Genomic DNA, 144,179 nt, shown 5'->3' with positions numbered 1-144,179 from the left:
GAAAAACCACAGGCCAAATCCAGAACTACAGTGAAACCCTCTGCATTTTCAAGTATTGTGGATTGTACTGACATATCTGCTTTACAATCAGTGACAAGGTTTGAATATTGCAGTCCATCAATGACTCCCAAATCATATTTACTGAGCTTGAGTTATTTTGACAAAAACAATGGGTATGTGTTACCCTAAGAGTTGTGCAAAGTTTGTAGAATCTTATTCAAAATGATTCACAGCTATAATAGCGGCCAAAGGTGCTTCCACCAAGTATTACCTCTGGGGTGTGAAGACATTTGCAATCAAGACATCTTTGTTGTTTTTCGTTCTACTAAATTGTAAAAAAAAAAATGTTTTGTATAATTGTTATTTCACTTTGAAAATGTGGAGTTGGTTGTGTAGATCAGCAGGACAAAATCTAATGTATTCCCTAATTGGATTTAATTTGAAGACAAATCCACTAATTTGAAGGGGTGTCCACATACTTGTATATATAGAGATCAAAATCTAACTAATGAACAGACACTGTAGAATAACTGGTGTTAAAAAAAGGTGGACATAGTGTTTCTACAGTTTGAAAGGTGACGAAGATGTCTCTGCAGTGCATTATGGGTGATTTTTCACAACCTTGCACTAGCTTATCTGCACATAAGCTTTACTCCCTCTATACAGCAGCTTACTGTGCCTTTATACTCTCCTCCTCTTCCTCCTATCTAACTGAGATTTTCCCTAATTTGCCTCAGATATGACCTGACCATGACATATGTTCCCATACCTTACCTCCTCTTCACCATTAGAGGAATCTTTCTACTCAGAAAGCAGTGTCACCTCATCCACAGCGGTTTCTGCTGTGCTGTGCTGCTCAGATTGTCCCAGTGGAGCCTCTGTAGACTCCTGGACCCTGAGGGCAGAATTAGTCATGCCCTGTAGCTCTGGCAGCGCAGAACCCTTTGCAACTTCTTCTTCCCCATCACTCTCGTGCCCTGCCTGAGTTTCTTCTAAGACTTTAGCTCCATGGTCTTCAGCGTGATCCCCCTGCTCCAGAGCAGGATTGGCCTCCTTCTTCCCAGCCCCTCCCTCGATACTACCTGTGGAGTGCAGACGGATCACTGCGTACTCTGCCGTTTTGGAGGCGACTCCCCTGATCTCTCCCTCCCCCACCCCCTGCTCGGCCACCTTGGCCTGGAGTTTGGAGAAGTTCAAGTTGGCGTAGTGGAGGAGGTCTGTGTCGTCGATTTCCCTGTCCACTGTCCTGTTGGGCCCGAGGGCCTCATCCAGCATGGCTTTATTGGCATAGACATTGTCCTCCTCCTGAAAGAGGGCCTGAGGGGTAAGCATCACATTAGACGGGTTTATAAGCTAACTGGCAGAGTTTTTTGTTGTTGTGTGGACTCCTATTAGCTGTGACTGCCTGGTGTCCACACAAAACACAATGCAAAACAATCATATGAGCAAATCAACCACGGGATAGGAAAGGGCTAGTTGTTCGATAGTTGTTTAACATGAGATACAGACAATATGGCTGCAAAAGACTCAATTACAGTAATGAACCACTGCAGCCTAAACTGACTTGAGTTCGTCTTCATGCACACAGTTTTAAATGTAAATGTAAATGCATATTTACATTTTTATTTCCACCAGCCAAGCTACCTCCACCAGCCAAGCTACCTTCAATCTTTCACTGCAACAACAACACCAGTGCTGAAATGTGTGTGGCACCTAGGATATGTAATATCATGCACAGTCTCCTGTGAAATATGTATATCAATGCCTTTCCACATTGTTAAGACTGTGAGCACATACGCATGTGCAATGTCGGAATGTCAGTGTAGGTACTTACCTCATCAGTCACTCTGAACTCTGCTGTGTCCTCCTGTCTTTTGTTTGGTGATTGCTTGGCTCTCCTATGCCCGAGAGCAAAACAACAGAGATGTTAAGATAATGTCGTCAAATACCAGTCCAGACAAACATTGGACCAATCTATCCAAATAGTCTTTTACATGATCGTACCTGCCCTGGCCCCTGTGTCAGTCACTTACTTGCAGATGAGAAGCAGTGGGGTACATAGGAGCATCATCACCCCTGCCCCCACACCAGCCCCGATCAACAGAGAGATTAGGTGGAAACCTGCACAATCACAACATAGAGAAAACAAACGAGGTGGAAAACAAGCACCGCCATTCCTTCTTTGTATTAAATATCCGTCTTATCTGGCGATGTGAGAGCTTGGGACTATGAGGTTCTATCTGCATAAAGATGTTTCTGAGATAGTTGGCTTTAAAGTTCCGAATCCTCATTGGTTTGAATGGTGTCAGACATTTTTTATCTTGTATTCTTTTGAACTGAACAACATGAATAGGGGTATTTTTACTATATACATAGAGAACATTGAACAGAACAAGGCTATGTCAATAACTCAATTTTGACAAAAATAAAGATAGACCCTTATAGTTCCAAGCTCTTGTATGGTTAGTGGGACCAGGGGGACTGTTAGGAACTAATTCTGTTGTAGAGCAGGACAATTGTCTCCCATCTGTACCTTCATATGTTTCCATTGATGTTAAGTTAAATGAGAAGCTGTCAAAACCATCAATGTTGGAGCTGAAGCAGACCAGACTCGGTATTTCCTCTTCCTGTGATTGGCGGATGGTGAGGGAGCTCCTCAGGCCTGCTAAGCCCATTGGTTCCTCCCTGATGATGGTGTTAGTGGAGTGATTGACAGACTCTCCAGCCAATTGCCACACCACTGTGGGAGCAGGGTTTCCAAAGCTGTCACAGAAACATCTGATCTGAGATGTAGCTGAAATCCTGATGCAGCGAGAGGTGTTCTGGATCTCTGAAGCAACTACCCCGAACAGACAGGGAGGACACAACTATTGTTAATAGTTCATTCACATTAATGAGTGATTGTGATTCATAATCAGTAGAATAAATACTGTACAGTACATACATGTCACATCGATATTGATGGCCTCAGAGTTCTGCAGTCCATGGACATTCTGAGCCTCACAGTAGTACTGTTCATTTGAAAGCCTGGTTACATTGAAGATGTTGAGGTTCTCTTCAGACCCTACAATGTCCTTCTCCCATCCCTCAACTCTGTACCAGGTGTAGTTATTCACTGCTGGGTTGGCATTGCTGCTGCAGGTCAGAGTCACAGAGCTGCCCTCTGCTACTGAGCTAGAGGGACTGACTGACACTGAGGTGGTCTTGGGGGGATCTGGAAGAAAACAGTGTATTATACACTTCTCAACAGTGGTGTTAGTCTGCCTATCCATACTTCCCATGCTACATGTCTGTAAGTCTATACAATAAAGCCAGCTGTGAGCCAGATTCAGTTGCCATACCTATGCCAGATCCTTTCCACAATAAGGGCCAAACTTGGGCTGGCATATACTGTAGATGTGGCCCAGTTACTACTTTGAATTACACCAGAAGTGGGCTGTATCCAACTTGATAGGCTAGGTCTAGCTTTTTCATGGCAATGATCTGGCTAAGTTAGGGCAATCATACCTGGCACCCTTTTGGACCGTAATTCCAAGTGTTTACTAGGCCACATAAACACGCCGGAGGATTGTAAATGGGGGCTGGATTTGGGCCATAATGCTTTCTAGGTTTGTCTTCGGAAACCCTTCATTCGAGATAAAACACTAATCTTGACTAGATTGCCAATGGCAATACAGAACAAACAGCCATGCATAAACATATTCACACTGCCATACAAACTCAACAACAGGCTTCAGTGATGGATGTCCATTGACACACACACACACACACAGTAAAGATTCATGGTTGTCACGCAACAGGACAATGGCTCACTGTCATTGGACCAGACAGTCTGGGCACTGGCGTGAACCCATGACCCAGACGTTGGCCACACACCAGGTGTGGCTGGTCACAGCAGCTGGATGTGTGCCTCAACACAGAGTCATATTCAACCAGTTATAAATAGACTGTTTATAGCATCTTGGTAACACAGCATCTTGGTAACACTTTACAATAAGGTTATGGATTAGAATCAACTATATTAGTGAAAAGTTCTAGATGTACCGTTTCAAAATTATGTCTTAAATATGACATGTTCCTTTACCATTAGTAAATGATTACCAAATGCATTGACACAATTTAACGATACATTAGTTGATGCCAAATAATGTAGCCTTATGGTAAAGTGTTAGCAGCGTCTTGATGCTTCTATGTTTCTGGCCCTACACTAGGAGCTATACTGTATAATACCCAGGGATGGAAATTAAGCTAGCACACTAACCCGTGACTAGTACTTTTCAGACCGTGCTATTAGAAAATGTGCCAGACTAGCCCGCCAGCTACTGACATTTTGTCTTTTCAAATATTGCGTGGCACATATTTTGGACCCGGGCTAGTAAAAATTGCAGTCTACTATCCTGGCTGGCCAGTGCCCCAAATCCTTAAACTACATCCCTTATCATACCATTGCAAAAGTATAATGTGTATAACTTACATTGAATATCCAACTGAACAACTGTGGCTTTTTCCGCACCAAGGGCATGCAGTGCTTCACAGCAGTACTCCCCACTATCACTTGCTTTACTGTCTAAGGTGAAGCTCTCTCCAGATCCTAAAGTGACAGCCTCAGTCCCATTGACTCTGTACCAGGTGTAGTTTTTCACTGCTGGGTTGGCATTGCTGCTGCAGGTCAGAGTCACAGAGCTGCCCTCTACCACTGAACCAGAGGGACTGACTGACACTGAGGTGTTCTTGGGAGGGTCTGGGGGAAAGAAACAATAGATATTGTATGTCAAGAGTCAATTTAGTGTGTGTTATGATACTGTCCATCGTTGAAAATATTGTTCATATTTGGTTTCATTGTGTACATACATATTCCATCTAGTTGAACGACAGATGAGTTCTCGGCTCCATGGTCATTGATGGTTTCACAGTAGAAATAACTGTCATCTGCTGGTACCTGGACAGTTAGCATTCTGCTAGCCCCCACTGTTGAAACCTGTTCTCCAATTACTCTGTACCAGTTGTAGCTCCCCACTGCTGGGTTGGCATTGCTGCTGCAGGTCAGACTCACAGAGCTGCCCTCTAACACTGAACCAGAGGGACTGACTGATACTGAGGTGTTCTTGGGAGAGTCTGAGGGAGAGTGCACAGAAAGTTGTCAAATTCTATAGAAATAAACAACTTACCATACATGAATCAAACTTACCATGCATGAATCAACTTACAAAGAACAGCGACTGTCAGATACGTTTTGGATGATTTATCACTCTTGCCAGCTTGTCGTTTGTACAGCGCAGTGCAGGAGATCTTCTCTCCATGGTGGACATGTGAAGCAGTAAAGTTCAGGAGAGAAGTTATGACTCGATTCGGAGTCTCCTGCAAATCCTCCACACTGTCACTCAGTGTGGGGGTCCATGTCAGAGTTGGAGGGAGTGAGGGACAGGGGGCTGCGGCAGAGCAGATCAGACTCACTGAGGTCCCCTCCATCACCTCCACTGTTGCTGGACTTAGAGTGGGTTTGGATGGATACTCTGAGGGAGTTAAAAAAAAAGAAGACTTTTATTACATGAGCAGTGCATTAAGTACAGCCCGTTCAAACCTGCAACTTAAGTGAACACAACACATCACAAGACAGAAATAGCATATTCGAATGATACTCTACCTTTAACATCAATTGTGACACGTCCTGGAAAATTATATTTCAGAGCATTGTCACATTCAAGTCTGAAACAAAAGTAGTCATTGAAATAAGATGTGAAGTCATTCAGGATGGTGGTGCATTCCTTCTGCTGCAAGTTCCCAGTTAGATTCCCTTGAATGGTGTTTAAGCCTGTTCCTGTGAGACTAGAATCAAACACGTGTACTCGTCTCCACCCTTTCCTCCATATTCCTTTACATGAAGCTGTGAGGGACGACTCATATCCAGATCCCAGTGTAAATGAGCAGGGAATGGCCACACAAGATCCACTGAGAGCCTCTATATTCTGAGGCATCAGAGCTGCAAAGTCTAGGCACAGAACACCTGAAATACACACAACAAACTATTAGACTGGGTGTTAGGTTCTTTTCAACTTCACTAGGGTGTTGTTTTTTCCTACAAACCGTAAAATAATATGTGGGCTAGTTATTTAGCGATGTGCAGAATGATCTGGCTAGTATTTTGGGGGGGATGTAGCAATGCTAGTAGACATGGATTGTATAAACTATCGCTTTAAAAACCAAGTGCAAATGTTTTTATCTCAATTTGACATTATTTCTGGCTAACAATAAAGCAACTTACTGTATAGTTTAAAAAAATATATATTTCTCAAGCAAGAATTTGGCTCGGACTGTCTTGGAGTTGGGAAGGGAACGAAATGGTGCATTAACCACAGTGTGGATCAATCCACCTGAGCAGAGAATGGATATGCAACCTTAAAACAAAGTTATTGGCGGATAGACCAATAACAAAGAGCGTTTCAAACCTATTAACTTGACCCCCCTGGTGATGACACCAGCGAAGCCAAAACTCCACCCACGCAAAACCTGCTGTTTAGAAGGTCCTGAATTTCAACCAGCAACTATCAGGAAATAACACCAATCACATTTTTACAGTGTTAGTTCATCAGCTGTTGTATAAATATGATACAAAACACAGGAAAAACTGAATGTTGACTGCGCTGGGCTTTTAATAAGGATCAGAACACTAACCATGTTTCCATCCAGTTTTCATGAGAGTAAAGTCATATCGTATTAAAAAAAAATAATGAGGGGAGTAGCTAAGTTTACATTCAATTGGCGACACATTTTCATGCGAATATTCTAAAATCCGATAAAGAAAATATGTGCAATTTCCCACCAGTGGGGTTTCCACCAAATGCACTTATAGAAATCAGTGCATGATGACATAGTGCACACAACATGTACTTACATTTTCAAGTACCAAATAAAAATCTAAAGTTCATAGTGTTTCCATCGCATTCTCATATTTTCTTCATGCAGATTTTTAAATATTCACATGATAATGTGTCTCCAATTGGATGGAAGCCTAGCTACAGATAACCTATAAAATGTAAATGATAACGTGCAATGGGAGACGCCAGAAAGCAGTGCATCAGACCCAGCCTTTCCCACAGCGACCCACCTTGCAGTAGATAACCAATGAGGATGAGTCTTTCAGCTCCTGTGATGTGCATGATTCTCTGTGTCAGAAATGGCAAGATGAGCTCACTGTCTGGACAGACAGACACACACACATTCAGTACATTGTCTTATTTTTTTTTTTTTAAACATAAAACTAACAGTGAAAATAACTTTTAATTAAAGTTAAACACATCAAAATGTTGACATTTTAGTTTTGATTTGTCATTAATAGAATGATTCCACACAGATTGAGTGTAGAGTACTGAAACCACATTGACCCTATTCTCCACAAGACATTGTGAGTTTTCTTGCTTTTTTATTTGGCGTGTTGGCTACACCACAATCATTTGTATCAGAATGAGATTTGAATCATAGTAATATGAACATATTTCTCACATAATAAATATAGAATAAAAAATACATGGTTCAATTATACCCTAAAGCCAATGAAGAAGGTGTTGATTCTGAGTAGGTATAGATAACTACATTGAGCATAATAAAGTCAAACAGGTTCATGTTTTGGGTGTAGATTCATTTCCATTGAAAATACTGACCAATAGAAATGTATTAAGTGTATAGAGCTATGAGCTGATTAGGTTGATTTTGGGAAAATGTAGATTTAGCCTATACCTGACACACTAAAGAAAATGTAACCTAGTTGAACTTGACAATATCTACAATTCAATTTGAATCTGATGCAATAAATATCTGAAATGTGTTCCCAAATACAACTCATCCGAAAATATCAACACCTGTGAACATACACTTTAACATGTTGCACTCCACATAGCATAACCATAACAGTCGCATTAATGACCATAACAGAAATAGTACAAACGTTAATAGTGTCTGCAACCTCTTACCAGTATTCACGCGATGGTCATCTGTTCAAATCCAATGCACAATTCAGGCTTTATAAATGACACCTGAAGTGGTGTTCTGTTGTCCAGCTGCCTGTCACTGTAGTAGACAGTCAGAAGGAGTGGCGCTGCTGTTTGCAAGACACAGACATTTCCTTCACTGAATAAGCGTCAACCCCCAAGCGCTAGCCTCCCTCTGTAATATCAAATGATCATCAGATTTTTTAAAACTCAAATGTACTAGTGAGATATATCAAGCTTCACAAGGAGGGCAACATCTGCTGATTCCTTTAAATGTATACAGATATATAATCCAGTGGCTAGTAAGTTACACACAAATCTATAGCCCCTTGCAATATTTCTCTTTGCTTCTCCTTTTTATATTTAAATACACAAATGTAATGAAATATTCAAGTTTCAAGTTTAGTTTTTACAACGAGTTCCAGATTAATGGGGCAATAACTGTTCAAGACATATGTGGCTGATGGATATTACACATTTGACATTTTGCATAACTTCCTGCTTTCCATAGCTACTACTCAATGGGCTACATTTCAAAGAAGGTTTAAAAGCAGACTTTAATGTGGATATCATAAATGTACAATTCAAAAATTAATAAAAGTCTCTTTGATGATGAATTGATATAAATGTTTTCCTACAAAATATATACAGTGGCTTGCGAAAGTATTCAACCCACTTGGCATTTTTCCTGTTTTGTTCCCTTACAACCTGGAATTAAAATAGATTTTTGGGGGGTTTGCATCATTTGATTTACACAACATGCACTACGAACATGCAAAATATTTTTTTTATTGTGATACAAACAAGAAATAAGACAAAAAAACAGAACTTAACTGAGTGTGCATAATTATTCATCCCTCCCCCAAAGTCAATATCTTGTAGAGCCACCGTTTGCAGCAATTACAACTGCAAGTCTCTTGGGGTATGTCTCTATAAGCTTGGCACATCTAGCCACTGAGATTTTTGCCCATTCTTCAAGGCAAAACTGCTCCAGCTCCTTCAAGTTGGATGGGCTCCGCTGGGGTACAGCAATCTTTAAGTCGTACCACATATTCTCAATTGGATTGAGGTCTGGGCTTTGACTAGGCCATTCCAAGACATTTGAATGTTTCCCCTTAAACCACTCGAGTGTTGCTTTAGCAGTATGCTTAGGGTCATTGTCCTGCTGGAAGGTGAACCTCCATCCCAGTCTCAAATCTCTGGAAGACTGAAACTGATTTCCCTCAAGAATTTCCCTATATTTAGCCCCATCCATAATTTCTTCAATTCTGACCAGTTTCCCAGTCCCTGACGATGAAAAACATTCCCACAGCATGATGCTGCCACCACCATGCTTCACTGTGGGGATGGTGTTCTCGGGGTAATGGGGGGGTGTTGGGTTTGCACCAGACATAGCATTTTCCTTGATGGCCAAAAATCTACATTTTAGTTTAATCTGACCAGAGTACCTTCTTCCATATGTTTGGGTTGTCTCCCACATGCCTTTTGGCGAACACCAAACATGTTTGCTTATTTTTTCCTTTAAGCAATGGCTTTTTCTGGCCACTCTTCCGCAAAGCCCAGCTCTGTTGAGTGTATGGCTTAAAGTGACCCTATGGACAGATACTCCCATCTCCGCTGTGGAGCTTTGCAGCTCCTTCAGGGTTATCTTTGGTCTCTGTGTTGCCTCTATGATTAATGCCCTCTTTTTTACTGGTCCGTGAGATTTGGTGGGAGGCCCTCTCATGGCAGGTTTGTTGTGGTGCCATATTCTTTCCATTTTGTTATAATAGATTTAATGGTGCTCTGTGGAATGTTCAAAGTTTTGGATCTTTTTTTATAACCCAACCCTGATCTGTACTTCTCCACAACTTTGTCCCTGACCTGTTTGGAGAGCTCCTTGGTCTTCATAGTGCCGCTTGCTTGGTGGTGTTAAAGACTATGGGGCCTTTCAGAACAGGTGTATGTATACTGAGATCATGTGACAGATCATGTCCACCTGTGTGCAATCTAACTAATTATTGACTTCTGAAGGTAATTGGTTGCACCAGATCTTATTTAGGGGCTTCATAGCAAAGGGGGTGAATACATATGCACACACCACTTTTCCATTTTTTTTCATTTTTTTTCATTTCACTTCTCCAATTTGGACTATTTTGTGTATTACATGAAATCCAAATAAAAGTCCATTTAAATTACAAGTTGTAATGAAACAAAATAGGAAAAACGTCAAGGGGGTGAATACTTTTGAAAGGCACTGTAAACCCTTCAGTGTTGCGTATATAATATATACAGTATATATATTATAAATGCCATTTAGCAAACACTCTTATCCAAAGTGACTTAAGGACCGTACAAAAAATTCTAGGGGGAGGGGAGGTCCAAAATAGGAGAGAGCGTGCAACTTATTTTTTGCTTTGGGGAGGGTTGTGTTTTTTTATTGGATACAGGAGGGGAAGGTGTTTTTTTTATTGGACACGGGAGGGGAGGGTGGTTTTTTATTGGACACAGGGAAGGGTGTTTTTTTATTGGACACAGAGAAGGGTGGTTTTTTATTGGACACAGGGAAGGGTGTTTTTTTATTGGACACAGAGAAGGGTGGTTTTTTATTGGACACAGAGAAGGGTGTTTTTTTATTGGACACAGAGAAGGGTGGTTTTTTATTGGACACAGAGAAGGGTGGTTTTTTATTGGACACAGAGAAGGGTGGTTTTTTTATTGGACACAGAGAAGGGTGGTTTTTTATTGGACACAGGGAAGGGTGTTTTTTTATTGGACACAGGGAAGGGTGTTTTTTTTATTGGACACAGGGAAGGGTGTTTTTTTATTGGACACAGGGAAGGGTGTTTTTTTATTGGACACAGGGAAGGGTGTTTTTTATTGGACACAGGGAAGGTTGTTTTTTTATTGGACACAGGGAAGGTGGTTTTTTATTGGACACAGGGAAGGTTGTTTTTTTATTGGACACAGGGAAGGGTGTTTTTTTATTGGACACAGGGAAGGGTTGTTTTTTATTGGACACAGGGAAGGGTGTGTGTTTTTTTATTGGACACATGGGAAGGGTGTTTTTTTATTGGACACATGGGGGTGGTTTTTTATTGGACACAGGGAAGGGTGTTTTTATTGGACACAGGGAAGGGTGTTTTTTATTGGACACATGGGAAGGGTGTTTTTTATTGGACACATGGGAAGGGTGTGTTTTTTATTGGACACATGGGCCGCCATTTTTATTGGACACATGGGAGGGTCATTTTTATTGGACACATGGGAAGGGTGGTTTTTATTGGACATGGGAGGGTGGTTTTTTATTGACACAGGGGAGGGTCTTTTTTATTGGACACATGTGAGGGTGGTTTTTATTGACATGGGAGGGTGGTTTTTTATTGGACACAGGGGAGGGTGCATCTTTTTATTGGACACATGGGAGGGTGATTTTTATTGGACACATGTGAGGGTGGTTTTTTATTGGACATGGGAGGGTGGTTTTTATTGGACATGGGAGGGTGGTTTTTATTGGACATGGGAGGGGAAGGTGTTTTTTTATTGGACACGGGAGGGGAAGGTGGTTTTTTATTGGACACGGGAGGGGAAGGTGGTTTTTATTGGACACGGGAGGGGAATGTGGTTTTTTATTGGACACAGGGGAGGGGAGGGTGGTTTTTATTGGACACAGGGGAGGGTAGTGTGTTTTTTTGGACACAGGGGAGGGTAGTGTGGTTTTTATTGGCCAGGGAGTGTAGTGTGGTTTTTATTGGACACAGGGGAGGGTAGTGTGTTTTTTATTGGACACAGGGGAGGGTAGTGTGGTTTTTTATTGGACACAGGGGAGTGTAGTGTGGTTTTTTTATTGGGCACAGGGGAGGGTAGTGTGGTTTTTTAATTGGGCACAGGGGAGGGTAGTGTGTTTTCTTTCTGGAGAGGAGGGTAGTGTGGTTTTTATTGGCACAGGGGAGGGTAGTGTGGTTTTTTTATTGGGCACAGGGGAGGGTAGTGTGTTTTTTTTATTGGGCACAGGGGAGGGGAGAGTGTTTTCTTATTGGACACAGGAGGGTAGTGTGGTTTTTTATTGGACACAGGGGAGGGTAGTGTGTTTTCTTATTGGACACAGGAGGGTAGTGTGGTTTTTTATTGGACACAGGGGAGGGTAGTGTGTTTTCTTATTGGACACAGGAGGGTAGTGTGGTTTTTTTCAACAACACAACCGCCATTCTAACCCTCAACACGAGGGACACTCATATGTTTATACGTAGTTCCCTCTTGCTTAGCCACGGGAAGTATTTTGGGGTGGGGGTGCTGCGATATTTTGTAGACGGCTGTATAGAAATTTGCAATAAAATCTGAAATACACATGAACTGAAAGAAACATAAAGGGTGGAAATGGATGGATAAACTAAAATATTTGGAGATGACAAGGTGAAAAGCTTGATTTAAGCTTGTTATTTACATTTAACTGAGATTAAAACGATTCTGATGAGGTCTATTACCACAGTCCCTGTATTCACGTCTCTCAGGTTGAGTGGAAACCGTGAATGCAGAGCTACGCTCATGGTGTGACTGCCGCTCTCCCCTCTGCAGCGTTCACATATCGCTGCCACTGGGCTCATCTCCATGCTCCTCTGCAGCCACACTCTTTCCTCTGTCACACACACAAACATGCTCGCATCCATGCACACACATACACACACACACACACACACACACGTATGTCATGTGTGGTCAAATAAATTATAATTGTATACACAATTCCAAAAGTGCTAGAACTACTTTGATTTCTTTGGTGTGCAAATCACTAATACTAGCCTAAAGAGTGCTTTCGCCTGTATGACCTCACAAGTAGAGGTCACGTTGGAGATCTGTAGTGTGGCGTATGTGTTACCTACTGCCTGTTGGCAGACATGAGGACATGTCACACAATAAGTAATTCTGTAATACAGTATTTGAGCACCAGATAAATAAAACATAAAGACTAGGTAATTCTAGGTAATTACAATAAGATTACTATTACTTAAGAAATGAACAATTATTATGTCATTTCTAGATGAAGTGCTACAGACATACCTTCAGTCCTCTGGATAATCTGATAGTGAATAGAGATGAAGAGAAAGATTGGAACGGAAATATTGAAACTGATATATTACCATATATATATATTCATTTCTCACAGACTACCAATGACCAAATTACGCATATATATGTATATAAGACTATTTCTGAAGAATGTCCATGAAATAATGAAATACAAGATTCTACTTGCGTAGCAATTACACTAAGTCCATTTTACCTGATATATTTATAGAATCCACAGGACAATGACCATTCCACAAATTATGGATGAAACTGATATGATAACAAGACATGTTTGTTACTTACAAAAAGTAAAGAGACTGGATTTGGTATGTTTACCAATAGTCTTAACAAATTTATAAAGGTAATAGCATAATCTTAATCAATTTAAATATACACAATAATCTGTTTAGTCTATGATGGAAATAAAGTACATTTGTATTGTTACAGCAGTATGCCTACCTGTAGTTGTGGAGGGGCAGTAACTAACCTCAACCACCAGAAATAACACAGAACCGTTTTAAACAGTAATAATGTACCTTTAACATCAATATTGATGCTTTCAGGAAACACAAATGGAAGACTTTTGTCAAGGTTGAAGAAATATTGGATAGGTAGGGAGGGGGATAAAGGGATGTTCAGGATACTGGTGCAGTCCTTCTCAAGCAAGTCATCTCTTGTGGGTGCCATTAACACTGGTTTCACCAAATCTTCTGTTCCATGTTCCTTTACATGGACGAGAGAGGGATGACTCAACTTTAGGTTCCAATGTAAATCTACATGGAATGAGCACATACGGTCCACTCAGAGCCTCTATACCGCTGGAATCAAGACTTTCCCCTTTTGGCACAGAGCACCTGAAAATCACAACTGAATGTTTAGACTGAGATAAATAGCAAAACCACACCGGTTATGGCTTGCATCTAGAATGCAGTAACACATTAAGCCATATAGAACATAATCTAATCATAATCTAAACCCTTTAAACCTATTCTCAACCGGCTTGCAGAGCATGTTTTGGCAATGCATTTTAGAAGTGGGTATGAAAAGAAAAATAGTAATTTGAACTTGATTGGTCAACTAAATAAACATACTTTATGATGCATCAATTAACATAATTGATATCATTTTGGGTTGCTGCATTTCAGTATTGTGGCACTCTAACTATGCCCATTCAAATTACTAGGAAACTCAAAATCAGTCACCAAAGATATGGCATAAAAGGTACATATTCAGTTAGTTGAGGGATTAATATTGCACCATTCTTGTGCACCAGGGCCTCCCACTCCTCATTCTATTCTGGTTAGAGCCAGTTTGCGCAGTTCAGTGAAGGGAGTAATACACAGCGTTGTACAAGATCTTCAGTTTCTTGACAATTTCTCGCATGGAATAGCCTTCATTTCTCAGAATGAGAATAGACTGACGAGTTTCAGAAGAAAGTCATTTGTTTCTGGTCATTTTGAGCCTGTAATCGAACCCACAAATGCTGATGCTCCAGATACTCAACTAATCAAAAGAAGGCCAGTTTTATTGCTTCTTTAACCAGGACAACAGTTTCAGCTGTGCTAACATAATTGCAAAAGGGGTTTTCTAATGATCAATTGGCCTTTCATATTGATATACTTGGATTAGCTAACACAAGAGTGATGGTTGCTGATAATGAGCCTCTGTACGCCTATGTAGAGATTCCATAAACAATCTGCCATTTCCAGCTACAATAGTCATTTACAACATTAACAATGTCTACACTGTATTTCTGATCAATTTGATCTTATTTTAATGGACAAAAAAATAGCTTTTCTTTCAAAAGAAGAACATTTCTCAGTGACACCAAACTTTTAGTGTGTAGTGTATATGTGTATATAGAGAAATAGATACAATTGAAGTCGAAAGTTTACATACACTTAGGTTAGAGTCATTAAAACTCATTTTTCAACCACTCCACAAATTTCTTGTTAACAAACTTGTCACGGTTTTCATGTGGTGAAGTAGAGTCGGACCAAACTGCAGCGTGTATATTGCGATCCATGTTTAATCACACAACGTTAACACGAATAAACACAAACACTACAAAACAATAAACGAAACGAAAACCGAAAACAGCCTATACTTGTGTCAACTACCACAGCACAAGGACATCAAGACACTCGGGACAATCACCCACAATACAACCAAAGAATATGGCTGCCTAAATATGTTTCCCAATCAGAGACAACGATAAACACCTGCCTCTGATTGAGAACCACTTCAGACAGCCATAGACTCTCCTAGAACACCCCACTAAGCTACAATCCCACTAAGCTACACACCACATACAAAAACCCATGTCACACCCTGGCCTGACCAAATACATGAAGAAAAACACAAAATACTTCGACCAGGGCGTGACAAAACTACAGTTTTGGCAAGTCTGTTAGGAAATCTACTTTGTGCATGAGACAAGTCATTTTCCAACAATTGTTTACAGACAAATTATTTCACTTATATTAACTGTATCGCAATTCCAGTGGGTCAGAAGTTTACATACACAAAGTTGACTGCCTTTAAACAGCTTGGAAAATTCCAGAAAATTATGTCATGTCTTTAGAAGCTTCTAATAGGCTAATTGACATCATTGGAGGTGTACCTGTGGATGCATTTCAAGGCTCACCTTCAAACTCAGTGCCTCTATGCTTGACATCATGGGAAAATCAAAAGAAATCAGCCAAGACCTCAGAAAAATAATTGTAGACCTCCACAAGTTTGGTTCATCCTTGGGAGCAATTTCCAAATGCCTGAAGATACCACATTCATCTGTACAAACAATTGTACACAAGTATAAGCACTATGGGACCACACAGCCGTCATACCTGTTAAGGTTTTCTTCCGGTGAAGGAGAGGCGGACCAAAATGCAGCGTGGTTATTTGTATACATCTTTAATAAAGATGAAAACACAAACAGTATATGAAAACAATAAACGTGAAAAAACCTAAACAGCATATCTTTAAAAAAAATGTTATTATAAAAAATAATTTATTATCTTCAATACCATTCATTCTTTACAACTCATAATTTTCATACATACTCAAATAATGGTATTTTAATTAAACTAATTTAACTAAACATAAACCCCAAACAAAACCTCAGGGGAGCATCTTCCCTCCCCGTCACCCTACAAAATACCTTTCCCTATCTCCCCGTCCCGAATCTATCCCCTTACATATCTAAATGACACCCAGCCCTAAACCCCCCTTCCACCTCTCCCGAGCAGCATGCTGCCCCCACTTCCTCTCCTCCCTCTTCATCCTCCCCCTCAAATCTCCTTCCACCCTCCTCACTATCCCTTCCACCCCCCCAATCTCTCCCTGTCTTCACCATGTTCTGCCTGGCTTCCCACAGCCCCCATTTAAAGAGACTCATGAGAAGCCAGAGCAGAAACCTGTCCCTATCCGTCCCTCTCGCTCTCCCTACACCTCTCTCTAACCTGGCCCACGTCAATACAAAATCCCCCCTTACCAAACCTAACAACACCCGTGCCCTAGCCCATACTACTCCGGCAAAGGCACAGTCCCAAAAGACATGGCGCACAGTCTCCTCCCTGCCACATCTTGGACAGGTGGAGGATTGCACCAAACTATACCGGTACATGATGGAACGTACCGGCAAGCACTTATGGAGGCTCAACCAATTCAGGTCCTTGAGCCTGTTGTCCAGACCCCGCGCCTGCACTCCCTCCCAGACCACTTCCGAGATGCCCACTACAGGCGCCGGACTCCCTGCCTTTCTGACCTCCTCGTACAGGTGCCTGTGATCTAAACCTACTCGGGCAACTTCAACCTCAGGGTGCGCATGCAGCCACTTGGCCGCATGCGGCAGCTGTTCCGCCCGAGGACCCGTGTTAGACCACACCATTACGCTTCTCGCCTGATACGAGAAGAACACCCGCAGGAGGTAACCGGACGGGTGTATCACTGGATGAGCAAGCTCTGTTAACAAGAAAGAAACAAAAATTGTGTCCAGCTTGAGGGGGAAATGTGGTACCCCCCTACCTCCCTCCCCGATGGGACAGATCATGCGTGCCCTGGCGACCCACTCGCACCTGCCACTAGAGGCCTCCTCAGACAAGCCGGCAATGGGTAGATGTACGCCAAATACAAAAGAGACGGCAACACATCCACCTTTAGGACCAGGACTTTGCCCATAAAAGACAAATACCTAGCCTTCCACATTGCTAGCTTCCTCTGTACCACTGCGATACGCATGTTCCAGTTTAGCGTCGCTGAGCCGGAGGTCTCAAAATGGACCCAGAGAATCCTCAGGGCCCCCTCACAGAGAGATAACCCCCCAGGCACATCCGTTCTACCGCGCCATCTTCCGAAACACTTGACGGAAGACTTTGCATGGTTCAGAACTGCTCCCGACGCTCGGGTGAAATCCCCAAAGATGGCAAGGGACCTTGTCAGGCACGAGTCCTTGCACAGCAGCAAGGAAGTGTCGTCGGCGTACTGCGTCATCTTAACACGCAGCCCACCACTTCCAGGGATCAACAAGCCTTCCACCCCTGTGTCTGCCCTAATGGCAGCCCCCAGAGGCTCCATGTACAGAACGAAGAGGAGAGCCGAGAGTGGGCACCCCTGCCTGACCCCAGATGAGAGGTCAAAAGCGAGCACATCCACATTCCTTCCCCTCCTCTTCTTCCCCCATCCCCCGATCCTGCTCCCCCCCCAGCCGCAGACGCATATGACCTCTGACGAGCCGGGCACCCCCGCCACAGGTGTGCTGACGAGCCACACCCGTGGCACGCCTTAGGCTTGTCACAATCCCTCGCCTCGTGTTCCTCAGATCCACAAAATCTGCATTTTCTTGTGCTGCACGAAGCGAATATGTGGCCGTAGGCCATACAGCGCCTGCAAAATGGGGGCTGACATGCATAAAACAACGTCCCCCTGTCAGCCCCTAGGGAGAACATAGCAGGAGGATGGAGGTAGCCACCATGTCCCTTTGGGTCCTCCCTGAGGAGTGCCTGGGAGCCTCTCCTCCCATTCCAAAACCCAAGGGAGTCTTTGTGGTGCCTTGCTGAGGAGACGTTATCCATGTATCTCCCCAGAAAGGCCCTCACCTCTTCGTCCTTAACGTAAGGGTTGTAAATGTTGACAGTTACAGCCCTAAAGTTGTTCTTCGCAAGGTTTGTTATTTCATAGTGGCTCATCGGCCTCTCACCTCCCACTGCTCTTGTCCTTCTCAGGATATCATCGTGTTTCTCCTCTGTATATAGTGCCACGTCGTATGCTCCCTCCAACGAGTTGCCTTGGAAACAAAACACGTCCTTCACCATCAGCTTTAAAATCCCCATCAATATTATCCTTCCAAAAGTTTCCCGTCCTAAAGGCTCCAACTCCTTTTCCTTCCAAGCAAACCGAATCGTGTTGGCCAGCCCAATCCCAGGGACCGACCGTGTTCATGTATTTTGCACCATCTCCGCAAGGAGAATGGCGCTCATTCTCTTCTCTTCCAAAACAAGGAAAAAAGAAAAACCAAAGTGACTGAGCCTATCTGGTGCAAACAAACACAGAGACAGGAACAATCACCCACGAAATACTCAAAGAATATGGCTGCCTAAATATGGTTCCCAATCAGAGACAACGATAAACACCTGCCTCTGATTGAGAACCACTTCAGGCAACCATAGACTTTTCTAGATAAGCCCACTATACCTACAAAAAAAACAAGACAAAACACACCACATAATTAACCCATGTCACACCCTGGCCTGACCAAAATAATAAAGAAAACACAAAATACTAAGACCAGGGCGTGACAATACCGCTCAGGAAGGAGACACTTTCTGTCTCCAAAAGATGAACGTACTTTGGTGCAAAAAGTGCAAATCAATCCCAGATGCATGCGAGCAGTGTGGATGATTGAATAACATGTGGGTACATTTATTTTTGCAATGCTCACGCACGCAATGTGGCCGGTGTAGTCAGGGTGTAACCTAGCCATTCAAATCCAACTAGACTTTCATTACTTCTCTCTCTAGTCAGAACGGTTCTATGCCAGAATGTGGACACCGTGGAGCCGGCACAAAATACGGCTTGGGAAACGTACCTCAATCCAGGGATGGTGCTGTACTCCTGATTATCCCATTATCCTAACTGACAAATCAAGAAGATTGAAATACTGCAAGTTTTTTACGAAACTACCTTTTTCGTCAACATGCTAGGCTAGCTAACGTTATAGCAGCCCATTATATTCCATGAAAACTCTTTCTCCAATTTATTAATAAACCTGCTGCATCAACATGTGAACACAGTAAATAAACTCAATCACCAGAAATAAAAACACAGAACTGTTGTAAATAGTAATAATGTACCTTTAACATTTACATTTACATTTACATTTAAGTCATTTAGCAGACGCTCTTATCCAGAGCGACTTACAAATTGGTGCATTCACCTTATGACATCCAGTAGAATAGTCACTTTACAATAGTGCATCTAAATCTTAAAGGGGGGGGGGGTGAGAAGGATTACTTATCCTATCCTAGGTATTCCTTAAAGAGGTGGGGTTTCAGGTGTCTCCGGAAGGTGGTGATTGACTCCGCTGTCCTGGCGTCGTGAGGGGGTTTGTTCCACCATTGGGGGCCAGAGCAGCGAACAGTTTTGACTGGGCTGAGTGGGAACTGTACTTCCTCAGTGGTAGGGAGGCGAGCAGGCCAGAGGTGGATGAACGCAGTGCCCTTGTTTGGGTGTAGGGCCTGATCAGAGCCTGGAGGTACTGAGGTGCCGTTCCCCTCACAGCTCCGTAGGCAAGCACCATGGTCTTGTAGCGGATGCGAGCTTCAACTGGAAGCCAGTGGAGAGAGCGGAGGAGCGGGGTGACGTGAGAGAACTTGGGAAGGTTGAACACCAGACGGGCTGCGGCGTTCTGGATGAGTTGTAGGGGTTTAATGGCACAGGCAGGGAGCCCAGCCAACAGCGAGTTGCAGTAGTCCAGACGGGAGATGACAAGTGCCTGGATTAGGACCTGCGCCGCTTCCTGTGTGAGGCAGGGTCGTACTCTGCGGATGTTGTAGAGCATGAACCTACAGGAACGGGCCACCGCCTTGATGTTAGTTGAGAACGACAGGGTGTTGTCCAGGATCACGCCAAGGTTCTTAGCGCTCTGGGAGGAGGACACAATGGAGTTGTCAACCGTGATGGCGAGATCATGGAACGGGCAGTCCTTCCCCGGGAGGAAGAGCAGCTCCGTCTTGCCGAGGTTCAGCTTGAGGTGGTGATCCGTCATCCACACTGATATGTCTGCCAGACATGCAGAGATGCGATTCGCCACCTGGTCATCAGAAGGGGGAAAGGAGAAGATTAATTGTGTGTCGTCTGCATAGCAATGATAGGAGAGACCATGTGAGGTTATGACAGAGCCAAGTGACTTGGTGTATAGCGAGAATAGGAGAGGGCCTAGAACAGAGCCCTGGGGGACACCAGTGGTGAGAGCGCGTGGTGAGGAGACAGATTCTCGCCACGCCACCTGGTAGGAGCGACCTGTCAGGTAGGACGCAATCCAAGCGTGGGCCGCGCCGGAGATGCCCAACTCGGAGAGGGTGGAGAGGAGGATCTGATGGTTTACAGTATCGAAGGCAGCCGATAAGTCTAGAAGGATGAGAGCAGAGGAGAGAGAGTTAGCTTTAGCGGTGCGGAGCGCCTCCGTGATACAGAGAAGAGCAGTCTCAGTTGAATGACTAGTCTTGAAACCTGACTGATTTGGATCAAGAAGGTCATTCAGAGAGAGATAGCGGGAGAGCTGGCCAAGGACGGCACGTTCAAGAGTTTTGGAGAGAAAAGAAAGAAGGGATACTGGTCTGTAGTTGTTGACATCGGAGGGATTGAGTGTAGGTTTTTTCAGAAGGGGTGCAACTCTCGCTCTCTTGAGGACGGAAGGGACGTAGCCAGCGGTCAGGGATGAGTTGATGAGCGAGGTGAGGTAAGGGAGAAGGTCTCCGGAAATGGTCTGGAGAAGAGAGGAGGGGATAGGGTCAAGCGGGCAGGTTGTTGGGCGGCCGGCCATCACAAGACGCGAGATTTCATCTGGAGAGAGAGGGGAGAAAGAGGTCAGAGCACAGGGTAGGGCAGTGTGAGCAGAACCAGCGGTGCCGTTTGACTTAGCAAACGAGGATCGGATGTCGTCGACCTTCTTTTCAAAATGGTTGACGAAGTCATCTGCAGAGAGGGAGGGGGGGAGGGGGAGGAGGATTCAGGAGGGAGGAGAAGGTGGCAAAGAGCTTCCTAGGGTTAGAGGCAGATGCTTGGAATTTAGAGTGGTAGAAAATGGCTTTTGCAGCAGAGACAGAGGAGGAAAATGTAGAGAGGAGGGAGTGAAAGGATGCCAGGTCCGCAGGGAGGCGAGTTTTCCTCCATTTCCGCTCAGCTGCCCGGAGCCCTGTTCTGTGAGCTCGCAATGAGTCGTCGAGCCACGGGGCGGGAGGGGAGGACCGCGCCGGCCTGGAGGATAGGGGACATAGAGAGTCAAAGGATGCAGAAAGGGAGGAGAGGAGGGTTGAGGAGGGAGAATCAGGATATAGGTTGGAGAAGGTATGAGCAGAGGGAAGAGATGATAGGATGGAAGAGGAGAGAGTAGCGGGGGAGAGAGAGCGAAGGTTGGGACGGCGCGATACCATCCGAGTAGGGGCAGTGTGGGAGGTGTTAGATGAGAGCGAGAGGGAAAAGGATACAAGGTAGTGGTCGGAGACTTGGAGGGGAGTTGCAATGAGGTTAGTGGAAGAACAGCATCTAGTAAAGATGAGGTCGAGCGTATTGCCTGCCTTGTGAGTAGGGGGAAGGTGAGAGGGTGAGGTCAAAAGAGGAGAGGAGTGGAAAGAAGGAGACAGAGAGGAATGAGTCAAAGGTAGACGTGGGGAGGTTAAAGTCGCCCAGCACTGTGAGAGGTGAGCCGTCCTCAGGAAAGGAGCTTATCAAGGTATCAAGCTCATTGATGAACTCTCCGAGGAACCTGGAGGGCGATAAATGATAAGGATGTTAAGCTTGAAAGGGCTGGTAACTGTGACAGCATGGAATTCAAAGGAGGCGATAGACAGATGGGTGAGGGGAGAAAGAGAGAATGACCACTTGGGAGAGATGAGGATCCCGGTGCCACCACCCCGCTGACCAGAAGCTCTCGGGTGTGCGAGAACACGTGGGCGGACGAAGAGAGAGCAGTAGGAGTAGCAGTGTTGTCTGTGGTGATCCATGTTTCCGTCAGTGCCAAGAAGTCGAGGGACTGGAGGGAGGCATAGGCTGAGATGAACTCTGCCTTGTTGGCCGCAGATCGGCAGTTCCAGAGGCTACCGGAGACCTGGAACTCCACGTGGGTCGTGCGCGCTGGGACCACCAGATTAGGGTGGCCGCGGCCACGCGGTGTGGAGCGTTTGTATGGTCTGTGCAGAGAGGAGAGAACAGGGATAGACAGACACATAGTTGACAGGCTACAGAAGAGGCTACGCTAATGCAAAGGAGATTGAATGACAAGTGGACTACACGTCTCGAATGTTCAGAAAGTTAAGCTTACGTAGCAAGAATCTTATTGACTAAAATGATTAAAATGATACAGTACTGCTGAAGTAGGCTAGCTGGCAGTAGCTGCGTTGTTGACACTACACTAATCAAGTCGTTCCGTTGAGTGTAATAGTTTCTGCAGTGCTGCTATTCGGGGGCTAGCTGGCTAGCTAGCAGTGTTGTTTACGTTACGTTGCGTTAAAAGAACGACAATAGCTGGCTAGCTAACCTAGAAAATCGCTCTAGACTACACAATTATCTTTGATACAAAGACGGCTATGTAGCTAGCTATGTAGCTAGCTACGATCAAACAAATCAAACCGTTGTACTGTAGTGAAATGAAATGAAAATGTGATACTACCTGTGAGTGCGACCGGGTTGTTGAGTTCAATTCAGTAGACGTTGGCTAGCTGTTAGCTGTTAGCTGTTGGCTAGCTAGCAGAGTCTCCTACGTTAAGGACGACAAATAGCTGGCTAGCTAACCTCGGTAAATTAAGATAATCACTCCAAGACTACACACTCTAAACTACACAATTATCTTGGATACAAAGACAGCTATGTAGCTAGCTAACACTAAACTAATCAAGTCGTTCAGTTGAACGACCATATGGATGCTTTCAGGAAACACAAATGGAAGACTGTTGTCTTATTCAAGGTTCAGGTAATATTAGGATAGATGGGAACAGGGATAAGGGATGTTCAGGATATGAAATGTTTTGTACAATCAGTGTATAGTATAATAAAAGTTTATACAACTGGTGGGTCTAATCCTGAATGCTGATTGGTTAAAACTGCATTCCAACCGGTGTTTATTCCACAAATTACCACCGGTTAAATCTATTACATTAAAATGCCTATTTACTCTGTTCCATCTGACTGCACAATCCACTGTCTCATCGACTCAGCCAGGCACTTTATAAACTTGATGTCCACTATAAAAAGCCTCTAGAGATTATCTCACTTTTTTTTGGACTAACGTGTCGTTTTCAACAAGAGAGTACATGTTCTATGCAAGGCAAAATCGCGCCTCAGTAGCTCATTGTTATGGATGTAAACAATTAAATATCACTAGAAAACAGTTTAAACAAACCCAGCTACTTTGGTGTTATTCTGGCTACACTGTTTGACGTGACTGTCAGTTAGCCGTAGTTGGCTCGCTAGCAAGCAAGAGATAAGAACGTCGCCAGACAATTATGGCAATGGAACATTTACAACCAACGACTGGGTCGCGTCCATAGATACAGAACTGTTTCAATATGCTTTGTGTTGTAGTCACGGCAGACAAATATATATATTTAAGCAAACTTTATTAGGCTTTTGCTACAATAACAAAAATACCTAATGACTGGCTCGAGTCTCTGGCAACCGAACCGATAGAACGAACGACCAGCCGGATTGGATAGCAACCCTAGATTTGTGTCGGGACTATGTCTTGTGGAAGGATGAAATAGTATTAATAAAATCATCAGAAGGACGTTTTTAATGAAAATATGTCAATCATTATTTGAATATGTTGGTAACCCGTTGTATACAAGTGATAATGCCCTCGAAGCCGGTGTGTTTGAAGGATATTTTTGCAGTTTGCCGAGCCAGAGACGATCCCTTTCCAATATATCCTTCAAACACCGGCTTTTTGGGCATGATCACATACATGACAATAATGAAATACGACAGTAGTTAATGATAAGTTGAAATAAGTAAAAACATTTATTATTGTTCAACTCTTACCTGCATTGCTTTCTGAATCCTGTATCTATACGGTGTACGGCTGAGACAGAAGGACCTGTGTTTTAACCAGACCACTTCCTTTGATACACATACCGTTCCCAAAACAGATGAGGACCTTCGACAATATTATCTTCTTTTTCATTTTGAAATGGAAATACATTTTGAGGTCATTGTAATTCAACAAATAATACATTCTCCTCTCTTCATGATACAACTGCTGGGGGGCAAGAGAAACATGGTTCCCATTCAATCCCCATCTATTTAAAACGGTCAATACCATAATTAATATATCTGATTGTGGGTGCCAGTTTGGATAGCTCGATAGCTGTCTGGCAGGAAAGTAAAAATAGAAGCATGATTAAAAAGTCGATTTGAAGAAGACATTGAAGCAACGGGAATCAGAAGGGAAGGTTGTTTTCACAGAGTCAACAAAAGTGTATGAATGACCTTTAATGATAATAATAAAATAAAAAAATAGTAATAATACATATTTATAAGTATATAGTATTTCTGTGTTGATAGTAATAGAAAAAAACAATCCATTTGAGATCGGAATGCTCGGTCAGTGTTTTTATTGACTCTGAACAGCCCTTTTGACAGATGAAAAATATACATATATTCAACATAGATATACATGTACAGGTTATTGCCAAAAATAATGGAAAGACTTGAGTTAATGAGGAATACAAAGTGTATTGAACGCAGGTGCTTCCACACAGGTGTTGTTCCTGAGTTATTGAAACAATTGATATCCCATCATGCTTAGGGTCATGTATAAAAATGCTGGGCAGGCCATTACTTTGGCTATTATTTTGTCCCACATGGCTATGCCACCATAGGATGACAATGGCCCCATCCACAGGGCAGGAGTGGTCAGTGAATGATTTGATGAGCATTAACACTATGTAAAGCCATATGCCATGGCCAACTCAGTCACCAGATCTCAAGCCAATTGAACACTTATAAGAGATTCTGGAGCGGCGCCTGAGACAGCATTTTCCACCACCATCAACAAGACACAAAAGTATGGAATTTCTTTTGGAAGAATGGTGTCGCATCCACCCAATAGAATTCGAGACCCATGTAGAATCCACATGAAGGTGCATTGAAGCTGTTCTTTCTCGTGGTGGCCCAACGACCAATTAAAACACACTATGCTGGTGTTTCCTTTATTTTGGCGGCTACCTGTATATTTCAATGGAAGCTGTAGTACTTCAATACTTCAATCTGGCCACAAGAGGGAGCTCAAACACAGCTGGTAGAGAGACACCAACCATTAAATCCTGATTTGAGACTAATAAAAAACATCATAGGTTTGTCTGTCAGTATATCATGGTTGGCACTGACTCTAAGATGTCCAATGGTTGCTCCAGCTTGCACATCCACGTCTTTATATTCCCATGGTCTTGTTCCTCCTCCATCCTCTCAACATCTTTTGTTCCACACAGAGCATGTAACAGCCTGCCCCTCAGTCCCATGCCATCAAAGCTCCTAAGAAACTATCCAGAATCAAATGTCAGTTCCTTCAGGAAGCGCTTTCCTGAACATTATGTTCTGCTCATCACTCCTCACCTCCACGTCAACCAATCATATGAGGTAAAGTTCAGGCATCAAAATGGCTGCCTAGCTGGGTCCTACACGCATTGTAGGGTGGAGGTTGAAGATTGCAGTTTTCCCCACATAATGTAAACTGCTGAAACTGTAGCCAGGTTACCCAAGTCAGCCAGGTGAATGGAGGTTCAGCCCAAGGGGTAGGTCAGACAGACACAGGTAAGGGGGCAGGTGTAAAGTCAAAGTCAGTAGCGGCTGTGCTCGTCTGTTGCTGTGACAATGACGTCCATCCAGATCCTCATGGCCTCGGCGCTGGGCGCCACCAGGAAGAAGAGGCGCTCGTACGTCTTCACACAGAACGTAAGGCTGGGCCGCGGAGACTGAGAGAGAGAGAGAGAGAGAGAGAGAGAGAGAGAGAGAGAGAGAGAGAGAGAGAGAGAGAGAGAGAGAGAGAGAGAGAGAGAGAGAGAGAGAGAGAGAGAGAGAGAGAGAGAGAGAGAGAGAGAGAGATGAATGAATGAATGGTGAGAGAGCAATAATTCTTGTGATTTGGTTCAAGCATTACATGCATGAATGGATAATCTCTTTATCAGTTGTGGTGATATCATGGGCACATTGTTCCCTCTCTATGGTGATAAAATACTGTATATGAGGACTCACTGAAGTGGCTGTGCGCAGGTGGTCATAGTAGACTTCCTCTATAGCCTGGAAGTAGATCACCCCCTTCAGCTTCCTCTCATCACAGTCTGAAGGTAAACAATAGTCAATTAGAGAGAGAAAGAAAGAGAGAGACAGACACAAATCACATAGGCATTTAGTAGGGCTGTGGCGGTCATTACATTTTGTCAGCCGGTTATTGTCATGCAAAAGCTGCCAGTCTCATGGTAATTGCCCGGCAATTAACATAAACACATTTAGTATCTCCAGGCCTCCACGCATACAACCTGAGTATACAAGCTTGCTGATACACACCTTGCAACATCTACATTTTTTAAAAGTAGAATAAATCAATTGAATATTCACCATCACAATAAATCCATTATTTATTTTAGGCAGGTCTGAAGAAAGATTATGATATATGAAGAAAATGTATTTCGGAGGAACAGAATATGATTTGGCCTACTGCATGTTATCTGGCTATGCTCAATGCCATAGATCAGGGATACTCAACTCTGACCCTACGAGGTCCGGAGCCTGCTGCTTTTCTGTTCTACCTGATCATTAATTGCACACACCTGGTGTCCCAGGTCTAAATCAGTCCCCTAATTTGTCCCTGAGCGTAAAAGTGATAATTTAAAACAGGTCCTATATTATGCTAGATTCAGAGTTATTGATACAAACCTTAGAATTTCTTAGAAATCAAAACATATATGGGCTGCATGCCAGGGGCGCATCTTTCACTGGGGACGTCCACCCCCAGTTTTGGAATGTGATACAAAACTAGGCAACGTTGTGCTTTAGGACCATGCGGACGCCTCCGAGCAGTCGGTTAGGCTGTTCGGAGTGTTTATCTGACTTAACTTTTTTTGAATAATTATGTCCCTCCCACTTCTAAAACCAAAGTTGCGCCCCTTCATGATGCGACTATAGGCTAATCATGATTTGCGAAAGTATCAAAAAAAAGGCTTGCGTTTCTGTTACTTGCCTCAGGCGCTGCACAGCTGTTCTCTCATCAAACTATTCCTGCCCATTAAACTATTCTCAATTTAGTCTTGTCTTTACTAATATGTCAAATTAGTTTGGATTTAGTCATCTGTATGCTCTCGAATAGCGAATGGAGGCCGAGTGCTTTTCCACCGGTCCATTTTTTCAATGATGACAGGTAGCTACTTTGGTTATATAGTGGAGCATGTGCTTAATATGAGCAGCTGAGAAATAAATATAAGGAAGCTTATTTCACTCCAAGCATCAAAACCTTTTCCGGAGCATGCTCTAGCTGCGTGACAGGTGATATTCCGCCCAAATTGTTTATGCCATGAGCTCTCCAACCCTGTTACTGCAGCTACCCATTGCTTAATTTGGAAAACCAAGTGAAATATTTGCGGGAAAATGGATAGTTCACAAAGAAACATATTTCATTAAACTGTTGTCAGCCCGTCTGCCTGCTCGAGAAAGGAATAAAGGAGAGAGGAGGGGATGTAAATGCATGGTAGTGAGATATTCTGTATAGCTAAAGGTAATGTGCCACCCAATTAATTCCCTATTACTAGGCTATTCAAAATCACCCTGCATAATCAATTTACCGACTGCGTCGCCGACTGCATTTACCAACTGCATCGTTCTCTCCCAGACTCGTGGATAGACATTTTGGAGCATAGCATAAGGCAGGGGTGTCAAAGTCAAATGGACGGAGGGCCAAATAAAAAATTTAGCTACAAGCCGAGGGCCGGACTGTTCGAATGTTCATTGAAAATTTTTTAAATGACGCATATAGTCTAGTGAACCTAATTGAACCTACTGAAAACCTAACAAATATATTCCAATATGATCAGATAAATAAAGCAATATTTTCTTATGGCTCTGTCAGTAATCTTTAATTTTCAACAGACACAAAAGACAAATTTCCTTTATATAAAAATCCCCATAACATGAACATTAAATGAAAGAAACCGGTATTCAAGGCACCATCAGTAGCCTATATTTTCTATTTTAGCAAAAGTGGGCTAAATTTACTTCAAAGAAAAAAACAATAATAGCAATTTTCTATCATCCACTCAACTGAAATATTTTTAAAATATAATTGGATTGAAATACAATAAAATAAAGTGCAAAAATCTATTAATCAAAAACAACACTTTGTTTAAGGATGAATAACATGCAGTGAAAACAAATATTAAACTTTAACTTTTAAACTTGAACTGAGTAAAAACTCTAAATATGTGATTGCACAGTAATGTTCACTTGTTTGAGGTTGAGGGTGATACTTGGTGGTGTCCCATCTTTTCCACAAGTTCATCAATGTTCGGGGTAAGGCTCTGAGCTGAGGAAATCCTCAAATTGAGTGGAGGTGTTCAGCAGTAAGTCGACTTCTGTGTGATGTTTTGTTCAAGTTCATCAAAGAAAACAGTTGCACAGGTATGTGCTGCCAAACATAGACAACGTTTGAGCAGCCTGGATGCGCAGCTGGGGCATTGTGTCGGGAGGAAACGGGCGAACTCAGCACCCACTGCCGCATATTTTGCCCTCAGTGCATCATTGCATTGGAGGTCAATCAACTCCAGAGGTTTGGTGGTGAGCTTTCCACGTCAACAGCAGGCAGTTCCAACCTGCTTTTTTGTGCTTCAAAGTCAGCAAATGTCGAAAGTCAGCGGCAAGCATACCTATTTTATCAGCCAACTGTGCGCTCGGGAACGCACTGGTAGAGAGCTTCTCTTTCATGGTCTGGCAGCTGGGAAAGTGGCTCAAATTTTCTTTCCGCATCTCGTCTCCCACAGAGTCAGTTTGGTTTTAAATGCCTTCACTGTACTGTACATATCAGAATGACACGATCCCGACCCTGCAGCTGCAAGTTCATTGCATTCAGATGACTCGTAATGTCACACAGAAAAGCCATTTCACACAGAAACATTTCGTCTCGGAGTTGTGTTGTGTCTTTCCCTTTGCTGTGAACAGACAAATCTCCTCACGAAGCTCGAAACATCTTTGAAGCACCTTTCCCTGGCTTAGCCATCGCACCTCTGTGTGATAAGGCAAATCACCATGCTCCGTTTCTAACTCCGTCAGAAATGCCTTGAACTGGCGGTGATTCAAACCTTTGGCTCTGATAAAGTTAACTGTGCGCGTGATGATGCTCATTACATGCTCCATTTTCAAGGCTTTACCGCACAACGCTTCCTGGTGTATGATACAATGATAAGCTGTCAGCTCACCTGTCGCGTTTTCCTCTTGCATCTTTAAACCAGTCCGCTCCTGTGTCCACACATCGCAGGTGCTCCGTCGGTTGTCAAACCCAGTTTTTCCCAAGGCAGCTCCATCTCATTTACACATCTTGACACCTCTTCATACAAATCATGCCCCGTAGTTTGCCTGTAAAGCCAAAAACTCCTCTGTCACGCTTAGGCTGGACTCAGGATGAAAATTGACAACTGGGCAATGTCAGAAATGTCGGTGCTCTCATCCACAGCCAAGGAATATGCAATGAAATCTTTTCCCTTTTTCACAAGCTGCTCTTTTAGATTGATGGACAACTGGTCTACTCTCTCGGCAATGGTGTTTCTGCTCAGACTCACATTTAAAAAGAGTTGCCTTTTTTTCTGGGCAAACTTCGTCACAAACTTTAATCATGCAGTTTTTGATGAAAGTAAATGGCCGGGCTGATTTAGCGATCTCTTCTGCCAAAATAAAACTGGCCTTGACAGCAGCCTGGCCTTGTGATTTGGCTTTTTGAACAGAGCCTGTCGAGATTTGAGGCCTCGTTTTAATTCCTCTGCCAGCCTTTGTTCCATGTCCATATTCTTGTTTTTGTCCCGTGTTTCGTTTCATAATGTCGTCTCAGATTATACTCTTTCAGTACCGCCACACTTTCTCCACACAGAAGACACACAGGTTTTCCAGCTACCTCCGTGAACAAATACTCCGACTCCCACCTTGATTGAAACCCCGGTTCTCAGTGTCCACCTTCCGTTTTGCCATTTTTGATGGGTATCTGAAAGTTAATTTTACTGTGATGCTGACAACTGCTGTGCCAATAAATATTGAAATGAAGCAGCCTACTGCTCGGTGCGTCACCGTTGCATTGTGGGAAATGTAGTATTGGTGCGTGTAAAAGATCTGCGGGCTGCCGGCTTGCTGCGGTCTGCAGGCCGGTTCTAATAATAAATCAAGATCATCCCAGGGGCCGTAAAAAACCTTCTCGCGGGCCGGATGTGGCCCGCGGGCCTTGACTCTGACATATGTGCCCTAGACCCACTCCAATTCGCATACCGCCCCAACAGATCCACAGATGACGCAATCTCAATCACACTCCACACTGCCCTTTCCCACCTGGACAAAAGGAACACCTATGTGAGAATGCTGTTCATTGACTGCAGCTCAGCGTTCAACACCATAGTGTCCACAAAGCTCATCACTAAGGACCCTGGGACTAAACACCTCCCTCTGCAACTGGATCCTGGGCTTCCTGACGGGCTGCCCCCAGGTGGTAATGTTAGGCAACAACATGTCTGCTACACTGATACTCAACACTGGGGACCCTCAGTGTTCTGGCATTGTGGTGCCAGAACAACAAACTCTCCCTCAATGTGAGCAAGACAAATTAGCTGATCGTGGACTACAGGAAAAGGTGGGCCGAACAGGCCCCCATTAATGTCGACAGGGCTGTGGTGGAGCCGGTCGAGAGTTTCAAGTTCTTTGGTGTCCACATCACCAATGAACTATCATGGTCCAAACACACCAAGACAGTCATGAAGAGGGCACAACAACACCTTTTCCCCCTCAAGAGACTGAAAAGATTTGGCATGGGTCCCCAGATCCTCAAAAAGTTCTACAGTTGCACCATCGAGAGCATCCTGACAGGTTGCATCACTGCCTGGTATTTCAACTGCTCGGCATCTGACCGCAAGGCACTAGTAGTGCCTTTACGGCCCAGTACATCACTGGGGTCAAGTTCCTGCCATCCAGGACCTATATACTAGGCGGTGTCAGAGAAAAGCCCCAAAAATTGTCAAAGACTCCAGTCACCCAAGTCATAGACCTTTTTCTCTGCTACCGTACGGCAAGCGGTACTGGAGAGCCAAGTCTAGGACCAAAAGGCTTCTTAACAGCTTCAACCCCCAAGCCATAATACTTCTGTACAACTAACCAAATGGCCACCGGATTATTTACATTTGTTTTTTACACTGCTGTTACTCGCTGTTTATTATCTATGCATAGTCACTTCACCCCTACCTACATTTACAAATGACCTCGACTATAACCTGTACCCCCGCACATTGACTCGGTACAGGTACCCCCAGTATATAGCCTTGTTATTGTTATTTTATTGTGTTACTTTTATTATTTTTTACTTTATTTTATTTGGTAAATATTTTATTACTCTATTACTCTATATTATTTACTCTTTCTTGAACTGCATTGTTTGTTAAGGGCTTGTAAGTAAGCCTTTCACGGTAAGGACTACACATGTGACAAATAAAGTTGTTTTGATTTTGATGCATAAGCTATAATATGCCTGTTTCACCTTAGAAAGCTGTCCATTAGGCTTTGAAACAACATCTACAATAACCATATTTTACAATCAGTTTCAACCTGCTGTTGAACCTCTTTCTTCAAATTGATCCTCAGAGTGAGGTGAGTTTTAAAAGCACGATACTGTTTTGATGAAAAGTGTTTGATGTGATTTTCAAATGCATTTGCATTGATGTCAGAGTGGTTAGAGGGACAACAGAGCCCTGAATACCAGGCCATCAGGAACTGATGATCATTAGCAAGTTGGGTACTATCTAAGCATGTCCAGAGTGCATAACAAGAGATTACCTTAACTCAACTTCACATGGAAATTTACAGCGGTCATGACTCAAGACTGCCGGTGTGGCGGTAATAGGGTCACCGCAACAGCCCTAGCGCAACAGCCCTAGCATTTAGGCTTATACATACCAATACCCACCACACCCACACAGTCTCTCTCTCTCAGCCCCCTCACCTGTGTAGTAGGCTAGCCGCCTGTGGTCCATATCGAAGAGGAACCACCTCCTCCTCCAGGTCTTGACCCGCCCCCCTCGCTTGGTCAAGAAGCCGGCACAGCGGCGAGGGGACATACGCAGGCCCATGCACCCCGCCACCCCGTGACCCAGCGACTCCACGTGGGCCCGCAGATCAAAGTTCACAGAGAGGAAAAGAGGTAGGGAGCGCTGAGAAAAAGAATGAGTATAATCTATATTGTTTCACTATAAATATGCTAAATTAAACAGATCAACGTTACAAGGTTAGTGAGAAGGGGACAGACAGAAAGAAAGACAGATTGAGAGAGCAATAAACAGGGAGAAAGGAGAGGTTGGTGAAAGGATGTATAGCACTATAGAGAAGACAGACAGACAGACAGACAGACAGACAGACAGACAGACAGACAGACAGACAGACAGACAGACAGACAGACAGACAGACAGACAGACAGAGCAGCCATAGGAACAGACAGAGTTGACAACCAGCCAGCCAGCCAGCCAGAGCAGACAGACAGACAGACAGACAGACAGACAGACAGACAGACAGACAGACAGACAGACAGACAGACAGACAAACGTACCTCAAGGGAGTTGGGGACTGGACTGGTGGTTTTTGGCTGCTCCTCTGGGTCAGGGACTGGCCTGGTCTGGGACTCTACTGGTTCTGCTGCTCCTCGGCCATCCAGCTCTCTCTGCCTCTTCTCCTCCACTATCACCTGCCTCCTTTCCTCCTGGATCAACACACATGCTCTATCTCAATTATCCACTTCCTTGTATCCTATCTCCTCGTGTCCTTATTAATCATATTGCCTCCAATCGAAGAGGTGCCTCCCTTCAAAGACCTTTTTCAATTTGTTTTTCATTTTTTAGAATGATGCATACTTTTATTGAAAACAGGGGGGTTAAGATGAAGTACAATATCTAGGCTGAGGCATATACAACTCCCCTACGTATTTATTTGGACAGTGAAGCTAAAAGTTCATTTGGCTCCATACGCCCAGCATTTTGGACTTGAGATGACATTTTTTTTATATGAGGCGTCAGTACAGAAGGTCACCTTTTACTTGAGGGTATTTTCATACATCTGTTCTACCGTTTAGAAATGAAAGCACTTTATGCACATAAACCCCATTTGAAGGTGTCATGAGTATTTAGACAATTTCACTTAAAAGGTTAGCATGTTTTTGGGGGCATGATCCGTGTGCATCTGTAACTTTCTCATTCATTATTATTCTCGATTCATTCGTGATTAACCGTAATCATGGTAGCATCCACATGAATGTAGGAGTGTTCAGAAATATATTCTATTCTTATTTCCAATAAAAGTGACTCCAAAATGACACAATACATGATTTACTATTCATTTCTATTGGGCATTAAATAATCTGAAACACAACCAAAACAAATTGCAAATGCATCCAACAAGTTTGTAGAGTCGCACGCTTGATGTAATAATTGAGTGTGGAATATGGGACCAAATACTAAACTCTTGACTACATTTAATACACTATAAGTGAAATTGTCCAAATACTCATGACACCTTCAAAATGGGGGCACTAGACACATTCATTGCATTCATTTCTAAACGGTAAAACAGATATGTATGAAAATACCCTAAAATAAAAGGTGAAATTCTATACTGACGCCTCATATAAAACAAGTTTTAGCTTCACTGTCCAAATGAATACATTGGGGAGTGTATTTACTCGGTGTTGGAGACACAGTAATGATGACATAGTTCGGTTTTGTTAGTTTTCTATGAAGTGTTCTTCCATTTCACAGTCTGTTTTCTTCTGGTGGTCATGTTGATTATCTATGGTAATCAGTCAGTTGTCACACAACAGGGTTGTGTTCATTAAGCAACAAGCAGAAGAAAACCAACTGAAACAGGGAGGGACTACCTGAATGAATCGTCCAGTAACGTTTGTAAACGTTTTGTTACAGTGTGCCCTAATGAATATGACCCGGCATGTCTAAAGCTGTGTGTCTCTGGTGATTAGGGATGTTAGTGGTGGTGACTCACCCTCTCTTTGAGAAGCCTCTCTCTCTCTGCCTTGGCCTCCTTCAGTCTCCTCTCAATCTCAACCAGGTTTAACAGTCCCAGACTCGGGCTGGAGGGAGAAGGAAAAATACATACATGTCAGCAGAGTTATTGGCATTATTGTCGTCAAGGACGCAGACACAGATGTACAAACATACAGACCAGTGCACACACGCCCACACAGAGTGAGAGCAGCGTTTATATTTCACTCACACACACCTAGCAAACTCACCTGGCCAGTCTATCACACTCCACATCACATCAACTACATCTCCACTCTGACCCAATCACCCAATCAATCTTCCACAGACAACTCATCACATTCCCTCTCCTCCTGACAGCCAATCAGATACCTCCTCTTATTCACTCACAATAGAATCACACTAACGTGTTCCTTTAAACTTTGTGTGACTTTAGACATTTTTTCCCTCCACTGACCTGGCAGCACGGGAGCTACTAGCACTGTTACAGGGGGTGAGGAGACCACTGCCATTGCTGGGCCCAGGTCTGTGCCCGTTGCTGTGCCCATTGCTGTGCCGGTGGGAGGGGAGGGGGGAAGTGAAGCGCTCTGGGCTCGGACTGTCAGGTACCATTCTCACCAGCCCTGTGAAAGAGATAGAGAGAGAGAGACACAGAGAGAGAGAGACAGAGAGAGATAGAGATAGAGATAGAGAGAGACAGATAGAGAGACAGATATAGATAGAGATAGAGATAGAGAGAGAGAGACAGAGAGAGAGACACAGAGCGAGAGAGAGAGAGAGAGAGAGAGAGAGAGAGAGAGAGAGAGAGAGAGAGAGAGACACAGAGAGAGAGACACAGAGCGAGAGAGAGAGAGAGAGAGAGAGAGAGAGAGAGAGAGAGAGGAGAGATAAAGAGGAAGGGACACAAAAACAGCACACATAGCACTTATTATATTATATAAGAGACATGGTAAGGAGAGCACGAGAAAGGGGGAGAGAATGGAGAGAGCAGAAGAGAAAAAATAGAGGGGGGGAATTGGATGACAGTGCAGACATACAAACACACACACACAGTGGATTAGAGAGAGAGTCAAAAACATGGGATTTAGGCAACAGTGGAGCAAACAAACTGAACAGAATTTCTAAAGAACAGCCATAGACTAGTAGCCCACTGGCTCATCCAGTTCATACAGCTATATCCTGCTCACGGCATGGTAATAACACACAGCTACATCTGCTACTGACACGTCTTAGCAGACACTGAAAAGGCAGAGAAATAGAGAAAGAGAGAGAAGCAGAGAGAGAGAGAGAGACGCAGAGAAAGAGATAGAGAAAGAGAGATAAGCAGAGAGAGAGAGAGACGCAGAGAAAGAGATGGAGAAAGAGAGAAGCAGAGAGAGAGACAGGGAGAGAGAGTAGAAGAGAGAGAGAGAGAGAGATATGGGGTGGAACTAAACAAATACACAGACAAAGACAGAGGATCAAAGAGAAAGAGAAAGCAAAAATGTAAAAATACTCTGAGGTAAAGCAAATGAAAAAAATGAATTCATAATTAAACACCAATCATAGGTCACCTTGCGCTGAGACCGGCCTATCGGCGAGCTTATTGTTGCGGTGCGAGCTCCGTCTCCGGGGTAAACTGGCGGATTCTTTGGCTTGTTCCTGATGTTAGGGAATAACACTGTGAGTTTGTGTTTCAGTACATTACTGGGAGAAAAACAACAAGTGAGTCAAATCAGTGTTTATGTACAGTGGCAAGAAAAAGTATGTGAACCCTTTGGAATTACCTGGATTTCTGCATAAATTTGTCATAAAATTTTATCTGATCTTCATCATAGTCAGAACAATAGACAAACACAGTCTTCTTAAACTAATAACACAAATTATTGTATTTTTCTTGTCTATACTGAATACACAATTTAAACATTGACACTGTAGGTTGGAAAAAGTATGTGAACCCCTAGGCTAATTACTTTTCCAAAAGCTAATTGGAGTCAGGAGTCAGCTAACCTGGAGTCCAATCAATGAGACGAGATTGAATATGTTGGCTAGAGCTGCCCTGCCCTATAAAAAAAACTCACTCACAAAATGTTGGTTTGCTATTCACAAGAAGCATTGCCTGATGTGAACCGTGCCTAAAGAAAAGAGATCTCAGAAAACCTAATATTAAGAATAGTTGTACTTGCATAAAGCTGCAAAGGGTTACAAAAGTATCTCTAAAAGCCTTGATGTTCATCAGTCCACGATAAGACAAATTGTCTACAAATGGAGAAAGTTCAGCACTGTTGCTACTCTCCCTAAGAGTGGCTGTCCTGCAAAGATGACTGCAAGAGCACAGCACAGAATGCTCAATGAGGTTAAGAAGAATCACAGACAAACTGAATTGGTCCACTCACAGAGTGTCAGCTAAAGACTTACAGAAAACTCTGGAACGTGCTAACATCTCTGTTGACGAGTCTATGGTACGTAAAACACTAAACAAAAATGGTGTTCATGGGAGGACACCACGGAAGAAGCCACTGCTGTCCAAACAAAACATTGCTGCATGTCTGAAGTTCGCAAAAGAGCACCTGGATGTTCCACAGTGCTTCTGGAAAAATATTCTGTGGACAGATTCAACTAAAAGTGAGTTGTTTGGAAGGAACATGTGTGGAGAGAAAAAGGCACAGCACACCAACATCAAAACCTCATCCCAACTGTAAAGTATGGTGGAGAGAGCATCATGGTTTGGGGCTGCTTTGCTGCCTCAAGGCCTGGACAGCTTGCTATCATCGACAGAAAAATGAATTCCCAAGTTTATCAAGACATTTTGCAGGAAAATGAAAGGCTATCTGTCTGCCAATTGAAGGAGGTAAATCAACAACAGAATGGCTTCAACAGAAGAAAATAATCCTTCTGAAGTGGCCCAGTCAGAGTCCTGACCTCAACCCGATTTAAAATGCTGTGGCATGACCTTGAGAGCGGTTCACACCATACATCCTAATAATATTGCTGAACTGAAACAGTTTTGTAAAGATGAATGGTCCAAAATTCCTCCTGACCGTTGTGCAGATCTGATCCGCAACTACAGAAAATGTCTGTTTGAGTTTATTACTGCCAAAGCAGGGTCAACCAGTTATTAAATCCAAGGGTTCACATACTTTTCCCACCCTGCACTGTGAATGTTTACACGGTGTGTTCAATAAAGACATGAAAATGTATAATTGCTTGTGTGTTACTAGTTTAAGCAGACTATGATTGTCTATTGTTGTGACTTAGATGAAGATCAGATCCAATTTGATTACCATTTTATGCAGACATCCAGGTCATTCCAAAGGGTTCACATACTTTTTCTTGCCACTGTATGTGTCACATACAAGTGGCAAACATGATCCGTGTCAACGGTAACGGCCCGGCAACACACCTGAGGTGATTTGTGAATGGTCAGCGGCGAGAGTGACATCGTGCAAGGGACCGAGCTGGGGATGTTGGACCAATCAGCGAGTGGCTTCTTCTCTTTCAAGACCTGATAAGAGATGGGAGTATGACCATTATATAACCGGTTATGGCATAAACTCAGCCATGAAGAGGACAATGAAAAATGAGACAGGTGAATGTTGTTGTTATAATGACCTAGACATGTCAGTTAGGTTGGCCAGACCGTCAGTCATCAGACCTGGATGACCACACGACACACTAAGACGGTTGTGTCAACATTTAGCCATGGCACATAATGAAAGGACATAGTGGGAGTGTAACAAGTAGCAAAATACATTCTGCAACTCACTGAGAATGGAAAATGCATGCCAGCTCTCAGGAACCACCCTAATGAGTTAAAAAAAATAATCTCCCTCTCACTATATCTCGCTTTCCCTCCTTCCCTCCCACCCCTTCTCCCTGACTCACAGACACATGAGCAATTCAGAAGCGGCATGCATTCTCCGTTAACCCGTCTCAGTCTCTCTCTCTCTCTCTCTCTCTCCTGTCTGGAAGAGCAATGAAATCAATTTCTCTCTGCCAAAAACAGTGCCATCTCTTCTCATTAGTGACTCCTACCCATATGACTACCCGAGCATGTCATACAAAGTCATATTGCATTCAGACACAGTTGTACAGAAACACACTGTCTGTCCCTCCTTTCTCCCCCTATCTGCCACTCCCTCCCTCACTCCCTCTCTCATCCTAGTATTAACTGACACACTTAGCCTGTATTAAATGCCTTTTCTGATTGACCCAATCTACAGACACTTGAAGCATGCGTATTTGATTTGTGGTGTCTCTCAGCTTACCGGTGTTGTTGCGACGCTTTTAAGTTCTCTCAGCTTGTCTTCTCTCATTCCCTCTCTCTCTCTCTCCCTCAGTCACCCTCCCCTGTTCTGCTTTTCTCTTCCCTGTTTCTTCCCTCCCTCCCTCCCTTCAGTCATGCCTCTCTCTCGCTCACTCTCTATGCTCAGTTGTGCTCTTTCCCTGTCTCTAACTAGTCTCCTCCCCCTTTTCAACTTGCCCTGTTATAATACTAATCAAAGGCATGTCATTGGTTCAACAACAAACCATATCACTGTCCAAGCAGGGAGTTGACAAATCACACGCTTTGGCACTTCAGACAACCATTATGAATATTGAATAAAAACACTGGCAACAATGGACATTCTTATCTAGCTTCCAAGCACTTCATTTAAATGTTACATTTGAGTCATTTAGCAGATGCAGTTTGTACATTCATCTTAAGATAGCTCGGTGGTACAACCACATATAACAGGCATAGAAAGTACATTTTTCCTCAATAACGTAGCTATCAGTAGATCAGTAGGTGACAGAACATGGGAAGGTTGAAAACTAGACGGGCTGCAGTGTTCTGGATAAGTTGCAGGGGTTTGACGGCACAAGCGGGACTTCAGACACTTCATTTAATGTATCATATTTATCATACTTGGGCCACAGGGAATATAAGACGTAATAATTTCCCTGATAAGTAATAAATAAATAAAGTTAAAAGTTCTGACATTTGCTGGTCATCAGTCTCTGTTCCCCTTACCCTTTGAGTGGGGTGGAGCAACTCTTTCCTCTCCTTCCTCAAGGCATTCATCTCTCTCTCCTTCTCTCTCTCCATCTCCTTCAACTGCTTCTCAAGCTGCTGGACTCGCTCCTGAAGGAAGCAATCAATAAGGAAAAGAAATTGACAAATGAAACGTCAGGCACTTATTAATATTAAACACCGGGGTCATTCTGTCTCCTGTCATTCCTGTGCTGTGTGTTCAGTGGCATGTTAGACAGAGGATGTTGTTGTTAGTATTATAGAGTTGTTGTGTTAAATATGCGCAGTGTCTTATCTGTTATGTCTTATGTTAATCTAGGTATGTTCAATGGCACACCTTCCAGCATCCATTTGAGTTATGAGAGGAGATGTGGGATGAATAACAGAGGAGAGGAGTGAGAGATGGCAGGGAAGAACGATTTAGTGACGTCAACTCAGCACAGTTCATATGTCAGAGAGGAGGAGATAGAGAGAGAGAGAGAGAGAGAGAGAGAGAGAGAGAGAGAGAGAGAGAGAGAGAGAGAGAGAGAGAGAGAGAGAGAGAGAGAGAGAGAGAGAGAGATGAGCTGTCAACCCAAGCAAGGCCACAGTGCAGCTGAATCAACTCTCTCCCAGACTCTCCTCCCCTCTTTCCATCACTATCACTTGTTTCATCTCTCTTTCTCTATTCTCCCACTTTTCCACCTCATCACATGATATCCTAAGTTTATCCTCTTTCTTCTCTCTCCTCACGATACAATCCTTCCTTTAATCCTTCAACCCCTCCCCACCACTACCCCTTTTACGTTCCCTCTCCATTCTCTACTTTTAGTCCCTCTCCTCTCCTCCAATTCCTCTATTGACCAGCTCTCCCTTCATCTATACATCTTTCTCCACTCTCCCTCCCTCCCTCCCTCCCTCCCTCCCTCCCTCCCTCCCTCCCTCCCTCCCTCCCTCCCTCCCTCCCTCCCTCCCTCCCTCCCTCCCTCCCTCCCTCCCAAAGGTGCTTCTGATGCAATTGCCTAACTTGTTTGTGCAGTCATGTGACAGTGGAGGGTGATGCCATAGAGTGTGAGGAGAAGGGAGAGTTCATGCTCATGTCTCCGTTTGAGAAGAGGAGGATGAGGGGATGGGGGTTACTTGTGAAGAGCCGTTTCCAAACAGAGAGTGACTACCATTGGGGGCACAGAGTGGGGGGAGAGGAAGAGGGCATTTAGAGAGAGTCTGTGGTGGGGGATACGCTTCTAACCAAACCAGTAGAACCTGCTTGGAGATGTGAGATTCTCTGAAATGTTGTTGTCTTCTTATTTGACGACCCTGGCTTACCTGCGCTGAGTTGACAGCATGCTTTTGGCATGAGATCTCCTTCTCCTTCTCTTCGTCGTTCCCTCTCTCCTTCCCTTCTATCTTTCCTTCGCTCTCCTCCTCCTCTATTCCGGCCTCACTCTCCAGGACACGGAATTCCCAGTCCTCGAACACCCGGCAGGCTGCATCCACCATCTCTTTCTCCTGGGAGAGAGAGAGAGAGAGGGACGGAGGGAAAGAGAGATGGAAAAGAGAGAGAGAGAAAGAGATCGGGATGGAGGGAGAGAGAGAAACGGAGGGAAAGAGAGACGGAAAAGAGAGAGATGGAGGGAAAAAGAGAGTGTGATGGAGGGATGCAGAGAGAAAGTGATGAAAGAAAGATGCAGAAGGAGAGGAATAGACAGAAAATGGAAGAAAGCTGTCGATTAGTACAGAAAGAGCCTGTGGCTTAGAATACTAAAACAAAAAACAACTGGTTAGACCACTCCATTCAAGAACATTAATTAAACACAGACCATAAATCCTAAGTCCTAGGTCTCTAGCTTGTGTCCCAAAATGCCACCCTATTCTCTATTTAGTACACTACCTTTGACCAGGGCCGATAGGGCTCTTGTTAAAAGTACTGCACTATATTGGGAATAGGGTGCCATGTGGGACACATCCTCTGCCATCCGAATGACACGCCATTGTCAGTGTCACTGCCAAAATGCACAATGAACCCTTTGTCTGCCTGCCTGCATGTCTGTCTCAGATACCTCGATGACACTTTGACCTATCAGGTATGAAGAGGCACTACAAAGATAACTAGTACCGCCGACAAGAAAGAACATACAGTTACTGAAGTCAAATAGAACGGAACTATGTCTTTGTGTCCCTGAGGCAAGCTTAGCGAGCTATCGTGTCCCAAGGCAGTAAGTCGTGAATGTGGCTAGGGTTATGTTCTATGGCGCTGTTGTTTGTTACACTGTATCTTCGTCTTCATGTACTCTTTCCTCTTCTTTCCCCTTGGGTTCTCATGCAATCCTTTATAACCATGACCAGGGAGATTTGAATTGGAACACATGATGTTAAATGGGTTCCAACCAGAGGCAGTGTGAGACCATGCTGTCACTGGCACCTGAATTCAACTGTACATGAGGCTAGAGCAAAAGCTAGCTCTCCACTGCACAAAGTTGACTTCACTTCAGGTCTCAGGGCAGGTGATGTCACTCTGCCAGGCTACCTGTGAACTAACCCTACTACATCTAGCCAGACAAACAGGAAGAAGATGCAGTGCATTCTCTTTTACACACAGTCTCGTGGCAAGGCATAAAATCATATCATATTCATAAGGTACCAAACGGAAGAAGACAGACTGAAACAGTTAGGGAAAACCTTGACTTAAGAAGCGTTCTTTTTCTTTTCTTTTGCAAAATGTTTTAAAACATTGCGTGCCTTAATGAATACCAACCCAGTCAGTGGACTGTTCCTGGATCAGTAAATCACCTGTTGTAGTTGGACCAGTAGATGCTCTCTCTGGCCCTCTGGCTGACTGGGGATCAGTGTCTCCTTCTCCTCCAACCTACTCCTCAGCTCCTCAACCCGGACCCTCTCCACCTCCAGACTGGCTCGCTCCTACAGAGAGAGAGAAAAGAGGAGGATGAGGGATGAGAGAGGGAACAGTCATCCCTTTATATAAAGATTCATCTGTTTGTCAGATCATTCCACTGTCACATAGCTTAGGCCTATAGTGTAAAGTGTCACATGGAGTGACTCAGTGTCTACCTCACTGATATATAGCTACTCATGTTCAGGCCATATCACTCTCGAGTCCCACACCCTGAGATTCAAACATACCGCCTGAAGACAGGATGCTTTGGATGGTATTGAATGGAGCTCTGTCTGTGTACCGCTAACCGTCCGTCAGTCTGTCTGTGACTGTCTGTCTGCATGGCTCCTTATGCTCCTTGTGTGTACAGTACTACTGACCTTCTGTCTGTCCGTCTGTCTGTGTGTCTCCTTGTGCCTGCCTTCCTCCTGCAGTGTCTGTAGATCCAGAGTGTGTCTGTGCAACTCGTTCCTCTCCTCATGCAGCTCCCCCTCCAACAGGGCTATCTCCAACTGCAGCTGGAGTGGCAGACAGGAGAGAGAGAGAGAGAGAGGTTAATCCCACAAAGAAGAATGCAGAATGTGCCTTTGAAGGAGACATTAGAAAAAAGGAGTTGGTTTGAAATTGAACAGATCGAGAATCAGACTTCATCAGGTACATTTACTGAACAGCCACCACTCTTCATAAAAATTGTTTGATATGAGACACAATCAGGGTTTAACTTGGTTCATTCATTAATCCATCGGTGTCTCACCTCTATCTTTAGCTCCTCCCTCTGCTGGTCGATCTCTGTGATTCGCTGTTGCAGCATGGAGGGCAATAGTAGGATCCTCGGTGACCGCGCCTCCAAACGTTTGGCTGGAGACTGAGAGGTAGAGAAGAGAAGAAGAGACACACAGAAGATCTAAAAGTCCTTCCGATGGCTCAGTTGGTTAGAGTGCGATGACTGCGGGGCCAAAGTTACCGGTTCAATGCCAGCGTTGGACACATACACTAATGTATATGTTGAGTTGCTTTGGATAGCAGGGTCTGACTCTGACCACATTACCAGAATAAACAACCAACCCAACCAACCACCGTTGACGAAGGTTAATGTGAGACCCACACCTCCTTACCCTCTCACTCTCTGTGCTGCTGCTCTCGGTGTCTGACTCCACCCCTGAAGAGGCGGGGCTTTGCCCTCCAGCCAATCGGTTGACCCATGGCGGCCGCAAGCCCTGCTCCCATCGGCTCCTCGGGGTGTCTATATTGTGAAGGTGCATTTCTGTAGGATAGAAGGGGATGGAATGATGGGAGGTACATGACTTGATGGAATAGGGTTAGTGCTATCTGGGATCCTTGGACGTCCCTAACCTTGACCAGTACCCCTAACCCTTACCTTGCCCATTTTAAATGTGAACTTCAACAGGGTGACGTCCCAAGGACCCTGAATATAGTGGTAATGCAATACACCGCATGGTTAAGAGATAAAGGAACCAGGTGACAGTTCACAGAAGTGATACTACACTATGAGCAGTGTCAGCAGCACTAAGCACTTTAAAGCAGAATATCCCCCTGACTTCCAGAAAAGGTGTTCCAGTTGATGGAGAAAACACCCAGGAAAAAGCGATAGTGAAAGAGAGGAGAGAACACAGGATGTCAGAAGGTGGTTTGGGATTGTAATTTCAGGACGAGGACTGTGAGCACAAGGCTTTTGCTGAATGGACAGAGGGTACTGTACAGTAAACAATGCCCATTCACGTCCCAGCTTTTTGAAGTGCATTGTGGGGAAGCATGGCACACAAATTTGAGTCAGTGCAATGATGTGGTCTTACAATAACCATACACAGATATACATAGAAACAAGGGGATTCACCTTTGAAGTACTATTCACTGCTCCCACACAACACAAAGCCACATTATGAACGATATGCATCACTGGTGAGGTCTTAGACGGAGAATTCTCAGCGATAACTAGGTCATTTAATGTCTTTATGTCACTTGCTTATACGAGTGTAATCAGTAGCAAAATAGCAGCAAATATGTAACGACCAAGCAAACCGAGTGCACACACTCACACACACACACACTCACATGCATGCACACACACACGCACGCACACACGCACACACGCACACACACACACACACACACACACACACACACACACACACACACACACACACACACACACACACACACACACACACACACACACACACACACACACACACACACGTGAGAAAATAGTCTGGATTCCCATTGTCCAAACCTTTCCCACCCTCTCCTTTTCCCCTCTCTACTCCTCTCATTCCGTCTCCCTGAACTCCTCTCTTCTCTCTCCCTTTCTCGCTCCTCTCCCCCTGCTCTCTCTCTCCCTGCACAGGCCTTATTAGGCGATGGGGCCTGGAGGATTGGTGGCATGGAGATAAATATACAACTCTGATATGAGTGAGGGCTTCCAAACACAGACTGGCACACTGACACAGAGACAGAGGAGGGAGAGAGAGGGGGACAGAGAGTGGAGGAGGAGAGGAGACAAGTGGGGGGTTCTAAAATGTCAGAGGCCAGTGTCATATTTCCAGTGAGGAGATGGAAAACAGTCAGAGTGTGTGGCATATATCTTCACAGCGCTGTACACAGGACATACAATACTATGTTGTTTATAGAATAATAGTGCAAGGCTGCATGCATGAACTATGTATATACTGTGTTTTTAAATGTGTGTGTGTGTGTGTGTGTGTGTGTGTGTGTGTGTGTGTGTGTGTGTGTGTGTGTGTGTGTGTGTGTGTGTGTGTGTGTGTGTGTGTGCTTGGATGCATGCATATATACATATCTGACCTAGAAATACTGTGTGCCAAATTCCATATGGTGAAGTTATTAGTTACTATTACTTCCATTCCATAAATGTAGATATTACATGTAATGGACAGCACACGGAGGTCATGCTTTGGGAAGAGGGCAAAATTAGAGTGAATGCTGGTGAGGAGAAATCTTTGTTTAAACCAAGACTGACTCACATCCATATGACCCAAACGGACGTTTGCATTATCCGGTTGAGATACACTATGAACAGTAAGAGAGACTGTAGTGTTGGAGAGAGAGTCATGCAGGAGTAAAGTCCATTCTGTCATGTCAACACATATGCTATTCAGAAGCAACAAAACAAAGGCTAAACAAACACACCAGGATTGAGTCTGTAATGGCACCCTATTGCCTACTTTTGACCAGGGCCCATGGACAACAATACAGAGAAAAGAGAGGACGGGAGGGAGGGAGGGAGGGAGGGAGGGAGGGAGGGAGGGAGGGAGGGAGGGAGGGAGGGGAGGGAGGGAGGGAGGGAGGGAGGGAGGGAGGGAGGGAGGGAGGGAGGGAACACAAAGAGACTAACTTAAAAGGATGAAAAAGAAAGTGAGTAGAAAGGAACATAATTAAGGGCAAAGGGTAAAGGTATAATAGAGAGGAAGATTAAACATTTTTGTGTTAATGTGCTGAAAATTTGTATTGATTACAAAGGAGTGGCAGGAGAGATGAGAGAGTGGAAGAAACAGAGGCAGTCCCAAGGAGTGTGTGTGTGTGTGTGTGTGTGTGTGTGTGTGTGTGTGTGTGTGTGTGTGTGTGTGTGTGTGTGTGTGTGTGTGTGTGTGTGTGTGTGTGTGTGTGTGTGTGTGTGTGTGTGTGTGTGTGTGTGTGTGTGTGTGTGTGTGTGTGTGTGTTAAAGCTGTGCGATCCAGTTGCGCTAAATTTCCTGAACTTGTGCGATACCAATAAATAGATTGACACGTTTATAACATTAATGTGCACCAGTTTTTTGTATTACCCTTTAAACTACTACTACTAGTTTGATGGTTGTAGCATCACGTGTCCCATTAACAGTCACACATATTAACTAAACGTATTTCATTTCAAACTTCTCTAGTATAGGCTACTTATCGCAATAAACAATATCAGCATGGTCGGTATGGTCGTGTCGATCATTTTCAGTTCATGGCCCCAGCTCTAGTGTGTGTTATTCAACTACTGTCCTATCTGGAGGTGACACAATGCGTAACCCTCAAGTCCGGGGTCTGAAGACTCACTCACTCAATCTCTCACACTGTAGTGCTAATCTTTCCCCTCCACTCAGCAATAACCAGCAACAGTTGAAGCATCATACCCCTAGTACACACACAAGAACACACACGCCCTCTCAACAGTGATCGATCATACATGAACAGAAGCAAGGATTCCACGATAATTTGATTCCACAATCCTTACTACCGACACACAAACACACAGAAAGAGAGAGAGGGAACAAAAGAACACAATTGAGGTTCATTCATACTTGTCCCTCCTCCCTCCCTCTCACTACAGTTGGTAATATGCAATCATATCTAAATAAGTGGAAGCCTGTTCACTCTTGACCCACCTGTGTTAACAGGATTACAGTACTGTGATTCAATTCAATTCAATCAACTGTATTCATCCCTGAGGGGCAATTATTGCTAGCAGCCATAGGATACTGATTGATTGTGTGTGTGTGTGTGTGTGTGTGTGTGTGTGTGTGTGTGTGTGTGTATGTGTTAAACCTCAGCTGACGGAATCATCAACAACCCCCTTACTGGGTGACAACGCTCATGTGTCGGCCTATCAGCCTTATCTATCTGAAGAGGACAGGCTGCAGCCACAGTCATAGATATACAGTTCAACAAACTCTGTTTGATCATTTGATGGTGGCCATTTTGTCTTGTGTTGGAATGTTCATGGAAGATGTTCATGGAGAATCATTTGACCAACTCAGTGACAGCAGAATACAGCAGTACTCCGACAATTAGGGACGCACGATACATCGGTGAACATATCGGAATCGAGCGATATTAGCTCAAAATGCCAACATCAGTAATCGGCCCGATGTCTAGTTTAACGCCTATGTGAAAAATGATGTCAAAGCTGACGTGCATGTCAATATAACATAGGTACGTGACGTAATGACGCCATGTAAAATGTTACGCTACAGGTGCAACATAGAATTCCTAACCTAGTCCACAATGTCTGCTGTGTGAATCGAGCAGTAAACAAGTCGAGCAGAAAATTTCAGCGAGACAACTCAAAGGCGAAATCCATTAACGCCAAGATAATGGTATTCATTGCCCTTAACAATTAACCATTCACTGTCGTGGGTGATGTTGGCTTTCGCGACTGGTGAGCACTGGTACACATTAACGTAACCAAGTGCACTATTGTTCAGATGTTGCCCTACTGGAGTTACACAGTAATAGCGTCACTGCTTTTAGCTTCACGACATACTATGGAGTTCTGTTTGGGTCTTTGCGTGTCAAAAAAGATACATGTCAAATAACACTATTTCATGCGTTAAATAAGCTTTTAATTTGACACGTCAAATAACACAGTTCTATTATAGAATGTTGTGTGTTCTGAATTTTCACGTGCAAGCCAAGCGCCACTTATTAGTATCAGTAGCACTATCAAAGCTGTACAAAAAATGAATTGAGCAATTATGACTTTGATTATTCAGTTACATTTTTGAATGAACCTTTATTTAACTAGGCAAATCAGCTAAGAACAAATTCTTATTTACAATGACAGCCTAGGAACAGTGGGTTAACTGCCTTGCTCAGGGGGAAAATGACAGATTTTTACCTTGTCAGCTCAAGGATTCGCTCTAGCAACCTTTTGGTCACTGGCCCAACGCTCGAACCACTAGGCTACCTGCCATTTAAGCAATAGACAGCAACATCTTAACAGAATTAAATGACACAAATTTCACACAAATTTAACAACAACTTGCAGGCATTGGGTTCAGAACTACAATGACATTTTTTTTTTCAAAAACACTAAGACTGGAAGGGCATGTGCCTGTCTCTCACAGAGTCACACTGACTGTGACCATAGTTCCCCAATATAATTGTATGGAGAAATTACAAAGAAAAAGTAGGCTAAGCACTGTGTAGCCTATTCAGAACCACACGTACATTCACAACCAAAACAAGTGACAAGAGCTAGGCTATATACAGTGGCTTGCGAAAGTATTCACCCCTTGGCATTTTTCCTATTTTGTTGCCTTACAACATGGAATTAAAATGGATTTGGGGGGTTGCATCATTTGATTTACACAACATGCCTACCAATTTGGAGATGCAAAATATTTTTGGGTGTGAAACAAACAAGAAAACTTGAGCGTCCATAACTATTCACCCCTCCCAAAGTCAATACTTTGTAGAGCCACCTTTTGCAGCAATTACAGCTGCAAGTCTCTTTGGGTATGTCTCTATACGCTTGGCACATCTAGCCACTGGGACTTTTGCCCATTCTTCATGGCAAAACTGCTCCAGCTCCTTCAAGTTGGATGGGTTCCGCTGGGGTACAGCAATCTTTAAGTCATCCCACAGATTCTCAATTGGATTGAAGTCTGGGCTTTGAATAGGCCATTCCAAGACATTTAAATGTTTCCCGTTAAACCACTTGAGTGTGGCTTTAGCAGTATGCTTAGGGTGAAGCTCCGTCCCAGTCTCAAATCTATGGAAGCTTGAAACAGGTTTCTCTCAAGAATTTCCCAATATTTAGCGCTATCCATCATTCCTTCAATTCTGACCAGTTTCCCAATACCGGACGATGAAAAACATCCCCACAGCATGATGCTGCCACCAACATGCTTCACTGTTGGAATGGTGTTCTCAAGGTGATGAGAGGTGTTGGGTTTGCGCCAGACATTTTTTTTTGCTTGATGGCAAAAAAGCTCAATTTTAGTCTCATCTGACCAGAGAACCTTCTTCCATATGTTTGGGGAGTCTCCCACATGCCTTTTGGCGAACACCAAACATGTTTGCTTATTTATTTCTATAAGCAGTGGCTTTTCTCTGGCCACTCTTCTGTAAAGCTCAGCTCTGTGGAGAATACAGCTTAAAGTGGTCCTATGGACAGATACTCCAATCTCCGCTGTGGAGCTTTGCAGCTCCTTCGTGGTTATCTTTGGTCTCTTTGTTGCCTCTATGATTAATGCCCTCCTAGCCTGGTCCGTGAGTTATGGTGGGCGGCCCTCCCTTGGCAGGTTGGTTGTGGTGCCATATTCTTTCCATATATTAATAATGGATTTAATGGTGCTCCGTAGGATGTTTAACGTTTCTGATCTTTTTTTATAACCCAATCCGGATCTGTACTTCTCCACAACTTTGTCCCTGACCTGTTTGGAGAGCTCATTGGTCTTCATAGTGCCGCTTGATTGGTGGTGCCCCTTGCTTGGTGGTGTTGCAGACTCTGGGGCCTTTCAGAACAGGTGTAAATATACTGAGATCATGTGACAGATCATGTGACACTTAGATGGCACACAGGTGGACTTTATTTAACTAATTATGTGACTTCTGAAGGCAATTGCACCAGATCTTATTTAGGGGCTTCATAGCAAAGGGGGTGAATACATATGCACGCACCATTTTTCCGTTTTGTAAATTTCTTTGAATTTTTTTAAACAAGTTATTTTTTTCACTTCACCAATTTTGACTATTTTATGTATGTCTATTACATGAAATCCAAATAAAAATCTATTTAAATTAAAGGTTGTAATGCAACAAAATAGGAAAAACACCAAAGGGGTGAATACTTTTGCAAGGCACTGTAGCGCGACAATCTTAGGAAACAAAATGCCGTATGCGTGCCTGAACGCAGAGGGTTTGTTTTCACTATGCGTTCAAAGCAAGGGTACCAGGGAAAAATGTTACACACACAACACATGAACACAACTGTCCTGCTAGGGGTTCAATTAAACATTCAATTAAAGGTACAGCCCACACTCTCACTGTCCCTGGTGGCCAGACCAAGTATAAAAACAAACAAAACAAAACCTTTTACACCAAGAAGTATAAGTATATTATTTGTACATGTTTGGTCATATTTGTCTTACTCTTAGTTTTGTAAGAAGGGTACACTAGCAAACACATCCCCCACAGTCTTCCAGGGAATTTCAGGGTGAAAATCAAATGTATAGACTGTGCCTTTAACCTTTGTCTGGCTGATATTGAACAAAAGCTGCTGTCACCTGAGAAACATAAAAACACCTGAATTTTCTGCATTGGTGAGCACTTTGCTGCACTATCCTCAAGAAAGGCATCAGGTGTTACAATGTTACATCCATAACCCACCAGCAGTTCAAGTAGCTAAAGTGTATCTCTTCCTTGAGTCCAGAAGACTCCGTGTATGCCATTCTGCCCCCATCCAACCCCCACCGGCCCTGTTAGCCATGAGCACATTGTGACATCTGACAGATCAGGTGCCCTGGAATACCTAGGACGCGTCCAAAATGGCACTCGATTTCCTTTATTGTTCGAAAGCAATGCACTATATATCAAATCAAAATACAACAGAAAAAAAATACAACAAAAAAGTAAGAAATAAAAGTAAGAAATAATTAAAGAGCAGCAGTGAAGTAACAATAGCGAGGCTATGTACAGGAGGTACCGGTACAGAGTCAATATGCGTGGGCACCGGTTAGTCGAGGTAATATGTATATGTAGATAGAGTTATTAAAGTGTCTATGCATAGATAATAACAGAGAATAGCAGCAGCGTAGAAGGGGGTGAGGGGGGCAATGCAAATAGCCTGGGTTCAGGAGTCTTATGGCTTGGGGGTATAAGCTGTTTAGAAGTCTCTTGGACCTAGACTTGGTGCTCCGGTACCGCTTAACGTGCATGTGGTAGCAGAGAGAACAGTCTATGACTAGGGTGGCTGGAGTCTTTGACCATTTTTAGAGCCTTCCTCTGACACCGCCTGGTATAGAAGCCCTGGATGGCAGGAAGCTTGGCCTCGGTGATGTACTGGGACGTATGCACTACACTCTGTAGTGACTTGCGGTCGGAGGCAGAGCAGTTGCCATACCAGGCAGTGATGCAACCAGTGCAATCAATGGTGCAGCTGTAGAACCTTTTGAGGATCTGAGGAACCATGACCATTTGTTTCAGTCTCCTGAGGGGGAATAGGTTTTGTCGTGCCCTCTTCATGACTGTCATGGTGTGCTTGGACCATGTTAGTTTGTTGGTGATGTGGATGCCAAGGAACTTGAAGCTCTCAACCTGCTCCACTACAGCCCTGTCGATGAGAAAGGGAACGTAATCTGTCCTCCTTTCCTGTAGTCCACAATCATCTCCTTTGTCTTGATCACGTTGAGGGAGAGGTTGTTGTCCTTGCAGCACAGGGTCAGGACTCTGACCTCCTCCCTATAGGCTGTCTCGTCATTGATCAAGTCTACCACTGGTGTGTCAACGGCAAACTTAATGATGGTGTTGGAGTCGTGCCTGGCCTTGCAGTTATGAGTGAACAGGCACGTACCCCTGAAGGGGCCCCCGTGTTGAATATCAGCGTGGCGGATGTGTTGTTACTTACCCTTACCACCTGGGCCCTTAGCTTAGTGATGAGCTTTGAGGGAACTATGATGTTGAACCCTGAGCTGTAGTCAATGAATAGTATTCTCACATAGGTGTTCCTTTTGTCCAGGTGTGAAAGGGCAGTGTGGAGTGTAATAGAGATTGCATCATCTGTAGATCTGTTGGGGCGGTATGCAAATTGGAGTGGGTCTCAGGTTTCTGGGATAATGGTGAGGATGTGAGCCATGACCAGCCTTTTAAGCACTTCATGGCTACAGATGTGAGTGCTACGGGTCGGTAGTCATTTAGGTAGGTTACCTTAGTGTTCTTGGGCACAGGGACTATGGTGGTCTGCTTGAAACATGTTGGTATTACTGACTCAGACAGGGAGAGGTTGAAAATGTCAGTGAAGACTGAGTACACGTCCTGGTAATGCGTCTGGCCCTGCAGCCTTGTGAATTTTGACCTGTTTAAAGGTCTTACTCACATCGGCTGCGGAGAGCGTGATCACACAGTTGTCCAGAACAGCTGATGCTCTCATGCATGTTTCAGTGTTACTTGCCTCGAAGCGACCATATAAGTTATTTAGCTTGTCTGGTAGGCTCCTGTCACTGGGCAGCTCTCAGCTGTGCTTCCCTTTGTAGTCTGTAATAGTTTACAAGCCCTGCCGACAAGCGTCGGAGGCGGTGTAGTTGATTCGATCTTAGTCCTGTGTTAAAGCTTGGTCTGTTTGATGGTTTGTCGGAGGGCATAGCGAGATTTCTTATAAGCTTCCGGGTTAGATTCCCGCTCCTTGAAAGCAGCAGCTCTACCCTTTAGCTCAGTGCAGATGTTGCCTGTAACCATGGCTTCTGGTTGGGGTATGTACGTACAGTCAATGTGGGGACGACGTCATCGTTGCACTTATTGATGAAGCCAGTGACTGATGTGGTGTACTCTTCAATGCCATCGGAAGAATCCTGGAACATATTCCAGTCTGTGCTAACAAAACAGTCCTGTAGCTTAGCATCTGCTTCATCTGACCACTTTTTTTATTGATCGAGTCACAGGTGCTTCCTACTGTAATTTTTGCTTGTAAGCAGGAATCAGGATAGAATTATGGTCAGATTTTCCAAATGGTGGGCGAGGGAGAGCTTTGCACGCGTCTCTGTGTGTGGAGTAAAGATGATCTGGAATGCCCCCCCCGGTTGTACATTTAACATGCTGACAGAAATGAGGTAAAACTAATTTAAGTTTCCCTGCAATTAAAGTCCCCGGCCACTAGGAGCGCTGCTTCTGGATGAGCGTTTTCCTGTTTGCTTATGGCGGTATAACTCGGGGTAGATAGTGTGGTCTACAGCTTATCATGATATACTCAGGCAAGCAAAACCTTGGGACTTCCTTAGATATCGTGCACCAGCTGTTGTTTACAAATATACATAGACCACCACCCCTTGTCTTACCAGAGACTGCTATTCTATCATGCCGATAGAGCATATAACCCGGCAGCTGTATTTTATTCATGTCGTCGTTCAGCCACGACACTGTGAAACATAAGATATTACAGTTTTTAATGTCCCGTTGGTAGCTTATACATGCTTTTAGTTTGTCCCATTTATTTTCCAGTGATTGTGCGTTGGCTAATAGCACGGATGGCAAAGGCAGATTAGACACTCTTCGCCTGATACTCACAAGGCACCCCGATCTCCTTCCACGAAATCTCAATTTCTTTTTCCTGCGAATGACGGGATGAGGGCCTGTTCAGGTGTCTGAGGTAAATCCCTCTCGTCCGACTCATTAAAGAAAAATGATTCATCCAATTCAAGGTGAGTAATCGCTGTTCTGATGTCCAGAAGCTATTTTCATTCATAAGAGATGGTAGCAGCAACATTATGTACAAACAATGCGGGGAAAAAAATAGCACGGTTGGTTAAACGCCATTAAAACAGCAGCCCTCCTCTCCGATGCCATGAGACATTTGTTTATGTCAGAAATGACACCCTATGGTCACCTTTGACCTGGTCAAAAGTAGTGTACCGTATAGGTAATATGATGCCATTTTGGACCCTACCCACTGGGCACAGACGTCAATTCAACTTCTATTCCTGGTCCGACGTAAATCCATTGAGAATATGTGAAAACAATGTTGATTCAACCAGTGTATGCCCAGTTGGTGGTGACCATACCAGTCTCAGCTGTATGACCTCAGAGCCCACTTAGCAATGCTTCGGTGGTCTATGGAGGGCTACAGTAGTCTAAGGAGGGCTATCAGGAAGCTGTCATCACCACGCTGTGTCCTGACACATCAGGTTCCCAGGAATACATGGTGACCAGTCTGAGCTGTATGACCTCAGAGCTATGACAGAGCCCACTACAGGGGGACTATGGGCTGAGAGAGGAAACTGTCATTACCACACTGGGGCCTGAGCAGGAAGAGCAGGTGAGAGGAACCAGGGTCATATTCATTAGGGCACCCAAAACATGTTTTAAAAACATACATGAGCGTTTCTTATTGAATAAGTCCAGGAAGTCCCTCCCCACTTCAGTCTGTTTTTCCCCCTTTGGTACCAAGTGAATACAACCTAGGCTGGACAGCTCTGTGAGGCGTCTGTCTGTCTGTCTGTCTGTCAGATGAGAGGTGAGATATCATGACTAACTGTCTTCTAGGTGTGAGGGCAGATAGGCCTATTGTTAGACTCCTAGAATGATACTGCAGCTGAGCCAACTGGCTACTGTTGGGGAATACATTTCTTTTGTTTTTAGGGGACCAAAGGGTTGAAGATTAAAATACAAGCTAGGATCATTGATTGTTAGGGAAGATGATCAGTTGTATTTCCTGTAAGTTAATTAGCAAGTAAGATACCCTATAGGCCTAATTGTTTCTCCAATAAAGTAGATTATCACACTATGATACCACTGAATTAATAGAATAATTCACGCAAATGTGACTTGTGCATATTTCAACACTGCAAAACGGACTGGAAAGGTCCGAAGACACCACTAATTACACAGACGTTGAATATATGCTAGTTCAACAACATTATCAGAGATTCCAGTGGGCTGAGCAAATCTCTCCGTTCTGAGGTCAGCGAAATAACGGCCCATTAATGACAGACTAGGTCCCAGATCTAGAACGGCCTGTACAAATGCAGCCAAAAAAAGGGGCGTGAGAGAAAAAGAAAGAAGGAGAGATTGAACACAGAAGAGAGATATGTGCTCCCGACTCCCCTGACGGCTACCCACCCAGGCAATCTTTTCTCTCCACCTCTGTCAGCGTCATCCTATACTTCCCCTCTCCTTTGTTTACACGATGCGCCCGATGGAAATGATAAACAATTACAAACAACATATCAGAAGAGTCTGGTAAACAAATGTGAGTTTACATAAACTGAGGAAAACAATGCCATGGGAAAGGAGGTTTGGGACATTAAGAAAAACATGTTTGAATTAGAACCAGATATAGTCCTCTCATCGTTTCACAGTGAAAATTATACATTGAAAAGCTATAGGCCTGGAGGACATGTTTAGCCCATCTAACTACTTATGCTCAAGCACAAAGTCCCGAATATTGGGTAATCAAATAGAATGTTGTCATAGAATCTTGAGTATCTGGATGTTCATAATCATACAACCAAGCATTCTGACATTTTAAAAACTACTAAACTCCCCCAAAAGTTGTTCTTTAAGTTATAGCATGTACACAATTTGCATAAATAGTTTTTTTTTAAAGTAGGCTATTTGGCTTGGTGTGAACTAACAGACTAATGATAGCTGTATTATTTAATATAGTCCATGTATATAAATGGCACAGGCCTATCGTTTACTTATATAAATAGTTTAGAAAGTAGGCTACAGTAGTCTACTGGCTTTCTGTAAACATAATCATAGAGATACTGTGTTCCATTTATTACATGCTCTGTCAAGTTCAAAGTGACCATTCCTTCTCATGACACCAATGAAATTCATGTATAAACAGACGACCATTTACACTGTAGGTAGCTACTGCGGAATAATAATAATCCTAGCGTTATCAAATCGCGATCATTCACCAGCTACAATGTATCAAACTACAGCGACACAGAACGAATGCCTTACCTGAGAATATGCCGTTCTCTCTTCTCTTGCGTTTTTGTTGTGGGGAACGTGTATTGTTGTCGCTGAATTTGAAGAAAATATACGCTCATAAAAACAAGAGTGACTAAATAAAGAAGTGATGGGTTTGGACCGGGCGCGCGCTTTCGCTTTCAATCATACGAACTATATCCAGATAACTTTCAGAGTTTCTGCTTGCTGTCATATCCCGTCTGAATACCTTTGATGTCTATATTTTCCTCTCTCCTCTCTGGTTTGATTCAATCCTTTCAAATCACCCCCAGTGAAAATGACAGATCGTAGTGATATGTCGTCAACAGGTGAAATGGAATGCATGTGAGGCGGGCGCACTGACCCACACAAAGTTGGTGTGAAAATGCGCCTGAGAGCGTCACTAACTGACTACACAGTTTCTGTGGTCTGTTCGTGAGGGGGCTCCGCACCGAAATGAGAACTCTGATCTGGGATTTCCCGCGACGACATGGCTTTGTCATTGTAATGCGCTCGTTATAGGCTAGCTATGGGCTAACGCAAAAGCAGTTTGGCCTGGCACCCTGCCAACACACCTCGCGGGTTTTGTGTCACTCAATGCCAAGGGCCCTTGGAAAGCGTCAATAGCTGCCACGTAAATCTCTCCTCCACTCTCTTTACTATACCCAAAGGACCTTTATCAGCCCCTGCCTCCTTTAACAGTTCTGTCTCAATGAGCTGATAGTGTAATCATAGACTATTCCCTCAGTCTTCCCCTAAACAAGGGCATGTGGACAGGGTGAGAGAGAATGCCTGGAGTTGGGGTTGGTAGCAGACAGTGAGTGGGCAAAGAGGGAAAGGGGTAAAAGAGAGAGCAGATGGAAGGGGCAGGGTACAGACTGGGTGAAAGAACAGCTGGTGACTTGTAAAAAAGCACAACAAAGTCAAAAGAATGGTGCCTTTTTTTCACAGGCGAAACACTGCCACAACATGTTAAGTTGCCTATTGTTTGTCAATGTATGTTTTTGCTTCAATTGTTTTTTTTTTAAGTACAAAATAAAACATAGCTTAGGTGTGATGGCAACACTGGTTACACCCTGTGCATTTCAAAACAATGAACGCAGGCGTTTCTGTCAGTCGGTGAAAGAAGAGTTGCCTAATGTGGATGTTCTGTTTGTCTCTAGTGGTGACAGGGACAGCTGGCAGATGAAGTGGTGTGAAGATGTATGTGACAACAACACATTGTAATTTTTCTTCAGACTTCTAGTTCTTTCTTTTTTTCTCTCACTTTGAATACATCTTCTCTATTTCCATCCGAAGGTTACAGTAGAAACCTAAAAGTTCAGTCATTTCACACATGGTGTGTCCAGTGTCATTCAATGCAGTCAAAACCAAGCTGTCACTTTTGTCACAGCATCAAAGGCATGAACTGCTCAGGTAACCATACTCAAATATTTACATGCAGAAGGAAGGGTACAGTACCTTTGAGAAGTATGAGCTCACAGTGGACCATTATTATGAAATGATCAGGCAGGTTCAGAGACAGAGACATGGTTGAGTCAGAGCCAGACACTCCCATCTCCCCAAACCTGTCTACCAGGTAGAGACTAGTCAATGGGGCGTGGGACAAAAAACGAATGTAGTATGCTACTAGGCTAGACACACAGCTAAGAGGAATCCTAAGGCTAAGCCGATTATGTTGATGTATTCAGGACATTACAATATGGTATTATATAAAGCGTCTGAGAGAATAACAGGATGATACCGGATAATTAAGAGGTAGATAGAGAAACAAGCACACAAAGGCACGGCAATGACGTGTTTTGGACTCTCGCAATGGAAACTTGGCCCACAGTGATTTCAAATGCAAATAGAAGAGTTAGGTTTTCCTGGTATGCAAAAACGGCCATGGCTGGCAACAGTCAGAGTACTGTGTGTGTGTGTGTGTGTGTGTGTGTGTGTGTGTGTGTGTGTATTTCCTTGACTAGGGGATGCTGGAAAGGCCATGTGGAAGAGCTCAATTGTCAGTCAGCATTCATGAATACTAAACCATGAACAGAACCTTCTATCAGTGCATTTTCCATAAGTTACACTGCAATTCTGCAATTTATACAGGTGTAGTCAAAGAAATAATTAATTCAGACATTTACATTTGAACAACCTTGATTTAATATAAAACTAGGTCATCTTAATGTTCACATTTTTCCAAGAGATTGTATTATAAAATGTTACAATGTACATGGCAATGTTTAATGATCATTAATGCATCTTTTACTATACAATTTCAGTATATGTACACCCACCAAATCATGACCACTGCTTTTTCCCCCCATAGGCAAACAAGGAGGAACGTATGTTCAAATTGGAAATAAAATATACACAACATTAAGTTGTGGCTGGGTGAAAATCATTTCCCTCTTCCTCCCAAGAGTGCTTAAAGTGAAATCCTAAAATCGATTTGACATTCAAACCTCATGGAGTCCACACACCAGGTTTGCAGGCACCGCAATATCTGGCAGAGAGAGAAATAACAAATCAACATCTTGTTTCTATCAGTGAATTAAGAAGAGCTTACACTAACAAGTAATCACATTGATGCGCAAAGGACAGTTTGAAAGAGTACAGTATGTGTAACATATTGCCATCTCTTCACAGAAAGCTTTGTCATGCTCATTCCCATGATAAGGTTTAAGTGAGGTGAAAGACCACTGATAATAACTCTATTGTAACACAATAGTTGCATATAATCTAGATACTAATAGGCCCTATAGTAATATAATATCATTACATCATACACAACAACAGTTTCTATTGTAATAGAATCACTGCAGAGAGTGGACTGTCTGAGATACCTATCTTAGCAGGCTTGGGGAGGTTCAGGTTGGTCATGATGTCCACAAACTCTTCCACACTCTTGGTCAGGCGGGGGTTAAACCTCCTCTCCTCGCCCACGGTGGAGGCCGTCTGACCTGCAGCACAGGGTTAACAGACCTGTTAGCAATACATCACAATGATGATTCAATGACTACACTCAACTGTAGAACCCACGGTCTGATCTGGCTTAGGAATGAGAGTTGAAAATGAAAGTAGACAAATGGTGAAGGGTGGTGGTACAGTACACCGGACAAATTAACTTTGTAAAGTCTATGGAAAGGAGTGTCATAGCACTGCGAGAGTAGACAAGCCTTCTGGGTATGCTTGTACGAAATTATTGGCGAGACTATCCCCAAGAGCATAGATGTAAAAAAAGGAAATCTTGCAAGGAAAGGGGTCAGGGGATATACACATTACACTGGAATACAATAAGACCTTTGCATAAAGAGGATGTCTTGTCAACCTTTGTAGTCATGTGCAGGGAAGACGAGGCACTGAGGAGGTAATGTGAAGATCTTCCGGTGGACTGATTCATAGAGCCTCCTAGAGCAGCCTGGGAAGTAGATAAACAGATCAGGCTTGTTTTCATTGGACCAGAAACAAACGGACTGAAACAGGGAGGGACTACCTGGACTTGTCTGATAAGAAACACTCATTTGTGTTTTTCCGTTCTAAAACGTTTTCCGTCGCATGCCCGATTGAACATAAACTACGGTTCAGTGACTATTTGAGATCAGACCACACTGGGATAAAAAGTCTACAATACTGCCACATTGTGTCCACTAAGCATAAAACAATGCAACAAGTGTGGGTGAGGCAATGATCCACAAACTTCTCATGCATTGTTTAAAAACAGTTCCGATCAAAGAATTGGGAAACAATAGCATATAGTGATGAAAGTCTGTGATATACCCTGATAATATATGTCCATGTCTAGATATATCACCACAGAGATCAAAAATCAGAGAGAATATGACTGAGTCACACTATAGTACTGTGTTGGCTTAGATACTTGCTTTTCGCATTGTTATGTCCAGCATGGATTCAGTCTTGTGGATGCCCAACCAGGCCAGTGCATTGCAGTACATTTTGTCTTGGCTCTGCTCGGTTTAGCTTAGTAGTGTGGAAAAGGTTAACGTTACCCTGCTGGAAGTCTGTCCTTCCACAGCCCCTGATTAGCAGTGTGTCCCCAGTGAAAGCCATGCTCTGGTCCCCTGTCACCAACGTCACACAGCCGTCTGTATGTCCTGGAGTCTCCCTCACCGTCAGATACTGAGGGACGAGAGCGGCAGTAAGAGGGATTACAGAAAACAAGGGAGGGGGAAGTAAAGAGGAGAAAGGGAGTGTGAAGGAGATGAAGGTGAATAAGGCCCAAGCATTTAGAGCAGTGGACAGCAACCCTGGTACTGGAGAGCAACAGTACATGATGTGTAGGCTTTTGTTTCAGCCCAGCACTCAGTTGAAAAAAAAAAAAAACTGTAAACCTATGACTCTCCAGGATCAGGGATTTTGGGTGAACACAATTTGGGATAGGCCCAGTCCCATACTGTATTCTCTATAGCTGTAGGTAGGTCTGTCCTCACATGTTTGCCAAAGCTGATCTTATCTCCCTCTGATAGCAGGATGTCTGCACTGGCCCCGCTGTGCTTGGAGATGGCACTCTTCATCCCAAACAGCCTGTTCTTCAGCTGTCCCGTGCCTGTGATGTGGTCTGCATGGCAGTGAGTGTTCACTAATAGGGGGGGGGGACAGGGTACAGTGTGAGTCATATGTCAACTTAAACAAGGGTAGGATAAACAAGGAGATCAAAATGGATGTAGGATTAGTGTGTGTGGACGTGCTCGTGCTAGCGAGCGCATGCTTGTCTATGTTTTAGAGACATCCAAGTTACCTGCCACTTTCAGGTTGAAACCCAGTTCCTCTACGAGTTTCAGATCCCTGTCCACTGTCTCCAGTACTGGATCAATAAGGACCGCCTCCCTGCTCTCTGTATCAGCCAGCAGATAAGTGTAGGTGCTGCTCACCGACTCAAACAGCTGTAAAGGTTGGAACAAGCAAGGACAGGTGAGTGAGTAACCATAGGTTATAAACGATGAGGGGGCAGTACAGTATTATATCACATAACACACATCATGCCTGTATATTGATCAAGAATGATAATATATGGGTGTGTAGTCTTATGGTGATAAGGGGTTTGTTGTTTTAAGGCTGCAAGTCTATGTCAAGAGTCACCGTCAAGGTGGATTTTCATACTTTGAGGCGGTCCTTACATGTGGGCATTCCTACATCTGCAGGAACCCCTCTTTATCCTTCTATTGGTCAATTTTTTAAACTACGACTCCCGTATGGAGACGCTCATGTACAGTAGGTGGCGGTAATGCACCATAAAGTTGCCAACCGCCGATAAACTCCACAGAAGAGGCGGTGACGACAACACCGGTGGCTAGCTAGGGTAATGGTAGACAGTGTCCTTCGTCCCTGCTTGTCGGGCACTGTTTTCCCGTATTTCTGTTAACGAGGATAGTTGTTCAGTAGGCGTTTAGGACACTGGGTGCTAGCTAACAAGCTAGGACTCCGGTACACATCCGGTGGGAGAGGTAGCTAAGCTCACCGGTAGACCGTGTACTTCGCCCCCGCCTCTCGGGCACTGTTTACCCGCAGTTCTGTTAACGAGGATAGTTGTTCAGTAGGCGTTTAGGACAGTTCTGCTAACGGATCCGGCGCTCACCGGTAGACCGGTGTTCGGCACTGTTTACCCGCAGTTCTGCTAACGACGGCGAGGGCCGGTGTTCGGCAAGCGGGAGTGAAAGACGCTCCGGTACACATCAGGGGGGCACTGGTAGCTAACTAGCTATCTAGGACACCGGTAGACAGTGTTATTCTCAATACTTTTACTTCCCTTTTGACACACATTTTAATCGCATAGACATACAATCAGGGGAAATCCAGAATATAAAGTGTCACACAAGCATGAAGATGGCGTACTTGTGTTATAATGTAATTAGCTACGATGCTTTTCTTGGTTTCACCTGGTTATCTTAGTTTAGTTTGGTTTATTTACATTGGAGTTATCACAAATCTAGTGTTTTGTTTTTGCCAGAAAAGGTGTAACCACATGCCATCCATACGAGTGGCGATTTGAACACGCCCCCTCTACTACAGCTTGCTAACGTTACATTGTTCCACATTTTTTTTAAACAATGCAATAACGAAGGATGCCTGGAAAATACGTTCCCCCTAATTCTCATGTTGACCAATTACAAAATACTTGATTATTTGCACTGAAAAAAACCCTTCATATTTTCACTGTATTTTCAACAAGTCGGCGGAACCCTGTTGAAACTTCAGCCTAGAACATTTACGCATGCCAAACTTTGGCCAAAAGCAAAACATATAAATGATTGCAGTGGCTAACTCACCTGCCTGAAGAAAGGTCCTTTTCCCAACTCCATCCTGGAGCAGTAAGGTCGTATGATGACCGATTCCAGAGACTGCTTGCTTATGCGTAAACCCGGCCCGACGTGGGCTGGAACTTTACGCGAGTACCCGGTTGTTTGGAGCCACAGCGTGTAGGCCAGCGCAGGTTTCAGTCGGTTCACAACTGAACACATTTTTTCTTCACTGTTATTTTTAACTGACACTTTTTTTGGCTTCCTACTGGGCGACGGGCAGGGGTAGAAATCCCAAAACTGAGCAGACGAGTTTGACTAGTTTGTTGTGGCCCGTTCCTCTGTAGCTGTCCGTTGCTGTACAAGTATGGTTGCCACAAATGTTGTAGCTATATTGACTTATTGTGCACTAAAATGTGTAGTGTATCCAGGAAGTCCCAGAAATCTGATAAGGGAGCCTACTCCTTAAGAACCTCCAAGCACTAGAGCAGAGGACATGTGCAAGCTGTCAACACTTCAACACGAACGCGCGCGCACACACAGAGAGATAGGGGGTCAGAGTTCGGTGTGTCACTATGACTGTGCACATGTGTATTCATTTAACAAGGTACTTTACACTACGTGACTATTGTCAGCAACTCCAGTTAGGAAACAAACCCAGTCCCAGTTGAATCCAACAATTCATGCATTAGTATGGTAATTAACCATATATAATGGTTTGTATAAGAATGTGCTTTCAATAAAATTGTCATATTAAAGGACATTTTTATTTCATACAAAAATGGAATGTGAAGCAAAAGTACATCAAACTTTAATATTTTGCAGAAATGTAAGTGGTCATATTGCTGCTAATAAAATATAGCTGTCAGAGTTACAATTCATTGTTTTCGGGGTTCCAGATTCTTCAAATGTGTCCACCTGTAAAAGAGTCAAAATCATAACATGGAGTGGTGCATTTTCACATTCAGAGAAGCACTGACCCAGTTCTGTGTGACTGGTACAGCTGGGTGACCCTGGTGTAGACTCCTGGTTTGTTGGGCCGACCACAGCCATCTCCCCAGCTCACTATCCCAGCCAGCCTCCAGTCCCCCTCCCCTGTCTCACACACCAGCGGGCCTCCACTGTCTCCCTTAAAACCAGAGAAGACCACATATGAATTCATATATGCAGTTTATGGTGTGTGTGTACCTGGCATGAGTCCACTCCTTCCTCCATGGCGCCAGCACAAAGCATCCTGGGAGTGAGGTAGGAGCCATAAACATTTGGGTGGGAACACATGGACTGGGCTATCACTTGCACCTGAGCCTGTCGCAGCTCAGACCATACAGAGCCCGAGGGAGAGGGAGAGAGAGGCAGACAGACCGAGGTGGAGTAGAGAAAGGAGGGGTAAAGACAGAGGAGAGAGATGAAGGAGAGATTATACAAATAGGAATGTTAAAATGGGAAGAGAATGAAGAGACAATCATCAGGTTATTGAATGAGATTATGGGATGGAAGGGAACATTGTCTTCATTCTGTGATTATGAAAAAAGGGAGAGGATAAAAACAAGGCGCAATAAATTAGAGTGATCATCCAATCAGTTGAAATCATAAGGAAGTGGTGTGAGAATATTTGTGAACGTGGCTCACCCCCCTCTTTAGTGTAGCCCCAGCCAGTGATCCAACAGGGGGCACCAGGAAGGAAGGACTCTAGGACTGGGCATACACACTGGTCGAACCCCACCTAAAAGCATCACATAACACAACATCATGGTCATATGCCTTAGGACACACCGTAGCAAAACGTTTTGCAACAGAAAACAAGAGTTTCTTAATAGTACCTCCCCATTTCTGACAGTTCTCTCCGTTTTGTGCAGCACATCGACTGTACTGCACTGACGATAAGCTCACATGTACCCAATGAATCAATGATTAAATCAAAAAGCGGCCATGAGAGGTAGTATTTTCACATTCTACTTTTAATATAAAAAAAATCAAACCCACCATCTTAGCACCATGCTCTACCAACTGAGATACTTGTTGTGTTGATATAGTGTTAAGTTGTCAGTTAGATTTCATGCCGGAGAGAAACCATGAATATGACAAATGCCAAACAGGAGCAGGTGAAATCAGAATAGGAGTAACCATACATATAGCCATATAACCTCCGCTGAACAACCTTCATCATTGATTCTTCTCACCGCCCATGTCAGCCACGGTGCACAGTAGCCCAAGGTCATAGTCGTTGTTGTTTATGGAGAAGCTGGGGTGATAGAAGATCTCCAGTGCTCTGCAGCGTTGGCCCGCTGATTTGTCCGTCAAACTGAGCGTGTCCAAAACCACCTGCCACTCTGACTCCTGCAACATGTTGTACCTGGGGTATGGAGAATGCAGGGAAATAGAAGGCACATATTATCTAATATAATAAGCACAGTTTCCATATTAAGACAGCCTCAGAGTCTAAAGGAGTTGTTGAGGAAGTCATAATATGGACATCGGAATAAAAAATAAAGCATTTTTTCTCTCTCCCTCCCCCTTACTGGATGAAGCAGTGGGCTGCAGTAATGATCCAACGTGGGGTGATGAGGGACCCCCCCCACCCACACACAATTCCCTCTCCAGTGTAAACTGCTCTGCCAGCCCCACTTGTCCTCTGCTAACATCCCCCGACAATCCTCCAAGCCTTCCGACCAGCACCAACTGGACCTAGGCAACCTGAGGGAGAGTGGGATGGGGGATGGGTGCTTCAACAAATGAACTGTCAACACAGACATAACCTGAACACGTTATTCGGTTATGCAAGACATTGTTCAGTTTGTACAATATTGACTGATGGGATCAATTACTTATTGTCATTGTGTGATAGCCAGTCATTTAGCCAGGTGTCTGCAGATTTGAATGTACCAAGAAGACCTATACAATTCTGATGTATCAGCGGATTGGATGGCATTACCTGCACTGGCGTTGCCTGTCTGGTTGTTGGGTTGCTTGGGCAGCAGGACTGGCATTAGGACACTGCAGTTCCCTTTAATGCCACATGGCTGCACAATATCTGTCAGGTTGGGTGGGAAACACAGGAACTTGACTGAGGAGGAGACGAACAAGATGCAAAGGAGAGTGAGCGAGGACGAGGTAAAATGGGTGTTTGTTGAATGCTTGCATCCTTTTTCACTGTCAAATGCATCTTGTCTTGGGCGGTAGGTAGCCTAGCAGCTAAGAGCGCTGGACCAGGAACTGAGAGATTGCTGGTTCGAATCCCTGACCTGACTAGGTCAAAAACCAATCGATGTGCCCGTAAAATCTGTCAATGTAACCCTAATGGTGCCTGTATGTCGGCCTGGATAAGAGTCTCTGCTAAATGACTGTAAATATATTAAGATATGACATTGTGTCTGAAAACGTTACTAGCCATAAAAATCCTTGCTTTCTCAAAGCTTATTGGAGGAGAGGATGCAAGGGACCTCCTCCCCCAATGAGCTTTGAGAGTGTCACGAATATTACCGAAGGTGACTCCCCTTCTTGTTCGGGTGGCGCTCGGCGGTCGTCGTCGCCGGTCTACTAGCTATCGCCGATCCGTTGTTCTGTGTTCCTTTAGTTCTGTCTAATTGGTAGCACCTGTTTCTTGTTTGGTTGTTAGAGTAGGGTTATATATAGTCTGTTCAGCCCGCTTCTGTTTCATGCGGGCTTGTTCGTCTGTTTTGTTGTTTGAGTGTATTTTTGTTTGCATTTGGGTTTCACGCTGTCCGCTTATATTTCTGTTCATTTGTGGTTCCACTTTTGTTCATGTTATGTTTCCGGGACATTAAAGTGTGTTTTTCCCCCACATCTTTTGCTCTCTGCGCCTGACTCCACACCTCATCACTCATTTATCGTAACAGGGAGGAGTTGAGTGAAAAAGTCTCGTGATGTTTTCAGACACAGCCCGGGTCTACAAGCACTGTATTGTCATTGAAGTTACCTACAATAGCAAAGAAGGATGAAGACGGCGATGAAGGTCGTCAACATTGTCAGATGTGAGGGGCCAGTGCACTGCGGGGGCTCAAGATCTACAGTAAGAAGGGAATAGAATAAAAGATCCATTATTTTGAATAAACTGCTGCATCCTTTGGATACCTTGAACATTCAAGTGCTTTTCACAAGAATGCGCATAACCTTCATGGAAAAGAACAATATGTTTCAAAGACGTATGTCTGGCCCTGTGTGGTTGACGTCTGCAAACATTCATGTTTGCCCAGGAATGAGTTGGAACATTTATGCAATCAACAATGTGTATTATACAACCATGGAAAGGTTCATGGTACAGCCAGGGGGACTGTGGTGCTCAAGTACAGACACTTAAAGGGTACATTCACCTACATGAAAAAATGAAGAAAAAAAACATAATTACAGTGCAAGTTGTTTAGGTGCCTATGGAAGCAAAGCATAGATAAATCACAACTTGACACGAACACAAGATAATCGACCAAAAGCCTAGTAAGACTTGGGGCATATTCATTACTCCAAATCTGTTGCAAAACTTTGTAACATTTGGATTAAATGGAAGCAAATGGAACAAAACGGGAAGGGACCTACCTGAATTTGTCCAATAGAAACTCTTGTTTTGCTCTGTTTGCTTCCGTTTGGTTTATAAACGGTAAACAGTTTCCGTAATGAATACGCCCGTGTATTCATGTCTCTCTCCAATACGGCACAGAAGCCTACCTGGCTCTTCATCAGGGCAGTCTTTGGGGAGTGCTAGCCCAACAGATCCTTCATCCACTTCAGATGGCTTCCTCTGTGGGACCTCCAGAGGGCAATTACAGGGAGGGAGGGGCGAGGAGGTCTCTGAATTTGGGTCCTCTGAGCAGGCCAAGTCCGGGGGTTGGGGGGGCGAGGGGACTACCTTTGGGGTCTGGGCCTCCATGGGTACATCAGAGGACGTAGGGGGATCAAATCGTGCTTCTGTTCGGGGCTGTTTGGCCTTTAGATTCCTCTCAGAGGGGCGAGGTATTGGGGTCGTGTCTGTCTGATGGGCATTGGGAGGTGGTGGTGGTATGCCCATTCCCAAGGTAAGTGGGATTCCCCATGAGTGCAAAGAGTTTAGAGGATGGTAACTGAAATACCCCCACTGGTACATCCCCAGTGGCAACATTGAGGGAAACCGAGGGGCAGGTTCCGAGGGACGGGGTAAGGGGCTCATTGCATGGACTTTGTGCACGTGGAAGGAAAATGGAGGCTTTCATATCTATACTTTCTGAGAGGTTGGTGTGAGGAGTGGTTGGGCGAGGGGGGTGATAGCAGACCGATGCTGTAGGGGTTGGAGGCGTGTGACAGGTGGTGGAGGAGCAGAGAGGGTATGCGGCTGGGCAGGAGAGCAGACCAGAGTGGAGCTCTGGGCCTATCTCAGATGAATTGGTACCAGCGGTACGACAGGTGCCCTTCAGCAGAGATATAGACACGCTTATAAGAACCTGTACAATGTGTTTTAAGTGTGAATGTTTACATCTTGACACAATCTCTGTTCTTAGAAGCACACACAGGACTTATTAACATATCTGTATACACATTGTCCTCCAGAAGTTTTGTGCTGTCGGTTCTGAATCGACAGAATTGTGTGCATGATTGAGAGTTAAATAGAAAATTACAAGAAAGAGCATAATTGCTATAATAGAGCTATAAAGAATTAGAAGCTTGCTGGGAAATCAATCAAATACCACCCATTGTAGATTAGGCAAGGACATTTTGTTTACAAAAAAAGAGTGTAGATACAAGCCATAGAGAGCTGTGTCTCTACTTCTTCAGGGATTATTCAACTTAATCTATTGCTCCTTCACTCAAAGTTGGAATTCCAAAGTCACAATAAAAACATCCTTCAAATAGTGGCAACAATTCTGTCAAATGCATTGTCTATCCCAGGCTTGGTCTTTTTCAGTTTATTTTCGCCAGACCGCTCCTCTTTTGTCTCTTCTTCTACCAGCACTCCTCCTTCCGTACCCAACCTTGTTCCTTTCCTAATCAATTCATTATCTCACCCCCCCATCATCCCTCCCCTCATGAGTTACACCATCTTTCTCTCCTCTGTAGATAGGTGTGAGCAGTCCTGAACAAGGTAGGGCTGTAACAGATCTATGCACTCTTGTCATCGGGGATCATGAAATATGCACGTGAATAATTGTGAGCCAGGGTCAGAGTTTAACAGAGGGTAATGTATACTGTACCGCTGAGTCATTCACACTCGTATATACTTAGTTACAGAGGTGCACAGACACATACACAGTATACTGAATGAAAACAAACATACTTATGTTTTAAATATACAATAAATCCATTCGTATTTGAAGGGCTTCTCATTTTTATATGATTTCCTAGGTTAGTTTGCATACAGTATGACAAAAACACATGATTTGTATGGGGCAGTTTGTGTATGTTTATTGATGGGATAGGAGTTATCAATGGGGGGGGGCACGCACAAACGCAGTCAGTGACCTAACCATGACTTACACTGACCGACTATCACTGTGTGTGTGAGTTCTGTCTCACATCAGCAGCATTTGTTTGACCTCTCACGTTACTGTAGCAGACCGTTCGGTGTTGGCAGACAAGCATAGGGAGCATCCACACTGCTTCACCACCAGAGGGGGTTAGGTTAAAGTGGTGAGAAGAGCCAAAGATCAACATAGAGAGCAAATTCAGTTTTGAAAACCAATTAGTCAAATTCTGTCTATTGTTTGACCAGTACAGCAGGGTTGGGGTCAATTGGAATTGAATTTAGTCAATTCAGGAAGTGATTTGAATTTAAAATACAAAAACGGCTAGACTTTTGAAATAGCTTCTCCTCAGCTGAATAAGTCGTCATTGAAAATACAACTTTTCTCTAAGTTATTATTCAATTGTAAAATATCTTTATTTCCAGAATTGACTGACTTCAATTCGACTTGACCCTAACCCACAGCAAACTTCAAATAGACTAGCAACAACATGAGTAGAATATAATTTATTACATGTATCTGTACAATAACAGTAATACAGATATTTAGAGCAGAGCTCACATTAACAAACTCTAAACAACAATATATACATATACTTCATGAACAAACCTTGATTAGTCGCTCATCATATCACCATGGCATCATATCTTCACCAACATCATCATGTTCTTAATATAATACATCTCTTATAGGCTTGTTTACACTGGGACGACACAACAAGACTGCTATTGGAGAAAAATTGCGCTTGATGGTGCAGATTGATTGTGTATCTCCTTAAAAGATTACCTCTGTAATTTAAGTAACGTCATTTACAAACTGTAAATAACTGTATCAGAGTAAAAACAGGACAACGTCTGCAGACGCTTTGACATATGTGAGTCAGTCATCCTCGTACGTAGTGGGACAGTCTTTTGCCACTGATTGTGCCCTACCCCATGAGAATCCCATCTCTTCCCATAGAACCTTCAGAATATCTCTCTCCACCCGGTTATGTTTTATATTTACAGAAGTGTACATCTCTTTAAAATTCCCAAGGCTGTTTTTGATTTGGTATTTCTGTAAATTTGATTCACTTGCTCTTCTGTTTGACCTCTTAAATTATATATTTTTTTATCTTCTCTGTCGCCTCTCTCTACATCCCCCTCTATCTCTCCTTCCATTCCCTCCTTGTCTTTGTTTTCACCACTCTCTTTCACTTCTTTAGTTTCATTTCTAGTCTATGACCTTTTTTTTGCCTCTCTCCACTACTCAAACACTCTCCCCCCTCCTCTTCTTCCTCCCTGTACTCAGCAGTTTAGGATCTTGATGAAGGCCTTACGGAACTCGATGTTGAAGGTGGTGTAGATGACGGGGTTGACGGCACTGTTGAGGTAGCCCAGCCAGGTGACGGCACTATACAGGAAGGGGGAGATACAGCAGCTGGCACAGTGGGCCTTCAGCACGTGGGTCAGGAAGAAGGGTAGCCAGCAGATGATGAACACACCTTACAGAGGAGTGAGGAGAATTAAAGGGTGACGACTTAATGACGACTTATTCAGTCTCAATTCACTCTCTGCCCCTTCCCTTCAGATCATCAAACATTGAAGGGCCTAGGGGAAGGGGGAAGGAGTGAATTGGGACTGGCTGAAACACACTATATTCAACCACCCTCATCGTCTCCTCCTGTTTCTCTCACCCAGCACGATAGCCAGCATCTGGGTCGCCTTCCTCTCCTTCTGCTGCGACAGAGTCCCTTTCACCCTCTCCTTCGCTCCCTTCTCCCTGTCTGCATTTCGCTCCCTCCATCGCTCGCGGCCACTCACGCCGTCCTCGAAGGTGGCACGGCGGGGTACGAGGGCGGAGCGTGGTGCCACCGAAGGGGACAGGGCCAGGAAGGGCGCGGGCGCCACCGAGATGGAAAGAGAGACCTTGGTGGCTCGTCCGGAGGCGGGAGGGGGGTGAGGTGGGGGGAGGCTCTGGTCTAACTGGGACAGGAAACCACGCCCCACAGGTTCCTCATCCAGGGGGTGCACCACCGCCTCCTTCACTAACGTCTAATAGGGGGGGGGGCAGGAAGAAAAGATGGTAAGGGAGAGACAAATGGAGACAGAGAAACAACGAGAGATGTAGAGATATGTACTGTAGTTCAAATCTATGGCTCATGTTATAGGAGATTTCGGAATCCAACTTTATGGTCACAGTAGTTCCCCTGTGCAGTGGCTCACAGTGTTTCAGCGACTTACCACTTTCTTGCGTTGGGGGGCGCTGGTGGGGGGCCTCATGATCAGAGTGCACAGATTCACATCCTCAGGGTGGGTACACTTATTCTGAGAGGATGAAGGGAGAGAAAAGAATGAGGGATATAGAAAGTCAAAGATGCTTGCTTTTGGACCTACTGTCTTCTAAAATCAAGCTTTATTGGCTGGCAGTTTTATGGGGTTAATTGATTGATGACTGGCTGATTAGTTGATTGATAGATTGATTGACTAGTCATGAACCTTCCTGTGCCTGTGGCCCTCCCCCGTCTTGCCTCCTCCCTGTGGGTGCAGGCCGTGTCTACGGGGCACAGTGCGTCGGCCCCGCCTCCGCAGCACCACACAGATTTGGGCGTACACCAGCAGGGTCACAATGAACGGAACGTAGAAGGAGGCCACGGATGAGTAGACCACGAAGGACGGATCAGCGAAGGCACACTTGGTCTCCTCCCGACTGGCTGATGGAGTGAAGGGGATGAGAAGAGGTGGATAGAAACACATATGCTGTTTGGGAATGGGGACAGGTGGGAGGTGTCTGTTAAGGCAAGAGAGAAGTTTTCCTCTACAGTTCAGGTCAGATCGACATATTTAACCTCATTGACATCTTTGGCTAAATCCACTCTGTAATGGTGTGGCAACCAAGTAAATGCCTGGTTTAGCTCCAGATAAGGCAGGTACATAAGCATTTGACATTTGCTTTTCCTCTCCATATTCAAGCTGGATGCAACATTTGAAAGGCATTTAAAATCTGCTTCTTATAAGGCCAGGCCACGGCCTATAGCACAACACACTTCAGTCTAGCTGAATCCTTTCAACATTATACAGCTGCTAGCAAATGACTATATGCTGCACACTGTAAGATACTGCATTTAGGTGGTAGGTCCAATCCAATAAATTCAAGCTTCCCCATATACAGTATAACCATAGCCTTTCTATAGGACACATGATGACCCTGAACGCCACATCATCTCTTGTTTTCCCAGCAACGTGTTCAAAGGCTAGAGGCGCTCTCAAAAGGTGACTGAATGTTAACATGCGGATTAAAGGCGCTGCATGGTCACTCCGACATCTGCAGTGGACATGGAGCATTTACTGCGATATGGTCTCAACAGATGTCAGGGCATTTATACTTCTTGCGCTTTGCCGAGCAGCACAGAGCTGTTGTGAAGGACGCTGTCAAGAAAGTGAGTTTGTGTTTATACAAGAACTCTCGCCCTCAGGGACAGTCAACCAATCACGTCAATGTGGAGCTATATGGAGCCCTTCGAATTGTTAAAACATTTGAGAGGCACACAGACATGCGGAACAGAGCTTGATTTGGCCTCTGCGTGCCTCCAGATGCTCCACAATTGCGTCACACCCTCCCTACGAAGCCTCCGACCACATTTTTCAGATCAAGCATAAAATGGCTTTTGTGTTGGCCACTCCAGCTAGAGTGGTTGTTGCCATCCAGTTGCATCAAGCTGTGCAGCCTTTGCATACGAAAGCAGTACTCTCTTCAGCCCCATCCTTAAGGTAGGAGCTTATGTTCCAAACCTCAGTTTGCTTGTTTTCGCACGAGCTACCGCTCCGACGAGACGACACAAACATTTTTCAAAACAAAATGCCATCTTGAGTGAAACGTGATGATGGGCACGTAATCCGACTTAAAATCACATCACTGGTAAACATTCTGTATTGTGGATGTGGACCGACAGGCCAATCAATGAGTCCCTCTTTCATTGAAACGTGTTGACTGATTAAAGCGTACAGAGCTGAAAGCTGTTAGTAAGCAGTAGTGTGTGTGTGTGTGTGTATGCATGCATGGTGCTCTTAGTGATTGCAGTTACTGCAAATCAAATCACATTTGTCACATGCGCCGAATAGAACATGTGTAGACTTTACCGTGAAATGCTTAGTTACAAGCCCTTTAACCAACAATGCAGTTCAATAAATAACTGCGCATCATGACTAAACAGATGTAACCCTATCTAACTAATTATTCATTTTTTGTCTCTCACCAACTGGCGATACCCAGATATCCAGTAGGGCTGCAAATCTTCCAGGCTCACAACAGATGGACTGGAAGACTGCAATGTTTATTTTACACAGCTAATAACAAAAGGAGTGTGGGTTTCTTCACGTGCGTCTTCCCGTGCCATGTTTATGTCTCTCCTAGACCGAATGAGTAAAGGAGACTAGTGCACTTGTGATTCCATTGAATAGATTCATTGGAGTGGATGTGGTTCTGGATTTTCTGGAACTCGACTTGCTGCCGCAACAAAAAACACAGAGATTTCTGTGCATGAGGGATCCACTCGTCGACCTCCTTTAAGCTGCTGCTCAGTGCTCAGTCACTCTAAAGGAGGGGCGGGACAGGGGCAAAAATAACGTTTCTGTAGCCTCGGCCTAGAGTCATTGACCACGTTCAAAGTTTTCTGGATATTAGCTCATATCCCGCTTAAGGTCTTATTCCGGATAAGCTGTTTACATGCACCTTTGATATCCCGCCCATGAGTATCCCTGTATCCATGAATAAACAGAATGTTCATCATTTAATTATATGGGTTAAATGGAATAGTATCTGGAATATGGACACTGATGAACAATGGCGCCGGAGGGGATGACTGCCGTTTTACGGGCTCCTAACCAATCGTGTTGTTCTTTGCAACATATTTTGTAAATAATGTTTCTGCTACCGTTTCTTATGACAGAAAAGAGGTTCTGGATATCAGAACAGGGATTACTCACCTCGAACTGGACAAAGACGTTTTATTTAATGGGTGACACAAAGGGTATACTGTTGCTCCCAGACCAGGCCCAAATCCCTGTAATTCGCATGAAGACATAGATACAGGAGGCACAGATCCGGGTGCCTTGTGAGAATTCGTCGGCAAGTGAGTAACCCCACCTTTACATCCGTTCTATTGGCCAATGAGCAATCACTAGAGAATAAACTGGATGAGCTTCGTTCGAGACCATTCTACCAACGGCACATTAAAACTATAATATCTTGTGTTTCACCGAGTCGTGGCTGAACAACGACACGGATAATATACAGTTGGCTGGGTTTTCCGTGCATCGGCAAGACAGAACAGTTACCTCCGCTAAGACGAGGGGTGGTGGTGTGTGTCTATTTTTCAATAGCAGCTGGTGCACAATCTCTAATATTAAGGAAGTCTTGAGGTATTGCTCGCCTGAGATAGAGTACAAGGTGATTGGAATTTACAGCTGCAGGAGGATGACTGCCCGCTGGCCCCTGGTCATCTTCCATTTTTTAAATTTAACCTTTATTTAACCAGGAAAAGCCCATCGAGACGCAGTGTCTCCTTTTCAAGGTTAGACCTGGCCAAGAAGGCAGCAACAATTTTTTGTATTTTATTTAACCTTTATTTAACTCTGCAAGTCAGTTAAGAACAAATTCTTATTTTCAAAGATTGCCTTGGAAAAGTCAGTTAACTGCCTTGTTCAGGGGCAGAACGACAGATTTTCCCCTTGTCAGCTCAGGGATTCAATCTTGCAACCTTTCGGTTACTAATCCAACGCTCTAACCACTAGGTTACCTGCCGCCCCAATCAATACATTACACAATTAAAACATACAACGATACAACATGATCCAGTCAAAAAAACAAAAAAAAGCATTTACACTCCTCTGTAACAGAGTCTCCCATCAATATTTTTAACTAATTCAGTTACACTAACATATCTAGATGAAGCATGGATTGTAGATTATTCCATGCGTCTGGTGCACAAGCAGAGAATGCAGTCTTGCCTAATACTGTGAATGTCCTGGGGACTTTAAGTAGCAACCACCGAGCAGACCGGGTATGGTAACTGCTGGTGGTGAAGGAGACCAGACTACAAAGGTAGAGGGAGTTTACCCAAAAGGGTTTAGTAGATGAACACATACTTTATATGCACAGAAAGTTACATTTGTGAGGTCCAACCTACCATTTGGTGCAATGGTGGGTGAGTGACTTGGCATTTGTAATAAAGCGCAAGCATGCATGATAACAGAGTCCAGTCTCTGTAAGACGGAGGTGGTTGCATGCATATACAACAAGTCACCATAATCAATTACAGAGAGAAAAGTGGCCTGAACAAGCTTCTTTATAGCCATAAGTGGGAAGCAAGCCTTATTACAAACATAAAAACCCAATTTCAATTTATGCTTTGTCACAAAATTATCCACATGAACTTTAAAGGACAACTAGTCATCCAACCAAACACCTAGGTATTTGTAGGATGACACTTTTTCAACAGATAAGCCACCAGATGTGACAATGCTAACGTTCTCTGGAAGACTTCTAGCTCTGGTATAGGTCTTGAATTTTGTTTTTTGTACATTCAAGACCAGTTTGAGACCATAGAGGCCTGCAGTGACTGAAAAACAGTTTGGAGCTCTTCAACAGCCTGAACCAGAGAAGGAGCACATGAATATATAACGGTATCATCTGCATATAGATGTAACTATGCTGGTTGCATCTCATTACCAAATATTTTATCAAAATTGAGAACACAGGAGCTAAAATGGAACCCTGGGCCACACCTCTATTAATCTCAAGAAAGCTAAACTTGTGATTGTCAGTACATACACATTGTGTTCTGTCAGAAAGACAGAGTCTAGATAGAGTCTAGCTAGCAACAATTCATCGTCAACTGAATCAAATGCTTTTGATAAATCCAAACAGATGTTGGCCACACAGTGTTGCTTTTTATCAAGTGCATTAATGATGTTATTTGCCACTGCCGTAGCTGCAGTTGTGGTGCTATGCCCCGATCTAAAGCCAGACTGAACCCCGCTCAGTACGTTCTTTTCAATTAAGATGCTTTTGAACAGTGAGTTCACTAGGGATTCATAGACTTTGGCCAGGAGTTTAGAGATAGGACCATAGTTATTAGGATCTGAGGGATCTCCACCCTTTAGCAGTGGGAGGACATAAGCTGATTTCCAAATGTTGGGTATGGAATTGGTCAAGAGACTCAAGTTGAAAATGTGAGCCACAGGTTCAGTAATAATAGTAGCTGCTGTCTTTAAGAGGTAGGGGTGCAGGTTGTCTGGACCTGCAGACTTTTTAGTGTCTATTGCCTTTATAGACCTCACTATAAGAAACAGGCTCAAAGTTAAAATGGTTCACATGAGGGCCTATATCATAGTTGACTGTAACAGAGCTTATGTTAGAGGCCTGGGCCCCACCATTATCAAAAACTGAACCAGCATATATGACGTACTTGTTAAAAAAAACTACAATATCGGCTTTATCCTTCACTTCATTAGAATCCATCATCCATAACATAATTGATGTGTCCTCATACAATGCCTTTGTGATATGTAACAAGATCAACCCTACCTGGATGCCTGATAAGCGGAACAAGAGGAGGGTGTTCCTGGAGCAGCTGGGAAAGGCACTTGTAAACCCACATTCAAAGAAGTGAGCACCTTCCCCACACAGCAGCCACTGCAGCGCTTGTGAAAGCTGTTCAAGGGGCTGAATCTTGTCCTGATCCACCTGAGGCTGCAGCTGGGGCAGGCAAGAGGAGGAGATGCCACGTCTACCCCCCAAAGAAGGACTGTAAAAACAAATACTAATGTGCTGTACATGTGAGAAATACATCTGCAAAGTCCATGCGCACATACACTTGTATACTGTCCTACATGTGCTAATTAGAGTGGATTGATTAATCTTCTTCACGTTTTTGTTTTGTATCTATTATCTTATTTTATTCTTATTTATTATTGTTGTTTTACACCTTGTGGGTGGGGGCAATGGTAAAAAAAATGGAAGACTAGTATTTTGGAGTTGGATTCCTCATTGTACAGTATATAAGAATATATAACTCTGTTGGCAAAAATGTTCAAGATTGCTATTGCTTCCCTTCAATAAAAGGCATTCAAAACTACTTTCTGCACATTTCTGCCACTTCCGTAGGCTATACAAGTGCTCTCTTGCTATTTAAAAAAAATGTTTACACATATGCAGTACCTTTAGCAATACAAATAATAAAATTCCTCTACTTTAGTAAAGAAAACAATTATGACAGGTGTGTTGTAATAAAAACGAGTCGTGTCCACTGATTAAATGCAGTCTTTTCTGCATTGTGATGAGGGAAAACCCAGATATTCAAAGTTTGATGAATGACAGGTTGTTTCTTCATGCAAAATAGATTTGGGGTTTAAAATCCAATTAAGCTGCTTTATTTTAGGGGTAAAGTGAAGGCAAGTCATTTTTTACCCTTGGGACAATGTAAGTATACAGAATGTTAAGATTACACAAGGGTTAAATCCATTCCACCTATTTTCTACCAGCATGTCAAATGTGCAATCAGAGGGAAAAAAACTCTAGACCACATTTACTCCACACATAGAGATGCGTACAAAGCTCTCTCTCACCCTCCATTGGGCAAATCTGACTATAATTATATCCTCCTGATTCCTGTTTACAAGCAAAAACTAAAGCAGGAAGTACAAGTGACTCGCTGAATACAGAAGTGATCATATGACGCGGATGCTACAAGACTGTTTTGCTAGCACAGACTGGAATATGTTCCGGGATTCATCCAATGGCAAAGAAGGAGTATACTACCTCAGTCACCGGCTTCAACACTGTAGCATGCATGAGAGCACCCCCACATAGCTGATGTAAGATCTTTAAACAGGCCACAGCATTCACAAGGGTGTGGGGCCAGACGGATTACCAGAACGTGTACTCAGAGCATGTGCTGACCAACTGGCAAGTGTCTTCACTGGCATTTTCAAACTCTCCCTGACCGAGTCTGTAAAACCTACATGTTTAAAGCAGACCACCATAGTCCCTGTGCCCAAAAACACAAAGGTAACCTCCCTAAAATGACTACTGCCCCATAGCATTCACGTCGGTAGCCATAAAATGCTTTGAAAGGCTGGTCATGGCTCACATCAACACCATCATCCCGGAAACCCTAGATCCATCAACAATTTTCATACCACCCCAACAGATCCACAGATGACACAATCTCAATTGCACTCCACACTGGCCTTTCCCATCTGGACAAAATGAACACCTATGTGAGAATGCTGTTCATTGACTACAGCTCAGTGTTCAACACCATAGTGCCCACAAAGATCATCGCTAAGCTAAGTACCCTGGGACTAAAAACCTTCCTCTGCAACTGGATCCTGGACTTCCTGATGGGCTGCAGCCAGGTGGTAAGGGTAAGCAACAACACATCTGCCATGCTGATCCTCAACACCGGGGCCCCATGACTGTGTGGCCAAGCACAATTCCAACACCATCGTTAAGTCATTAACATTGAGACAGCCCATAGGGACAAAAGGAGCTGATCATGGACTACAGGAAAAGGAGGGCCGAACACACCCCCATTCACATCAATGGGGAGTCTACAGCACCAACAAACTATCATGGACTAAACACACCAAGACAGCCATGAAGAGGGCACGACAACTCCTTTTCCAACTCAGGAGACTGAAAAGATTTGGCTTGAGTCCCCAGATCCTCAAAGTTCTACAGCTGCACCAGAGAGCATCCTACAGAGAGTGTCCTGACCGGTTGTATCAACGCCTGGTATGGCAACTGCTCGGCATCCAACCGTAAGGTGCTACCGAAAGTAGGGCGTGCGACCCAGTACATCACTGGGGCCAAGCTTCTTGCCATCCAGGACCTCTATACTAGGCGGTATCAGAGGAAGGCCAAAAAAATTGTCACAGACTCCAGTCACCCAAGTCATAGACTGTTCTTTCTGTTATCGCACGGCAAGCAACACCAGAGCACCAAGTCTAGGTCCAAAAGGCTAATTAACAGCTTCTTCCCCGAAGCCATAAGACTGCTGAACAATGAATTAAATGGCCACCCGGACTATTTGCATTGACACCACCCCTCTTTGCTTTTACACTGCTGTTACTCACTGTTTATTATCTATGCATAGTCACTTTACCCCTACCTACAGCACATTTACAAATGACCTCAATTACTTTAACTAACCTTTATCCCCGCACATTGACTCGGTACCAGTATCCCCTGTATATTGCCTTATTATTGTTATTGTATTGTGTTACTTTTTTTACTTTAGTTTATTTAGTAAATATTTTCTGAACTCTATTTTCTTAAAACTGCATTGTTGGTTAAGAGCTTGTATAAGTAAGCATTTCACGCATGTGACAAATACAATTTGCATTGAATGTAGGCCTATGACCACTCACATGTAGCGTAATATCATATTAACTCCTGCATAATTATGCATTTCTTGCATTGAAATGATACAAATGTAAAATTTTGACTCAGGAACAGGAGTGGAGAAAGATTTCTTTAACCATCAAATGCGAATACGCGTGTAATGTGTCATCCTTGACACTTAGGCAATATTTCAACCACATAAAATGTGCACCCAAGACAAACTGAAGTCTTTCAGAAATGTCTTTTTCTCAGCTTTTAATTTCCTTAAAACCTGTCAAACTGATGACAATTGGACATTTTGCACAGGACCAATCTTTCCACTGTTTTGGAGTGATTGCATTTTCTCCCCGGGCACCTAAACGAAACAGACATCTTTACTGTTAACTAGATTACTAATGCATTCATTCTATCGATGTAAGACATTGTTCTGGTGAGCATTACTTTATTTAGATCTTCGGGGGCATATCAGCATATCCCAGGCATCTTATCCGGGTTTCTCATTACCTGGATACAAGCTTTTTCGGGTTGTTGTAAACGGAATATGACGTTTATACGTGTCAACTCAAAAACAGAATACTCGAGTATCCCAAATAATAATAGGATATTGGTGTGCATGTAAATGTGGTCACTGAGAAAGAGGGGGGAGGGGGATAAAGAGACAGCAAGAGAGACAGAGAAAAGGAGAGAAAGACAGAAACAGACAGAGACCTGTGTTGTTGAGTCCAAACAGCAGAGGGCAGGAGATTGCGAAGGAGAGGAACCACACGACAGCAATCATCAGAGCCACCCTCCTCCTGGAGCTGTATCTGGTGTTATACAGCATGGGCATCGCCACCGCCGTGTACCTGCACACACATGCTGTATTTAGAGCTAACACCTACACACACACGCACAAACAACCACACATGCACATGAACACTTTGTCCACCACCGCCCACACTAAGTTAAGTTGCATTGTCAGTTCCTCTCATTCACCAGGCAAACACAAACAAAAGCTGTTCAAGTCAGTTTCACAGTGCAGCAGCGTGACAAACCAATCTAAGAGTCCTCCATAGAAAGCCTGGTGTGAGGAGAGGAGACTGTCATCCCTCCACAGAGTTGGTGGTCAGGGACAGACACAAGCAAAGAACAGTACCCACACTAATCCCTGAGATATGGCTTCACATTTAGAGGGATTCAGTCTACAAAAGGACAAACAAGGCTACAAGTATTGAGGCTGCTGAAATTGTCAATTTCTTTCAACGGTTTTAAAAGGGTATTGGTTTGGTTGGACAAAATAAGCTCATGTTAAGAAGATAATGATACTTGAGAAGTGAGGAGGCTACCCGAAAAGATGGAAATGGTGTCCTGATTTTTTTTTTTTTTTCCTTTATGGGAAAGCAACAATAACAAGCATTAAAAAATGCATTTCCCATCAGGAGACATTACCATCACCTTAAAATATGTTTTTTGATGCAAGGGCACTATGAAATCAATCCAAATTTTGGAGAGAGAGTGTGAGAGGAGAGTGATGAGGGGAGAGTGAGAAAAAGCAAGACAGACAGACATATAGAGAGTATACTGTATATAGAGAGAGATAGAGATACTGTAGATAGATAGAGAAAGTGTGAGTACCTGTCGATGCTGATGGCACAGAGGTTGAGGATGCTGGCAGTACACATCATGACGTCCAGGGTCAGGAGAATGTCACAGTGGATGAGACTGAAGCGCCACTCCCCTACCACCTAGGAAGGGACATATACAGTATTAGTGCACTAGATAGGGAATAGGTGCCATTTGAGACGCAGTTATGCTTATGAATAATAGACTGGAGGAAAGGAGAACAAAGACAGATTCAGAGATTCAGATCAACAAGATACTGTTGATGGGAACCAACTGTAGCTTCTGTTATTGATCATGCCATCTTGACATTAAAACCTATTAGGGATAGGTGTTCTGCTAGCGGAACAATTCTTAAAACATACAAGTGTTATACATCGGCTTAAAGATACATTTCTTGTTAATCCAACCACAGTGTCAGATTTCAAAAATACTTTACGGCGAAATCATACCATGCGATTATCTGAGGACAGCCCCCAGAACACAAAACATTACAAACAGTAACCAGCCAAGTAGAGGAGTAACAAACGTCAGAAATGGCGCTCAAATTAATCACTTACCTTTGATGATCTTCATATGGTTGCACTCACAAGATTCCGTGTTACACAATAAATGTTTGTTTTGTTCGATAAAGTCCCTCTTTATGTCCAAAAACCTCAGTTTTGTTGGTGCGTTTTGTTCAGTAATCTATTGGCACAAAGCACGTTCACAGCAGGCAGACGAAAAATTCTAAAAATACCATAAAAGTTTGTAGAAACATGTCAAACGATGTTTATAATCAATCCTCAGGTTGTTTTTGTCATAAATAATCGATAATATTTCAACTGGACAATATCTTCATCAATAGAAAAGAAAAAACAAGAATGCGTGCTCCCGGTCACACGCAGCAAACATCTCTGGCAATTTCCACTGTCCACTCATTGAAAGTAGTGTTCCTCCCTCATTGTTTTCATTGTTTCTCCCTCAAAAACAAAAAGCCTGAAACAATACCTAAAGACTGGCCACATGCAGAGGAAGCCATAGGGCTCGTGAACTGGGTCTTAAGTCTTTGTATGGTGGATAGGCTTTCAATGGAAAAACAGCCATTTCAAAATAATAGCATTTCCTGGATGGATTTTCCTCAGGTTTTCACCTGCTATATCAGTTCTGTTATACTCACAGATACTCACTTATTTTAACAGTTTTGGAAGCTTTAGAGTGTGTTCTATCCAATACTACCATGCATATGCATATCCTATCTTCTGGGCCTGAGTAACAGGCAGTGTACATAAGGCACCTTATTCATCCAAACTACTCAATACTGCCCCCATTTCCAGAAAGGTTAACCGAGAGGGCTTTTGAAACACCTACGAATGAACTAGTGTAGAGAGACTAGGAGGTAAAGACATGGACGAGAGACAAATGTGAGAGAGAGAAAAACACTGGCTACCAGATGGATAGAAACATGTACGAACCCACACACACCCACCTCCACACACACCTACCCACCCACCTCCAGGTAGACGCCCCAGGGCATGACCAGGGTGGCCAGCAGCAGGTCAGACACAGCCAGGGAGACGATGAGGTAGTTGGTGGTGGTCTGGAGGGCGCGCTCTCGCGACACCGCCACACAAACTAGCATGTTTCCAAACACCACGCAGAAGATAAGCAGCACCAGCAGCACAGCGTAGAAGTTATAGGGAGGGGAGGGCGATGGAGAGCTGGAGCAGTTGGACAGAGAGGAGGAGGAGGTGGAGAGGGAGAAGGCGAAGGAAGAGGAAGGGTTGGAGGTGAGGGAGATGGACGGTGTGAGGGAGGGGGAGGGGGGGTATGAAGGAGAGAGGGAGGAGAAGCCTGTCTCCTCTGTCTCATTGGGGAAAGTAGTCATCATGCTCCTCTGGACAGTGTGTCTGGAAGAGTCTGGAAAAGTAACAAGAGAGACTAATAACATCAAGAGTTATAACTCACAATTTCACACACAAAGCTCTACAACTCTGCACCTTGTATTTACACAACACATACAGTAGATTTATGTACAATTGTCAACTATCTCAGCTCAATGCAGATTGGAGTTTTACATCCTGTAAGGGAAGTGATTAGTTGGTGCGGTGCTGATAGCTCAATAGATTGGAGCATTGCGCTTTCAATATCAGTTGTGGATTTGATTCCCACATGGGCCACACATATCAAATGTCTTTGTTGTTACTAGGCATCAGTCGCGTTGGATAAAAGCATCTACCATATGTTTCTACTTTACGTGAATTACTGTGCGATTCTGCATTCGACTGGCAGTTTTATTCCACCTTAAGCCCATTTCTCTAACTAACCACAGCACCTCCACCATCCAATGTTTCAGATTGGCTTTGAGATACATAATTGAAAGGGAGAGATCTAAAGCTCCCTCCCTGACCCTCTAAATTACCCTACATACCTACACCAGCCTACATATAGTGCAATCTGAAAGTATTCAAACCTCTTGAATTTTTCCACATTTTGTTCCATTACAGCCTTATTCTAAAATGGATCCCACAGACTCGTCTTCTGTAGGAGACAGGAGAATGAAAACATTATTTCATCAGAAAAACATAACCTACATCAGACGCATACCATCTTACTAAACTATATCAGGTCATAATTCTATACTACGCTGAATAAGCACATGTACAGTGCATTCGGTAAGTATTAAGACTTATTGACTTTTTCCCCCACATTTTGTTACATTACAGCCTTATTCTAAAATATATTACATCATTTTTCCCCCTACACACAATGCCCCATAATGACAAAGCAAAAAAAAGGTTATTTGAAATTTGAGCAAATGTATGAATATGATAAAAAGGAAATATCAAATGTACATACAATGCCAGTCAAAGGTTTAGACACACCTACTTATTCCAGGGTTGTTTTTTTCTTTTTACTATTTTCTACATTGTAGAATAATAGTGAAGACATCAAAACTATGAAATAACACATATGGAATCATGTAGTAATCAAAAAAGTGTTAAACAAATGAAAATATATTTCATATTTGAGATTCTTAAAATTAGCCACCCTTTGCCTTGATGACAGCATTGCACACTCCTGGCATTCTCTCAACCATATTCATGAGATAGTCACCTGGAATGCATTTCAATTAACAGCTGTGCCTTGTTAATAAGTTAATTTGTGGAATTTCTTTCCTTCTTAATGTTTGAGACAAGCAGTTGTGTTGTGACAAGGTAGGGGTGGTATACAGCAGATAGCCCTATTTGGTAAAAGACCAAGTCCATAATATGGAAAGAACAGCTCAAATAAGCAGAGAAACGACAGTCCATCATTACTTTAAGACAGGAAGGTTAGTCAATACAGAACATTTCAAGAACTTTGTGCATTCACAAAATCCATCAAGTGCTATGATGAAACTGGCTCTCATGAGGACCGCCACAAGAAAGGAAGACCCAGAGTTACCTCTGATGCAGAGGTTAAGTTCATTAGCGTTACCAGCATCAGAAATTGCAGCCCAAATAAAGCCTACACAAGTACAGACATTCCAAAATCAACTGTTCAGAGGAGACTGTGTGAATCAGGCCTTCATGGTCGAATTGCTGCAAAGAAACCACTACTAAAGGACACCAGTAAGAAGAAGAAATACGAGCAATGGGCATTAGACCAGTGGAAATCTGTCCTTTGGCCTGATGAGTCCAAATTTGAGATTTTTGGTTCCAACCGGCATGTCTTTGTGAGACACAGAGTAGGGGATCTCCGCATGTGTGGTTCCCACCATGAAGCATGGAGGAGGTGGTGTGATGGTGCTTTGCTGGTGACACTGTCACTGCTTTATTTAGAATTCAAGGCACACATAACCGGCATGAGGTCATGACTTGCCCTTTTGGGTGAGGATCAAATGCACCAGATCCCCCCCCCCTCTCCCCCCACAGTTTTATGACTGTCGTAAATACCTGCAAGAAAACTCTCTCTCCCACTCTTTCAGAAATAGAAGTTAAATCCCTTTGTTACTCATGAGAGAGACGTTGCATTACAGTAACATCAAAAGGTTGAATAATGAAACAATATTTCTGTAATCCAAAGAGTTTGAAGGGCCCTTTGGTACTTAACTTATTTGGGGTAGGGGGCAGTATTTTCACGTCCGGATGTAAAGCATGCCCAGAGTAAACTGCCTGTTACTCAGGCCCAGATGCTAGGATATGCATATCATTAGTATATTTGGAGAGCAAACACTCTGAAGTTTCTAAAACTGTTTGAATGATGTCTGTGAGCATAACAGAACTCATATGGCAGGCAAAAACCTGAGAAGAAATCAAACCGGGAAGTGGGAAATCTGAGGTTTGTAGGTTTTCAAGTCTTAGCCTATTCAATATACAGTGTCTGTGGGGTCATATTGCACGTCCTAAGGCTTCCACTAGATGTCAACAGTCTTCAAAACCTTGTTTCAGGCTTCTACTGTGAAGTGGGAGAGAATGAGAGCTGATTGAGTCATAGGTCTGCCAGAAGGCCATGTGCTCAGTCAGGCGCGTGCCCGTGAGAGTTAGCTCCATTCTCTTTCATTTCTAAAGACAAAGGAATTCTCCGGTTGAAACATTATTGAAGCTTTATGATAAAAACATCCTAAAGATTGATTATATACATCGTTATGTTTCTACGAACTGTAATAACTTTTTTTGACTTTGTCTGGACCTAGTGCCTGCACATTTGGATTACTGTACTAAATGTGGGAACAAAAAGGAGGTAGTTGGACATAAATGGACTTTATCGAACAAAACTAACAATTATTGTGGAACTGGGATTCCTGGGAGTGCATTCTGATGAAGATCATCAAATGTAAGTGAATATTTATAATGCTATTTCTGACTTTTGTTGACTCCATAACATGGCGGGTATCTGTATTGCTTGTTTTGGTCTCTGAGCACTTTTCTCAGATTATTCCATGGTGTGCTTTTTCCGTAAAGCTTTTTTGAAATCTGACACAGCGGTTGCATTAAGGAGAAGTATATCTTTAATTCCATGCTTAACAGTTGAATTTTCATCAACATTTATGATGAGTATTTCTGTAAATTGATGTAGCTCTCTGCACTTCCACCGGATATTTGGGAGGCAAAACATAACGCGCCAATGTAAACAGAGATTTTTGGATATAATTATGAACTTTATCGAACAAAACATACATGTATTGTGTAACATGAAGTCCTTTGAGTGCCATCTGATGAAGATCAAAGGTTTGTGATTCATCTTATCTCTATTTCTGCTTTTTGTGACTCCTCTCTTTGGCTGGAAAAATTGCTGTTTTTTTGTGACTAGGTGCAGACCTAACATAATCGCATGGTATGCTTTTGTCATAAAGCTTTTTTGAAATCGGACACTGAACAAGTTTATCTTTAAAATGGGGTGTAATACATGCATGTTTGAGGAACTTTAATTATGAGATTTCTGTTTGAATTTGGCGCCCTGCACCGTCACTGGATGTTGGTCCCTAGAGAGGTTAAAGAACAATCACGTCGAATTCATTACTAATTTGTGATGTAGCGTAAGGACAGAACAACAACATAACTGTATCTTTGAATGTGTATACCTCCCAGTGATCAGATTCACATCTAGATGTTGTGCTACTTATATGATTAAATATGAAACTATTTGTGAGAAGATTTAAGATGTAAGATGTTAGCCTTCTAAATGAATGGTCATATATATGAAGTTATAACCAGTCAGTGACCACACCCACGCGAGCACAGACATTATGACAAAAAGAGGGAACGCCCCCCCTCCGAGTGCTGAAATAGGACTCGTGAAAAAATGTACATTAGGGCAGCAAGACTGGCAGCGTGAGCTGAAAGGAACAGATTGGCTAGAAACTCTGAAACGTTCAACAGAGAAGAAAACCTCTACAAGACCAAGCAGGCAGACGGTGTGAACCGGACGTCACGAATGGTTAGATTCTACAAGACCAGTAAACAGACAGCATGAGCTGGAAGGTACAAAATGGTTAGAAACTCTAAAACTTTCACGAGTGAAGAAGATGAAGACTACACAGGAACTTTCAGTTTGCAACTGTTTAAGTACTTTAGTCTAGTAAACTCGACCGAGAAGCACCGGGTGGTACTCTGAAAGATCTGTTCTAAAGAACATTTCCCTATCAAACAACCTTAATAACAGAGCCCGCTGAGCAAGCTACAACTAAGAAATACTCTGTAGAATTACTCCCCTAGAGGATCAAGTGGTTTCAACAGAGAGACAGCAAAGACATACAAATGTAAATATGTACATTGCAATTCTTTCAAATTAGTGGCTGTTCATGTGCAAAGTATTCACATTTCCATGAGCATAGTTCTCAGCTGTATGTATGTAGTTGGTGCATTCTGTCTTTCCCGCTCTTTATCTGTCCCCATCCCTTTCCATTGTTTACCAAGCTGTCATATCGGTTTTAGTCCACCAGGGACTTGACTTAGCATTATGTAGTAATCAATGTGTAAGCTATTCTGTTTGTGTGTTAATGTAATTCTGTGTGATTATTTAGTTAGTAAATAAATAATTAAGCCAATTTCTATATCGCTGATTAACCGTTTATGCTATGGTTCGTGCAGCTATCCAAGGATTTTGCAACATTCAGAATGAGACAAAGTAAATAAGAATTAATGAATTGGCTGTGACTGATGTAAAAGATATTTATATCTTTAGAGTTTAGTCAGGAGATAAGTTGTTAAATAACTGTCCGTGGTGCCCTATATTACTTACTTAATTGTTACATGAGTAATTTAATAGCGTCATTTTTTTAAACGTGGTATTTAATTATTTAATAAAATAACAGTCAATCACATTAATGATAGTCAAGACACAACAATGGCTACTGCTACCACAGCATTCTACAGAAAATACACAATCCCATCTGGTTTGCACTTAGTGGGACAATCATTTGTTTTTTAACAGGACAATGACCCAAAACACACTTCCAGGCTGTGTAAGGGCTATTTGACCAAGGAGAGTGATTGAGTGCTGCATCAGATGACCTGGCCTCCACAATCACCCATTTGAGATGGCTTGGGATGAGTTATTCCACAGAGTGAGGGAAAAGCAGCCAACAAGTGCACATACTTTCCGAATGCACTATAGCACAATCTTAGAATTAGCTGTCCAGGCAGAGTCTATTGGATCCATACTCCATCCAATGACACAGAGTGGTAATATGAGTGTCTCAGAGGGCCACAATCTATGACCGGAGTTCCTATTGGACTAAATCACACTATTTACCTCCGTTGACCTCTAAAAAAATGTGTGTTGGTCAGGACTGGCGTTGTGTGCAGGCCTTAGAGGACAGTGCCCGCCCAACTGTACCTCCTTGCCCTCGTTAGTGACTATAGCTCAGCCAACACCATAGTACCCGCCAAGCTCGTCATTAAGCTCAGGGTCCTGGGTCTGAACCCCACCCTCTGCAACTGGGTCCTGGACATCCTGACGGGCTGCCCCCAGGGGGTGAAGGTAGGACACAACACCTCCACTTTGCTGATCCTCAACACTAGGGCCCCATAAGGGTGCGTGCTCAGCCCCCTCCTGTACCCATGACTGCGTGACCATGCATGCCTCAAACTCAATCATCATGTTTGCAAACAACAGTTGTAGGCCTGAATACCAATAATGACGAGACAGCCTACAGGGAGGTGGTGAGGGCCCTGGCGGAGTGGTGCCAGGAAAATAACCTCTCCCTCAACGTCAACAAAACGGAGCTGATCGTGGAAACAGCAGAGAGAACACGCCCCTATCCACATCGGTGAGAAGCTTCAAGTTCCTCTGCGAGAAGCTTCAAGTTCCATCACGACAATCTGAAATGGTCCATCCACGCAGACGGTGTGGTGAAGAATCTCAGGAGGTTGAAGAAATTCGGCTTGGCCCTTAAAACCCTCACAAACTTTTACAGACGCACAATTGAGAGCATCCTATCGGGCTGTATCACCGCCTGGTACGGCAACAAAAAAAGGCGCATGTGCCACTGGCCATGTCACCGTTCTCATTGTTTTATTTGTATATTAAAACAATATTTCTACCAGCACACCCAACCAAAAAAAATGGTCCAGCTCATGTGGCATTTGCCAGATGGCCAATCCGCTCCTGGTATAGTCGGCCTATTTTACAGAAAAATGTATAAATTAAAGCTTAAGTGGTCAGCAACTTTTTTTTCATGTGGAGTGACAATTTACATGACCATTTCTACCAATCTGCATGCCAGTTAGGACCTCTGATTTTCATATGCTCATTTTCATTTAACAGAAAATATGCTGATGAAAATAAATATCCATTATAAATCACATTGGCTACACCACATGGCAGTTGGTTCAGGATCTTTCAATTGCATGTACCTCCCTCTACTCCACCAGTCCGCCTTTATTCTAGCCCATCTGTCTTCAGCTCTTGCTAGCGAAGATTAAACATTTTATCAACTATTCTGGGCCCTTGGAGATTCCTGCACCAGTGAGCTCCAGACATACAGCTTTATTTATGCAAGGGAGAAGAAGTGTTCAGGTATTTGATGATGTTTCCACAGAATATATAGTCTCAGAGCATTACATTTTCCACTTTTACCCTGAGGCTCGGTGGTTAGGGGAGAGTGCTGGAAAGATTGTACCCTATGGGGGCATAGCCATGGTAGCCAAAATAATGGCCTGCCCAGCATTTTTATACATGACCCTAAGCATGATGGGATGTTAATTGCTTAACGAATTCAAATAAAATGTTATGTCACATGCGCCGAATACAACAGGACCTTACCGTGAAATGCTTACTTACAAGCCCTTAACTCTATTTTATTAAAACTGCATTGTTGGTTAAGAAAATATTTACAAAAAAAACAAACATGTAAAGTAAAAAAATAACAATAATGAGGCTACATACAGGGGGTTCCGGTACCGAGTCAATGCACTGGGGTACAGGTTATACGAGGTCATTTGTACATGTAGGTAGGGGTAAAGTGACTATGGATAGATAATAAACAGTGAGTAGCAGCAGGGCAAAAACAAAGGGGGGAGGGGGTGTCAATAGTCCAAGGGGCCATTTGATTAATTGTTATGGCTTGGGGGTAGAAGCTGTTAAAGAGCCACTTGGACCTAGACTCGGCGCTCCGGTACTGCTTGCCGTGCGGTAGCAGAGAGAACAGTCTGACTTTGGTGACTGGAGTCTTTGACAATTTTTTGGGGCCTTCCTCTGACACCGCCTAGTAGAGGACCTGGATGGCAGGAAGCATGGCCCCAGTGATGTACTGGGCCGTATGCACTACCCTCTGTAGCGCATTGCGGTCAGATGCCGAGCAGTTGCCATACCAGGCGGTGATGCAACCGGTCAAAATGCTCTCGATAGTACAGCTGTTGAACTTTGAGGATCTGGGGACCCATGCCAAATCTTTTCAGTCTCCTGAGGGGGAAAAGGCGTTGTCGTGCCCTCTTCACAAGTTTATTGGTGTGTTTGGACCATGATAGTTTGTTGGGGATGTGGACACCAAGGAACTTGAAGCTCTCTACCCGCTCCACTACAGCCCCATCAATGTGAATGAGGGCGTATTCGGCCCTCCTTTTCATGTAGTCCACGATCATCTTCAATTCAGAAACCACACCCCTTGGAAGCATCTGCTTTCAACCCTTACAACCCGTTTTTAATTAAGTAATTTTGCAGTGTAACTGAAGTTCAACTGCAGTTATTCTGCAATTATTGCGTTTAAAATACCACAGTTGACTGCTGTTTCAAAACTGCAATCTTTTTTCGTATGGGAATATAATTTTTATCCCTTATTTACGATATATATTTTTCTTTAGTCCTTTGACTGACAGGAAATCAATATGTTTAACAAGGTCAGTACTGTTCAGCAATTGGGCTTGATGTGAAAAAGCTCTACCCGGCAGTGCTTATGGGAAATCATGGATAGTGGATACAAAGCGTGTTCTAAGACTTGTTTCATGGATTTAAAAAAATATCTTTTAGATAGATGAGATGTGTCTAAGAGGGGAATCGAGTTAACCTTGTTGTTTTATACTGTCTGTGTCAGCGCTTCTTCAAGCCATGCAGATGAAGACTCAAAATATCTAGTGAAGTAGTCTAGACTTTTCATTAAATAAAAACAGTGTCTTCAAACCCCCTCTTTCGCTCTCTTTTTCTGACAATCCTTTTCCCCCTAAAAATGGTTGTGTTTGGAAAGAGATATTTAACAACCACCTCGTTTTTTTTTGTATATGCCCTTAACTTGTGGCTGTTAAATATGTGGTGACAACAACCCATGGACTAGATCACCTCTCTGTCCTTCCATGCTCTCTCTCTCCGTCTTCTCTCCCTCCTTGTCTGTCACATGGACTCTAGCACAGCTTTGGCCTTGTTGGTCACAACACAAAATACTTTTTAAAAACGTGTACCCAATCTTGTTCTAGGCGAGATATTCACTGGGCAGCAACAATCAATGGAGGGAAAGGGAGGAAATTGAGCAGTGTGAATGAATCATCAGTGTTGAGAGAGGATGGACTGGGAAATTCATTAATTAATTAATAAATACTGACTGGTATATTTTAAATCCCTCACTTCTCTCAGACTCAACGCTCCATGATCTACTATTCCTCTCACTTCTTATTAAGACCATGATTTAACCAGGCATGTCAATTAATAATTGTTTTTGTATTTACAATGACGGCCTGGCAAGAGACCCCATGTGGGGTAGGGTTGGGGATTAAAAGTGTATCAATGCTTCATGATACCCAAAACAAAAACTAGTTCTGCAGTATACAAATGTAAAAACTGTTTCTGAATATTACAATCAGTATCACCCTTATCTGCCAACCTGATCTGGCAGACGGAAAGCTGCTCCTTTCAGATCCCAGGTACCACCTGCCATCACTGTGCCCTTGAGCAAGGCACTTAACCCATACATGGCTCCAGGGGCGCTACACTGAGGCGGACCCTGTGCTGCTCCCAACGTGTGGCGTGTGTTTGTGTCTGGGGGGGGAGCAAAGACGGTCATTTATTGAAGGACTAACGAAGTCCTTGACTTGTCCCATATTTCGAAGCAGAAATACTGGTGCATCAAGCATCTGAGAGTAGGAGTGCTAATCTAGTACGAGGTCGGCCCTATCCATGAGATCCTGTGTTCTGAAAGGCTAAACTTATCCTAAATAAGCACTCCGACTCAGACTTTTAATACATACTTCCCCGGGACTCATTACTAGGTCTTAACAATGTATTCAGTCATTATACCAAACAGTGGTATATTTAATCCCATTCGTTTCCTAGGGGAGTCGACCACTCTCAAAAGGGTTGTCTATGCTCCTGCTGGGACGCAGACCTGCTCCCTGACATTCTAAAGGGCTAGTTCCTGAACCACCCATCTCCTGCTGCAGCTCACAGTGTAAATCCACCATATGTGCATGAATGAATGAACAAGTACACACAGACAGAGACATACACCTTATAACGTAAAAATACAGAGACAGGTAACCCAAATAGCAACAAAATGATGAGTAAAAAAGTAGGTTCAACTGCAACTTACCCTCACTCGGCTGTAGTGGTAGTCAGTCCCATTCCCTCCAAACAGAGAATTGCAACATACAGCAGACAGTATGAAAATGTTTGCACTCACTATACCGTAAGACTCTCTGAATAAGCGGAAAATGGAAAATGACAGAGTGAATCAGTCAGTCACCACCACTCAGTCTGCTTCTGAGCCTGCTAACCCTTCTCCTGTCAGAGCTCACACCTCAACCTCTATAACATGCAACACACTCCCTCCCTCTACTCCTCAATGAGTGTTCCAGCAGTAAATCCCTTCCTCTCGCCACCCCTCTCTGGTTTTCACACTCTGTACTTTCCTCCAAGTGATTTAGCGGTACCCTCCCTCCCCCCCTCCTCCTCCCTCATTAGCCAGTGAGCAGTGTGTGTGTGTGTATATTCAGAAGGAAAAAAACAGACAGACCGATGAAAACAAATGAACCGCGTGGGTAAAAAGATCTCTAAAGCGCTCCAATTGGGCGACAAATTAAAATCATCCATACATGTTTGGCCTCGCTCGCAATGAGCAGAAGCAACAGAGGAGATCAGAGAGAAATGAGACGGGGAAGACAATTCGAAGGGGAAAACGTCTATGCTTCATCATCAATGCGTAAACGGGGATAGCAATGGATGAGGGCAGACAGTATGAGATGGGCAGTGTTATCAAACTCACTTGAAAACGCAGTGAGAGTAAGAATCATATCTCATAATTATAACAGATAGTTCAGTGAAGTTGGTTAGTGCCCAAGCACTGAATGAAGCCTATCCGCTCAGTTTGTTTTCATCGTACAGTCAAACACACCTTCGGCCTACGAGTAATTTATTTTGGCCCCTCAAAGTTGTTTTAGTCAAAAAGGACTGTAAAAATCAGCAGGAATTCAGATAAAAAAAATCATGTTAATTTAGGAAATCTGTTCAAGTATTCCCACAAATAAAAAGATAGCTGTACAGTATGTGATCGTGTCTCAATGGAATCAAGGTATGAAATATTGACTTCATTTAAAAATATCTATTTTTGGGCTTACTTGGTCAATTTGCAGTGTACAAATGATTATAATTATGTAGTCCATCAGCTCTGACATCTAGTTGCCCACCCCTTGCCCACCCCATATCCAATGAAGCAGCCTCTCTGTGTCCATCAAAACCCCTTCATCCAACTGCAGTATCTCAGTAAATGACTCACTCAAAATGATCATGACTGCCGGTTTGTTCCGTGCACAAAGCTCTCACCAATGTCCCTCACTGGGAGCATAATGTGATCTACACAGTATAGTTGAGCCCCAATTCTTCACAGTTCTTTCAGTGTGCACACACTTTTTTTACAATGGTGTAAACTCCTTCCAGCCAATGCTTACACTCCTATGCTTTAAAAAGGGTGGAGAATCGGGACATAGCCAATGAGAAAGCAAGCTTAGAAACTGTGGAAAAGGTACCTCAGGTGGTCCAGACAATGGTTCAGTCTACACATTGACAACTTGAGGAAGTAGAGCTGGATAAAAAGACTGAGAACTTTGATACACACAGCTTACTAACATGAATACTTGACTATGGTATGATACTCATAAAGTACATCCGAATGTAGCCATTGAGCTATAAAATGTAAATATTTGACAAAGAAATTGCCTATCAGACTAAGGAAAAACAGTATAGACAACACTATGAAGTGAAAAGGGCCTTACTTTGCACAATTCTAAACTCTCAGATCTACCGGTCTCTCGATTTCAAGGACATGCCAAATATGTTAAAGGAATATGAGACCATAAAATAAATAAAAGCTTTTGAAACATCTATGAATCCACCTGGGGCTCCAAATGGAATTAAGTATACACTCCTAAAAGGCTTGTGAAAAATATTATAAATTGCATTTCAACTTTAACAATGTTGTGTCAGGTCAAGTAATGAATGTCTAAAACAGTATGCATTAATCTTACACCACTGACATACCCCCACCCAAAATTAAAATTATTTCTATTCAAAATAATCATGGCATAGAATTCAAACATTTGATCATAATTTCGCTTCTCCCTCTTGCTCTTCTTCCATTACTCTAATCCCCTTGACTGGAGAGGGAAATATGGGGAGAACTGAATTAGGGGGGGATGATAGAGAATGGAGGGATGGAAACAGAATATGAATAGAGGAAAGTAGGATGGGTTCAATTCAAATCCACTTAAATCTGTCTAGTTGATCAATAAAAACACGCAGGGTGTGCAATTAATTTAAAAATCCATTATTTTAATTTGCCAAATATTTTTTGGGGGGGTAAATCTGAAAGCAAAGCTAAGATACTGTAATAAACAAGTCGAATCTAGACGGGAAAAACAAGGATAATGAACACACATCATATACTTCCAGAAATAACCAAGCAAAAACAGGACTTATTGGACCCTCACACTTTTGCACACAGTAGTCTCTGTGTACAGTTCAAACAGCATACAACATGAATAAAACAAAAAGTACACGTAATTGTACAGCACTACATGCTACAAATTACACTACAATCCCATGTATTTCGCCAAAGTGGACTTAATAAATAATAAGATGAGGAATACCAACCAATCCTTGAAGTCCATTTCATATTCCTACCTAGCAACAAGGACAAAGGCCTTATTTTCTATTCATATTTCGTGGTCGTTGGTATAGAGTGTCAGTGACCTTAAAAAACTAACAAACACCTTTACGTCAGTAAACGGCACCCTATTCCCTATGTAGTACACTACTATTGACCAGGGCACATAGGGCTCTTTAAGAGATTCCGGCTACACCTAGGACTCTCTATGTTGCTCCTAACACTAATACACCCTCTTCTATCAAAGCCAGTGGCTTTTCAGGACATGAGTGATAACTGAAGTTTCCACATAGACCCTGAGGTAGTGGATGTGAAGCAGAGAAATATAGTTTTAAAAGCCCTGAAAGAGAGGCAGATGGGAGAGTTATTTTTGTTCACCGGTAATGATAAGTCTATGAAGATATGCCATCTCTGGTAAGGAAACCATTTTATCCAGCTCTCTGGATGGCCTCAGGTGAAGTTAAGGCATTTGTACCAAAATGGCACAGGCTTGGTTTCATTTACCTGAGGATCTGAGAAGAGCTAGTGTCTATGGCTTCAATGTCGACCTCTCCTACCCTTTGGACAGGTACAATACTGTTGTGTGTGTGTTTGTGTGTGTGAGCACGTTGGCAAATGCAAGTCTCAAGGGACAACAGTGTAGGGCTGATATGGCAGCGTCTTCTGTCGATCGTTGATGGCAAAAATCCATGTGGGTTTGACAAAGCTTAAATTACCATTCTCCATCAGTGCCTGTGGCAGAGAGGGAGAGAGAAAGCGAGAGGAAAATATGTCAGGAGGTGGGAATCTGTTTAATAATAAAGGGCTACAGAGACTGAACCAATATTTAAAATGGTACACCAAATAGGTCAACAACATATATACTGTATTTCAATAGCGTGACTTGGCAGAAGCACTTTCCATTGCAAATGAGCTGGCGTGGAACACAGATGTCTGTGTAACAGACCTACATCAAAAGGCAACTAACCACGCATGTCCAATATCAAATCAAACATCAGTGATGCACAACAAAGGCCCTGAGGTAGGTAAACAGCACATCAAACGTATTCCTAAAATAATACATGTCCTAGAATCAGTCCTTTTGGGATATTTCTTCTAAATATAAATAATACTTAGGCCGAACAAAGTTGAATTACTGTTTAACGGATGCCACGCCTCACTTTTCTCCACACCCCGAAGAAAATAAAACATCATAATAATCAGATGTGCTGTTTTTTGGCCAATATTACGCAGCTCTTTGTTTATCATGCACTGTCCGCTCTGCCTTGGGGCTTTCCCAAGTTGATGCCCAAGAGACCAAACAGACTCAGATCACACGCTCAGATCATGTTCGAGCCTGGGATTGGACAGTGGAACACGCACGCTGGCACCTGCAGGCGACGTGCAGATGTTTCATTTCTCTCTCATGCGGTCATGGCTGAAGCCAGCGCAATTTCATACTATTTGTGTGTCCAGGTTAAGCATGGGACGTCCCGCATTATAAACAAACAGACGGTTATATTCATGGTTATTGCATCATTTTCAGAACTATGAGAAGCGATTAATAGACAAAACAACAATGTCATTTAACCAATTAACTGGTAGTAGGCCAAACGATAACACCACGAAGGAATGCGTTTGAAGTGATGACGCGCCGCCTAGAACAGCTAGCGTGTCCAGCGAAGTACATCGCCAGTGGCACGCACATGCTTGTCGTGGCAGCCAGACGAGGCAGTCGAAGGAGGATGCGGTGAGCAAAGTTACTGGGCTCGAATTGAGTCACACTTCATCTATATAGATTGATGCTTCTAATTGTTGCATGTTATATGGAAGATGATGAAAGGATGATGAAAGGTTATACTCTATGGCTGGATTGATGTATTATTTTCCAGTGCCACATTCATTTGGCAGACCCTCTTTCTACCAGGCCTAGCCTATGAGAGGGTCTAATCGTAGTTGTATGAATATTTTGTTAACGCCTGAGCTGTAGAGATGCATTCAGATAATGAACTCATTATGCATCAACATTTCAATTTGATTACAATTATTGATTGTTAATCATTCCTGAATTTGGTAGGATATACAATTAAGTAGATTAATGAACTGATAATACATTCATACATTACTTTGTTTTCAATAATTTTTGAAAATGATAGAATAATGCATTCTATTATTACATCCGATGTGAATAATGTTAATGTTAAATCGTGTATTAATAATAATAATAATCTGAAAATCAGTCTGAAATGGAACATTTTGCCTATTGTTAATGTCCATATAGCCTAGGACAGCGTGGTAAAGTACTGTTATACCTTATCCACCTAATGATTATGATTATATGTTTATTTTTTTACCCCACTCACTCGCCTCACTTATCTGGGGGGAAAATACGTGAAAACAGTGAATCAATTTTGTCTGGCCTCATTAGGAAAAATGTACTACTTATTTCACTTAAGATGATCACGTGATAGCTAGAGTGGCACTTCCATTTCATTCCAAGCCTTTCAAAAGGGGAAAATATCATTATACATTTCTCTGTCTCTTTTTTGGGCGCAGACTATGAATTGAGCACTTTACATAGATGACTAGCATTCTAACTCCCTGGAGTCGTTACCTTTTAACAAAGAGATGAGACCTTTATAAGTATGTGTGTGTTCCACAAATCACGTTCGTGGTGTGCGAGTGTGTGCCTGCCTGCTTGTGTATCGCACTCTCATATTTGTGTTTAACATCAAATCAAGAGGTCTTTCGAAGGAAACAAAAGGGAGGTCACACTCACGTCTTCAAAGGAGTCGTGCCATCCCTCGCCGGTGACGACAAACTGGACCTTTTCACTCATGTAGTCCTCCACCTCCCTGAAGAGAGGGAGAGGAACAAAGAAGGAGAGATATGGGGAGGGGAAGAGGAGGAAGAGAGTGAGAAAGCTACACGTCTCGCCGGAGATCCCAAACACTGTTTTATAAAGGTACAATGACACACAAGCCCTCATCCGCTGATCACTTGTATTACCTCTAAAAGTACTGTTACAGTAAAATCTACCCTACTCTCATTCTGGAGTCAGTCTCTCTTCTCCCTACCCGTTGAAGGCGATGATGTACCGCAGGAGTAGGCGCCTGTCATTGTTGGGGAACTTGCCATAGAGGAAGAATCGCTTTCCAGTTAGGAAATCTAAAGGGTAGTAAGAAAATGATAGATCAGCATGAGTGCAAGACTCCCTGTAAGAGCATTACAGTAATCCTCATTGTTCATCACTGATGGGAAAAAATAGAAGAAATGGTGTGCAATTTGACAACTTAACGTTTGCGAGCGTCGTGAAAAGCCAGCGTGGCTTACAGAAAAGTTCTTTATTGATGTTGAATAACATGAACAATTAGCAAGAACAAACTGACACACACAGCCAGCACAGACCACACAGAGAAAGGCAGACAAGGCCTGACAGACAGAGACAGACCTGGTAACTCAGGGATGGGCTTGTCCTCCTCGGCCTCAGCGTCAGTGTTCTCGTCAGTCGACCCCCCAAAAGGGTCCTCCTCCTTCACTCCTTTTCTCTCCTTCTCTACTTCCTTTTGCCGACTCGCGCTCTCCACCCTGCCGAGAGAAAAAAAAAACTGTTTATGAAATGGGGGTTATGAAACTACTGATTGATGCTCTGCTGGTGTCCTTGAATGAAGACACACCTGCACCCATTGGGCAACTCCTATGGCCATTGGGCAACTCCTATGGCCATTGGGCAACTCCTATGGCCATTGGGCAACTCCTATGGCCATTGGGCAACTCCATTGGGCAACTCCTATGGCCATTGGGCAACTCTGACAGCACAGAGATCTGAAACCAGGCTCGGGCAGAGGCACTGTCAACCCAGAGGTCCTGCAGTAGGACATGGCTTCGACCTCCGCTACAGTCAAACATGAACACTATCCCATTCGTGTTCATTGGTGATGTTAGTTACCTCTTTAGCTCGTCCTCCGTGTCCATGCCAGACTCATCTTCTGTAGGAGACGGGAGAATAACAACATTAATACATCAGAAGAACATAACCTACATCAGAAGCATTCCATCTTACTAATCTACATCGGGTCATAACTTAAGTCTATACTACGCTGTAGAAACATATGTAAGTGCTTCACCCATACCTCTCTAAGCTTTGCTCTTCCAAAATGAAAAGGCCTTGTACTTAGGCCCTAGTTAAAGGCTAGGTTCCCTTAATACTGTTCATATGTATTTTCCAACCAGTGCAGATGAATGAAGGAAAATAAGCTACTTCTAGACTATTGAGATCCACCCAGTCGCGATTCATTCTTCTTCCCTCTTTCCAGGCATGTGATGCGTTAGTAAAGACGTTCTCGGCGCACTAATGCGCCCAGACCACTTACTCCTGGCCTTGCATTACCATAGAAATTAGAATCATGCACAAGTCTCTCGGCAGCGATTGCTCTACGCAAGTGCTTCTTTCACTCCCCTTGTCCTCTCGACACGCATCCCTCTCTTCCTGTCCTTTTAAATGGCGGCGTTGTCAATCCGTCCATCCCTCGACACAATTCATTAAAGCAGTCTTTTCCCAACTTCTCTCCCTCTGTCCATTTCACCCTCTTTCATGTCCATCCTCTTCAGTCTTTGTGGGGTTAGTCTTTCTTTCTTCCTCGGCTAGCTACTAGAGCAAATGTATTAAGCCCATTGAGCGATTTCATTCACGACATGGCCATAGAAATACATTTACGGCAATAATGGCTGTCAGGAAAAGGTGATGAAACGAGTCTATGGAAACGAGTATGGCCAGAGAGTATGTTCCTTTCTCCTATCCTTTCCAACACCATGTCAGGGTCCTTCCATTCTGACACATGTGATTCAGCTGCTATCAAAAGTGTGTAGTTGTCTGTTGTGAGAAAACTGGCAGCAATGATTTACACATAAATAAGTGGAGAGAATAATGTCCGCTACGCAAATTAGTATCTGTTCTGTTGTTCGTTTCAAAAGCAGTGCTACACTGAATATCTGAAGTGATCCTGACTGGTTTGACTACAGCCTCAATGTTTAGGATGATAAACATGTCACCCTTAGAATCCTCTATCCCGCCCATCAGTCAAAATAACTCTCTTAGCTCATCTCTCCATTTCCTCTAGCCTGGTTGTCCACTTACATTTACATTTGAGTAATTTAGCAGACACTCTTATGCAGAGCAACTTAATGTAGTGAGTTCACACATTTCCACACTTCCCCCTCCTTCCCAATCTGTTCATCCTTCCTCTCACCTCTGTCTCAGGTGTAGCAGGAATCTCTCTTAAGTAAGACATCTTGAGACTACTCTTCTAGCGCCTCTAACAGCACTACACGACATATTGCCCTAGCTAGCAGTTGATCCTCAACGTTAGGCCCATCTCATGTGGTAGTGTTTATTTACTATTAGCTACCTTTAACGGAGAAGTCGTAGGGAGTGAAATCCAATTAAAGTTTGTCAACAACATTTGAATGAAAGAATGAGCGAATAAATTATCGAACAAATGAATTAACTAATTAATGAACTAATATTTTAATGTCCCATATGTTGCCAATCAGAATTCCCTACGGAACAATTAAAGCATTAACCAGTTGGATTTAGGGGGCACTATTTTAATTTTTTGATGAAACACGTTCCTGTTTAAACAAGATATTTTGTCACGAAAAGATGCTCGACTATGCAAATAATTGGCAGCTTTGGAAAGAAGACACCCTGACGTTTCCAAAACTGCAAAGATATTGTCTGTGAGTGCCACAGAACTGATGTTACAGGCGAAACCCAGATAAAAATCCAATCAGGAAGTGGCGCAGTTTTTGAAACCGCCTCATGCCAATGACTCCTTATATGGCTGTGAATGAGCTACGAATGAGCTTACGTTTTCCACAAGGTGTCTACAGCATTGTGACGTCTTTTTAGGCATTTCCCTTGAAGAATGGCTGTAAGGGACTATATATGGCATGTGGTCACATGGTGTCTCCCGCAGAAAACCTTGCGTAAAATACTGAGGTAGCCATTTTTCCAATCGCTTCTTATGAGAAACCAACTGCCTCGACGGATATATTATCGAATATATTTGTTAAAAACACCTTGAGGATGGATCCTAAACAACGTTTGCCGCGTTTGTCGATATTATGTAGCTAATTTTGAAAAAAGTTTGGCGTTTTAGTTGTAGCATTTTTCGGTCGATTTCTCAGCCAAGCATGGTGAAGAAACGGGAGCTTTTTCACCTACAAAAATAATATTTTTGGAAAAAAGGAACATTTGCTATCTAACTGGCAGTCTCCTGAGTGAAAGCATCTGAAGTTCTTCAAAGGTAAATGATTTAATTTGGTTGCTTTTCTTATTTTCGTGAAAATGTTGCCTGCTGCCAGCAGAGCCTAGCATAGCATTATGCCATGATAAACTTACACAAATGCTTGTCTAGCGTTGGCTGTAACACATATTTTGAAAATCTGAGATGACAGAGTTGTTAACAAAAGGCTAAGCTTGTGTTTGAATATATTTATTTAATTTCATTTGCGATTTTCATGAATAGAAAAAGTTTCTACGGGTATTTATTTACGTTGCGTTATGCTAATGCTTTTGAGGCTATGATTACGCTCCCGGATACGGGTTTGCTCGTCGCAACTGGTTAATTCATTCACGCATTAACTAATTCATTCATACATTCAACCCCAGGGAAAACCAAGAGACAGTGGTTGGGGGTGATGCGTTGAGATGCATTTTGATCAGTGATTCTGTCTGTCTGAACCTAGGCAGTTTGTATATGTTAGAGCTGGACAAAAATCCATAGTGATGTCTCTAACGATAAATAGGTGATAAATTACAGTAAAAAAAAACATTTGGGGAGGTGCTAGATAGAGCTGGGCTAAATGGACCAAAAAATATATTGCGATAAGGGAGTTTGCAATTCGCATGTTGAGTGCAGGAATGTCCACCAGAGCTATTGCCAGATAATTTTATGTTCATTTCTCTAATATAAGCCATCACCAACGTCGTTTTAGAGAATTTGGCAGTACGTCCAACCGGCATCACAACCGCAGACCACGTATGGCGTCGTGTGGGCGAGTTATTTGCGGATGTCAAAGTTGTAAACAGAGTGCCCTATGGTGGCAGGGGAGTTATGGCATGGGCAGGCATAAGCTACGGACAACGAGCACAATTGCATTTTATTGATGGCAATGTGAAGACTCAAAAAAAACGTGACGAGATCATGAGGCCCATTTTTTTAAGGCATATTAAAAAAAGTAATGTGAAATCCAGATTAGGACCTAATGAATTTATTTAAATTGACTGATTTCCTCATACCAACTGTAACTCAGTAAGATCAATGAAATTGTTGCATGGTGTGTTTACATTTTTGCAGTATAGAACAGTAGTTCAGTAGTATAAAACAGTAGTTCCTTTGAAAACTATTTTTTTCTGCATTAGCATTTTGAGCAATATGCTTGTGCTTCTCAGAACTCATCTCTCAGAATGCTCCTCCGTGCGCACAGTGGGGAGAGGGAGTGAGAGTCAGCAGTTGACAGCGAAACAAGGACAGGCAGATACTTTTATAACAGGAATCAAGATAATACATCGGGTATTACTGTTGACCAAATTATTTTAGAACAATCTACAGGAACACTGTGTAGCAAAATCAGTCATTTTAGGTTTATCGTCCCAGCTCCAATGGAGGTGTGTATAATGGAAACCTGGTTCATCTGCATCTGTGGAGCCACCATACAGATCATCCTCCTCTTTCTTGATGGGGGTCTTTCTGGGAGTGGGTTGCCTTTCTTCTTCTCTCCTCTTTTGTGGAGTCTGCCAACGACAGAGAGGTCAGTACCGGGGTGGGAATAAAACAAATGCAATCATGTAAATCAGAACAATTACAGTTACTTGAAGCAGAATTGTGTTTTTTTTCTTTCTTAGGTCATCATGTCATACTGCTAGGTCGTGGAACAGTTTAAGAAGCCCTTACCCTTCTCTCTTTTTCCTCCTCACTCTCTTCATCCTCCTCTAGGTCGCTCCCCTCCGAGCTGGACGCCGCTCCGTGCATCAGGTACCTAGCAGTAAGAGAGGAATGCGGGAAAGAAGAGAAAGATCGCATTAAATAAAGAAATACAAAAAAAAGGGGTGAAGGGAAAGAAGCAAAACATCTGACTGGATAAACAAGAAGATTCCTACTAGATGGGCAGCAAAGGGATGATCACACTGGCTGGAATTCTGCGCAAAGGTTCCAATGTTGGAACAACACAACATCTGAAGGGCGCAAAAAAGTTCCAGATGGACACAAAGGCTAGCCAGACACAGAACAGTAACAGAGTGCACACACACACACACACACACAGTACCATACATCAGCACCATGAACAGCACAGTCAATGCATCCACATACTTCCCTCTTCCTGTTAAGTGGATTTGTTTGACACTTGGGGGTGGTTCTGTCGCCTACAATTATGTATTTGCAGACTGTACATTTAACTGGGTGATATGGACAAAAATAAATGAACTGATGCGAAACCGATAAATAGATTGATACGTTTATAACATTAATGTGCACCAGTTTTTTGTATTACCCTTTAAACTACTACTACTAGTTTGATGGTTGTAGCATCACATGTCCCATTAACAATCACACATATTAACTAAACGTATTACATCTCAAACTTCTCTAGTATAGGCTACTTATCGTTATGAACGATATCAGCAAAATGCCTGCGATAAGTGATTGCTATGGTCGGTGTCGATCATTTTCGGTTTATCGTTCCAGCTCTAATGTAAAATATACATTTGACACACTACTGTAAATGTAATTGTACATGTCGTTTTGCAAACTTTAGAAGTGCTACTACGCAAACAGGGCGGAAACACAAACATTTATGCACTACCTGGTGGCAGTGCCCTCTGAGCCACCCCACAGAGAGGGACTGAGAGGGTCCTATGACGGGCGAGCCTGGTGGCAGTGCCCTCTGAGCCACCCCACAGAGAGGGACTGAGAGGGTCCTATGACGGGCGAGCCTGGTGGCAGTGCCCTCTGAGCCACCCCACAGGGAGGGACTGAGAGCCTGGTGGGGTGAGCCACCCCACAGAGAGGGACCTATGACGGGCGAGCCTGGTGTGCCCTCTGGCTGAGCCACCCCACAGAGAGGTGCCCTGGTGGCAGTGCCCTCTGAGCCACCCCACAGAGAGGGACTGAGAGGGTCCTATGACGGGCGAGCCTGGTGGCAGTGCCCTCTGAGCCACCCCACAGAGAGGGACTGAGAGGGTCCTATGACGGGCGAGCCTGGTGGCAGTGCCCTCTGAGCCACCCCACAGAGAGGGACTGAGAGGGTCCTATGACGGGCGAGCCTGGTGGCAGTGCCCTCTGAGCCACCCCACAGAGAGGGACTGAGAGGGTCCTATGACGGGGAGCCTGGTGGCAGTGCCCTCTGAGCCACCCCACAGAGAGGGACTGAGAGGGTCCTATGACGGGCGAGCCTGGTGGCAGTGCCCTCTGAGCCACCCCACAGAGAGGGACTGAGAGGGTGACGGGCCTGGCAGTGCCCTCTGAGCCACCCCACAGAGAGGGACTGAGAGGGCCTGGTGGCAGTGCCCCTCTGAGCCAGTGCCCCCCACCCCACATAGAGGGACTGAGAGGGTCCTATGACGGGCGAGCCTGGTGGCAGTGCCCTCTGAGCCACCCCACAGAGAGGGAGAGGGACTGAGAGGGTCCTATGACGGGCGAGCCTGGTGGCAGTGCCCTCTGAGCCACCCCACATAGAGGGACTGAGAGGGTCCTATGACGGGCGAGCCTGGTGGCAGTGCCCTCTGAGCCACCGCACAGAGAGGGACTGAGAGGGTCCTATGATGGGCGAGCCTGGTGGCAGTGCCCTCTGAGCCACCCCACAGAGAGGGACTGAGAGGGTCCTATGACGGGCGAGCCTGGTGGCAGTGCCCTCTGAGCCACCCCACAGAGCGGGACTGAGAGGGTCCTATGATGGGCGAGCCTGGTGGCAGTGGTCCACTCAGGCACGACTGAACGGCTAACGTGCACTATGAAAAAGTTAAATGGCTTAAATTGCATTAGATTAGGCCGTCCGTGAAGCGAATACATGACAGAATAAAACAATATGTCTGGATGAGGTGAAAGAGGTGCGGCGGAAAAGCGTCTGGCTGTGGCACACAGGTGAAATGAAGCTTCAGCCTCGACAGCGACAGTGCTAACCCTCTCACACACACGCCACTTCATTCTCAATCAAAGATGCATTACCCTTTCCACACACACAATCTCCAGCCCCTCAAGTCACCAAGACGACCGCTAAGATGAAATACGGCTATCAAGGGTCATCACTACTCACACTGTTACCGCTCTATTCTGTGCATCGATTCCTCATATCCTACAGCACGGTTTAGATTGGAAAATGAAAAAGTAGAGGGTTTCCTAATGTAGTGTAGCAGGTGCGCACACACACACACACACACACACACACACACACACACACACACACACACACACACACACACACACACACACACACACACACACACACACACACACACACACACACACACACACACACACACACACACACACACAGGCTATATGCTTAGCTTACAGAGACGGGGTCTGAGACTCTAAGCTTCTCAATCCTCTTAGGACACTTCACTTCATATGCAGTATGGCGAATTACCTAAAGAAATGTATTGAATTGAGTTAAGGAATAGAATTCTCAAAGCTCTACCAGCGGGTAGGTCCTAAAGGAAAACGTATCCTCCCTCTATGGAGAGCAGTGCGCAAGAGTGATTTGTTTCCCTCTGCACTCAGAGGTCCCTGGAAGGCCACGTATTTCATCTGAATTGTGTGGGAAAATTAATATCAGTCTCGACTTTAGGGCCAAAAAAGAATGAATTACTTCTACAATACATCAGATTGAACAATATATCCGATTGTTGATTCGGGTAAGTTACGAGCCAAGGGCAGTTCTAAATATCAAACAATAAAAGTAGAAAAATAATAGAGGACTAGCATTGTGGTTTTGAATAGGTAGCCACTGTGTTCCCTAGGCTACTGCATTCAAATGCACCTTTATTGGCGCCGTAACAATGACGACAGCACTGTGACCCGTTCATGGTCAATACGATCAGAATTGCTTGAATATTTTCTTATTTATTTAACTAGGCATGTCAGTTGAGAACAAATTCTCATTTACAATGACGGCCTACCAAAAGGCCTCCTGGGGGGGACAGGGAATTATGCACAATCTGAGGGGAGGAATAAAGTTGTATTGGATCAGTTAACCTCTTCGAGATAGGGGGCGCTCTTTTAATTTTTGGATAAAAAAACGTTCCCGTTTTAAACAAGATATTTTGTCATATTATGCATGGAATTGACAGCCTTGGAAAGACAAAACTCTGACGTTTCCAAAACTGCAAAGATATTATCTGTGAGTGCCCCAGAACTAATGCTACAGGCAAAACCAAGATGAATTTTCATACAGGAAATGCCCCAGATTCTGAAGGCGCTGTGTTCCAATGTCTCCTTATATGGCTGTGAATGCGCCAGGAACGAGCCTGCGCTTTCTGTCTATTCCCCAAGGTGTCTGCAGCATTGTGACGTGTTTGTAGGTATATCATTGGAAGATTGACCATAAGAGACTACATTTACCGGTGTCCTGTTTAGAAATTATTGCGTAATCTGTAGGTCCATGCGCGTTCCATTTCTTCAGAAGAGAAAGTAAACTGCCACGATGGATTTTATCGTCGATAGATATGTGAAAAACACCTTGAGGATTGATTCTAAACATCGGTTTGCCATGTTTCTGTCGATATTATGGAGTTAATTTGGAAAAAAGTTCGCGTTTTAATGACTTTTTCCCCCCCTTACCCAAACGTGATGAACAAAACGGAGCGATTAGTCGACACAAATAATATTTTTTGTAAAAATGGAACATTTGCTATCTAACAGAGTCTCCTCATTGAAAACATCTGAAGTTCTTCAAAGGTAAATTATTTTATTTGAATTCTTTTCTGGTTTTTGTGGAAAATGTTGCATGCTGAAATAGAGGCATAATCCTATGCTAGGCTACCAATACTGTTGTTACACAAATGCTTGTTTAGCTATAGTTCAAAAGCATATTTTGAAAATCTGAGATGACAGTGTTGTTAACAAAAGGCTAAGCTTGAGAGCAAATAGATTAATTTAATTTCATTTGCGATTTTCATGAATAGTTAACGTTGTGTTCTGCTAATGAGCTTGCGGATAGATTTACACAATACTGGATACAGGTTTTTTTTCGTAGCTAAACGTCACGCAGAAAACGGACCGATTTGTCAACACAAATAATATTTTTTGTAAAAATGGAACATTTGCTATCTAACTGAGAGTCTCCTAATTGAAAACATCTGAAGTTCTTCAAAGGTAAATGATTTTATTTGAATCCTTTTCTGTTTTTTGTGTAAAATGTTGCCTGCTGAATGCTAACGCTAAATGCTACGCTAAATGCTATGCTAGCAATCAATACTGTTACACAAATGCTTGTTTTGCAATGGTTGAGAAGCATATTTTGAAAATCTGAGATGACAGTGTTGTTAACAAAAGGCTAAGCTTGAGAGCAAATAGATTAATTTCATTTAATTTGCGATTTTCATGAATAGTTAACGTTGCGTTATGGTAATGAGCTTTGAGGCTGTAGTCACGATACCGGATCCGGGATGGCTCGACGCAAGAAGTTAAATTTGTCCTTTCATATGAAAATTCCAATTATGAAAAGGTCAAGGGCTTTACTGGAGGAAAATGGTTATTTGCACAAGACCAGTTCTTCATCACGATTTGTTGTCTCAGGTAATAATTGTAAAGAGAAAAAAAACTATTTCGGGAATAGAGTGCAATTTGCGACGCAACCTAGGTCTGTGATAACTGAAAGGGAATCTAAAAAGGTTTGAGGCACTTCATATGTTACAGATAGACGGAACCTTCAATAATCTACACTAACGCAAAGTTTACTTATTTATTCCCCATTCATTCCATTGTGTTGCCGGTTTATCTTGATGCCACTTGAGGGAAGCGTGCGCCCCTCCTCTCCTCTTCTCTGTTCCTCCTTTCATTTTGAAGTGTTCTCTAAAGTACAAAAGGCCCAAAACATTTGGATGCATAGCAGTGTTCGTCTGGTTTGAGTTGGCCTGTGTGTTTGTGTCCGAGCGTGCGACGACCGTCTCTCTGCGTTTGAGTATGCGTGTGTGTCTACGTCTCTCTCTGTCTGTGTGTGTGTGTGTGTGTGTGTGTGTGTGTGTGTGTGTGTGTGTGTGTGTGTGTATGAGCACTAGTGTTCTTCAAAGGAAGTGGACCCTTCAATTACCCATAGCAGATGCAGCTTTTAAATAAGGAATAAATCATTAGAGCTCTGCACTCCAAACAAGAGCTGCACAATAGAGACGAGATGGCTTGGATGGATGGATGAGGAACGAGGGATGAGAGTGAGGATAGACGAGGAGGAGAGAGCGATTCTCTATACAAAAAGGAGAGTGGTTGAGGGAGATGGAGAGCAGTCTACAGCAGAAGGGGGTCAGTAAATACAGCCAAATAACGGCGGTAGTGGGTGTGTGTGTGTGTGCGCGTCCCAATGTAGAATTATGATGCCAACGCAGAGAAAATACACACAATTAGCGTGTTAATACCTCAACAGTGTTAATTGGACTTATTTTCGCAACACCCTCTTACAATAGTACTTTATCATTTCGCACACCGCTTTCAAATTAGATGAGCGGACATTCATTTGTTTCTGAGGGCCAATTACACAGACATGATGTCAATACTGACTAAAGAAAATGAGCGCATTGTACAGGAGTAGGGAAATGTGTAGAAAAACATAGGAGGTGAATGATGCAGGCAGCAATCACTGAGACCTGACCTTGCCAAGAAAGTACCAGACCTACGTTCAAATACATGCATATTTTCACTGAACACAAATATAAACGCAACATGTAAAGTGTTGGTCCCATGTTTCATGAGCTGAAATAAAAGATCCCTAAAAATGTTCAGACCCACAAAAACTTGTCTCTCAAATGTTGTGCACAAATTTGTTTACATCCCTGTTAATGAGCATTTCTCCTTTGCCAAGGTAATCCATCCACCTGGCAGGTGTGGTATATTAAGGAGCTGATTAAACAGCATGATCATTACACAGGTGCACCAGTTTTGTCACACAACTACGCCAGCGCAGGACGTCCACATATGGCATCTTCACCTGCGAGATTGTCTGAGGGGGGTGCAGAGTTGTATTTATGTCTGTAATTAAGCACTTTTTGGGGACAAACTCATTCTGATTGGCTGGGCCTGGCTCCCAAGTGGGTGGGCCTAAGTCGACCCAGGCACATCCATGGCTGCACCCCTGTCCAGTCGTGAAATCCATAGATTAGGGCCTAATTAATTTATTTTAATTGACAGATTTCCTTATATGAACTGTAACTCAGTAAAAAGTATTTAAATTGTTGCATGTTTCGCTTATAAGTATTTTAAATTACACTTTTCTGTGTATTTGAGTAGTTTGAAATACACAGCCCAAAACAACAACTTTAAATATAAGTAGTTGTAAATGCATGTCAATACTTTCCAAAATTCAACTTGTATTTAAAAAAACATTTTTTTGTCTAAACACATCGTTCAAAACGTATTTGAAATTAGGTCTTATTGATCTACAAATAGTATTTGAAACCAGGTCTCGAAACTACCCGTGGAAGCAGTGATTTCACCTCAGGCGACAGACGAGAAGTGAAGACCTTATGTGAAAGACATTTTCACTTTGAAGAAAGGTGCGGTAAGAAACCCTTTTCATATTATCTGAGGCCTTGCTTTGACTAACTCGAGATTCAGCCATAATCTTCAATGCCGTTTTGATTGAAGAGAGATCTTCATTGAGTCCGCTTGTAGTGACAAGAATCATTAGTAGAAGTTGGACTGAATACATCACAGCAGGCCTCAGCTCTTCAAGATAACATTCTTCAGTGAGCTGCATGGGTACAGGTAAAGTTTTGGCAATAGGTGCTTATAAACACCATTAACTACCAACTTCACTTAATTCACTGAATTCAAAGAAGCTTTCTGATAGAGAATGGGTGACAATGGGTCAAAGGACCCATTTATTTGAACCAGACTTAACAACACAGTCCAACTTCCTCCCCTCTCTCTCTGCCACCCTCCACCTCGTTCTGCCTCCCTCAGTCTCCCCCTCCCTCCCCCTCGTTCTGCCACCCACAGTCTCCCCCTCCCTTCCCCCAGTCTGCCCCCCTCGTTCTGCCACCCACAGCCTCCCCCTCCCTCACCGTTTGAAGGAGATCTTCTGCTTCCTCTTGTGACAGTCCAGCACCCACTCCTTCCGGACGATGACGCCCCCTGCTGACTTCACCTGGCTGTACTTGGGGGTGTTGGAGAAGGCACAGCTGGATAAAGCAGATGATAAACCCTTGGTTAGCACGGCTGCGTCCCAGATGGCATTCTATATCGTGCACTACTTTCGACCAGGGTCCAAAGTGACCGTGGCTACATCCAAAATATGGCACACTATTCCCTGTATAGTGCAATTAATAGGGTGCCATATGGGATGCAGGCACAGGAAGGTAGCCAGGGACAGCCCACTACTACTATGGCAGAGTGTGATTAGTGTGATATGGTCTGCTTTGCTTTGCATGCTGTTATCGTGATACTCCTCTAGTTACACTAGTCTTGGTTGTATATGAGATGGAGAATATACTTGATAATATTACTCCTAAAAACATTACTACCACTATAATACTAGCCCCATTGTTGGTTGTACTCCACACAATTCTTTTTGACCTGTTTCCAATATGTTCTTACCTCACTCTATTACCATTTTCATGCATCTTTAAATTACCAATAAGATTTCAGATTACAATGAGAACCCAACTTAAGAGGACTTCCCAAACTACTACCTCCCAGTATCTCCATCTCCTCCACTCACATGAGGTGCGTGGCGTCAGGGGTCCAGTCAGAGCGGTACTTGGCCCCCATGGCCAGGGCCTTGTCCCTCAGGTCCCCCCGAAAGGGGTTCTGGAAGCCACTCAGCACAAACACCACCCCCTCCATGATCTTGTTGAGGGGAACGGTGGCCTCGGAGGAGCTGGACTGGGCTTTGGAGGGTTTGGCTCTGGGCTTGGCTTGTGGTTTGGACAGGCTCTCCTTCTTCTTGGTGTCTGGGGTTTTCTGGGCAGGGGAGACTGGGGTGAAAAGAATGACAGAGATGAGGAGAGGGGAAAATAAGAATATATAACTATCAGGGTATTTGCATCGATGTATTAAATTTACTTTATTCACACAAGCATAGGTGAAAAATGTGTAGAATGAGTCAGTGAGTGGCTGGCTAGATAGCTGACTGACTTGCAGGGTGTCTTTACCTTTGGCAGCGATGGGGCTGGGAGTACTGGCTGTGCTGGGTTTGGCCTTGGGTTTGGGGGTGGTAGTGCCCCGTTCAGGAGAGCCCATAGGGCTGGGTTTCTTTGAGGGGGGCGGAGCGAGGGCAGTCTGGCGCTCTTTAGTGAACTCAAACTTCCTCTTCACTGCTGCCTAGGAAAAAGGAGCGAGGATGGATAAAGCAATTTGTCTTTACGGTAAAACCATGAGAGAAATACGTACTCAAAGAGCAAAGCAGTTGAGAACACTCACTTTTCAATTAAGAAAACAAGACATTTAGAATGAAAACGGCTTATAATTTCTGTAAGTGGGATAACTGACAGAAATGAGCAGAGAAAACAAACAAGCAAACAAATCGCAGGTCCTAATTATGTTTACACTTATGTAAATGAATGTTTAAGTGAGTAACATCGCCTCTCACTTGAAAGAATGTTCCATCTCTGAACCTCTGGAAAAATGTACCACAAGCAAACCATACTGTCATCTCTTTTCACTATCGATGATTTACAATGTTTACATTAAATCTATACTACATTAGCTACGCGGCCGCAGTCTACCGAACACAGCTGCAGGACTAAAAAACAATCACCTTGTACCTCTTTTTAAAGAAATCAATATGGTGTCTGCCTCTCAAATGGCACCCTATTCCCTATATTGTACACTACTTTTGACCAAGGCCCATAAGGCGCTTGGCAAAACTAGGGCACTATATAGGAATAGAATAAGGTGCCATTTGGGACATAACTAGTATCATAGCCTGGAGATTCAGGTCAGTCCGCACTAGCCTGGAAGGACTTAATGAATGATTCACCATCAGTTCTGGTCTTAGAGAAGCCAATGATGCATCACTATGGGCTCTGATCAAAAATAGTGCACTATATAGGGATTACGGTGCCATTTGGGATGCAGACCAAGCCTTGGTCCTTACCTGTGGTGGGGGAGAGTTGGAGGACGGTGGGGCTGAGGAGTGGCCAGACCCTGATCCAGACTGCAGGGCGGCAGCTGCATAGCTGAGCTTCTCAGTCTGTGGCGAAACTGTGGGGGGAGAAGAGGTGACAAGACAGAGAAAGAAGTTGGGAAATATTGTTTCACATTTCTCACCCCACCAGCAGATCCTATGGTGCTTTTCGGTCACTCAATCACATCACATCAATGCGCACTAATAAACATGCTATCTGAAATTAGCTGTAACAAGGCCTTTAGCTTGAGTACAGTAGTAGTACCCTTGAGTGCTGGGCTGGCTTTGGAGGTGCTCTCTCTGTTGAAGAAGAGGCTGCCTGGCTGTAGACTGGGGCAAGCCGAGGGGGACTCATCCTTCACCCGGAACTGGCCCAGCTTGGTCAACTTCTGTCAGGGGGCAAGAAAGACAGTGTTGTGAGAGAGTCTGATCAGTTAGGAAAGCACATGACAGTGCACATAAATATCGTTTTTGATGGTATAAATTCCAGGTCACTCAAAATCAAAGAAAGTTTAGAAAAAAAGTTGTCTACTCTCTAGACGAGTCCACAGCCTAGACCATCTGCTGTGTGGATCCAGCTTTATGCATAAATCCCAAATGAATGGGAAAGACAAGCACCATCGAATAAAGAAATAAAACAGTGCCCAGTCATTCGTGGTTGAAGCATATTACTGGATCTGCGCAACAGATGGTGGCATATGGACTTACAGTGCAATAAGACTTTAATCTAATCAGACCTTAAAATCAGCCTTAATCTAAAATTGATCTATAAACAATACATCATAATGACAAAACGAAAAACTGATTTTTGGAATTTTTTGCAGACATTAAAAATAAAAAACAGAGATACCTTATTTACATAAGTATTCAGACCCTTTGCTATGAGACTTGAAATTGAGCTCAGGTGCATCCTGTTTCCATTGTGATCATCCTTGAGATTTTTCTACAACTTGCAGTCCAACTGCGGTAAATTCAATTGATTGGACATGATTTGGTAAGGCACGCACCAAGTCTATATACAGTGCCTTGCGAAAGTATTCGGCCCCCTTGAACTTTGCGACCTTTTGCCACATTTCAGGCTTCAAACATAAAGATATAAAACTGTATTTGTGGGACACAATCATGAAGTGGAACGACATTTATTGGACATTTCAAACTTTTTTAACAAATCAAAAACTGAAGAATTGGGCGTGCAAAATTATTCAGCCCCCTTAAGTTAATACTTTGTAGCGCCACCTTTTGCTGCGATTACAGCTGTAAGTCGCTTGGGGTATGTCTATCAGTTTTGTACATCGAGAGACTGACATTTTTTCCCATTCTTCCTTGCAAAACAGCTTGAGCTCAGTGAGGTTGGATGGAGAGCATTTGTGAACAGCAGTTTTCAGTTCTTTCCACAGATTCTCGATTGGATTCAGGTCTGGACTTTGACTTGGCCATTCTAACACCTGGATATGTTTATTTTTGAACCATTCCATTGTAGATTTTGCTTTATGTTTTGGATCATTGTCTTGTTGGAAAACAAATCTCCGTCCCAGTCTCAGGTCTTTTGCAGACTCCATCAGGTTTTCTTCCAGAATGGTCCTGTATTTGGCTCCATCCATCTTCCCATCAATTTTAACCATCTTCCCTGTCCCTGCTGAAGAAAAGCAGGCCCAAACCATGATGCTGCCACCACCATGTTTGACAGTGGGGATGGTGTGTTCAGGGTGATGAGCTGTGTTGCTTTTACGCCAAACATAACGTTTTGCATTGTTGCCAAAAAGTTCAATTTGGTTTCATCTGACCAGAGCACCTTCTTCCACATGTTTGGTGTGTCTCCCAGGTGGCTTGTGGCAAACTTTAAACAACACTTTTTATGGATATCTTTAAGAAATGGCTTTCTTCTTGCCACTCTTCCATAAAGGCCAGATTTGTGCAATATACAACTGATTGTTGTCCTATGGACAGAGTCTCCCACCTCAGCTGTAGATCTCTGCAGTTCATCCAGAGTGATCATGCCTCTTGGCTGCATCTCTGATCAGTCTTCTCCTTGTATGAGCTGAAAGTTTAGAGGGACGGCCAGGTCTTGGTAGATTTGCAGTGGTCTGATACTCCTTCCATTTCAATATTATCGCTTGCACAGTGCTCCTTGGGATGTTTAAAGCTTGGGAAATCTTTTTGTATCCAAATCCGGCTTTAAACTTCTTCACAACAGTATCTCGGACCTGCCTGGTGTGTTCCTTGTTCTTCATGATGCTCTCTGCGCTTTTAACGGACCTCTGAGACTATCACAGTGCAGGTGCATTTATACTGAGACTTGATTACACACAGGTGGATTGTATTTATCATCATTAGTCATTTAGGTCAACATTGGATCATTCAGAGATCCTCACTGAACTTCTGGAGAGAGTTTGCTGTACTGAAAGTAAAGGGGCTGAATAATTTTGCACGCCCAATTTTTCAGTTTTTGATTTGTTAAAAAAGTTTGAAATATCCAATAAATGTCGTTCCACTTCATGATTGTGTCCCACTTGTTGTTGATTCTTCACAAACAAATACAGTTTTATATCTTTATGTTTGAAGCCTGAAATGTGGCAAAAGGTCGCAAAGTTCAAGCGGGCCGAATACTTTCGCAAGGCACAGTAGGTGTGTGCATATTAGAGCAAAAACCAAGCCATGAGGTCAAAGGAATTGCCCGTAGAGCTCCGAGACAGGATTGTGTCAGGATTGTGTCTGCAGCATTAAAAGGTCCCAAAGAACACAGTGGCCTCCATCATTCTTAAACAAAATTAGTTTGGAACCAAGAATTTTCCTGGGCTAGCTGCAGGGCCAAACTGATAATTCGGGGGAGAAGGGCCTTGGTCAGGGAGATGGACCAAGAACCCAATGTTCACTCTGACCGAGCTCCAGATTTCCTCTGTGGAGATGGGAGAACCTTCCAGATGGACAACCATCTCTTCAGCACTCCACCAATCAGGCCTTTATTGTAGAGCGTCCAGACGGAAGCCACTCCTCAGTAAAAGGCACAACAGCCTGCTTGGAGTTCGATTTAAAAAAAGAGACACCTAAAGGACTCACAAACCATGAGAAACAAGATTCCCTCATCTGATGAAACCAAGATTGAACTCTTTGGCCTAAATGCCAAGCATCAAATCTGGAGGAAACCTGGCACCATCCCTACAGTGAAGCATAGTGAACAGGTCCCAGACGTGCTCAATGGGATTGAGATCCGGGCTCTTCGCTGGCCATGGCAGAACACTGACATTCCTGTCTTGCAGGAAATCACGCACAGAACGAGCAGTATGGCTGGTGGCATTGTCATGCTGGAGGGTCATTTCAGGATGAGCCTGCAGGAAGGGTACCACATGAGGGAGGAGGATGTCTTCCCTGTAACGCACAGCGTTGAGATTGCCTGCAATGACAACAAGCTCAGTCCGATGATGCTGTGACACACTGCCCCAGACCATGACGGACACTCCACCTCCAAATCGATCCCGCTCCAGAGTACAGGCCTCGGTGTAACACTTATTCCTTCGATGATAAAAGCATATCCGACCATCACCCCTGGTGAGACAAAACCGCGACTCGTCAGTGAAGAGCACTTTTGCCAGTCCTGTCTGGTCCAGCGATGGTGGGTTTGTGCCCATAGGCAACGTTGTTGCCGGTGATGTCTGGTGAGGACCTGCCTTACAACAAGCCTAATAGCCTTCAGTCCAGCCTCTCTCAGCCTATTGCGGACAGTCTGAGCACTGATGGAGGGATTGTGCGTTCCTGGTGTAACTCGGGCAGTTGTTGTTGCCATCCTGTACCTGTCCTGCAGGTGTGATGTTCGGATGTACCGATCCTGTGCAGGAGTTGTTACACGTGGTCTGCCACTGCGAGGACGATCAGCTGTCCGTCCGGTCTCCCTGTAGCGCTGTCTTAGGCGTCTCACAGTACAGACATTGCAATTTATTGCTCTGGCCACATCTGCAGTCCTCATGCCTCCTTGCAACATGCCTAAGGCACGTTCACACAGATGAGCAGGGACCCTGGGCATCTTACTTTTGGTGTTTTTCAGAGTCAGCAGAAAGGCCTCTTTAGTGTCCTAAGTTTTCAAAACTGTAGCCTTAATTGCCTACTGTCTGAAAGCTGTAATGACCGTAACGACCGTACCACAAAGCTGTAACGACCGTTCCACAGGTGCATGTTGATTAATTGTTTATGGTTCATTGAACAAGCATGGGAAACAGTGTTTAAACCCTTTACAATGTTTTGCTGAGTTTAGTTATATACTGAATGAGTCTATTGAGACTTAGTCTCAGTGGAGAGTGGGTGTCGTGGCAGAATCGGAAGTATTTAGGTAACATTGATAAATAAGTATGCTTATGTGGGTAAAGTTACTTGTGCCCAAGAGAGGGGAGAGGTCAGGCTTGTCTTCTTATGGGAATGTGTCTAACTATTGTGTCCCCTCTGAGGTTGCCCTTATCTTGATCTACACTGCTCAAAAAAATAAAGGGAACACTTAAACAACACAATGTAACTCCAAGTCAATTACACTTCTGTGAAATCAAAACTGTCCACTAAGGAAGCAACACTGATTGACAATAAATTTCACATGCTGTTGTGCAAATGGAATAGACAACAGGTGGAAATTATAGGCAATTAGCAAGACACCCTCAATTAAGGAGTGGTTCTGCAGCTGGTGACCACAGATCACTTCTCAGTTCCTATGCTTCCTGGCTGATGTTTTGGTCACTTTTGAATGCTGGCAGTGCTTTCACTCTCACAGCATGAGACGGAGTCTACAACCCACACAAGTGGCTCAGGTAGTGCAGCTCATCCAGGATGGAACATCAATGCGAGCTGTGGCAAGGTTTGCTGTGTCTGTCAGCGTAGTGTCCAGAGCATGGAGGTGCTACCAGGAGACAGGTCAGTACATCAGGAGACGTGGAGGAGGCCGTATGGGGGCAACAACCCAGCAGCAGGAGCGCTACCTCCGCCTTTGTGCAAGGAGGAGCAGGAGGAGCACTGCCAGAGCCCTGCAAAAGGACCTCCAGCAGGCCACAAATGTGCATGTGTCTGCTCAAACGGTCAGAAACAGACTTCATGAGGGTGGTATGAGGGCCCGATGTCCACAGGTGGGGATTATGCTTACAGCCCAACACCGTGCAGGACGTTTGGCATTTGCCAGAGAACACCAAGACTGGCAAATTCGCCACTGGCGCCCTTTGCTCTTCACAGATGAAAGCAGGTTCACACTCAGCACATGTGACAGACGTGACAGTCTGGAGACGCCGTGGAGAACGTTCTGCTGCCTGCAACATCCTCCAGCATGACCGGTTTGGTGGTGGGTCAGTCATGGTGTGGGGTGGCATTTCTTTGCGGGGCCGCACAGCCCTCCATGTGCTCGCCAGAGGTAGCCTGACTGCCATTAGGTACCGAGATGAGATCCTCAGACCCCTTGTGAGACCATATGCTGATGCGGTTGGCCCTGGGTTCCTCCTAATGCAAGACAATGCCAGACCTCATGTGGCTGGAGTGTGTCAGCAGTTCCTGCAAGAGGAAGGCATTGATGCTATGGACTGGCCCGGCCGTTCCCCAGACCTGAATCCAAATGAGCACATCTGAGACATCATGTCTCGCTCCATCCACCACCTTAGTCCAGGTCTGGGAGGAGATCCCTCAGGAGACCATCCGCCACCTCATCAGGAGCATGCCCAGGCATTGTAGGGAGGTCATACAGGCACGTGGAGGCCACACACACTACTGAGCCTCATTTGGACTTGTTTTAAGGACATTACATCAAAGTTGGATCAGCCTGTAGTGTGGTTTTCCACTTTAATTCTGAGTGTGACTCCAAATCCAGACCTCCATGGGTTGATACATTTGATTTCCATTGATTATTTGTGTGTGATTTTGTTGTCCGCACATTCAACTATGTAAAGAAAAAAGTTTTTAATAAGAATATTTCATTCATTCAGATCTAGGATGTGTTATTTTAGTGTTCCCTTTATTTTTTGAGCAATGTAGTATATGACCTAAGAGGCTCACTGTCTTTTCTTATCCTTATCTTGTCCAGGAGGAAGTGCATTTCAGATGGGAGTATCTAGAATTGACAATTGATATATGCCATTGGATAAGGTAATGTTTTGGTCCTAAGTGGTACCAAGAATGAGATAAGAACTTAGTTTAGGAGACCAAACATTTATAGCTAATGCTATCTGGCTATGGGATACTCCTCTTTCTCCTCTTTCAAGTAAAATGTTCTTTGTGAACTGTTCCTGAGATCTGTGTTTCATCATGTGAGTTGAGATGGGTGTGTCTTGGCTATAAATGATACTAAGAACTGTTTCGTAAGCACTCTCAGAGAATTCATTTATAGACACTGAATTGATCCGAGAGTCACAGGGCTATGGTGAAGCTCATATATAATTCATATATATATATATATATATTTCATATATATATATATATATAATTCATATATATATATATTTCATATATATATATATATATATATATATATATATATATATATATATATAATTCATATATATATATAAATATATATATATATATATATATATAAATATATATATATAAATATAAATATATATAAATAAATATAAATATATATATATTTATATATATATATATATATATTTATATATATTATATATATATATATATAAATATAAATATATATATATATATATAGCTATATATATATATATATATATATATATATATATATATATATATATTATATATATATATATATATATATATATATATATATATATATATATAGATATATATATATATAGATATATATATAGATATATATATATATAGATAGATATATATATATAGATATATATATAGATATATATATATATATAAAAAGCTATATATATAATATATAAAGCTCATATATAATCATATATAACTTTATAATATACTCTGACTTGTGTGTGGTTTGCTCTCAATGTTTAGTAATACAGGAAATTACCACGACATTGGCTTTGTAGAAGGTTCAAGATTGCAGCTGAGCTTCTCTTACCGGTGTTGTTGTGGTTGGTGGATCACTTTTGTCTGGTGGTGAATGGAACTTCACGAAGGCCACTCCGTATGCTATGTTCTGAGGGTGGAAAATGCCATTTGTCGTCATGTCGCTCCAACCTGAATCATTTTCATAAGTGTATACAATAGGAACTGTGCTGAGACTAGGGCTGTGACAGTAACTGAATAACTGTGTAGCTGACGGTTATGGATGAAGACTGTCATCGACATTCATTTTAGGATTTATAAAATGTTTTATTAACTTAATTTTAATGCAGATAAACTTTACCTAATAGCAGCAGTGTTCACTAATGATTCTAAGCAAATGTTTTGCTAACGGTGTCTACTAAATGTTCTACATCTCCTCTTTCCAACTGTCCTTTGATGTTTGAGCAGCTAATCCAGAGAATAGCAGGGTGTAGAGCGCTATAGGCTATGGCACTTCAGTAAAAAAGCTTTGATGTGTTGACTTTCTTTTATACAATGCACATTTTCATTGCTTGCTTAGTAAATAAATAAATAGTTATTTAAAAAAACAAAAAGTTGGAGGTGTCTGACTATTCATTAATTATTCAACAGCGGTCGACAAGGATGTTCTGGCTCCGAGGCATATAATGCACTCATGTGTCAAATGGACAATGCGCCAATCCTCTCCAACCTGACATGGTATAACTTCATATGTAATCTTTCCTTAATTTATAGACTAATCAATGCTGATCAGGCCCGTTCTTGGCCGATATGCTGCCCTAGGCGAGACTAAAAAAATTGCTGCCCCCCTACCCCACCAAAGTAGAATAGTTACCTGGGCAATATATACACATACAGTGTCGTCCGAAATGCACTTTTATGAATACCCATGTAGTAGCCTTCCATTTTTAAAACAAGCAATTTACCGTCAAACCCTGTCATTGTTACATTCATTTCTGTTAATGCATCTACTAATCACAGTCATTTACCATTCACATTCCCGGAATATAAATGTTTACGGAGATCACAACTTGCTTCACTTGTGAGAAATACGTTTTGGTCTATTTCATACGATCACATACACTCTCCATCTGAGAAATGAGCATGAGTCTGGTTTCTGTCCTGTTAATGTTGACGGAACAAGCACGCTTGAGCACTGGTAGAAAAACACTACATGACCAAAGTATGTGGACACCTTTTCATTGAACATCTCATTCCAAAATCATTGGCATTAATATTTAGTCGGTCCCCCCTTTGCTGCTACAACAACCTCCACTCTTCTGGGAAGGCTTTCCATTAGATGTTGGAACAATGCTGCAGGGACTTGTTTCCATTCAGCCACAAGAGCATTAGTGAGGTCGGGCGACTAGGCCTGGCTCGCAGTCGGCGTTCCAATTCATCCCAAAGGTGTTCGATGGGGTTGAGGTCGGGGCTCTGTGCAGACCAGTCAAGTTATTCCACATAAATCTCGACAAAGCATCTCTGTATGGACCTCACTTTGAGCACAGTGGCATTGCCATGATGAAACAGGAAAGGGCCTGACCCAAACTGTTGCAACAAAGTTGAATGCACAGAATCGTCTAGAATGTCGTATGCTGTAGCATTAAGATTTCCCTTCACTGGAACTAAAAGAGCCTAGCCCGAACCATGAAAAAGAGCCCCAGACCATTATTCCTCCTCCACCAAACTTTACAGATGGCACTATGCATTGGGGCAGGTAGCGTTCAACTGGCAACCGCCAAACCCAGATTCGTTCGTCGGACTGCCAGATGGTGAAGCTTGATTCATCACTCCAGAGAACGCGTTTCCCCTGCTCTAAAGTTCAATGGTGGCGAGCTTTACACCACTCCAGACGACGCTTGGCAATACACATGGTGATCATAGGCTTGTGTGTGGCTGCTCGGCCATGGAAACCCATTTCATGACACTCCTGACGAATAGTTATTGTGCTGACATTACTTCCAGAGGCAGTTTTTAACTCGCTAGTGAGTGTGTCAGCGCTCGTGGTCCTGTTCTGAGAGCTTGTGTTGGCCTACCACTTCGTGGCTGAGCCATTGTTGTTTGAGAAATTTTTCCAACACTCTCCCTCTCGATAATCAGCTTTGTTGATAAATAGGCTGTTGTGTGCATTTGTTTCTATTTTAAGGATTGTCAATTTAATCTTCATATTATAGGATAGCTGTCCCCTTCATACTTCCCTTCATTCACTAGACAGGTAGCCTAATGTTTAGAGCGTTGGACTAGTAACCGAAAGGTTGCAAGATCAAATCCCCGAGCTGACAAGGTAAAACCCTATCGTTCTGCCCCTGAACAAGGCAGTTAACTCACTGTTCCTAGGCCGTCATTGAAAATAAGAACTTGTTCTTAAATGACTTGCCTAGTTAAATAAAAGTAAATAAAAAAATATTATAGCCTCGGAAAGCCTAAGATAGGCCAAGGTTATTTTTATACGTTTTAAGGCCAATGTTATTTTTATACGTTTTAAGTAAAGGAGAAATATTGTCTTGCGTCTGACATACACTGGTGGCTTTGAGTGACAGGGGCTTTTATGGGGGGGGGGTACTACAGAATGAGTCATAATACCCTTGAAACCTAGCGGTCAAACAGGGAAATGGTTCCAATCGTTTTTCCAACATTAATTTTAGAAACACTTCAAATAAGTGTTTTGTGTAGACTTACCTTGGCTTGACGTTTTGATTAGAGGTCGACCGATTATGATTTTTCGACGCCGTTACCGATACTGATTATTAGAGGGCCAAAAAAACGCCGATACCGATTAATCGGCAGATGTTTTTACACCATTTTTTATTTGTAATAATGACAATTACAACAATATTGAATTAACACTTACTTTAACTTAATATAAAATATCAATAAAATCAATTTAGCCTCAAATAAATAATGAAACATAATGAAACAATAATGAAGAAAGTCATATGTGCCATGTAAAAATGTGTGCCATGTAAAATATGTGCCATGTATAAAAGCTAACGTTTAAGTTCCTTGCTCAGAACATATGAAAGTTGGTGGTTCCTTTTAACATGAGACTTCAATATTCCAAGGTAAGAGGTTTTAGGTTGTAGTTAATATAGTATTTATAGGACTATTTCTCTCTATACCATTTGTATTTCATATACCTTTGACTATTGGATGTTCTTATAGTATTGCCAGTGTAACAGTATAGCTTCCGTCCCCCTCCTCACCCCTACCTGGGCTCGAAGCAGGAACACATCGACAACAGCCACACTCAAAACATCGTTACCCATCGCTCCACAAAAGCCGTGGCCCTTGCAGCGCAAGGGGAATAACTACTCCAAATCTAAAAGCGAGTGACGTTTGAAACAGTATTAGCGCACACCCAGCTAACTAGCTAGCCATTTCACATTGGTTACACCAGCCATTAGGCTGATAGGTTTGAAGTCATAAACAGTTTGCGAAGAGCTGCTGGCAAAACGCATAAAAGTGCTGTTTGAATGAATGATTACGGGCATGCTGCTGCTCAGTCAGACTGCTCTATCAAATCAGACTTAATTATAACATAATAACACGCAGAAATACGAGCCTTTGGTCATTAATATGATCGAATCCGGAAACTATCATTTCGAAAACAAAACGTTTATTATTTCAGTGAAATACGGAACCGGTCGGTATTTTATCTAACGGGTGGCATCCCTAAGTCTAAATATTCTTGTTACATTGCACAAACTTCAATGTATGTCATAATTACGTACAATTCTGGCAAATTAGTTCGCAATGAGCCAGGCAGCCCAAACTGTTGCATATACCCTGACTCTGCGTGCAATGAATGCAAGAGAAATTACCATTTCACCTGGTTAATATTGCCTGCTAAACTGGATTAGTAGTTATAACTAGTGATTATGATGCAAGCTAGCAATTTACCTTGGCTTCTACTGCGTTCGCGTAACAGGCAGGCTACTCGTGGAGTGCAATGGTTAGAGCGTTGGACTAGTTAACTGTGCGGTTGCAAGATTGAAACCCCTGAGCTGACAAGGTGAAAATCTGTCGTTCTGCCCCTGAACAAGGCAGTTAACCCACAGTTCCTAGGCAGTCATTGAAAATAACAATGTGTTCTTAACTGACTTGCCTAGTTAAATAAAAGGTATAAAAATAAATAATAAATAAAACATTTAAATAAATCGGAAATCGCCGCCCCAAAATACCGATTTCCGATTGTTATGAACTTGGAAATCGGCCATTCCGATTAAATCGGTCGACCTCTAGTTTTGATAACCGTGTAAATCTCTCTAGGACAAGGTGACTTATCAATATATTTGACAGTACTTCCCCCACTAAAAATTCAACTCTAATTAGCTGCTAATGTGGCTGTCATAAAGAACTACAAATGCCATGATGAGCTGGACGAGACTGACGAATTGAGGCAAAGGTAAGAATCTCTGGATTAACTATATAATGTTAGCTAAATGTAGCAATGAATCAATTGGCTACATTTCTCAAAAAATTGTCAATTCTGTGAACTGTCTTGTGCAAGTTTCAAATTAACACAATAACTGTTAGCAAATGTGTCAGCTAGAGATGACATGTAGGAGATTGCAGGGATTGGTAGTATAACATACCGTCAATTTTGAAATTAGAGAGTAAATAGAGCGGAATATATTGGAAAAAGTCAGAGAGAGATTTACATAGTTATCAAAACGTCACGCCAGGGTAAGCCTACACGAAACACAGCCCCTATTTTAAGTGTTTATAAAAAAAAACTATGGGGAAAATGAATGGTGGAAAAACGATTGGAACAATTTCCCTGTTTGACCCCAAGTTTTTATGGGTATTATGGACACCGCCCCTGGGGGGGGGGTTCTATAGGGCTATATGACCACTCAGAAAATGTCCTAAAGCAGCCTGTCTGGACTCCATCACTTTAATAAAATCAAACACTCCTGTCATGATGTAATCTTGTCAAGGCCTATTTTCAGTAGCTTAGGCTACATTATTTCTCTCATTACAGCGTCCTCTTTTTGAAGAACATATGCTAATGCCATCGAATGACAGCAGCACGGATTGTGACGTTATGTGACTATTTTGGGGGAAAGTGGTAGAAAACCCACCAGTCTTAATTTCAATGATTTTGTGTCGAAATAGGATCTGTATAGAATTTATTATATTCAAGAACAACCAACAGCAAGAAAAACCAACAGAAAAGGACATCTTTATTTTGACTCCGTTAATAAGTAATAACCTGAATAATAACAATGAAACGCCATGATAATAATGAAGTGTAATGGCTTTATGGCCTTATGCCAGTGACCTTGGCCTGGCCAATTACCGTAACCATTCAATGACGTCAAAATCCTAGCTGAGACACTGAATGTAAGACATGCCAAAGGAAAACAAAAATGGACGTTTCTTATTGGACAAGTGTTGTTAGTCCCACACTGTTTCAGTCTGTTTGCTGCCTAATGAATACGACCCTGGTTTACATTGATTTAGGTGGCACCACATAGACACACAATGCTCTCTGTCCACTAATGTTCGCTTTTAGTGCTGTGCAGCTCACCTTGTTGTACGGCTGGCTACACACAATCTTCACGCGGTCCCATTTCTCCTGGGCATGAGCCTTCACCAGCTGGTTAGGGCCAAAGAAGCGCACGCGGTTGATGTTGGTGCCGTTACGGCTCTCCATGGGGGACATGAAGGAGGACGTGGCCAGCAAAACCTGGGAGAGACAGTGAGAAGTTCTCTTAGGAATTAAGCAGCACACTATACCTGATGGTAGTAAAGCCACAACTACCGTAATTTCCAGACTACTTTTTTCCCCAAGCGTTGAACCTCGCTGTTTATACAATGACGCGGCTAATTTATGGATTTTTCCCGCTTTCACAAGATTCATGCCGCCAAAAAACTGAGCACCGTCACATAATGTGACGTAAATCGAGCGTGCTCAAACTTCCCATCATTCTTATTACAGTAGTCATTTTGTCACCCTCATCATGGCAAAGACACAAAGAAATGCATATGATGCAGCTTTCAAGTTGTAGGCGATCGATCTGGCTTTTGGAAAAGGAAATAGAGCTGCTGACAGCGTGGAGCATTGTCAAACAATCCACTATCATCAACGGGTTTCGAAAGGCTGGACTGCTGCGTGTTGAAGAGGGCAGCGATCCAACAACGGATTAAAGAATTCTGAGGCTATTCAACTCCGACACCGAAGGAGATGACTTCAGTGGTTTCAGTGCACAGGAGGAGGAAGATAGTGACCAATGACTTTCTTGGTAGGCTACTGTTTCATTTTTGTTACAAGCCGTGTTTCGTTTAAAGGCTGTGTAAAGTTCATTTCTTTCAATGTACCGGTAGGCACCTGCGGCTTATAGACATGTGCGGCTTATTTATGTACAAAATACATATTTTTTAATGATTCAGTGGGTGCGGTTTATATTCAGGTGCGCTTAATAGACCAGCAATTACAGTATGCATTGTCCATAATAAAGAGGCAGAGACTAGTACCTTCACTCAGTGCATTCAATGGGTAGATATCAGCGAGGTATACAGGTACTACAATATACAGTAAGGGGGTGGCATACCTCATAGTCCTGGTCTTTGACAGAGGTTGAGTGTCCCACCAACACCTCGATAAAAGCAGACCCTTCATTTCCTATGTCTATGCTGTACACCTGCTCTTCTTTCTCAAACTGAAACGATGGGGGAAAGAGCATGGGTTACCGTATTTAGTACAAACTAGGGAAAAAAACTAACAGGGCAATGCAGTGTTACAATACATACAGTGCCTTCAGAAAAGTATTCAAAATGGATTACATAGATGTATTTCACATCCAACTACACACAATAACGCATAATAACAAAGTGAAAACATGATTTTAGAAATGTTTGCTAATTAAATACAGAAATATCACATTTTCAATTAGATCATTTGTCATTCCTATTGGAATCTATCTTTAGGGAGTAGGGATGTGACAATTGGAAATGTTTTCTTGTCAGTTAAGACATTTTTTATTGGCTTCCATTAAAACTATAAGAAACATTCCTCTAGTTCCAAGTGAATTCACAATGTAGATGGTCTACATCGTGCTTCCTGCGGAGAGAAAGTTGTATCGCTACTGCTGCTTTTCACGTGTCGCATGTTGCTTGTTTTTGTCGTCCAATCACAAGTCATCGTACCGGCACTAGGCTAAAGTCAGAGCTAGAACCTCCATGTGGCAAGTTATTAGCCACTGGCCTACCGAGGGGCGCAGCGGTCTAAAGCTCTGCGTCTCAGTGCTTGAGGTGTCTCTAAAGACACCCTGGTTGGAATCCAGGCTGTATCACAACTGGACGTGATTGGGAGTCCTATAGGGTGGCGCACAATTGGCCCAGCATCGTCAGGTGTAGGCTGTAATTGTAAATAAGAATTTGTTCTTAACTGACTTGCCAAGTTAATGGTAAAATATATATATATATCTATGGAAGAATTAAGATTACAGAAAAATAAGTTAAATGAGAAGGACAGGCTACAACACCAAGAGCCAACAGGTAGGCTTCTACATAATAATCTGAATTGTTACTGTAAGATTGAGAAGGGGAGAAAGTGTATAGTTAAAGTTAAATAGTTTCAATTAGCCTAGCTAACATTAGCTAGCTAGCTTGCTTAACTAGCTTCCCTTGGTTTGATGCAGTCAATACAGGTACTATGTAATCTAGGGCTCTCCAAAACTGTTCCTGGAGAGCTACTGTCCTGTAGGTTTTCGCTCTAACTATAATCTAGAGCACCTGATTATAATAATTATCTGGTTGATAAACCAAATCAGGTTAGATACAACTGGGGTTGGAGCGAAACCCTATAGGAGGGTAGCTCTCCAACTGGGGTTGAAGAGCCCGGATGTAATCAGATGAGATGATAAATAACTAGCAATACGTAGTCTACCAGCGCACGTTGACTTGGTCGCAATCTTCTCCCCCACCCTCGTCACTCACATTTGAGCTGCTGCTCTGATTTTTCCATCCTACTAACGTTACAGCATTGGTTAGGGGCTCAGAAGTATGCAGTTCACTGTAAGGTCTACACGTGTTGTATTCAGCGCATGCGACTAATACATTTTGATTAGATTTTTGTTGCGTTAGATATTTATTCAACTTTTATTTTCCCTTTATGAAGACGACGATCGGGACCTGTTAGTGATAGTTATTCAGTTAGGTTTTTTTCTCTTAAGGTTGAAAATCACAATTTATTTTAAAAATGTTACCATTTACTTACACCCCTAGTAGGGAAGATATTCAACAATTGATGATCTACAATCTGCATTCAGAAAAACTGCTATGGTGAAGAACTCAAACAAGACTACCTAAAACATCTAAACTGGAACAACTCTCTCAGTACGGGTGCAATAAGTCCAACCACTTACAGATTGGAATATTTTAGGAAAATGCACATTATTTGTCTTAGATCAATTAATTAATGTGCATGCAGAAATATACAGGATATATTAAAACAAACTATTCAAAAAAATCAACCCGCAACAAAGCATGCTGGGAAATATGATGGGCCACTCCAAAATATTTTTCATTCAGAGAATTAACAGAAATGAACTCAGTCGAGTAAAGACACCTGTAAATCCCACTGGTGTTAACCCCACTAGAATCAACACTAAGATATAACACTCACAACACTTTTGACCTCAAAATCGAGAATTTAACACCCACAAATTTTCTGTATGAATTGGAGTCAGTGAATTGTTACACAATCCCATGAAAACACAGAGCAGAGGAAAGCCTATTACCTGTATAATGACTGAGGTTTGTTTCTCCCCTGGCCTTGCTGCTTTCCATTTTCTGTATGTGTCTGAGCTCAGCAGGTTGTCAGCCTTGTGAGTCTGCAAGGAAACAACAAGAATAGCTAGGACCCCATGATCTTCAATTACCATCTAGTGTTGTCACCACTGGAAATGAGTGTTACTGAAAATACATTTTTTGACAACAAGAAATGACTGGGAAGTGTACTGTAGCTAGCTAGCTACTTCGAATGGAGCATGCAAATACTGTTCAGTACTATCACAATGATTTTGTTCTGGTGGGCTTAAAAAATAGCCATGGTAGACTGTACTTATATACAGTAGAGGGCTAGACAGTCGACATTATCTCCCAATCAGACAGCAAGCAAACTTAGCTAGCTAACACGTTAGGAAGCAAGCAAGCGGGCTAACGAATACTGTATTCGTTAATGAGTCTAGATAGTAGTTGGACAACTTACATTGTCTTCGGTGCTGCAAGACACTACATGCTTGAGTTTTATCTCCGGCATTTTGCGCTAGTCACTTGACTTGTCAAAAAAGTGGTGCCGCTTTATTTGTGTTTTTTCAGCTAATCAAAACCAAACCTCTACGCTTGCTAGCTAGTTAGCAATTGCCTGGGTAGCAAACAATGGAACACGTTCATAGCTAGTTTATATAAAGCAAAACGCATCTAAATGCTCAATAGAAGTACCCTGTCTGACATTTCTGTGTTTCATGCATTGTATTTGACTTCCCTGTGAATTTTATTCTAATGTAAAGGCGGACAAAAACAGCCGAAACGTATTTGGAGGTTGAACCGTGCCCCCTGAATTACACACCAAAATCCCTCTCAATTCATAACCTCTGATGTGACTTCCGGTTGATATTTTATTTAGCCAATCAAAACAGTTGACGCTTCTTCTTCTTCTTCTTCTTCTTCGTGTGGTTTAACGGCCAACTAGACGCTTTGTTGCTTATTTCTGCCTTTTAACAATTCGAAAAGAGCATTGCACATTGTTCACAAAAAAGGGAAATGGGGAGAAAAGGAAATTGCACTACCATCTAAACCTATATATACAATATATACCACTATCCCCACAAACCCCACCACCCCTTCCCACTACATTGGCCCCAACAGATCCTACACTAGGCTGTCGGCATGGGTACCTGGAACACATATGACACTTTCTGCACTAATTGCACCCTTGAAACGTCAACCTGTCTCAACCGCACAAGACATTTCTGATCCCTAGCAACATGGCCACCCCCACAATTGAAACACTCCACTTTTCCCACCGAAACTACACACTCCTTTGTCCCATGCCTTTCTGCACACTTTTCATACAACAGAATCTCCCTCCTACATACTGTTGCAACATGACCATCAACCTGGCACCCGAAACACTGTAGTGGGTGTTTCTGAAACAACCAGCAAATAAGTTTTTGGGGGTCAGAGATTTTAGGCAGAAGAACTACAGGGGGGTTTGAGAAGAGGTTCTGAGGCAATGAAGAAAGTAGAGGATGGTGGAGAAATGGGGAGGGAGACTGAGAGGATCCCTGTGAGTAGTAGGCCAGTACAGAGTGACCAGAACAGTTTTTGCTTTAGTAAGGTTGGCTTCTTTGCATTTATTGCTATGGTCATTAATTGTACCGCACAGATGGAAAGGAAATCCCAGAAGATTGAATTGGTTGTAGTAGCAAAGCTCTTACGGGGTTATGTGTGATAGCATATTTTGCAACCAGTATGTGGGTATACTCTGCCACTTATTGGATTGTATTTCATGTTAGTGGTAAAACAAAATATGAAAAATTCTTAACATTAAAAGCACAGAAAAAATCTTTATTTTGTCACATGAATATAGAACCAGAACATACATATGGAAGAATATTTTATTATTATTATTATTATTTATTATTAGAATATGAAATAGCTTTTTACTGTAGTGAAGAATGGCTTTTGGTTCAGTAACCATCAATCCTCTTGAGTACAAGGTCAGGATGGTAGGTGAAGAGAGGCACATTTATATAAAACACATGCAAAAGTGATTGTTTAATAAGAGAGGTGTCCAACACCTTTATCATCATCATCATCACATCATACAATCATGTTCATCCCATCTAGAATATCATTATACAGACATTATACATGTACTGATGCAAAATGTACTGCATGAAATAGGTGAATATCATGTGTGGACCATTATCTTCATCAGCCACAAACTACAGTGGCTTGCGAAAGTATTCACCACCTTGGCATTTTTCCTATTTTGTTGCCTTACAACCTGGATGCCTTACAATTTTGGGGGGTTCAATATCATTTGATTTACACAACATGCCTACCACTTTGAAGATGCAAAATATATTTTTTATATTGTGAAACAAACAAGAAATAAGACAAAAAAAAAAACAGAAAACTTCTGCATGCATTACTATCCCCCCCCAAAAAAAGAAGTCAATACTTTGTAGAGACACCTTTTGCAGAAATGACAGCTGCAAGTCTCTTGGGGTATGTCTCTATACACTTGGTAAATCTAGCCACTGGGATTTTTGCCCATTCTAAAAGGCAAAACTGCTCCGCTCCTTCAAGTTGGATGGGTTCTGCTGATGTACAGCAATCTTTAAGTCATTCCACAGATTCTCAATTGGATTGATGTCTGGACTTTGACTAAGACATTTAAATGTTTCCCCTTAAACTGCTTTTTTTCTGGCCACTCTTCCATAAAGTCCAGCTCTGTGGAGTGTACGGCTTAAAGTGGTCCTATGGACAGATACTCCAAGCTCCTCTGTGGAGTTTTGCAGCTCTGCAGCTCCTAGACCTGGTCCCTCAGTTTTGGTGGGCAGCACTCTCTTGGCAGGTTTGTTGTGGTGCCATATTCTTTCCATTTTTTTAATAATGGGTTGAATGATGCTCCGTGGGATGTTCAAAGTTTTGGATATTTTTTTAATAACCCAACCCTAATCTGTACTTCTCCACAACTTTGCCCCTGACCTGTTTGGATAGCTCCTTGGTCTTCATAGTGGCGCTTGCTTGGTGGTGTTGCAGACTCTGGCTCAGTAGACAATGGACCTGATCAGACAGCTCAGAGCCTCTGCTCTTTTCTGTCCATAAAAAAACAATTGGGATTGGTGGAAGAGGCAGGGCAGGGCAGGCCAGGCCAGGAGCAAGGAAGGAGGGTGTGGTCAAGCAAGGCATCCACTGAGGCTAGACTCTGGGGCCTTTCAGAACAAGTGTATATATACTGAGATCATGTGACTGATCATGTGACACATAGATTGCACACAGGTGGACTTTATTTAACTAATTATGTGACTTCTGAAAGTAATTGGTTGCAACAGATCTTATATAGGGGCTTCAAAGCAAAGGGTAGCTCAGTTGGTAGAGCATGGCGCTTGTAACGCCAGGGTAGTGGGTTCGATTCCCGGGACCACCCATACGTAGAATGTATGCACACATGGCTGTAAGTCGCTTTGGATAAAAGCGTCTGCTAAATGGCATATATTATTATTATTATTAATACATATGCACACACCCCTTTTTCATTTTTCATTCTTTCAACTTTTCTGAAAAAGTCATTTAAAAAAAATTCATTTCACCAATTTGAATTATTTTGTGAATGTCCATTACATGAAATCCAAATAAAAATCAATTTAAAATACAGGTTGTAATGCAACAAAATAAGAAAAACTCCAAGGTGGATGAAAACCTTTGCAAGGCACTGTATGTACACTAATGAATGAAGGACTGCTAAGCCTACAATTATGTACACAAAATATATTTATATATATACACTACCGTTCAAATGTTTGGGGTCATTTAGAAATGTCCTTGTTTTTGAATGAAAATCACATTTTTTGTCCATTAAAATAACAGAAAATTGATTAGAAATACAGTGTAAACATTGTTAATGTTGTAAATGACTATTGTAGCTGGAAACAACAGATTTTTAATGGAATATCTACATAGGCGTACAGAGGCCCATTATCGCAACCATCACTCCTGTGTTCCAATGACACGTTGTGTTAGCTAATCCAATAGTATAATTTTAAAAGGCAAATTGATCATTAGAAAACCATTTGCAATTGTTTTAGCACAGCTGAAAACTGTTGTTTGGATTAAAGAAGCAATAACACTGGCCTTCTTTAGACTAGTTGAGTATCTGGAGCATCGGCATTTGTCGGTTCGATTACAGGCTCAAAATGTCCAGAAACAAATAACTTTTTTCTGAAACTCTTCAGTCTCTACTTGTTCTGAGAAATGAAGGCTATTCCATGTGAGACATTGCCAAGAAACTGAAGATCTTGTACAACGCTGTCTACTACTCCCTTCATGGAACAGTGCAAATTGGTTCTAACCAGAATAGAAAGAGGAGTGGGAGGCCCCGGTGCACAACTGAGCAAGAGGACAAGTACATTAGAGTGTCTAGTTTGAGAAACAGATGCCTCACCAGTTGTCAACTGGCAGCTTCATTAAATAGTACCTGCAAAACACCAGTCTCAACGTCAACATTGAAGAGGCGACTCCGGGATGCTGGCCTTCTTGACAGAGCTGCAAAGAAAAAGCCATACCTCAGACTGGCCAATAAAAATAAAATATTAAGTTGGGTAAAAGACACAGACACTGGATAGAGGAACATCCTGGTGTCGCCTCTTCACTGTTGACGTTGAGACTGGTGTTTTGCGGTTACTATTTAATGAAGCTGCCAGTTGAGGACTTGTGAGGTGTCTGTTTATCAAACTAGATACTCTAATGTACGTGTCCTTTTGCTCAGTTGTGCACCGAGGGCCACCCATTACTCTTTCTATTCTGGTTAGGGCCAGTTTGTGCTGTTCTGTGAAGGGAGTAGTGCACAGCATTGTACAAGATCTTCAGTTTCTTGGCAATTCTTCAAATGGAAAGCCTTCATTTCTCAGAACAAGAATAGACTAACAAGTTCAGAAGAAAATCTGTGTTTCTGGCAATTTTGAGCCTGTAACCCACAAATGCTGATGCTCCAGATACACAACTAGTCTAAAGAAGGACAGTTTTATTGCTTCTTTAAACAGAACAACAGCTTTCAGCTGTGATAATATAATTGCAAAGGGGTTTTCTAATGATCAATTAGCCTTTTAAAATTATAAACTTGGATTAGCTAACAAAACGTTCCATTGGAACACAGGAGTGATGGTTGCTGATAATGGGCCTCTGTACGCCTATGTAGATATTCCATGAATAATCTGCCATTTCAGTCGACAATAGTCATTTACAACATTAAAAATGTCTACACTATATTTTTGACCAATGTGATGTTATTTCAATGGACAAAAAATGTGCTTTTCTTTCAAAAACAAGGACATTTCTAAGTGACCCCAAACTTTTGAACGGTAGTGTATATACAGTTGAAGTCGGAAGTTTACAAACAATTAGGTTGGAGTCATAAAAACTTGTTTTTCAACCACTCTACAAATGTCTTGTTAACAAACTACAGTTTTGGCAAGTTGGTTAGGACATCTACAGTGGGGCAAAAAAGTATTTAGTCAGCCACCAATTGCGCAAGTTCTCCCACTTAAAAAGATGAGAGAGGCCTGTAATTTTCATCATAGGTACACTTCAACTATGACAGGCAAAATGAGAAAAAAAATCCAGAAAATCACATTGTAGGATTTTTTATGAATTTATTTGCAAATTATGGTGGAAAATAAGTATTTGGTCACCTACAAACAAGCAAGATTTCTGGCTCTCACAGACCTGTAACATCTTCTTTAAGAGGCTCCTCTGTCCTCCACTCGTTACCTGTATTAATGGCACCTGTTTGAACTTGTTATCAGTATAAAAGACACCTGTCCACAACCTCAAACAGTCACACTCCAAACTCTACTATGGCCAAGACCAAAGAGCTGTCAAAGGACACCAGAAACCAAATTGTAGACCTGCACCAGGCTGGGAAGACTGAATCTGCAATAGGTAAGCAGCTTGGTTTGAAGAAATCAACTGTGGGGGCAATTATTAGGAAATGGAAGACATACAAGACCACTGATAATCTCCCTCGATCTGGGGCTCCACGCACGATCTCACCCCGTGGGGTCTTAATGATCACAAGAACGGTGAGCAAAAATCCCAGAACCACACAGGAGGACCTAGTGAATGACCTGCAGAAAGCTGGGACAAAAGTAACAAAGTAACAAAAGAATGCTGAGTTGCATCCAAAGAACACCATACCTACTGTGAAGCATGGGGGTGGAAACATCATGCTTTGGGGCTGTTTTTCTGCAAAGGGACCAGGACAACTGATCCGTTTAAAGGAAAGAATGAATGGGGCCATGTATCATGAGATTTTGAGTGAAAACCTCCTTCCATCAGCAAGGGCATTGAAGATGAAACGTGGCTGGGTCTTTCAGCATGATAATGATCCCAAACACACCGCTCGGGCAACAAAGGAGTGGCTTCGTAAGAAGCATTTCAAGGTCCTGGAGTGGCTTAGCCAGTCTCCAGATCTTAACCCCATAGAAAATCTTTGGAGGGAGTTGAAAGTCTGTGTTGCCCAGCAACAGCCGCAAAACATCACTGCTCTAGAGGAGATCTGCATGGAGGAATGGGCCAAAATACCAGCAACAGTGTGTGAAAACCTTGTGAAGACTTACAGAAAACATTTGACCTCTGTCATTGCCAACAAAGGGTATATAACAAAGTATTGAGGTAAACTTCTGTTATTGACCAAATACGGATTTGCAAATAAATTCATTAAAAATCCTACAATGTGATTTTCTTTTTTTGCCTATGATGAAAATTACAGGCGTCTCTCATCTTTTTAAGTGGGAGAACTTGCACAATTGGTGGCTGACTAAATACTTTTTTGCCCCACTGTACTTTGTGCATGACACAAGTAATTTAAAAAAAATTAACTTATAATTCACTTTATCACAATTCCAGTGGGTCAGAAGTTTACATACACTAAGTTGACTGTGCCTTTAAACAGCTTGGTGGAAAATACCTGAAAATTATGTCATGGCTTTAGAAGTTCTGATAGGCTAATTGACCTAATTTGAGTCAATTGGAGGTATACCTGTGGATGTATTTCAAGGTCTACCTTCAAACTCAGTGCCTCTTTGCTTGACATCATTGGAAAATCGAAAGAAATCAGCCAATACCTCAGAAAACAAATTGTAGACCTCCACAAGTCTGGTTCATCCTTGGGAACATCTGTACAAACAATAGTATGCAAGTATAAACAACCATGGGACCACACAGCCGTCATACCGCTCAGGAAGGAGACGTGTTCTGTCTCCTAGAGATGAACGTACTTTGGTGCGAAAAGTGCAAATCAATCCCAGAACAACAGCAAAGGACCTTGTGAAGATGCTGGAGGAAAAAGGTACAAAAGTATCTATATCCACTGTAAAATAAGTCCTATATTGACATAAACCTAATAGGTCCGCTCAGAAAGGAAGGAGCCACTGCTCCAAAATCGCCTGGTCTGATGAAACAAAAATAGAACTGTTTGGCCAAAATGACCATTGTTATGTTTGGATGAAAAAGGGGGAGGCTTGCAAGCCGAAGACCACCATCCCAACCGTGAAGCACGGGGTGGCTGAATCATGTTGTGGGGCTGCTTTGCTGCAGGAGGGACTGGTGCACTTCACAAAATAGATGGCATCATGAGGGTGGAAAATTATGTGGATATATTGAAGCAACATATCAAGACACCAGCTTGGTCGCAAATGGGTCTTCCAAATGGACAATGAACCCAAGCATACTTCCAAAGTTGTGGCAAAATGGCTTAAGGACAACAAAGTCAAGGTATTGAAGTGGCCATCACAAAGCCTGAACTCAATCCAATAGAAAATGTGTGGGCAGAACTGAAAAAACGTGTGCGAGCAAGGAGGACTACAACCGGACTCAGTTACACCAGCTCTGTCAGGAGGAATGGGCCAAAATTCACCCAACTTATTGTGGGAAGCTTGTGGAAGGCGACCCAAAATGTTTGAACCAAGTTAAACTATTTAAAGGCAATGCTACCAAATACTAATTGAGTGTATGTAAACTTCTGACCCACCGGGAATGTGATGAAAGAAATAAAAGCTGAAATAAATAATTCTTTCTACTATTATTCTGAGATTTCACATTCTTAAAGTAAAGTGGTGATCCTAACTGACCTAAGACAGGGAATTTTTACTAGGATTAAAAGTCAGGAATGTTGAAAAACTGAGTTTAAATGTTTTTGGCAAAGGTGTATGTCAACTTCTGACTTCAACTGTATATATCATTTTAAAGGAGAGAAGGATAATCTTAATGTGCCACTTAACCCATTTTGTATAATTTTGCATAACAGTATGTATAATCATGCAAAAAAATATCAAATGGATATGACATCATTGTGCCATTATCTTCATTTGTCAAGCAGTACGTTCGTGCTTGTATTGTTATACACTGCAAGAGCTTTCTTCCACTCCATGACACAACTCTAGTCCAAGCCGTTAGTGCTAACGATCTGGACCAGAGCTATCCATGACATACCTCACTGAGAGATGAACTCAGATGATCTCCAGGTAGATAGCTGTTTCAGTGTTATTGTCATTGGAGGCAGGGCTTTGTCTGTCTCTTGTTCCTCTGTCCACCGTTCCCCCTCGACTCTCTCCTCCTCTTCTCTCCCCTCCGCGTCTCTCACCTCTTCTTCTCTCTCCACCTCGTCTCCCCCCATCTCGCCTCCCCATCGGATGTGTCTGAGACACAACATAATGTGGTTACTCAGCCATTCAATTGGATATTGGATATATATGTTTCAATGGATAATAAAGCTACTGTATTGCATTGTATTGTAACATACCCATTTACAAGCAAAAATATATTTTTGGTACAATAGTAGGTGTACCTGTTTGGTCTGGACGAAAAGAGGGGTGCAGTTCTGGTAAACCAGCTGGTAACTGCCATTGTTGTAGATGTTGGTGACCTCAGTGCAGTTGATGTAGAGGGGCATCCGATCCTGGTAGATCCCCATGTCCCCAGGATACACCGGAGGTCTGCAGGTCAGCACACGTCTTTAAGGAATGAAGTTAAAGACAAGAGTTTGGATTAGAGAGGACATGATCATGAAACATCTACTTTTAAAATGTAATATTTCTCCTCTTGGAACGGTTTTATATGTTCATAATTCGTTCATAATTCCATTCAATGTTATCTTAAATAAAACAACATATGTTTGATGTACTGGTATGTCATTTGGTTATTCCAAGTTTGTAAGACATCTGAAGTAACTGAGGCACAATGGTGGCAGACGTTAGAGAAGTCAGAGAAAGCAACTCTCAGAAAATATGCTTCTTACTTTCCTGACCTCTTTCGACAGCAGAACAGGAGAAGTAGAGAGAGGAGGAAGGTGGCCAAAGAGATGCATACTGCAGGTATCACTTTCCACAGCAGAGAACCTGTCAGTCAACAACAAAAACACAGCTATGTAAACTAAAGATACCACCTTTTTTACTCTTCAACTTTCAGCAAACAGATGATCTTATCTTATATTATACTGTATTATTATATTATATTAATGGAACAGGTCAACCAACCAGTGACATTGCAGGAATCATTCATACATTCGTAAGGATAATCTGAAAGAATAGGCGTTAGCGACATTGACCGATTCATGCTTAGTATTTCACCCTCATATTTTACTCACAGTACAGATGCTTCCTACAATACACAATGTATAATGTGTGTGCATCTCAATTGTGTTTCCTTGTTTCCACATGTCCTCGCCTTCTTCTCAATATATATTGGAGGACAAGGTCAGAGGATCCTTTCCTCTGACCTTCTCCTCCAATGCGTTTTGAGAAGGAAGTGAGGAAAGGGGATGTGAGGAGTAAAGGAAATACAATTAAGATGCACCCATGTATTTCTCTTGTGTGGTGTGGTGCCCCGATGCTTACCATCCTCTGCCTGAAGCAGTGTGTGGGAGTCATTGCCCAGTGCATTGATGGCGAAGCAGACTACCCTCAGTGGAGTGTCCATGTGGCCCTTCAGCGTGGCTGTTAGTGTACCATTCTCTGAGCCCACTGATGTGTTGTATCTGGATGGTGGAACACTACCGTTGACACTCCAGGTGACGGCAGGCCGGGGGTTGGAGTCTACAGAACAGCGACACAGAACCACCAACCTTTCCACAACACAGTAGGAGGAGAGATGGAGGATGACAGGCTTGTCTGGGGGATAGAAGAAGGGAGAGCGAGAGAGAGAGAGAGAGAGAGAGAGAGAGCAAGAGATGGAGAGAGAGCATCATGGAAGTATCAGGGACGTTAGAGTACCAAAATATTGTTCTTGTATCACAATGTAAAGTGTACAAGTGTACAAACAGCAGCCATTTAAATCCATACGCAGGAATTGGAAGCAAAATAATCGATCAAACATTGACTGTATAGAATGCTTACATTGAATGTTTAAGGAAGTCAATCTGGACTCTGCCCGTCCAATTAGGTTCTGGGCTGTGCAGCGGACCCTCATGTCTCGGGTCACATTGTACACCCGGACCGTAAATGTGCGCTGGTGAAGGTCTACAGTTAGCCCATGTTGGGTGTATGACCACCTGTACTCTGTCACAGGCGGGTCAGCTTTACAGGAGCAGGCCAGTAACACGTTCAAACCCTCCTGGACAGTCAAGGTATGGACCTGGACTGTGACATCTTTTGGAGGGACTAGAGGAGAGATGCAATAGCAATCAAGGCCAGTATTCATAAAACATCTCTGAGTTGGAGTCCTGATCTAGGATCAGCTCCTCCAGCCTATAAAATATTTTTAATTAAGTCAAATCTGATCCTAGATCAGCAGTCTGAAACACTATGAATATGGGCCCTAGCTTAGCATTGCAAACAATCATACATTTATATAGAAAGTACTTACATGTCACATGGAGCTCCTTTATGGTGTATACTCTTCTTCCTCCTGGATATACTGCCTCACACCTTATTCTGGGTTTGATGCGATACGATGCGATAAAGGTTAGAGAGGTCTGTAGTGTAGGCCCCTGGCCCTGGGGCTGGAGTACATGAGGCTCCCCGTACTCGCTGCTGTTCTCCTGAGCTCCTCTCTCCCACCGCCACTGGAGGGTGGGGGCTTGGGAGGGACAGGAGTAACTGATGCTGCAGTTTAGTGACACCATCTGTCCTTCTGTAGCTGCCCTCACACCGCTGATCACTGGGAGCTCTGGGGACTCTGTCAGTGATGGGGACAAAGAGAGATAAGAACTGACTTGATGAACATAGTCTAAATGGGGATAAAGTAAATGTTTTGTCCATTAGCATTAGCGATAATTCAACTCAGGTTGTGTAAAAATTGGTGTATTAACATGAGCCATGTAAAATAACCCTCTTATCACGTATTAAACATGTTAACAACGAAAATGATAGCAGTTACTATTTCTCTGTATAATAACAGATGAGAGGCAGATATTCTGTTAAGTAACAATAGATTATAAAACATAATGAACATCTGCTCTTCCCGTGACATAGACTGACTGACCAGGTGACCAAGTGAAAGCTATGATCCCATATTGATGTCACCGGTTAAATCCACTTCAATCAGTGTAGATGAAGGGGAGGATTTTTAAGCCTTGAGACATGGATTGTGTATGTGTGCCATTTAGAGGGGGAATTGGCAAAACATATGTTTTTGAATGGGGTATAGTAGTTTGTGTGAAGAACTGAAACGCTGCCGGGTTTTTCAAGCTCAACAGTTTCCCACAGTTTCACCACCCAAACGACATCCAGCCAACTTGACACAACTGTGGGAAGCATTGGAGTCAACACGGGCCAGCATCCCTGTGGAAAACTTTGACACCTTGTAGAGCCCATACCCAGACGAATTGAGACTGTTCTGAAGGCAAATGGGGGGGATGCAACTCAATATTAGGATGGTGTTCCTAATATTTGGTATACTCAGTGTATGTAATTCTGTGCAATGAGATCCCTCTCACCTGACACAATGATGTTGACACTCCTCTCCTTCCCCCAGTCTTTCTGTCCATGGCCCTTCAGCGCCAGCTGATAGACATTGGAGTCAGCCAGGTGGACTCTGTCAATCATTACAGAGCAGTCTCCATCGTCCGTGTTTCCCCAGAGGGATGTCCGGCCCTGGAACTCCTTGCTGACCGTGGATTTGTCATCCGAACTGAAAGCTGTACTCCGCAGGAGGAAGATGTGACCAGTCCTGTAGCGCAGCCTCACGCCCACCACCTTCCCCATGGAGTGAGAGGCTGGAGGAGTGAAGGAGCAGGGGATGACCACGCAGGAGCCTGCCAAGGCAGGGACATAGTTTGGGACAGAGGGCACTGGGGACACAGCATAGGTGTCCTTCCAGAAGCCTGTTGGGATGAAGTAGCAGAGAAACATGAGCTATACCAAAAGTTAAAGCCCCGTAGTGCAACAATATGACTTGGCAAAAATGTGACTTTGCAACTATGTCACTGTCTGGTAGATGTGAAGAAGATACTGTACAAGTAAAAATAGTAGCACCACACTATAACAGAACAGAAGTAACAAATAGCATCCTACAGACAATTAATCCTAGCCAAAACTAAATCTTAAAGTCATGCTATGGAGGAAGAACATTGTGTTCACAGTACAATCAATTATCAATGAACAATGAAATAGAATAGAATTGTACAACATTAAAATAATGACTCTCTGTCCGGCTGTTTGTTGCCGGGTAGTCTGGTACAATGTGGCATGGTGGGACATTTCACAATAGAGATAAATTAAGAAAAGGGGAAGGGGCATGCTTCGTTTTGCTTTGCTTGCATTATCATCCTACTGTACGAACGTGGTCTCTGCGCTTTAACTCCTTATTCTGTCCCCTTTTACATGGTTGAATACACAATTGCATCAGTGAAATGGATAGAATTGTACAGAAGTAATTTTCCCTCTTTTTATAATAGTCCTGGGCCTCAATACATGGGGCAAACTGCTCTGCAGCTCATTTTTGTCATATCTAAAAATATATATATATATATATATATATATATATATTTGTCAATATATCCCTTACTTTATGTTAAAATGCCACAATATAAAACTGGATTACTGGTCAAATCTCCATGTTGCAGCATATGTAATGTTATGTCAATGTAAGCAAGTGACCAACTTACAGTTAGTTGAGGAGTTGTTAATTAAGATAAACAATGTTGACTATCCCTATTACCCTAGTGATAAAGGTCTTCACATTTTAAAACATGACAGTTAGCGTTTAAATATAACATCATAAGCAACTCACCAAAGATCACAGTACACAGCAGGAGCATTCTGTCCAGACACATGACGAGAAGCATGCTCAACAGACACAACAGAGGGAAGGATGGTGTGATGGAAGAAGAGGCGAGGAGGAAGTTGTTTTGGTTTCATAATGTCACGGTGACATGAACTTATTTTAAGACCCCTAACAATTTCCCCAATAGTTTAAAATACTATACAGTTACGCTAACACATTTCAAAGTACGTATCATATAATATCAGAATTTGTAATGGTATTATTGTAATACATAGGCCTATAAAACCCTCCTTGGCTGGTACACCACTTGCTATTGGCTTATGATCTTGCCTATGTTACTTGGTCATCGCTCATCCATATATTTATATGTACATATTCTTATTCCATTCCTTTACCTAGATTTGTGTGTATTAGGTAGTTGTAGTGGAATTGTTAGACTACTTGTTAGATATAACTGAACTGTCGGAACTGGAAACACAAGCATTTCGCTACACTCGCATTAACATCTGCTTGCCATGTGTATGTGACCAATAAAATTTAATTTGATTTGATTTTGATACATTGTGAGTCTGCGCATTGCATGGGCCAAGGTGAAAATACAGGAAGTGATGATCCTACAATCGTATGAGAAGAATAACTGTTAATACAGTCAGCCATTTTAAAAGAGGCCCATCACCCCTGAGACGGAGGAATCCATTGCCTAAGTGCCTAAGGAAAGAGAGACATCAGCAGTTATGTGTGTGAGGAGATGCATGAGGACAGGTGTGACTCACACCCATGCTGCTAGCTGTTTCCTAACATCACTAAATCTCTTCCCATTGACTCCCACACATTATTAGCTGTAGGCCGTTGCATTCATGCAGGGAAAACAATCTTATTTTGGCATAAATGTAGGTTGATAATGTTGATTGTACAATTCTATAGAAAGTTCATAATTAATCAGATAAATAAATAGTGTGACCTGAATTTTAGCCACTGACGTTTCATAGGTGGGCTACAGAAAATTATTTTGAACCTTCCAACAAAGTCCCAATTCCTAGTTTTAAATAAATATACTGAATAATGTCAATGCACAAGCCAGGCCAAACAACATTGCATGGAATGTTTTTCATGTAAAGCTGTAGTTCTGAAAATATCTATGAAAAACAATGTGAGGTCAAGAACAAGGTGAATAAAATGAATAAATGTCATAAAAACTCTGCATGACTAAAGGTCAAGAGGGAGAGGGTTCAACCCGTGTTAAAGGTGCAAAATAAGCAGTTACTTGGAAATTAAAAAGTAAATATATATATTTTTTTTAATCAATTCAAGCTCCTAATACAGGAAAGGTAGGGTGAACAGCAGCCAGGCTGCAGACAAAACAAAAAGAAAGGAAAATATCACTATTTTACTTGTTTATCTTTATTGTGCATGTAGAGTGAGATTGTAGACTGGAGCAAATGGTATCATTCCAAGCACAATACAATCAGTTTTGGGAAAGGGGCCAAAATCAGAGGAGGCTTTCACAATCACAAAGTTGACTCATGGGTATTCTGTATACACCTTATATTCTACATATGAATTTACCTTGGTAAATTAGTCTGACCAATCGGAATCTGCGCTTCAAGATAGTTTTGACTCAGTGGGTGAGTTTGTAAGGAAGTGCATTGTAGATGTTGTACCCACTGTGGCTACTAAAACCTACCCTAACCAGAAACCGTGGATGGATGGTGGCTCTCGCATAAAACTGAAAGCGCGAACCACAACATTTAACCATGGAAAGAGGACTGGGAATATGGCCAAATATAAACAGTGTAGTTATTCTGGGGTGGCAGGGTAGCCTAGTGGTTAGAGCATTAAGCTAGTAACTGAAAAGTTGCAAGTTCAAGTCCCCAAGCTGACAAGGTACAAATCTGTTGTTCTGCCCCTGAACAAGGCAGTTAACCCACTGTTCCTAGGCTGTCATTGAAAATAAGAATTTGTTCTTAACTGACTTGCCTAGTTAAATAAAGGTAAAATTCAAGAATTCTCTCCGCAAGGCAGTCAAACAAGTGAAATGTTGGCATAGGGACAAAGTGTAGTTGTGATTCAACTGCTCAGACACGAGATGTATGTGGCAGCGCCTACAGGAAATCACAGACTACAAAAAGAAAACCAGCCACGTTATGGACACTGGCATCTCGCTTCCACAAAACACCTTCTTTGCCTGCTTTAAGGACAATACAGTGCCACCGTCATGGCCCGCTATGCCCCCCCCCCTTCTCTGTGGCTTTTGTGAGTAAGACATTTAAACGTGTTAACCCTCGCAAGGCTGCTGGCCCAGATGGCATCCCTAGCCGCATGCTCAGAACAGCCAGCTGGTGTTTATGGACATATTCAATCACTCCCTATCCCAGTCTGCTGTCCACAAATGCTTCAAGATGGCCACCATTGTTCATGTACCCAAGAAGGCAAAGAATGAATGAATACCGCCCCATAGCACTCACTTCTGTCATCATGAAGTGCTTTGAGATACTAGTCAAGGATCATATCACCTTCACCTTACCTGCCACCCTACACCCACTTCAGTTTGCATACCACCCCAACAGGTCCATAGATGATCAATCGCCATCACACTGCACACTGCCCTATCCCATCTGGCCAAAAAGAATACCCAAGAAGGCAAAGAATGCTGTTCATTGACTACAGCTCAGCATTCAACACCATAGTACCCTCCAAGTTCATCATTAAGCTTGAGGCCCTGGGTCTCAACCCCGCCCTGTGCAATTGGGTCCTGGACTTTCTGACAAGCTTCCCCTAGGTGGTGTAGGTAGGAAACAAAATCTCCACTTCGCTGACCCTCAAAACTGGGGACCCACAAGGGTGCGTACTCAGCCTCCTCCTGTACTCCCTGTTCACCACGACTGCGTGGCCATGCACACCTCCAGCTCAATCATCAAGTTTGCAGAGAACACAACAGTAGTGGGCTTGATTACCAACAATGACGAGACAGCCTACAGGGAGGAGGTGAGGGCACTCGGAGTGTGGTGTCAGGAAAACAACTTCTCACTCAATGTCAACAAAACAAAGGAGTGAATCGTGGACTTCAGGAAACAGCAGAGGGAGCACCCCCCTATCCACATCAAAGGGACAGTAGTGGAGAAGGTGGAAAGTTAGAAGTTTTTCTGTGTACAAATCACAGACAAACTGAAATGGGCCACCCACACAGACAGTGTGGCGAAGAAGGTGCAACAGTGCCTCTTCAACCTCAGGAGGCTGAAGAAATTTGGCTTGTCACCTAAAACCCTGACACACCTTTACAGATGCACAATCAAGAGCATCCTGCCAGGCTGTATCACAATTTGGTATGGCAACTGCACCGCCCTCACCCGCAAGGCTATCCAGGGGGTGGTGCGGTCTGCACAATGCATCACCGGGGGCAAACTACCTGCCC

The 144,179-nt window shown here is 43.0% G+C and overlaps 6 protein-coding genes and 1 long non-coding RNA gene across 8 annotated transcripts in view; all 7 read right to left on the bottom strand.

Annotated features, from left to right (window-relative positions):
- LOC118364332 (sialoadhesin-like) overlaps positions 1 to 8,092 on the bottom strand; it is a 9,889-nt gene extending 1,797 nt beyond the window's left edge. Inside the window, exons 1-11 of the mRNA XM_035745792.2 lie at positions 7,968 to 8,092; positions 7,106 to 7,195; positions 5,645 to 6,004; positions 5,208 to 5,513; positions 4,852 to 5,115; positions 4,475 to 4,741; positions 2,945 to 3,214; positions 2,534 to 2,839; positions 2,034 to 2,121; positions 1,835 to 1,898; positions 1 to 1,317 (exon numbers count right to left, since the gene is read on the bottom strand). The exon at positions 1 to 1,317 is cut by the window's left edge and continues 1,797 nt beyond it. Of these exons, the coding sequence (XP_035601685.1) occupies positions 802 to 1,317; positions 1,835 to 1,898; positions 2,034 to 2,121; positions 2,534 to 2,839; positions 2,945 to 3,214; positions 4,475 to 4,741; positions 4,852 to 5,115; positions 5,208 to 5,513; positions 5,645 to 6,004; positions 7,106 to 7,157 (2,493 nt within the window). The 5' untranslated portion in view covers positions 7,158 to 7,195; positions 7,968 to 8,092 and the 3' untranslated portion in view covers positions 1 to 801. The remainder of the gene's footprint in view (positions 1,318 to 1,834; positions 1,899 to 2,033; positions 2,122 to 2,533; positions 2,840 to 2,944; positions 3,215 to 4,474; positions 4,742 to 4,851; positions 5,116 to 5,207; positions 5,514 to 5,644; positions 6,005 to 7,105; positions 7,196 to 7,967) is intronic.
- A 16,747-nt stretch (positions 8,093 to 24,839) lies between these two features.
- LOC118364331 (pleckstrin homology-like domain family B member 3) lies at positions 24,840 to 56,325 on the bottom strand. Its single transcript, XM_035745790.2, has 15 exons — positions 55,788 to 56,325; positions 43,497 to 43,645; positions 43,136 to 43,246; positions 42,762 to 42,899; positions 42,279 to 42,407; positions 40,815 to 40,997; positions 39,510 to 39,620; positions 37,899 to 38,000; positions 36,070 to 36,157; positions 34,974 to 35,139; positions 34,518 to 34,605; positions 33,076 to 33,225; positions 32,476 to 32,683; positions 26,496 to 26,581; positions 24,840 to 26,215 (listed from the first exon to the last, which is right to left on the bottom strand). The coding sequence occupies exons 2-15, from the start codon at positions 43,641 to 43,643 to the stop codon at positions 26,081 to 26,083; spliced, it is 1,842 nt and encodes a 613-aa protein (XP_035601683.1). The 5' UTR covers positions 43,644 to 43,645; positions 55,788 to 56,325; the 3' UTR covers positions 24,840 to 26,080.
- A 1,574-nt stretch (positions 56,326 to 57,899) lies between these two features.
- Positions 57,900 to 62,554, bottom strand: LOC118364330 (persulfide dioxygenase ETHE1, mitochondrial-like). Its single transcript, XM_035745788.1, has 7 exons — positions 62,048 to 62,554; positions 60,520 to 60,664; positions 60,212 to 60,360; positions 59,771 to 59,900; positions 59,092 to 59,181; positions 58,607 to 58,723; positions 57,900 to 58,266 (listed from the first exon to the last, which is right to left on the bottom strand). Exons 1-7 carry the CDS (start codon positions 62,237 to 62,239, stop codon positions 58,220 to 58,222), a joined length of 870 nt encoding a protein of 289 aa, XP_035601681.1. The 5' UTR covers positions 62,240 to 62,554; the 3' UTR covers positions 57,900 to 58,219.
- A 222-nt stretch (positions 62,555 to 62,776) lies between these two features.
- On the bottom strand, positions 62,777 to 65,304 carry LOC118364124 (uncharacterized). Its single transcript, XR_008087842.1, has 4 exons — positions 64,950 to 65,304; positions 64,198 to 64,711; positions 63,647 to 63,740; positions 62,777 to 63,146 (listed from the first exon to the last, which is right to left on the bottom strand). It is a non-coding gene; the product is annotated as an uncharacterized LOC118364124 (long non-coding RNA).
- A 2,937-nt stretch (positions 65,305 to 68,241) lies between these two features.
- LOC118364328 (D(2) dopamine receptor A-like) lies at positions 68,242 to 92,197 on the bottom strand. The gene is made up of 8 exons (XM_035745787.2): positions 91,931 to 92,197; positions 81,941 to 82,347; positions 80,464 to 80,573; positions 79,558 to 79,694; positions 70,941 to 71,155; positions 70,686 to 70,769; positions 70,139 to 70,496; positions 68,242 to 69,946 (listed from the first exon to the last, which is right to left on the bottom strand). The coding sequence occupies exons 2-8, from the start codon at positions 82,316 to 82,318 to the stop codon at positions 69,750 to 69,752; spliced, it is 1,479 nt and encodes a 492-aa protein (XP_035601680.1). The 5' UTR covers positions 82,319 to 82,347; positions 91,931 to 92,197; the 3' UTR covers positions 68,242 to 69,749.
- Positions 92,198 to 94,143: 1,946 nt separating this feature from the next.
- LOC118364327 (DNA repair protein XRCC1-like) lies at positions 94,144 to 128,414 on the bottom strand. The gene is made up of 17 exons (XM_035745786.2): positions 128,025 to 128,414; positions 127,555 to 127,647; positions 125,365 to 125,472; positions 124,341 to 124,499; positions 118,842 to 118,919; positions 112,083 to 112,206; positions 111,788 to 111,894; positions 110,844 to 111,012; positions 110,411 to 110,666; positions 109,755 to 109,871; positions 102,436 to 102,520; positions 102,167 to 102,275; positions 98,427 to 98,466; positions 97,929 to 98,065; positions 97,555 to 97,645; positions 97,257 to 97,332; positions 94,144 to 95,230 (listed from the first exon to the last, which is right to left on the bottom strand). The coding sequence occupies exons 1-17, from the start codon at positions 128,073 to 128,075 to the stop codon at positions 95,123 to 95,125; spliced, it is 1,908 nt and encodes a 635-aa protein (XP_035601679.2). The 5' UTR covers positions 128,076 to 128,414; the 3' UTR covers positions 94,144 to 95,122.
- A 956-nt stretch (positions 128,415 to 129,370) lies between these two features.
- Positions 129,371 to 140,830, bottom strand: LOC118364122 (sialic acid-binding Ig-like lectin 5). Of its 2 annotated transcripts, XM_052489456.1 has the most exons (9): positions 140,774 to 140,830; positions 139,479 to 139,865; positions 138,407 to 138,718; positions 137,938 to 138,201; positions 137,440 to 137,712; positions 136,842 to 136,941; positions 136,392 to 136,557; positions 136,037 to 136,242; positions 129,371 to 132,091 (listed from the first exon to the last, which is right to left on the bottom strand). In XM_052489456.1, exons 1-8 carry the CDS (start codon positions 140,826 to 140,828, stop codon positions 136,054 to 136,056), a joined length of 1,746 nt encoding a protein of 581 aa, XP_052345416.1. In that variant the 5' UTR covers positions 140,829 to 140,830; the 3' UTR covers positions 129,371 to 132,091; positions 136,037 to 136,053. The 2 variants fall into 2 exon arrangements, with proteins under 2 accessions (XP_052345416.1, XP_035601246.1); XM_035745353.2 differs by lacking the exon at positions 129,371 to 132,091 and having other exon boundaries at positions 133,367 to 136,242.
- Between the last annotated feature and the right edge of the window lie 3,349 nt (positions 140,831 to 144,179).

The sequence above is a fragment of the Oncorhynchus keta genome, chromosome 31, assembly GCF_023373465.1.
Source record: "Oncorhynchus keta strain PuntledgeMale-10-30-2019 chromosome 31, Oket_V2, whole genome shotgun sequence".
In the NCBI taxonomy this organism is placed as follows: Eukaryota; Metazoa; Chordata; class Actinopteri; order Salmoniformes; family Salmonidae; genus Oncorhynchus; species Oncorhynchus keta.
Note: the sequence above shows the minus strand (reverse complement) of the source record. Positions and strands in the feature narration are given on the sequence as shown.

What these genes read in the sequence shown, in the direction of transcription:
- LOC118364331 (XM_035745790.2), bottom strand. Translation starts at nt 43,643, where the DNA reads ATGCACCTTCACAATATAGACACCCCGAGGAGCCGATGGGAGCAGGGC. An exon ending in GACAGACGGACAGACAGAAG is followed by an intron (nt 42,408 to 42,761) that starts GTCAGTAGTACT and finishes CTCTCTCTGTAG; the next exon opens with GAGCGAGCCAGTCTGGAGGT. An exon ending in AGTAGCTCCCGTGCTGCCAG is followed by an intron (nt 34,606 to 34,973) that starts GTCAGTGGAGGG and finishes TTCTCCCTCCAG; the next exon opens with CCCGAGTCTGGGACTGTTAA.
- LOC118364330 (XM_035745788.1), bottom strand. Translation starts at nt 62,239, where the DNA reads ATGTGTTCAGTTGTGAACCGACTGAAACCTGCGCTGGCCTACACGCTG. An exon ending in AAGGACCTTTCTTCAGGCAG is followed by an intron (nt 60,665 to 62,047) that starts GTGAGTTAGCCA and finishes CAACCTTTACAG; the next exon opens with CTGTTTGAGTCGGTGAGCAG. An exon ending in CCCTGCACATGACTACAAAG is followed by an intron (nt 58,724 to 59,091) that starts GTTGACAAGACA and finishes CCTGTGCTGCAG; the next exon opens with GTCAGACGGCCTCCACCGTG.
- LOC118364328 (XM_035745787.2), bottom strand. Translation starts at nt 82,318, where the DNA reads ATGATGACTACTTTCCCCAATGAGACAGAGGAGACAGGCTTCTCCTCC. An exon ending in CCTGGGGCGTCTACCTGGAG is followed by an intron (nt 80,574 to 81,940) that starts GTGGGTGGGTAG and finishes GTCCCTTCCTAG; the next exon opens with GTGGTAGGGGAGTGGCGCTT. An exon ending in TGTGCCATCAGCATCGACAG is followed by an intron (nt 79,695 to 80,463) that starts GTACTCACACTT and finishes ATGTGTGTGCAG; the next exon opens with GTACACGGCGGTGGCGATGC.
- LOC118364327 (XM_035745786.2), bottom strand. Translation starts at nt 128,075, where the DNA reads ATGCCGGAGATAAAACTCAAGCATGTAGTGTCTTGCAGCACCGAAGAC. An exon ending in TCAAAGACCAGGACTATGAG is followed by an intron (nt 124,500 to 125,364) that starts GTATGCCACCCC and finishes TGTCTCTCCCAG; the next exon opens with GTTTTGCTGGCCACGTCCTC. An exon ending in AGGAGGAAAAAGAGAGAAGG is followed by an intron (nt 102,276 to 102,435) that starts GTAAGGGCTTCT and finishes TGTCGTTGGCAG; the next exon opens with ACTCCACAAAAGAGGAGAGA.
- LOC118364122 (XM_052489456.1), bottom strand. Translation starts at nt 140,828, where the DNA reads ATGCTTCTCGTCATGTGTCTGGACAGAATGCTCCTGCTGTGTACTGTG. An exon ending in TGTCAACATCATTGTGTCAG is followed by an intron (nt 138,719 to 139,478) that starts GTGAGAGGGATC and finishes CATCACTGACAG; the next exon opens with AGTCCCCAGAGCTCCCAGTG. An exon ending in TTTTCGTCCAGACCAAACAG is followed by an intron (nt 136,243 to 136,391) that starts GTACACCTACTA and finishes GTTGTGTCTCAG; the next exon opens with ACACATCCGATGGGGAGGCG.